Source organism: Neltuma alba, unplaced genomic scaffold (genome assembly GCF_004799145.2).
Source record: "Neltuma alba isolate B1F8T4 unplaced genomic scaffold, ASM479914v2 tig00011011_pilon, whole genome shotgun sequence".
Taxonomy (NCBI): domain Eukaryota; kingdom Viridiplantae; phylum Streptophyta; class Magnoliopsida; order Fabales; family Fabaceae; genus Neltuma; species Neltuma alba.
This window is the reverse complement of record NW_021635764.1, coordinates 70,495-201,072: the sequence shown is the minus strand read 5'-3', so window position 1 is coordinate 201,072 and position 130,578 is coordinate 70,495. Positions and strand designations below refer to the sequence as shown.

The following is a 130,578-nucleotide window of genomic DNA, read 5'->3' as shown; positions in this document are numbered from 1 at the left end:
TTCTATATGTGCAATTGATCTTTTGTGTGTGCAACTAAAATCTCTAAATGTGCAATTGATCTTCCATTTCCCCCTCTATTCTTGCCTATTTCTCATCTATTAAACTTTAAGGGCATTTTTGTCTTTTCATTATGAAACTTATTTACACTGTATGACCTTAACAACTCCTTAAGATTTCAGGTACTATTTAGCAAACAAACTTCCAAAGGGGGATTTATGGTTTTGAGTTAAAGTCTAATATAAGATTTCAAGTTAAAGTCTATGCGAATGCAAGGCACTTTTATAACTTCCTTGGGGAAAAAGCTACATCCAGTACCGGACCAATTATTTGAGCGATACGTCCCAGGGAGTTATCTTCAATTGAACCAACAATACTTAAATTTGACTCAACTAGTTAATCATATAAAAAGTATTTTTTTTTATATCTATCATATTTGGACCACATAGAGTGCAACCTAAAATTTTTGATTGAAAAAATAAAAAGAATACAGCCTAATCTTAGATGTAATTTCCATTTCTATTTGTAGTTGACTGAAATAAAAGCGTTACATGCTTGCATGTAATTTTTAAGCTCGCTACTTGTTTGGAGAATTTTGAATCAATGATTACGCATAACAGAAGCCCACATGAATTTCGTGATTACAAGTATTGGTATTAAAAACATTATTTCTATCTTTACCAAAGGAAAGAAGTTGACTTTTCTCTCACTTGAAAATCATGCCAAGGGATCACTACCATTGTGGTGATCTCTGGTGAGCTGAGTAGCCTTCGTTGCCCACTGCAGTGGAGGAAGAAAACCAAATTGCCACCCCCAGTGGCGAAGAGGTACCTGAGTGATCATTAAGCAACAGGACAGAGATGGAACAAAGCATTAATGTCAACCTGGCCCTAAAGAATGAACGAGCCCCCAGCTCTGCAGATAATAGGAGCTCAAAAAAAGTGTGTACATGGGATCCAGATGAAGCCTCCACGGATTTGGAAATGGGGGAACAAGCTACAGCATCAATCGAGAAGCATAACTGGGAAGGCCTACAAAAGCAACTCTTTCAAGAGGAGGTGCCAACAGCCCAAAATTCTGACACCATAAACCTACAACACCAGCCCCTCGAATAGAATGGGCAAGCACCGGAGAATCTGAAAAGCCCGCCTTTCTTCAAGGACAAGCTGATGGGTAATAGCAACGAAGAGGAAGGTGCACAACTGCTACCTCTAGAAGAGCTAGTTCTTAGTGCAGAAGATGTAACAGTGGACACAACGGGACTCATCCCTACTATCTCTTTCTCCCAAAGTTAAAGACATAATGGTGGGATACATGAAAATGGCAGTGGTTGTAAAAATCCTGGGCAGATTCGTCAGGTAGGAAACACTGTACGGAAGAATCATAACCATGTGGCAACCCAAAGGCCGAATAAAACTCGCTAAACTAGAAGGAGGATGCAACATGGCGAAGTTTGAGAAAGAAGCTAATTACCACCATGCACTACTAGGAGGACCTTGGGTGGTCCTAGGACACTATCTAACGGTTCATCCATGGGAACCCACCTTCTCCCCGCTCAACTTAGAAATCAAGTAGGTGTTTGGATGGGTCAGATTACCCGGCCTGCCGTATCACTACTACCACAAGAACATACTGAGAGCCATAAGAGACGTCATTGGAAAAGTCTTGAGAATTGATTATAACACGGCGGGGGTCGCAAAGGTGAGATTTGTAAGGCTTGCAGTCAAACTTGACCTAACAAAGCCACTCATCGCCATGCTCAAACTTGATGGGATCACACAATTTGTGGAATACAAAGGGCTCCCCACAATTTGCTACCACTGCGGTCGTTATGGGCACCTGGATATAACGTGTCCACTTAAAACGCAGCAAGAAACCCTAGCTAACACCCCGACTAGCTCAGAGTACACAGAGCGGCAACTGCATTCCCATCTCCGGTAGTGGATGCCAATACGGCGTGTAAACCACAAGAGCTTGAGGGTCAGATTTACGGGGAGTGGATGAAGATACCTTCTCGATCATGGAGAAATGTCAGGGCCAACAAAAAAGAGGCAGCAGGTAATCTCCCTAGGAATGAACAGATCAATAACAAGTATAGAGTCCTTGCAACCTCAGAGAATGCAGAAAACCATGAGGAAGGTAAAAGACCCTCTGTTGCAAATGCTAACCAAGGACCCGTATCCCAACAGGAAGTACAAAAAGGGAAGGAAAAAAGAGAATGGGTCCCAAAGTCAATGCCTAGCAAGGAGAGACTATCAGAGAGTTCAAGTCACCAAAAGCCTGCAAAGGCTATGACCCCCTCTAAAAACCTTTTTGAAACAAACGCCTACAAGGAATACAGGCTTCTTACGACCCTAGATGGAAAGACATATTCTGTAGTAGCTCTAGATAATCCTTGTCAGCATCAGAACTCAACAGCCAGCCCAAAACCAAACAGCAACAGACCCCCATAAGACAAGTCCATGAACCAGACAAAGGCTAAGATAGATAAGGAGAACATCCAGCCCAAGCTGTCTAAACGAAGCCCAACGAAACTGGGCTTTAAACTACAAACTCCCATCAAGATAAGGAACCTGAAACCAATGTTTAAAGGTGCCATGGGAGGCCCCTTGGAGGAGACCACGAGAGCTTTAACAGAAGCCTTAGGGGTACCTATTGGATCAGATGAGGAGGTGCACTATGTGGAAGCAACGGAGACAGCCTTTGAAGAGGACTTGATCTTCAACCACTCTGATATGGAGCAATAATCTACCTTTCCTTATGAATAAAACCTTCCCTGTCTGGAACTGCCAGAATGCAGCTAGCTCATGTTTTTTGCTTACTTTAAGATCCTTTCTCCAAGGATACAGACTAGATATGGTCATTTTGGTTGAGCCTAGAATTTTCAGCCTTAGAGTAGATAGAGTGACCAAAAGGATTGCCTACCCAAACTCCCATAGAATTGAAGCCTAAGGTTTTTCATGGGGGATCTGGCTCCTATGGAACAACTACATCATAGTCAATATTTTACTAAATCATAGACAGTTCATACATACCGAAGGGACTGACGTCAATAGAGGTAAGACCTGCAATTTCACCGCAGTCTACGAAAGCCCCAACCCAACACTTAGATTACATGTTTGGCAAGAGCTCTCCAGGCTTGCTAATAATGTAATATCACCTTGGCTAATCACCGGCAATTTTAATGCAACACTTACCAACAGTGAGGGAAAAAGGGGAGCCATAGAATTCAAAATCACTGTGTTAAATTTCAACAGTTCATCTAAAGCTCAGGCTTGATAGATATGGGCTTCGTGGGCCCAAAATTCACGTGGCAAAGAGGCAACCTGTTAGTTCGACTGGATTAAGCCCTCTGGAACAACAACTGGATTATGGATCATCCAAACTCCATAGTAATACACCTCCCAAAGCTCCAAAGTGACCACAAACCGTTACTAATAAAAAGTGGAGAACCCGAAAGGAAAGGACCAGGCCCCTTATGGTTTTTAGTAGCATGGCTACTTCACCTAGACTTCCACCAGCTTGTTTCTACAACCTAGGCTAATGGTGCTGGACTGCAGGAGAAGATCAATAATTTCACAAAACAGGCCCAAATTTGGAATAAAGAAGTCTTCGGTATAGTGGGACAAAAGAAAAGGAAACTTAGAGCTCGACTTATCGGGGTACAAAAAGCGTTGGAAAACCACCCACAATCTGAACATTATCTTGAGTTGGAATAGCAGCTTCTTGTAGAATACAAAAATGCCTGCCTTCAAGAGGAGTTTTTATGGATTCAGAAATCCCGAAGCACATGGATAAGTAAAGGAGATCAAAATACAAGCTACTATCACACTAAAGCTCTCATCAGGAGAAGACAGAACCACATAGCAATTCTTAAAAATGATAGGGGCGAATGGGAAGCAAACTAGGAGAGTTTAAGTAGCTTAGCAAAAAACTATTTCAAGTCACTATTCTCCTTGGAGGATGAGCAGGCTGGGGAGTTCAGGTATGAAGGTTTATTTCCTCCCTTAACTAATCTACAATTATCTATGCTTGGTGGTGTAGTCACAAAAGAAGACATCAAACGAGCCATCTTCGAAATGCAACCCTTGAAAGCCCCAGGAGCAGATGGCTTGCACGCCTTGTTCTTCCAATCTCAATGGGATATAGTAGGGGACTCAGTCTTCTCAGAAACCAGAGCTATTTTCGAAGGTGGACCCATTGATGATAGCTACAACAGAACACTCATCTCCCTAATTCCTAAAACAAAGCACCCCCAAACACTGAAGGAATTCAGGCTAATAAGCTCATGCATAATGACCTACAAGATCATCACAAAAGTCATAGCTAATCAGTTAAAGGCAGTGATGCCACTCCTTACTCTCCCCAACCAAGCTAGCTTCATTAAGAGAAGGAGTATAACCGATAACATAATCATCACCCAGGAGGTCATTCACTCAATGCTCTACAAAACTGGGAAGACTGGGTGGATGGCTATCAAGGTGGACCTTGAAAAAGCCTTTGACAGATTAAGGTGGGACTTCATTGTCCAAGCTCTCCGGGAAGTAAGAATCCCTGAATGCATAGTCACGCTAATCATGAACTGTATTACTATGACCTCGATGCAAGTGCTGTAAAATGGGAAACCATTTGACCACTTTACTCCGCAATGTGAAATCCATCAAGGAGACCCCCTTTCCCCTTACATATTTGTATTATGCATGGAGCGCCTTTCCCAAGCAATTAATGTCGAGGTCCATTCGGGCAACTAGCAGCCTATCAAAATGGGGCAACACGGACCCCCCTCGCACCTCTTTTTCGCAGACAACCTGATTCTCTTCAGCTCAGTCAAACGATCTCAAATTGACTTGGTACACAGACTCTTAGAAGATTTCTGTTGCGTTTCTGGACACAAGGTGAGTAAGGCCAAAAGTAGAGTCTACTTCTAAAAAAATGTCAGTACACAAGAGGCAACTTCAATATGCAATATACTGGGCTATCAAAGAACCGACCACCTTGGACGTCATCTGGGCATTCCTCTTCTGCATGGGCGCATCACCAGGGAAACTTATCACTATATTACAGCGAGAATCGCTAGCAAACTCTCAAGTTGGAAAGCCAAGACACTCTCTCTGGCAGGAAGAATAACCTTAGCGTAGTTGGTGCTCTCTACCATCCCCCTCTACACAAGGCAATCAACCAAACTGCCTACTTCAACCTGCAACAAAATACAAATGCTGATTCGGAAGTTTATATGGGGCGACAAAAATGACCAACGCAACATTCAACTAATCAAATGGGATAGCCTGTGCCAACCAAAGAGAAATGGAGGCTGTGGACTCAAGGATATAGAAGCACAAAACACAACCTTCCTAATGAAGATAGCCCATGGGTTGGTAACACAAAAGAATCTCCTCTACGTGCAAGTCCTCCGAAGCAAATACAAAATACAGGAAAATACGACCACCCCAAGCAAGACAAGAAGTGCGTCGCATCTCTGGAGAAGCTTGAGCATAGTTTGGGTAGCACTGGGAAAATGGGCCAGGTCGGCCTTGCAGAGTCGGGCTTAAACGGGCCACCCCGACTCCCAGAAACGTGCTGATTTTTCAAGCCCGACCCGTGGGACAACGAGCTCGGGCTGGCCCGCAGGCTTTTAGCTCTTTTAACTATAGATTTAATTTTTTTCATGTTTCTTGCATATTTAATCAAAATAATAAATATAAAATAATAAAATTACTAATAAAAGATATAAATATCAATAAAATTAGGTCACAAATAGAAATATCATCATATGTAAACATTCAAAATATCCATCACACTGCAATAAAATATATTAAATAGACAAACTAAATGGAAGAGTGAAGACGAAGATGAACACCAAATAAACATTAAGTTCACAACAAACAACTAAACTATAAAGCTCATGTCAAGCAACATCAGGCTTCAAGTGACAATGGCATCTTCATTTTTTCGAAGCTTCATAATCACTATTGTAGTAAAAGGAATATGGAAAATAATTCTCTTGTATTTCATTGATCAGAATATACACATATATGTACAAGTGAGGGGAGCCTTTGCATTAATGGATCATTATGATAATATCATATCCTATCAAATCCTAATCATAATTACATAATATTTACATATCAAATCATATCATATCTCTACACTCCCCCTCAAGTTGGAGCATAAATGTTAATCATGCCTAACTTGTCACACAGATAGTCAACACGAGTCCCATTCAGAGCTTTAGTTAGAAGGTCGCCTAATTGATCACTAGAACGCACATATCCAGTGGAGATGAAGTTCTCTTGAAGCTTATCTCTGATAAAGTGACAATCAATCTCAATATGTTTGGTACGTTCATGGAACACAGAATTAGAGGCTATATGTAGGGCAGCCTTATTATCACACCACAACTTTGCTGGCAAAGTGGTTTTGAGGCCAACTTCCTTTAATAGCTGATATATCTAGATTATCTCACATACAGACTATGCCATAGCCTGGTATTCTGCCTCTGCGCTCGATCTGGACACCATATTTTGTTTCTTGCTTTTCCAGGATACCAGATTCCTGCCTACAAAGACACAGTATCCTGTAGTAGACCGTCTCGTGGCCTTTGATCTGCCATGATCCGCATCACAGAAGCACTCAATGTCTGTATAGCCATGATTTTTGTATAATATCCCACGACCTGGACATCCCTTCAAATAATGTAACACATGCTCCAAGGCTTCCCACTGTCTGACAGTCAGGGATGCCATGAACTGGCTCAGTACATTGACTGGATAAGTAATATCCAGACGAGTTACAGTGAGATAGTTTAACTTGCCAATCATTCTCCTGTACCTCTCAGGATTCTCAAATGGTTTGCTCTTTTGAGCCTCAAGCATTCGTTTCTCAGCATCAAGAGAGTCATCGAGCGGTATGCTCCCATCAGCGTCAAGGAGTGGGTTGTGAACCATAGGAAATTTAGTCGGTGTTGCTCCCAACTTTCCAGTTTCCTTCAGTAGGTCAAGAACATATTTGTGCTGTGTCAGTAATATGCCCTTCTTGCTTCTCATAACTTTAATACCTAGAAAGTATGTCAGAGAGCCCAGATCCTTCGTCTGAAAGTGGGAATTAAGAAAGGACTTAAGGGACGAGATGCCCGAACCATTACTGCCTGTGATCACAATGTCATCTACATACACCACCAAGAGAATCATGCCAGCCATTGTTCTTTGATAAAACACAGAATGATCGCACTTGCTTTGGCTCATGCCAAATTTCTGTACGACAGTATTGAACCGGTCAAACCATGCACGAGGACTTTGCTTCAAACCATACAAGGACCTCTTAAGATGACATACTTTCCCACGCTCCCCCTGAGCAACGAACCCAAGTGGTTGCTCCATATAGACCTCTTCATGGAGATCACCATGCAAGAAGGCATTTTTAATGTCTAACTGATGTAGATCCCAATCATAAGTAGCAGCCAGAGAGATGAATAGACGAACAGATGAGAGCTTAGCAACAGGAGAAAAGGTTTCGAAATAGTCAATGCCATAAGTCTGTGCATAACCTTTAGCCACAAGGCGAGCCTTAAGGCGGTCAAGTGTGCCGTCAGCCTTAGTTTTCGAAGTTAACACCCATTTACAACCAATGGCCTTTTTGCCTGTCGGTAAATCGACCAGGGTCCATGTACCAGCCCGATCAAGAGCCGCCATCTCCTCTTCCATTGCAGCACGCCAACCTGAGTGGGCCAAGGCTTCACGAATAGTTCTGGGCATAGAGATAGTATCGAGGGAGGCAACAAAGGAACTGGACACAGGAGACAAGTGGTCATAGGAAACAAAAGAGGAAATAGGATGGGCACAAGTACGTTTACCTTTGCGAAGGGCAATGGGTAGATCAAGAGAGGCATCCGGGTCTGGAACAGGAGGTGTCTCAGGATTAGGGTCAGAACGAGGTTCAGTGTTGCTCAACTCAAGATCTGATGGCGAAGTGGACAAGGGAGGAATAGAAGCTGGCGTGGCGGTAGTAATCTCTTGTGACCGTCGTGTATACACACGATCAAATGGTTGAACGGGTGCGGGAGCGGATGCTTATGACGATGGGGATGGTGAAGTGACAGAGTATATCAGAATATCATCCTCCTCCGCAGGTGGAGTAGGTAGGGAAGGACACGAGAAATAGTGTGGACTCCTGAAAGGTGACATCTGCAATACTAAATAACGATTGAGAGTAGGTGAGAAACAACGGTAACCTTTTTGGACCTGGGAGTATCCAAGGAAGACACATTTAAGAGACTTGGGGTCTAACTTTGAAATAGATGAACGTACATCCCGCACAAAACAAACACACCCAAATATCTTAGGATCAATAGGGAACAAAGGCTTAGAAGGAAAGAGGGTAGAAAAAGGAGAGTTACCATCAAGAACAGAGGAAGGCATTCGATTAATAAGAAAGCATGCAGTGGAGATCGCGTCAGTCCAAAATGGTTTAGGAACCTGCATTTGAAACAAAAGTGCACGTGCTACTTCAAGGAGATGGCGATTTTTTCTTTCTGCAACACCATTTTGAGCTGGTGTATCAACACAAGACGACTGATGAAGTATACCATTTTGAAGCATGTAAGATTAGAACGAAGTAGAGAGATATTCCTTAGCATTATCACTTCGTAAGGTGCGAATAGAAACATTAAACTGAGTTTTAATCTCAGCACAAAAGGCACAAAAATGAGAAAACAATTCAGAACGATGTTTCATTAAATATAACCAAGTTGTTCGGGAATAATCATCAACAAATGTAACAAAGTATTTAAAACCTGCTTTGGACTCTATAGGACAAGGACCCCAAACATCAGAATGGACTAACTCAAAAGGGGATGAAACCCGTTTATTGACACGAGACACTAAGGGAAGACGATGATGCTTGGCAAACTGACATGACTCACAATCTAAAGACGACAAATGCTGAAATTGAGGATAAACTCTCTTAAAAGAAGATAAAGACAAATGACCCAATCGACAATGAACTTCAAAGGGAGTATGACTGCTAGTGCAAGCTACCGCATGAGACACCCGATCATCCAGTATATAGTGCCCGCCAGATTCATAACCTCTACCAATAGTCCACCTCGTCAAAAGATCCTGTATCAAGCAATGAGAAGGAAAAAGTGAGACCCAACAGTTTAGTTGACGAGTGAGTTTACTGGGAGATAGGAGATTAAAAGCAAGTTTAGGGACATTTAGCACAGATGACAAACGGATAGAGGGTGTGGGATTAACAGTGCCAGAACCGAGAACTGTAAGAATGGCTGATCACCTAAGAGGGGGGTGAATTGGGTGTTAATTAAAATTAAAAACCTTTTCACAATGTAATAAAATTCATAAGAAATTCTGAGTATAAAAACAATGAATCGACATAAGCATAATCACAGTAGTAAAATGGTTTAGCTAGAAATATAAGAAGTAAGGGAAGAGAAGATGCAAACTGTGATTTATCCTGGTTCGGTTCTCACTGACCTACGTCCAGTCCCCAGGCTCCCCCTGAGATTTTCAATCGACTATCTCTCTCAAGTTTAACACGGGTACTTGAGAACCACTACAACCACAAGTTTGATCTGGGCACTTGTGTCGCCACTTACAATCCTTAGACTAACCAGTCTAATTCAACAACAACCTCTCACTGAGGTAATACTCCCCCTTACACACCGTAAGGATACAATCTGATAATGATAAAGAAGATTGAATATTTCTTCTCTCAAAGAAGTGATAGATGAATCTTAAGCACGTTTGGGAAACTCTTCTCTCTATCTTACGAATACATATGTTTTAGTCTATGAAGTACAGAGACAGGAGTTTTCTTTAGGAGCTTTAAACGAGAATATGTTGCTTCGGCATTTTAGCACTTGATGTTGTAAGCTCAGACTCTTCATCTTTTTCTTGTTTTGAATGCTCTTCTATTCATAGATGATATTGGGTACTTGACCGTTGAGCATTTTCTTCCCGTTTGGCTTGAAGAATATGACCGTTGAAACTAGCCGTTGGAAGCTTCTGACGAAAGTCGATTCTTCACCTCATAAATTCGTTGTGGCTCTTTACCTGAAATAATCTTGCTCAGATCAAGTGATAAGTATCTGATAATCTTAGAAACAATAAGTTGGAAAACATGGAATCAGTCATCAGATATTCAGAAAGTAAGATGAACTTACTTGATCGATGTCTTGATCGATAAAGCTTTGATCGATTATATTATCGATTAATTACATGAAGAAAAGATATAGCAGATAGATGCAATTATCGAATAGATTATGGATCATATGATGATCGAACAAATGATCGATAAATGATGAAACATGAATACAGTGACCCAAAAATGATTTATGCAAGAACAAACCTTTTCAAGTTACGTTTGCCTTCGTATCCTTTTAATAGAGAGTTATGTGTAAAAAGAAGGCTGAGAAAAGCTTTGAAGATAAAAAGATAAAGGATTTTGAAATCATCGTGAAATGCTGTTATGAAATGAATTTGTACAGTGATCGAACAAGTGATCGAATACTTGTTGATCGAACAGATTATCGATAATCCAAGTGTTACAGAAATGAAACTTTAGTCATTGATGATCGAACAAATTATCAATAAATGGATGATGGATAAGGTTATCGATAAACAATGAGTAAGAATATATTCAGCGAAAAACACAGACTATGTGGATTAATCGAACAGGTGATCGATAAAAGGTTGATCGATAATATTATCGATAAAAAGATCTATTCTTGTAAAACCAAAAAGCTGATTTATCGATCACGTTATGTGAAAACAAGGTAAACATGAAGTGCGGTAATAAGATTATCGATCTAGTGATCGAAGAATCATGGTTTAAAAACGATGTGCTAATTATCGATCATGTGATCGATCAGATCGATAAGCTACTAAAATAATTATCTGCATGCAGAGCTATGAAGCAATGTTCGATCATATTATCGATAAATGACTGATCGATAAGGTGATCGATAGATGGAGACTAAAGCAAAACATAGAATGAATACACCGCATTACCATTTATCTGTCTTCTCATCGATAATCTATTTATCGATCATGTTATCGATAAATGCCTATTTATCCATAACGTTAACCTTGTTTATCGATCAAGTGATCGATAAATCCATTTATCCAATAGGTTATAAAATCTCAATAATGCATATGAAGATAAAAGAGAAGAACTGAAGAGATAGTACCAGGAACTTGATAAAATGATTGAGTATGTAGTTGTTTGATCAGGCTCGAGTAACATCTGATAATGGCTTTTCATTTCTTCATTTCTTCTAGTGCTTTTACTCAATAACATGTTTGAGTAGTATGTTGCTCGAGAGCTTAATCAATCAATGTAGAACTTCTGGTCTTTGCCTCCATAAATTCGAATTCTGATTCAAGCAGAACGAAGGTCAACTTTGAGTGATCATAACTCTTCCAATTCAACTCCAAATTTTGCAAATGACCTATCCCCAGAAAGCTCTTTGAGTCTAATTTATAATGCAACAAGAATCAACCCAAAATTCGTTGTGGTTACAAAGTTATATTCATCACAGTGACTGAAGGTCGGAATCAAGGCGTTAATCCTTACTGCAATGTTTCGAGCAACATATCTCCCTCATATGAAACTCTTTGAAGTTGATTTTGGTGTCCATGAACCGTGTTTTGAGTCTAGTTTCATATGAATCAAGTTTCACCTCAAACGGATTTGTGGTTTGAGAGATATTGAAGAAATATCGAACCTATGTCAGAGCTAAACGAAGAACAGAGCATAACAGAGGATGCATTTTATCGATAACTTGATCGATAATTGCCCATGAAAATCACCTCTGAAGCTTATTTTCCATGTTTATATGAAGGGTGACTCAATATATGATGGTATAACTTCCCGGTTGTATATTTTAGCTTCCGACTGAGCCATCCAAACTTCTGATTGAGTATAGCAACATTTAACATCAAATCTATGAACTTGAATCTTGATATTTTCATTTGATCTTGCAAGTTCTTCTTTTCTCAATCTCTCTTCTTCTTCTTCCTCTTGATCATTTTTCACAACTCAAAGTTCAACATAATAACTCCTTTCTTTTCTTGAGGAAACTACATAGGATATTAAGTATGATAGTTAGTCAAAATATGAGATAAATAATTTATGTAAACTTTTTGCTCTATTATTTGACATCATCAAAACTAATCATATCTAACATTCTCCCCCTTTTTGATGATGGCAAATCCTTTGTGAAAAGTATGGATGATATGAAATCAAATCAGATGCAACATATTTTTCATGCCCATCTCTCCCCCTATTTGACATCAGCAAAAAGTTTAAAGGACATAGCTCTGGCGTGAGAGGTAATCTCTTCCCCTATATCATTCTCGTCTCTTAGTGCATGCAAACCATGTAATGCATCAATGTTCATAAATATAAGAGAGAGGGTTTAGAAATGCTCATTTGAATTCGGCAAGTTGAGAAATTGATCCATGAAGTCCATTGCCAAGCTTAATGCTCATTTGTATTGGCATTGGTGATTATGCTTTGAGGGTTGATGCCAATAATCTTTCTATCTTCAATCACCTTCTCTTTTCTCCATATCTTGATTGCGCATTAAATTATCGATCCTCAAATTGGATAATTTATTTTGTAGTCCAGTGAGGAGTTTCTTTCATAGCATAAATTCTCCTGTTATGAATTCAACAATTTCTTGCAAGGAGAATAGTTAGTACAATCAAATATCAAATGTATACATAATCCTTTCTATAAATTGTTTTCGAATTGGATCACGAAAGGAAAATGTGAAAGCAACTCATCATCAAAACTAATCAATTGACAGTGAATGTAGATGAGTATACTATTTTGACGAAGGAGATAAGCTTTTAAGATATAAGACACATGTGAATGTGAAGTTCCCCTTTAATCAGAAAATTGATAGGGTGGAGACTAAGGATGATCGAATAAGAATAGTTGAAACACAATGCATAATTATAGATCACGTTAAAGCAATTGATCGAATATGTTATGAATAATTTTTGTAGTGAGAAGTCATACCTGTCTAAGTTGATCGATCATGTGATCGATTAACAGTTATTCGATCAATTAATCAATAATTCTTACCAAATTGAGTGATGTGTCTCAAATCCTTGTTGCTCCTGATCGATGTGTTAATCGATAATTGACTTATCGATCAGTTTATCGATAATTCTCCCTCCAATTTCGTTCTTTCGCCTTACATACTTCATTTATCGATCAAGTGATCGATAAATTAACGTTTCCTTGTAGCATGATTATCGATGTCTTCATCGATCATTCCATACTCTGTTCACCTCTGTTTTTCAATGTCAAAACAGAGCTTTCCTACACAACAAATTTCTATCCTCTTCGATGCTTAAGTCAGTCTTCTAATCATCAAAACATTAAATTGAAATACTCAAAATAAAGAAGTAATGCAAAATTTCTTACAGCTCATTGGGATTTACCATTCCCAATTCTCTTCTGAAGTATTTAGACTTTTGCTGGTCGAGAGGCTTTGTGAAAATGTCTGCTATTTGATATTCAGTAGGAATGAGTTGTACTTCTACATCTTTCTTTTGAACATGGTCCCGAATGAAGTGATATCGAACATCAATATGCTTGGTTCGGGTATGATTGACTAGATTCTTGGACAGATTTATCGTACTCGTGTTATCACATAGGATTGAAATCTCTCGTAAGTTGATTCCTAGATCTTGTAGTTGTTGCTTTAACCATAGAATCTGAGCACAACAGCTGGCAGTGGCCACATATTCTGATTCTGTTGAAGAGATTGCCACAGTATTTTGCTTTTTGCTTGACCACGAGACAAGGCACCCTCTGAGAGATTGACATTGTCCACTGGTGCTTTTTCTGTCTGTTTTGTTTCCTTTGTGATCAGCATCTAAGTATTCCATTAGATATTCTACTCCTTTCTTTGGATACCATATTCCCAGATTTGGTGTTCCAACAAGATATCTGAGGATTCTCTTGACAGCTTTTTCATGTGATAGCTTGGGAGCTAATTGATCTCTAGCAAACATTTCCATGCTAAACTGAATGTCTAGTTTGCTTGCCGTGAGGTAGAGTAGTGATCCAATCATCCCTCTATATTTAGTCAAGTTCACATCCTTGCCATTCTCGTCCACATCCAACGATATGGTTGAGCTTATAGGTGTATTTGCACTGTTGGCTTACTCCAAACCATATTTCTTTAGAAGTTCTCTGAGATACTTTGTTCGAGATATGAAGATCCCATTCTTCTTCTGTTTGATTTACAACCCGAGGAAGAAATTCAATTCTCCCATAATTGACATCTCCATCAATAGAATTTTTTCTTATAATTCTTTAGGATACCTACACACAAATATTAGTTCTTCGGTACCCAACCTCTCTTGGGTCCATACCATGTTAGCTACAATGACTCTTATGCTCTTATATGCTCTTATATGGATTAAACCATATGATTTCTGAGCAAAGAAGGTATCAAAAGATTTTATAACTAAATGACCATCTATCATACATTCTTTTTGAAATTAGACTTGATCAGATCAACTTTATGAAAAACTAAAAGCTTGTGTGAAAACAGGTTAGCCATGAATGATCATGAATTTGAAAACGATGATTTATTCAAATCATGAGTGTTATGTAAAAATATGCATATGAAGCTAGAAGATAAATAATGCTTCCTTTGAAATAAGGTTTTTAACGCACTTGTTTAAAATATGAATTTTGAAAATAAAGGTTTTTAAAAAACTTGTTAAAAGTAAATACTTTTGTTTTTTTAAAAAAATGTGGAAGTCAACAAATTGAGGGAAAATATCATATAGCTTCAATTTGTAAGATCATATCAGATAACATGTCAAATGACAATATTAACACATTAGAGAGTTTTTCTGAGAGTAAAAGTCATATGGATAAGATGTTACCCGAAAGGCTTTTCACGATGGAGGTTCAAAGACTTTTCTCACACTCAAATACTGGATTTTTGAATAATGAAGTACATTAACTCATTAGTCTAGATGACTAGTAGGTTAAATAGATTCCAGAAGCTATACGAGTCATTCCATTGAAATGGTTAATCACATAATCGTGCTTGGAATAACTCAGTCAATAAGGATAAACACATTAAGCATAAGGCTTTGACGTATTGGAATCTTTTTGTAAGGATAGACTTGAAACTCATATGGATGGTTAACTTGTTAGACGAAGGTCTAACTTGTTGAAGAATAGAATTTGGGAGTTCAAGTATAGGATAGCACATTAAAATCAAGAATTAACACATTAGAGATGGAGAAAACTCTGTTAGAAGGATTTGAAGCATTTCTGACTTTTAGCACTCAAAATATTAACTTCCAATTTTAAAAATCATTTGAATGCAAAACGAAAATGAATATCTTTGAAATCATTTGTATGCACTTTAACAATGAGTTTAAAAAAAAATTTGGATTGTGCATTTGAAAATACAAACACATAGAAAATTATGCACAATTCTATTTTCGGTCCATTTAGCAATCGGAAAATAATTTGAAGATCATAAAAGATTGATTGCTAATGGAATGCAACAAGGAACAAGCATTCATTACCCAAATATGAATTTCATATCAGCACAGTAAAGGGTAAAGATTAGATATCACCATATTTTCTCTTGTCCTTGCGGCAGCTTGCTTGATTTTGATGCATTAGCATTGATTTTTCTTCTTTCCACGTTCAGCACCAAAAACCATACCAGATCAACTTTCTCAAGATTTGTTTATCAATTCCTTTGTGGTCACAATCTTGAGGAAAGGCTTTCTCCCTTCTTTCTTAGGTACTTGGAGGATTGCTTTTGCATACCCAATGCACCTTTTTGTGAGGTTGAGACTTTTGATTCCTTGCTTTGGATGCTTGCAATATTCTCTCATAAAATGTAGACTCAAGAAGTCTTCTGCTTAATGCTTGAGAGATCCTCCGTTTCTTGTTCTCCTCAAGGTAATCGAATTTTACACTGTGGTAGTCCATCCTTGAGGCGCAATGTACTCCTTTGGCTTGTATCCATTGCTTCCTATGATTGGACTTTGTAGTTCCAGCAATGGGTGCTCTAAGAGTTCTCATATTGATCATGTGAGTAGCTCTCTTAGGCATTTTCTTCTTCTTTAGGCCAATATGTCCGTTCTTAGAAATATCCTACAAAATTAAAATACTAGAAGGACATTTTGGTACCCATTTTGCTTTGGGTCCTTGAGTGTTAGCATTGGACTTTACTTGTCCTTTGGGAACCCAAACAAATTTATTTCTCACATTAAGATTTCTTCTAAAATAGCATGCATGAGAAATGTGACCTAATTTACCACAATAATTGCAAATAATAGAATGATATACATTATGTGATTTTATGCAACTATTGCGTTGGTCAAAAGAATGTAATCTTAAATGATTTCTCCTTGTAAATTCTTTCTTCCCAATAAATTTTCCAGCATGAGTAAAAACATTTTTACTTTTGAAAACAGAATCAATGACTGGTTGATCAACAGTTTTATGTAAACTTTCAAAATCATTTTGCACAAGCAATGTACAAGAGTTGGGACCGTTTACCTTAAGTGCATCTTGAGCTCCAAATAATGATTAATCATATTCATCCATGCTGAGCTCTTTTTGATGCTTGTCTTCCTCTTGCTCTTCTCTGTTGACAGACTTATGGAAGTATTGTGTAATTTCACCTTCTTCGATCTCGACTTCCATTTGTTCACTGAGAGTGGATGATTGTGTATCCCTTTTTTTATCGGTCTCAAGTGAGTTGTCTTCACATTTAGTTTCAACACAAGTGTGAGAAGTATAACAAGAGTCAAGAGTATCTAAAATATTCTTGGCAGTAGAGCAAGATCTGATTTTCTCATAATCAGTTTCAGTTAAAGCACTATACAGAATTTTCATTGCTTGAATGTTCAAAGAAAACATTTTCTTTTCTTTTTCAGTCCAATCCTTTCTTCGTTTAAAAACAAAGTCATTTGTAAAAACATATCTCATATCAAAATCAATAGTTTTCAAAAATCGTATCATACAAGCTTTCCAATACCAAAAATCAATATCTTTGAGAAATGGTGGAATTGTATAATTAAAACCTTCAAAATCAGCCATGATTTTTGCACTTGAGATCGTTAGATCCTTTAAACAAGTGACCTGCTCTAATACCAAATGTAAGAATGGTTGATCACCCAAGAGGGGGGTGAATTGGGTGTTAATTAAAATTAAAAACCTTTTCACAATGTAATAAAATTCATAAGAAATTCTGAGTATAAAAACAATGAATCGACATAAGCATAATCACAGTAGTAAAATGGTTTAGCTGGAAATATAAGAAGTAAGGGAAGAGAAGATGCAAACTGTGATTTATCCTGGTTCGGTCCTCACTGACCTACGTCCAGTCCCCAGGCTCCCCCTGAGATTTTCAATCGACTATCTCCCTCAAGTTTAACACGGGTACTTGAGAACCACTACAACCACAAGTTTGATCTGGGCACTTGTGTCGCTACTTACAATCCTTAGACTAACCAGTCTAATTCAACAACAACCTCTCACTGAGGTAATACTCCCCCTTACACACCGTAAGGATACAATCTGATAATGATAAAGAAGATTGAATATTTCTTCTCTCAAAAAAGTGATAGATGAATCTTAAGCACGTTTGGGAAACTCTCCTCTCTATCTTACGAATACATATGTTTTAGTCTATGAAGTACAGAGACAGGGAGTTTTCTTTAGGAGCTCTAAACGAGAATATGTTTTGGTTACAAAGTTATATTCATCACAGTGACTGAAGGTCGGAATCAAGGCGTTAATCCTTACTGCAATGTTTCGAGCAACATATCTCCCTCATATGAACTCTTTGAAGTTGATTTTGGTGTCCATGAACCGTGTTCTGAGTCTAGTTTCATATGAATCAAGTTTCACCTCAAACGGATTTGTGGTTTAAGAGATATTGAAGAAATACCGAACCTATGTCAGAGCTGAACGAAGAACAGAGCATAACAGAGGATGCATTTTATCAATAACTTGATCGATAAATGGATGATCGATCAAGTGATCGATAATTGCCCATGAAAATCACCTCTGAAGCTTATTTTCCATGTTTATATGAAGGGTGACTCAATATATGATGGTATAACTTCCCGGTTGTATATTTTAGCTTCCGACTGAGCCATCCAAACTTCTGATTGAGTATAGCAACATTTAACATCAAATCTATGAACTTGAATCTTGATATTTTCATTTGATCTTGCAAGTTCTTCTTTTCTCAATCTCTCTTCTTCTTCTTCCTCTTGATCATTTTTCACAACTCAAAGTTCAACATAATAACTCCTTTCTTTTCTTGAGGAAACTACATAAGATATTAAGTATGATAGTTAGTCAAAATATGAGATAAATAATTTATGTAAACTTTTTGCTCTATTATTTGACATCATCAAAACTAATCATATCTAACAAGAACTTGAGACTGGGAACCATCAGTGATAGAAACACTTGACGGATTAGCAAAAGCATTATAAGAGGAGAAGAGATGGCGGTTACCTGTCATATGATCAGTAGCCCCAGAATCTATGATCCACTTTGAGGAAGAAGAAGCAAGGGCAGTAGCATTATTACCTGTTGTAGCTGCGGCACTCATAGATGGCGTGGCAGATTTTAGCTGGGAATACTGAGCGGCAGAAATCGTGACTGTGTCATTGGCTTGTGTAGCCACGTGGGCAGAGTTATTTCATTGCTGTTTATTCTGAAGTTTACGACATGTGCGTTTTGTATGCCCCGGTTCTTTGCAGTAATAACACACTATCCCACTAGAGTCAGAAGGGGCTCCCCCTTGCTTCAAACCACCACAGGTAGAATCCCCACGGTTATCATTGGGACTACGAGTCTCATAGGTGCCCTTACTGAGCAAGGCACTTGTAGGAGCACTAACAGCTGGTGGCAAGAGATTTTCAGCTCTCATTACTCTGGAGAACACATCTTGAAGGTCAGAAATCTCGGATCCAGATAAGATTTAAGAACGAACTGTGTCGTACTCAGGTGGGAGACTAGTAAGAAAGCTCATAACAGCCATTTGCTCCCGTTGCTTATGCTGAACCTTCAAATCAGCAGTGAGAGGCATCAATACATTCAGCTCTTCATACATCGTCTTAAAGTCCATAAAGTAGGCTTTGAGAGGGCGATCCTATTTCTCAGAACGATAGAAAGCTTTGCAAACCTCGTAAACACGAGAGATATTTCTTTTTCCTGAATATAAAAAATCTAAATAATCCATTAGTTCCTTAACCAATTCATAGTGATTAATAGAAGGAATAATCTCACTGTCAATAGAGTTACGGATCTGGAAAAATAGCCGCGCATCATCTCTCAACCAGGCCTTCTTTGAATCAGTTGTTGGGGGATCATCAGTCAGATGGTCTTCCTTCTCAATACTTCTCAAATATAGACGAATGGTTTTACTCCAATCCAAATAGTTTACCCAAGTCAACTTGTGATCAGTAATTTTAGTAACAGTTGGGACAAGCTCCAAGACAGATTTAGTTTCAGCCATAGATGAAGTACACTAACAAAAGAAATATGAAAGATTGTCACACAGGGACACAAAGCACGATACCTGGATCACCTAACGAATACCAAAGAAGTGAACCAGGCCAACAGCTACACAGGGAGCTGCAAACAGAGCCAAATGACACAAACAGAGTGTCGGAAGGCCAATGAACAGTGCAAAACGCGGATGAACAGTGCAGATCGCCGGAAAATCGATGAACAGTGTGCCACCGTCGTACCCACACCAAGGAGATACCATAATCTCACCGAAAAACAGGAGTCGCCGTCAATCGTTGAAGTTGCCGGTGAAACAGACGTTCCACGTGCCCTCACACGCCGGCGCGTGAATCTCCAGCGAATCTGCAGGTGGCGCGTGACGATCATGCGCTGGTCAGATGGCCGTCAGAAGTTGGGGTTTGGCCGATCTGGAGGAGGGGAGACGTTTGGTCAGGGCGGTGTCACTCAAAACGGCTCCGTGGAAGGGTCACACACTCACACATTTATTTTTGGTACTGTAGCAACCGAAAATAAACAACCAGAGAAGAAAAAAAGGGTCGCTCTGATACCATGTAGTAAAAGGAATATGGAAAATAATTCTCTTGTATTTCATTGATCAGAATATACACATATATATACAAGTGAGGAGAGCCTCTGCATTAATGGCTCATTATGATAATATCATATCCTATCAAATCCTAATCATAATTACATAATATTTACATATCAAATCATATCATATCTCTACAACTATCATCAATTGCAAGGATATTTGATTGTGCTTCACTATTAATCGGCTCTTCTTGACTTCTAAAAATATCAATGATTTCTTCTCCATCATCAATATCACATGCATTCTTTGCAACAAATAATAAACCACAATCATAGACAAGTTGAGCAATTAAAAGCATAAATAATTATAATAGAATACTTATAAATTAGTGAATTACCTTTATATGCAAATCCATGCAACCAGTTGCGAGCACAAATGAGAGCCTGGAGGTTAGCTGGAAGAATGGAACTTCTATACTTCGTAAGAACGCATGAACCAATACTAAAGGCTGATTCACTAGCTACAGTTGTGATTGGAATGCTCAAAATATCAGCTGTCATCCTTGAAAGATTTGGGAACCGAATTTGATTGTTCTTTCACCAGTTCAAGACATCCAAATCTTTCCAATTATCAGGCTTCAGAATTGGTTCTTCTAAATAAGTTTCCAATTCAGACTTGTCCATAGAAGAATGATCCATGATTGCATAGATATCTTAATAATCCTACATCATTAAAATTGAATCAGATACAAGCTAAATAAAAAACAAATTTAATTGACAAATTTAAAACTTACATCAAATGGATCATCAAAAGAGGTTGTTGTTGTTATTGAAGCACTTGAAATGTGAGAAGCATGATGAGTTGTAAGGGTTGAAGATCTACAAGTTGATGCACTTCCATACCCTTGTCTAGAAGATGATGTGATTGATGTCCCCATATTTGAATATTCATTGAAAATGGCATCTAGCTTGCTCTTGACATTGGCAATCTTCTCAGAAGAAGTGACAGGGTCAATCTTTGCATAACAATATTTGATGATGTTAAACTTCTATCTTGGATTAAAAATCACAGCAAGTGCAAGAAGAATATTGTAATTTTGCCAATACTTGTCGAACTTTTCTTTCATTCTTTTGGACATCTCTCTAATCACATCATCAATGCTTTTCATGTTTGCATCAAGCAACATCTCAATTTTTGATATTTGCATAAAAGAAGAGTTGGCAGTAGGATATGATAACCCAGAAATCAACCCCGTTATCTTTTCAAATGGCCTCAAGAAACTGCACATTGCCTTTGCTCTATTCCACTCATCATTTGTTAGATTAAAACATCTTGGGTAGTTTGAATCACACAAAGCAAAGTTTGCAAAAGCATAGTGATATTTAAGGACACTCTCAAGCATTGCATAAGTGGAGTTCCATCTGGTGGGCACATCTAATCGTAGGCTCATTGCAGTGTCAATGCCACCTACTTGCTCAACACAAGCTTGAATTGAATCATTCTTGCATCAGATGCCTTCAACCATTTAATGCTCTCTCTAATCTTCCATAAAGCACTGCTTGTTACTTTCAAACCTTCTTGAACTATCAAGTTAAGGATGTTGGCACAACATCTTATATGAAAAAATTCACCATCACAAATCAAATCAAAGTTTTCTTGCAAAAAGAGCTTCTCTTTCAATAAGTCTTGCATGTTATCATTTGCAAATGCATTATCTAGAGTAATTGAGAATATTTTATTCCCAATCCCCTATTCTTTCAAACAATCATACACTTTTTTAGACAATTGTACCCCAGAATGTGGAGGCTCCATTCTACAAAATGGAAGTATCTTACTATTTAGTGTTCACTTTTCATCCACAAAATGATCCGTCAAACATATATATCCTTCAAAAGTCATAGCAGTCCAACAATTAGAAGTCAAACATATTTTACCTATACTTTTCTGCAATTTCTGTTTCAAATTATCTTTTTGTTGGTGGAAGAACTTCACAACATCAACCACAATTGTTTTTCTAATCATGAACCTCACATCAGGATTTAACATTCTAAGTAGTTCCTTAATCCATCTATATTTAACAAATGAATAAGGAAGACCATGTTCAATTATGGCCATAGTCATAACCTCCCTAATACGATTATGATCAATTTTTCTAGACCTTATGTTGCCTTCACTGTCCATCATCATCAATCCAATATCATGAAATTTGTCTAGACTTTTACAAGTCTTAATATGGCAACTTAAATGTGAAGTGCCTTTATCCCCACCCGATGCATATAAACTTTGACAACCATTACACTTTGCCTTATTTACCCCATCAATCTCAACTCTAGTAAAATACTTCCAAACATTAGAGGTCAAAATTCTAGGCTTCTTTGGCTTTGATTCTTCGGTCACTTGAAGAGAAGATGATTTACCTTTGCCATCCATAGCTAATTATGCATCATCAGTCCCTTGAGCCTTTTCTCTATGCATTATGCTACCAACCTGCCAACAATTAGCAAAAAATTACAATTTAGGATCCTCTTAATGTATATTAATTAGCAGGCAATTAACAAATTTAACAAATAAACATTAAACAGTAATCAATATCATAATTCAAAAATGCTTTACACCAGAAAAATCGGCAATGAACTAACACAGAGTCTAAAATTAGGTGATCTAGACTCTAAAATCAGGAATGAAGGCATGAAGCAAAGACTCACTAGAGTAGAGATGTTGACGCTGGTCGCTGACTCACTGGAGAGGTGGTACTGCACATCTTAAGGTTGGACAGACTCACGAACAACAAGGGAGCTAATTGACAGGGGACGTAAAGATGTTGGTCGATGAGGGAATAGGGGAAGCAAAGGGGAACATGGCCACACAAGAACTAGCCGACAATTAGGATTCTGTTTGGGCGGTCACACATGCAGGCAAACTGGCGAAGCAAAGGCAGGCTATAGGAGACGACCGACGGTGACTACCAATATGCGATGTCTGATTGGTGGTCTGTAAATGGCGATGGTGACGGTGACTAGGCAACGGTGAGTGGGTGACTGCCAACAATCTGCGATGTACGAATCTGTGTCACTAAGAGGTAAGGCTGAGAGAGATTATGACTAGGCGACGGGAGCAAGAGTGACTACCGACGCTGATAGTGGTCTGTAAATCTGTCTTTGTGGGGATTTGGGTTTGGGAGTCAGAGACAAATTGGAAGTGGGAGACAGAGAGTGGGAGACAGAGAGTGGGAGACCGAGAGAGACGAAGATGAAAGACTTGAAGAGTGCTACTGCTGAAGTGCTGAGCAAGGGTGAGTGCCAAAGTCTGCGTCTGTGTGAGTCATAACAACGTGAGACTGAGACGTGAGTGGCCAAAAGTGCAAAACTGAAAGGAAGGAAGACTTTGGTCTCTGGAAGAGTGTGTGTGTGTAAGAGAAGGGTTAGCCAGTTAAGGACTTAGGGTTTTCTTTTTTCTTAAAAAAAATTAGCGGGCTTAAATGGGCCACGGGCTTACCCGTTTAATTATAGGCCCTACAGGACTGGCCCTTTTAAGCCCAACTTACCTTTGGAAGCTTCAAATTACAAGCCCGGCCCTTGACTTAATTAGGCTTAAACGGGCTAGCTAGACGGGCTCAGCTCGTTTTCCTGGCTTTAAGTTTGGGAAGAACTTAACATCAAACTAAAATAGTCCATAGGTAATAGACTATAAGCTCATTTCTAGGCCGATAACTGGATAGGCGACCTAGGCCCACTACATCGGCTTTCCTTTAACCCAATCTCAGAAGGAGATATGAACCTCACCATATCACAGTTCATGAGTGAGCACGAAACCTGGAAGAGTAACAAATTTAAAGATCTCTTGCCTCCAAATACTGTTAATCAAATCCTAAGCCTTATGCCCCCTTCTGGCTCAGGAAACCTTGACACTTGTAACTGGTGCCACAATGGCATCAAAGGATTTACAGTCAATTCAGCCTACCAACTCATTCAGCAGGATCAATGGAATGAAGAAAGCAAGCATTGGGACCTAGTGTGGAAATGGAAAGGATCGCAGCGAATTCGCACCTTCCTATGGCTTGCATGGAGCAACAAGCTATTAACTAATTGTGAACGAGCTAGAAGACATCTAGCAAACAAAGAAGATTGTGAGATATGCCAGAATGGGCCTAAAGATTTGCACCATGTCCTCAGAGGCTGCAGAAACGTATAAGAGTGCTGGCGCTTGGTCATCCTAGAGCAAGACCTTCCTCAATTGCAGATGCAACCTCTAAACTAGTGGCTCAAAAGGAACCTTCGAAGAGACGAACATAACCCACTTTAGAGCACCCTCTTTGGAATTCTCTACTGGAAGCTATGGAACAGACGCAATGCTGTCCTATTCGCGCAAGAGCATATCCCTGCTTACCGTCTGATTAATGAAGCTATCTCATTGGCCAAACACACCATTGAGACTTTCGACTCTAAGAACATTGTTTTTGTACGTTGACTTTTCTCGTTGTTATTTTCTCTTTCCTAGTTGTAACCTCTGTTATTAATTGAGCAATAAAACCCTTTTTCACTAAAAAAAAAACATTATTTCTAGCACTGGCCGCTTGGCCGAGTGGGGGGTGTGTGTGTGTGTGTGTGCGTGCGGGTTCAAGCCCGCTCCCTTGTAATTAAAAAAACATTATTTCTTATTTTTATTTTAAAATTAATTTTTACTTTTTGTTTTTACTGCTACTTTTTAAAATATTTATGTATAAATGAATAAAAAAATGCAAATACTTAATAAAATCCAAAAAAATTGAGTTTCGTATTTTGGTTCTTTTAGTACAGTTGTAAGGCATGATAATAAATTACTGAATTGTTGCAGTTTATATCATTCAATTTAATCTAGATAAGTTTGTACGTAATTAACAAGATTTTTTGTTTACCTATGAAAGTTAGTTCCAGTCAGTAATGAATTGGATTATAACTCATAAGATCGTAAATTTAAATCTAACTATCGATATAAAGATTTTATTGGTGAACAATTTATAAGTATTTTTATAAGCTTTATAAGGCATGCCTTAACTCAGGTAAGTCTTCAGGATTAAACTCACCTAAATTTTTTTTTTAATTTGATAAAACAAGTTTTTTGTGACGAAAAAACAATCCATAAGGGCCTTTTCATTTTGTGAGAAATGGGCTCAATCCATTAGAGTTGACCCACTCCTGCGTTCTCTCTGTTTCTTTTTTCAATCTGTGAAATGCATTTTAATTATCAATAATTACTTTAAATATAATTCTTGCACTAGTAAATAATTTTAATCGTCAAATTAGAGTGTTATAATGATATTTTATGAATATGTTGAACAAAATATACGGTGAAAAAGCCCTCCAACTATTTTTTTGGGGACAAAATCGTCCACCTACTACTTCCTCCATTGTTGATATTACTCTTCTTAAACGGCTCATAAGAAAAATTATTAGTTGTTATAAATATTAAACAATGGAGGTCAATCTCCTTATAATCATTATTTTAAATTTTTTAATCATACTCTATCATGTGTCCTATTTTTGTGTGGTTTTCGAGTTAAATGATGATATGAAAACAAATAAAACACATAACAAAATGTGACTAAAAAATTTGATATAATTTGATCTAAATGTTGTCCTTAAACAACATATTGAAATTGTATTTGAAAAATGCTTTTGCTTGAGATCTCATAGATGTTCATCACCACATAAATTATATTACATTCTATCTTAAATATAAGAAGTAATAGAGAGTTTTTTTGTTATAAATATAATATTTTAATTTTCTTTGTCTTTCAAATTTATAATTCTTATCCCAAAGTCTTCCTGCACATAAATGGTGCTAAAAGTTTAAAATTGATTGGACAAAAAGCAGATGTTTTTAATTAAATTTTTTAATTTTTATAAATTAGTTATTTATTTGTTAAATATAAAGTCGGAAGAATTTTTTTTTTCAAGTCCGCGAATTAATTGAAATGATGTTATGTTTATGCCTGGACAGAAGCGATAATTTATAGCTATAGCATTGAAGGATCACTTTGTGTTTTCAATGATGTGTCTATCCTATATATGATAGAAAGGTGTTTTTTATAAGGATAAAAATGCATTAATAAAATAATAAAAGTAGCATTACCTAAAAATAATGGACAATAATCAAGTAACATAAGATTTCTCAACTCTATTCTACATGCTAATTTAACATAACAGAAATAAAGAAAAATAAGAGAGAGAACAATGTTTAATGCAATATATTGACCAAAATTTTGTTGGTACCATATCTTAGAATGAATTGTTTCTTGATGTAGTAAATTTGCAAACTTTGTAGTTTTGTATCGAAGAAAAAAAGAAGAATTCCTAATCAATATAAGTTTGATCCGAAAGATCAAATTATTCTTTCTTTATTGGTTTTTTATCTCCATTTTATGGGAAAATTGTGTCAAGATGCAGCACATTTTCTTAGCACTTAACGGTATGCATTGATAACTGAAAGAATGTTTATTAATAACATAAAGTGTAACGATTAACAACTATCACGATAGTTATTAACAACATATGCATCGTATCTTTGTGATATATTAAGAAAATGTGTTGTTAATACTTGTTACAATAATATTAATTATTGCATCTTAAATTTTGTTAACTACTGTCTTTTTAGTTATTAGTGTATACTTAAAAAAAGAGAGCAATTGAGAAATTAAACAAGTGAAATATTTTATAATGAAATAATTCCAGACCTCAAATTAATTTAATAATTTTAAGATACTTTTTGCTATTTATTTTTCTTATACGAACCTTAATGCAATTTTCCCATCCCCCCCCCCCCAAGGCTGGTCTAAATAATTTAATTTGATAGTACCCTCCTATGCTTAATTGCTTACATAATGGACTATTTTCACAACAAAAAATCATTGCAATTACCGAGGCAATTGCAATCAATGTTGGGATGCAAAAGTACTGTGCTTTTGCCTTCCAAGATTGGATTTTCAAGTACACAAAAACACATCATCAAAACAAGAGGCTGCAATCTCCTGGTTAACAAGAACGGATTTCTTGCAGGATACATAAATTTCCACAAATTAAGTAATTAAAAAAATAATATTTATTATATAGCTGTAACTGGGGCGCATAGGATCCCTGCCACAGGAGGAATGGAAAGGTCATAAGGTACAAAATGTAGAGACCAAAGAGAACAGTTACAAAGTTGTCTGGACACTCATTTGATTTGAGTGATAATTTAATGGGAAAAAGTACCATCCACAAGCTTAATGTTATTTTTTAATAATATCCAACATTTTAATCTTCTTTACAAAGCACTTAACATGTTGATACTATTTTTCTTATTTATCTAGCATCCTTTACCATTATTATTCAGTTACATCATAGTACATTTAGCACCCTAAACCATAATAAGATTAGGGTGCATTTGTTTTTTCTGACTGATTAATATATTTCTCCTTTCCACTTAAAAAAAAAAGATACCCCAAAAATGAACAAGATTATCATATTTCTTTATTATTTTGTGTTTGTGCTCCTGCGTGAGAGTGTGGATCTTTTATGGAGTCAATATTCCATTATGGAGTTGCACTGCGAACAATAATGGGGGCTTAATCTAATTTAATTTGCATTTAAGCTTTTAACTATTTAAAATTAACACTCAGTCTTTATCGCAGTTGAATTCTTATTGTACCTGAAAGTCGCATCAAATCAACGGGAAGTCTAATCAAGTTTTCTGAGCCAATTGAAAACTAAACCTTAACATTTCAAAGTACTTGATTAAAGCTTGTTTTGATGCGCTTGTTAAAGTTATGATTATCTTAAATTCTTAATACTACTTGTAGTTCTTAGCATAAGAGCTAAATATTTTGAAAATTAAAAAAACTAATTAAATTAGTTTTTATAATAAATAAATGTTATCTTTCCTAAAATATCTTTATTAATTATGTATATTGAAATTACCTTTTAATAAGAATTTCCTAATATGTGAAATCACTGTAAGAATATAACTTGAAGGCAAAATAGATGAATATTAGAAACATAATAGATTAATGTCTTATATTTATAATCAAATTAAATTTTTAACTAATTATTATATTAAGAATCGAAATAGCACTGGTTAACTTTGAAGCATTTTAGATTGTGGGGGTATGGGCATGTCAGATTAAACCATGATGTTTTTGTTTAATGTGGTCAGTTAACAAAAATCATTGTAAAATCATTATCACATACACACATTGACGCATAGTATAAAAGGAAGATACTCATGTATAGTGCAATAATCCTATGTGATCTTAGAGATGTTAATCAGTTCTATTAAGCTAATAATTAGAGATATCACGTCATGTTTGATGGATATTGTGCCAGATTTGTTAGGATGACAATTCCTAGATCCAAATAACACTGATATACGTTGGCAATATATATATACATATATATAACATTGATATAATTTCTTTAATTTCTTTACTATCTGTGTTTATATTTTTTGATATTTCGAAAAATGGAATCGTATCCGACTTTTCTCAATACTTAATTAGATTTAAAAACCCAAATAAATTGAAGAAACTTAATACTTTCTCTCCGGTTTTAAATCTGGGAATTAGATAACTAATTTGTATCGTAGTTAAGAAAATTAGTTAAATTAATTATTTATAAAAAATTATATGTTAATTTTTCTAAGGTATAATTCTTAATCATTTGCTTGTAAACTTCTCTATTGATGGAAAACGCACCAAAAAAAAAACCCTCAATCAACATGTATAATTAATAAGAAAATTTTTTTAAAGGAAATTATAAATTTAGAAGATAAAATAGACTGAAATCTTTATGTTTAGAACTAAAACAAAACTTTCTGATTCTTACATTAGGTGCGGAGAAAGTATACATGTAGTTCCATTCACTTCTTGGTAATTAAGAAAACGTAGATATAAATCGGTCTAATTTAAATATTTAATATAGTTAAGGCCCGAGCTTAGTAGAAAATGCGGTTATAATATTACTTCCAGTTCTTAATATAAGATCTTATTTGATTTTTATTTTGGTCCTAAATATAAAATCCCAATCCACTTTGTTTCTCATATATTAATAATTTTACCTAAGACAGTCCTTCTAACATAATAGTTTTAAACCAATAAACTTGATTAGTAAGGATATTTTAGTAAAGAAAACACATAGTTATTACAAATAACTAACTTAACTTTTTTTCTTAATATTTTCAAATTAGTCAACTAGTTCTTATAAATAAGACCGGAGATAGTATATCTTTAAATATGCTATCGATGAGTTTAACGCTCTTCACAAAAATATGTTAATAACACTCAAAAGTATATGCTTCCCCTGCATGGTGTTTTATTTTAATCCATCAAAGAAAATACAGAAACTGTGTTCACTGGTTCAAAATATCCAATTTGGCAGTCTCAGGGTCGTTCATATTTAGTTGAAGATTCTCCTTTGGCCATAAAATAAAGTACTCCTCCGGTCCTAATTATAAGACCCAATTGACTTATTTGAAGAGATTAAGGAAGTAAGTTAAGTTGGTTATTTATAATAAATAAGTGTTGTCATTCCTAAAACATCCTTGCTAATTAAGTATATTGGCTAAAACTATCATTATTAGAAGGATTATCTGGGAAAAAATGCATAATATAAGAGACAAAATGGATTGGGGTCTTATATTAGTACCAATAAAAAGTCAAATAGAGTCTTATAATAAGAACCGGAGGAGTACATGTATTTTCTTTATCTGGTGACAAAAATGAAGGAGGCTTAGCTTATTCCCTTGCTTATTGTAAACAAGATAACATAATTAAGTGATGGAAGACAAAATTAGTTGGATCAAATTATTTTAATCGATCTGCACACTCTTTTCTAATATATAATTAATCACCTAAAAGAATCGCCATTGTTGACTCTTTTCAAATAAATTAAATTAATATTACTGATATAATAATATTATTAATTAACAAATTATAAAACCATTAATTCTTTTCACCTCTATATAGTCTTCTATCATGTTCAAATTAATTTCTTCATATAATTCTCTTGAGAGCTTTAGCTCCAGCATTCCTATTTCTCATGCCTATATTTCACACGGACATAATATCTATCAGCAATCCCTTGGACATGGAAATGAAAAAGAAATGTCATCATGATAACAAAATATACCTAAACTTTGAACCTAGACATGAATTAATCCATGGAATAAGACTAGGGTTCTTCATAATTTGCCAGTCAAAAAGAAACTAGGGTTCTTCGTGTTGATCGAAACACATTGAGAAGGCAGAAAGAGACGACTTTAGATAATATGTTCAAAGAAGATATATATAATATATGCGTCATGTATTATACCTTGAATATATACTTAAACAATAATCTAGGAGCTAGTAGGTGCCACTGAAAACTCTACAATAACAGAACAAGATGGATCTTGTAGCTAACAGTAGTCAAATAGAGAAATAATAATAATAATTATAAGTTAAGAATATTAAAAACTCATCATCATTTTGAGCGTAGGTTTTACCAAAATGATGAACAGAGGTTAGGGATTATTATTATTATTATGATTGTTGACGACGACGGATCATAATCATCATCACAGCACTGTCTGCCATGCCGAGACTGTAAGAAGAAACCTATTTTGCCATCCCAAAGATATGGCTCTTCCGTCGTCTCTCTCTGAAACCCTGAAACCCCCACCGCCTCCTCCTCCTCCTCCTCCGTCGTCTTCAAACTGAAGTGGAGAATAATGCGTCCTCATCTTCAGAAGTAGCTTCGCTTGAATCAAAGCTTTTGAGCTCACTTTTGTTCCGCTGAAGCCATGGCTCTCCATCCTCGCCTTCCATGTTTCCATCCTCTCGTACTTGGGACAATCCGAGCCGTCCACGTCGTAGTAATTCAACATGGTCTTGATCTCTTTTCCCAGAAGCTTCTTCTCTATCCTCAGCCTCTCTGTGCTGTCCATAGGTAAGCAATCATCAAGAGAATCGAACATGGCGGCGAAGTAGTGCAATGAATCAGTGAATCTCGACAAGAACGTCCTGGGGCTTCTACTTCCTTCTTGCTCCACAAGCACAACAATGGAGGGGTTGAGGGAATGAACAAATCCCAATGTGTCAGAAATCTTCATGAAGCTACTCAATGTGTTCAAATAAGAGACCAAATTCACACCCACTGTTTCATTCTTTTTCTTCCTTAGGTTAATCACACGTGAGCCTCGAAGCAAGCCTTGGAATTCAAACACCAGATTGGTGAATCCCTTTGAGAAGCTGATCAAACGAGATTCCGTTTCTTGAAGCTCTTTGAGGTTCTTCCCGAAGCCTGTGATTCTCAGAGATATTCTGTTGCCGCTGGTGGCTTTCTCGGAGAGGGATTGTATCAGAGAAGGCCATTGAAAACCATAGGAGACATCGAAGTCGATGACATGTAATGCTCGGTTGTTCTTGTCTTCCTCGTTCTCGAAGGCTTCAAGGATGGCTTGGTTGGCTGTGAAGTGAGCGAATTGGTAGTACGGTGAGACTCTATAAAGGTCGGTGAAGGCTAAGAACTCTTCTTCACTTGTGGGTTCATCCATCAGCACGTCGTAGAAGGGGGATTTCCGGGTGAGGAGCCGAGCAGCGAGGCCGTCGGCGAAGTAAGCGACGACGCGTTGGACGGAGTCGCCGGTGAGAGAGACAGTTTGGTAAAGCTGGGTGAGGTTGTCTAGGGCAGAGTTAATGTTGGTGTCATCAACACAAGTGGCTGTACTCAGGAGAAGGTGAATCAGAGGGAGGCCATTGCCATCTTCTAGAACTCCTCTTCGATTTCTCATGAGGTTTTGATCTTGACGAAGCATTAGATCTCTGGTTTGAAGCAACCTAAAGATCTTCCCTTCCAAGCCTTGTTCATAGGAGGAGAAGGAATTGTGGTGGTGATGATGAAGATGATGATCTCTAGTACTCATCATCATCATCTTTCCTTTCTTTTTCCTCTCTGATCTACCTGCAGAAACTGAGAGGCTGAGATTCAGAAGCTCTTCTTCCTCTGGATCTTCCATAATCTGAACAAGAGACGAAGAAAAAGGAAGAGAGATGAGGAAGAGTAAATCTAGGGACAAAAAAAGACACTGGCTTTATATGTATATATGTGTGTTATATCTATCTTCTTTGTGGGGTTTTTATGAGAGATTGAGAAGGGATAGCTCACAAAAATTCCTTTGTGTCATGACATGGGTATATATAGGACCAAGAAACCAAGGCAAATGTGTCCCCTACTTCTCTAATATTGACAATCTGAATACTGCTGTTATTATTTATATTTTGACTAACGATAACGATTAACAAGAGAAAAATAACATTGATTAATTAATTAACATCATATATGTATATATATATATATAAGATCTCTACTTTTCCCTCCTTTTTGCTGCCCATTGAGTGTATTATAATTGTGGTTTGTAATAAGACGGAGAGATTAAGAAGGGTATCTTTTTATTCTTAAAGAATCGATCATGAGTGGAAGTGGAAGTGTGTCTTGGGTCAGGGGAAAACAAGCACATTGATCTTTTCATTAATAATTTAATAATAATAGTAGTAGTAATAATATAATATAAAGGGGACTGCTTTTCAAATCTACGAAAGGTCCTGTTTTTGGGTGGCTTTATAACTCTCTTTTCCTTTGGTAGTTGGGAAGGCCTGGAAGATGCCATATGCATTGGACAAGAGACAGCGGTGTCAATGGGGAATCAAACGTACCGTCCTTTAAACAATTCCCTTCATCATCATTTTCCCCCCTCTCTTCTCCTGTTCCTTTTCCCTTTCTGCGTAATGATATGTAAAATCCCACAGCTAGCATATACACACACATACACACACATCAGTTGAGAATTGCATATATGCCACATATATCTCTATCTGTATCTATATATGCGGTGCATATACGTGCCTCGGTATAGATATAGATCTGAATCAGGGTTTGAAAAAATGAGGGGTTTCTTTAGGCTTTTGGTGGAAATAACAAAGAGGAAACGGGGATTCCTTGAAGATATTCTTCTAAAGATGGATCTGATTGGCAGAAGAAATAATGAGAGTTTCTTACAAGTATTTTGGTTTGTTTTAGTCATACATTCCTTTAATAAGTACATAGGGATCCTGCAAGGAGACTTTTTGACACTTTCTCATCATAAATATGCCAGGACAAATAGAAGCTAACAAGAAAAAGAAAAAGGGTGACCCGATTTAATTACTTCTCTGTAGGAAACTAGTTGATTTTTCTGATATGGACTATTTACTATATCCGCTTATTCAAATCTGGTTTTTCTTCTTTCCTTTCTGCTAGTGATTGGTCTAGAAGCCAAACTAGGTTAACTATTTTTTAGAAAAGCATCTGATATGGCCTGCATAAAAGAAAGAATCTTTTAGATCAGCACAGGGCAATATATTATTCCAGCTTTCTCACCTAAATATGCTGCATGAACATCCTTGGAAGGTATATTTGTTCAACAAAATTTCAAGGGTTCTTTTTAATTACTTTTTTCTGAAATAAGCTAATTATACTGACACTGTGTTGCACCACAAATATGAAAATACAAGATGATGAGATTGTGAGGAGAAGATGATGACATTGGAATTTGTGTTTGAAATGGTCATGGGAAGAAGTGGAGGATCCTGAAAAAGTCACATCAAAACATGGAAAAGCACTAAATTCTTGATTGTCTTGTTAAGGGAGGACACAATATAGATATATATATATAATTATATATAACTTGTTAAAAACAATACTGGACACTAATTAATATGCTCCAAATGGGGCACATTATTAATATGCTGCCTCATGCAATCTCAAACTGACAAATGGCAGCTTCTTGTATGCATTAAACTACATTATCTATGTATCTATCTACTATATATCTGGTATCAGTATCAGAAGAAAGAAACAAGAATCCCCCATGCACATATAAGTTAACCCTAGCTGTCTACCTAGCTCCTCTCTCTCTCTGTATTTATATAATTATCATATCAGTAAAATTGAGAAGCCAGAAAAGAAAGAGAAAAAGAAATAGTATAGTGTAAGAGACCAAAACCGAAATGCAAGAAACCTCATGGTGTCAAGTTGATGAGTAGAAAGAAAGGAGAGAGAGGGAGAGAGAGACGGGAAAGACGGAAAGGGAAAGCGAGGAAGAGAAGGGAAGTGGTAAGGTAGAAAAACATGCTCGGTGTCAGACACACCCACGTGAGGTCTCTCTCTTCACATATTCTCAAACACAAAGCAGACACACCCAAATTCCTTTTTTCCCTTCTTTTCACCCCTTTGCGTGCCAAAATCAACCACAAAAAGAAAATGATATCTCATGTATAACCCTCCCCTTGGTGAAAAAGAAGAAGGAAAAAGTAAACTCAAATGCTCAAGAATCAAACCAAGTTTAGCTGTTTAGGCCATTGACCTCTCCATCAAGCTCAAGAGTAGAGGCATATATATATCCACTGGTTTTTTATGTGTTTACTGAATTTGATCAAGTTATTCCAGAATTAGAAATTGAAAAATGCAAAGAAATATGAATTCACAGTTATGAGCAGATATGATGAAGATAAAATGAAAGAAGCAAGAGGGCATGGGCATGGGCATGGCACGCACCATATGTATAGATGTGGTATAGTATTATAGGTGTATAGGAGGGGTGATGAAGAAGAAGAATTGAAGAGGAAGAGAGAGAAGGGGGAGAGAGGTAAAAATGGTGTCAGGAGGGGGGGAGAAGGAGGAGGAAGTGTAGGGCAATCTGATAAGTGTCACTCAGCTAAGAGATGAGGGAAAAATAGTATAGGAAGGTGTCAGACAACCCCACGTGAGGGATTAGTAATTTGTCTTTAGGAATATATATATATATACACACATCTGGGCTCGATTCTCGAGAAACAAACACAGGGAGGGAGGTTGCATCCAAATCCATGTAGTGTTTTGGCCTTTGCGTGTGAGATCCCATTGCGTGAGAGAATGAAAAAGAAGAAGACAACAGGTAGGGCAAAAAGATAGAGAGGAAGAAAGGAAGAAGAGAGAGAGAGAGTCCATTTACTTACATATGCTTTCTGAGGGAGCAATCGTGTCAGCCATCAAAAAGAAAATTGATAGATAGGGAAAGCGAAGTAGAGCAAGTAAGTCATCGTCCACACACCAAATAGTTTTTTCAATATTCCCATTATTATTACTCATCTCCCCATTCACCCCCAAAAAAAAATCTTTTCTTTTTCACATAACTTGAACATTCTCAATCATCCTTGCTGCTTTAAAGGTTTTGATCTAGTAATAATAAGCAGGTAAGATTCCAAGCTTGATGCTATCGGAATATAATAGATTATTATGACAAGTTTGTTAATTTCTTTCATTAGATGAATTATGGCTTAAAAAAAAGTAAACTTTCAAGATGTATCTGTATGTGGCCTCTCGTGTTTGCTTAATTGGTTTGATGATGTGTTTATATGTTATACTACTTCTGTTACTTGATATAAGAGCTAGATAACTAATTCAAGGATATTTAAAAAATTAGTTAACTTAGTTATTTATCACAAATGTATGTTAATCTCCATAAACTATCATCTTCAATTATATACATTGGATGATTAGAATTATTCCTTGGTACTGTAATCCCTTATAATCAATAGAGATATTTTGAAAAAGGATAAGAGACGACATAATGGATCAAGAAATTATATTTTGGATCAAATTAACTTTACAATTAGCTCTCATATTAAGGAGTGGATGTACTATAAATCAAGATGGTAAGTGGTTATAATGATGTCTTTGTGATAATGGAGATCAAAGAGACTTGTTTCCTTCTTAAAGTACAGAAAAGAGAAACAAGGGTTTGTGAATATATATATACCGGTGTTTTGCATGGTTCAGCAAATTAATTAACGAAGTAAGTGAAAGAGGGAATAATCAATCAATTAATTAATTAAAAAAGAAAAGTAATATTATTGGAGAGGCATTTACAGCCACATGACATGATCCGTAAAATCATGGGGCTATATGTTTATATTTTTCTTGAGGATTGGGAAACCGATTATTAATAAATTATTTAATATTTTTAAGTAAAATAATAATTTAGGAGGGAGGAGCAACAGAAACAGCAGCAGCACCCAGATGTTGGTTGTCTTCATCCTAAGACGCAAACCATTTGGCTCACCACAGCCATTGTCTTCTTTGTTGTCATTTAATTAAGTGTTTTTTGTTTGCATTAATATATTAATTAATTAATTAATTAATTATGATTAAGCCTCGTGGGTGTCATCATGAACTCTCGTACGACAACATGTTTAGAGGATCTTCCTGATCTTATGATTCTTTGCACTCCAACGTTTGCCCCTTCCCATTTTTTTTTAATATTGGTATTGCCGTTAGGGCTCCCTTTTTTATTTAATCTTTTTCTTCCTTAAATTGCACTTTATTCTTTTAACATTTTAAAAGATACCATTTATGTTTGTTTTTAGGAAAAATCACAAAAAAAGACCTTAAAAATAAAAAAATTGCAAACAGGAACCATTACAATATTAGTATTGGTTTTGAAAATAATTGATTAGCAAATAACAACAATTATATAATTTTTCAAATTTTAAAATCCTTTTTTACCATTTTTTCTTGTTTTTTTTCCGCAAACTGACTTTTATCTTAAGTAATTTTTGCAAATTGAATTTAAGATAAAAGTTGATTAGTATAATACTATTAATGTCTAGATAGGTTTTAATAAATAAAAAAAAAAGCCGATTTAACATAATCTTAGTTAAATGATATATTAAAAAGTGAGTTTCAGAAAATTTAAATTTATAGAAAAGCCAAAAGTGAAAAATCAGAAGTTAAAAATGATTTTTTTAACTTTAATATAATTTTCAAACAAAGAGTCATTTTGCCTAAACATTGATCCCATCATAATACTTAGTTTCTAACTGGCTTTTGGATTTTCGGTTGACTGAAGGTTATCCCAAACAAATTCCTTCTAACAACTAAATTTAACATGAGTATAATAGAAAGTTTTGTAAAAATGGTTAAGAGTTTTAATTATAAACTTTTATGTATAAAACAAATCTGTTTTTTTAACCTTATAATAAGTATCTTTTGAGGTAGATTAATTTGTCTTATCAAATGAATATAGTCTTAGAAATTCAATTAAAAAAAAAAGTTGTTGTCCCATTTGTTTAACAAGTAGTACGTTTTACTAATACTAATGTAGCTGTTTGGTTGACTTTGTCATATTTAACGTGATCTACTTTGAAGTTTGAGTAGAGATGGCAGCATATTTCTAGTTTGAAGATTGATAGGCCTTAAAATAAGGGAGAACATGCCTATAGGTGGTAAAAAAAAAAAAAAAAAGGAATCTCTAGAAAATTTATTTTTGCAAGTAATTTGTGATTTTTAAGAATGAGTTATAAATAACTTTTCAATTATGATTTTCAGAATACGAGGTAAATATATGAGAAGAGTTTTATTTTGTCTTACATAAAACATGCTCATAAGTGATTTTAAACTTGATCCCAACTAGAAGCTTATCCTAATGCATGCTGCTTTTAAACCCTCAACAAATCTAAGTGGATATATGGGATGCGTGTGTATATTCTTTTTACCCGAAATATAAGATGTTTTTTTTATTATTTCACGCACCTTATAAAAAGTTTGTTACCATTAAATTTGTTTTAACAAAATAGCTCATGATTCTATTTTCCTTTCAATGGACAATTTACGAGATATTAAAATTTAAAACATTATATAATATTACATAACATCTTATATATATATATATATATATATATATATTATGGACTAAGAAAGTTTTCTAAGTGGCGCCTTATAATAAGGATAGGAAGAATATATATATATATATATATATATAATTTAGACATATGTATTATATATCAATAGTATGATTTTTACTATTTTTTTATTTTTGAATGTAAATAATCATTTCCTTAATAGATGAAAAATTATAAAAAGTTTACTACTAGAAAAATAACCTCTCTTTCCTTTTTTTACATGTAAAAAAAAAGTTCATACAATTGATTCATAATTTGTTTAATTAAATTAATATCACACAAGTATATAAACTTTTTTCCTGCTCTAAACATATGCCCTAAATTTAAAGTATGAAAACTATATTCATCCTATATATTAAGTTCAACTATTTTTCAAAAGCACACTACATTATATACATACCTGCTATTTATCAGGACCACTGTTATTATAAATATAAGTTCCTAGAAAACGATTTTATTTTTTAGACATAAACTATTACATGTTCTCAAGAGAATATAATAATTGAACCAGATAAAAAAATGTGGCAAAAAATTATTAAAAAAAGCGTGAAAGGGAGTTAAGAATAATTGAGATGGTTGAGAAGCATATATAGTTTGATATATGGATGTGGAAAGATTATACAATAAAGTTTGATAGCAATGTGGCAGTCTAAGGCACTATTATGAGATGCCTTTTGAACTTTCAACTTCCTTTAATTAATTTATTTTTTTCTCTGTTATTCCTCTCATTAATTAATTAAATTATTATTCTAATTAACCAAAGGCATCTTTGTAACAGAATATATCACTTTACATCTGTTAGTCAAAAGATCAAGAGGGATTAACAAAGATAAAGACATGCATTTATATATCTAAATATAATATAATATAATATAATAGGTGAAGGCTCCCAAAATGATTAAGTAATAATTAATTAGTATGCACATTGGACAGAGGCTGAGAAAACAAGGAGATAACTAAGGGAAAGGGTTTATGCTTTGCTTCATAGTAACTAGTTATTTGATTTAATTAATTAATAATAAAAGTGGATTTGATGAATATTCTGAGAGGAATATTGAGAAAAAATAGGTGAAGAAAGTTCTATTCCTTTACCCCCCCAAATTTCTTATTATTACTTGGACGTCACATTTGTCTTCCTCTGCTTTGATTCCTTATATCAAACACGTCATTTGTCTTACCAAAACCTTTTGTCCAGAGACGCACTTACGATCCTTCACATGTCATGCTTCTCTAAGCAATATCCAGGGAACCAAAAGAAAAAAAAGAGAAAGAAGGGTTCAGCTGGTGCCAGGATATTTAAATATTTTGTGGTTTATTTATACCATCTTGAAATACTTTTAAGTGTTTCTATCCTCTCTTTTTTAATATAAGAGCTAGTTTGATTTTTAATTTTATCATAAATATAAGACTATAATCTATTTTGTTTCTCATATTTATTTATTTTTCAAGTAGTATTTGTAATAGTTGCATACATTAACTGTTCAATTAAATAATAATTTTAGCTAATACTTGATTAATAAGGATATTTTATCGGATACAACACTTAATCATTACAAATAACTAACTTAACAAACTTTCTTAATTTACTTAAATTAGTTAATCAACTCTTATACTACCTCTAGTCCTAAATATAAGAACTGGTTGACTAATTCGAGTAGATTAAGAAAATATATTAAGTTAGTTATTTGTAATAAATAGATATTGTCTTTCCTAAAATATCCTTGTTAATCAAGTTTATTGACTAGAATTACCATTATTAGAAGGACTATTTTGAAAAAAAGATAAGTAAATTTGAGAGACAAAATGGATTGAGATCTTATATTTAAGATCAAAATAAAAGTTAAATGAAGTCTTATATTAAAAACCGGAAGTAACATTAAAAGTCAGAGGTAGCATTGTGATATTGGATGTATCTGAAAAAATATTTTAAATTGCAATCACAAAATACTTTGAGCCAAAAGATACTTGATAATTTCGACAGATATTTTAGGTATTGGATCAACCTTATCCTAAAAAAGGAGAAGGCCATTTTCATACATGACTTTTTATATTATTATTAATTGATTGATTATTTCACTGATATATCTTCATCTACAAGTGACTTGAAGTTTTAAAATTTATTTGTGTAGGGCAAAAAGAAAAAAGGAGGAATTTTTGGAAGGTATATCATCATTATTATCACATCAAATTTCATGATAGAAATTATCGATTGATTAATGAGAAGGAAAATATCTGCATTAAAGAAAAAGTTTAGAAAAATTTTAACGTCACTTTTTTTTTTTTAACGAAAGTTGTTCTGTAATATAATTTAATTTCATGTTTGAAAAAAAATTAGTATTTGCTTATTCATTTTTTGTGATACGTTTGTTTATTTTTTCAAACAATGAGAGGCATTACGGTTCGAACGAAGAACTTCCAGCTAGTTACCGATATGTTTATTATTGTTTTCTATCTTTTAATCACACTATTATACCTTATGCACTATAAACTCTGAATTTGCGAATTAAAAAAAAAAAAGTCAACTACTTTTCTGAAACCAATGGACCACCCCCCTACCTCACTAGGTTCCATATTGATAACAAGTATTGTCTGTTGTTTTAACTTTGAGCGCATTATAATCAAAGTAATTTCCTATTCATCATTAAATGCCTATGCATTTAATTTCAAATAAAACGTAAAAAGAATACAGAAAAAGTGGCATCTAAATGCAGGCAATCGGGCATTTTTTGAAGCGATATGGAGGTAGTAAAATCAACTCCAAGCTAAAGATATACTTCTTCGATTCTTAACGTAAGACCTAATTAAGTAATTTAAATAAATTAAAAATATTAATTAAATTAATTAATATGATATGTTCTTTCTAAAACATCATAGTTATCTTTCTTGATTCTCTCCCTCTCTCTCTTACATGATTATTATTAAGAGAATATTAATAAGGTTGATTTGGAAAAAAATTGATAAATATGTAAAATAAATCTTACATATAGAACTAATATCAACTCTCAAATTAGGTCCTACATTAAGGATAAGAGGAATATATATTTGTGTTACATGGCTATATATACTTTCAATATAGAATCATCTGCAAAATGTTATGATATATGATACTTGTTTATATCTATTCTCCAATGTTTTTCATTATTTTTCAATATATACAAACACTTATTGCAAGAAATTCAAGACATAACATTATTTGAACTCACTGGGATTTGCTTGAAGATTGATATACATTCTTCAGCATGTCATCTGATGCCCAGGATATAACTCAATGGTGAATGTACTTCAGCATCCTTAAATATGGCCTTTAAGGGTAGTCCTCCCTATATTATTTCTTTCCCTTATCCTACGTAAGTCTAGGAAGGTAGATGTTGACTACAATCAAGGCAGATAAACAGTATATAACACCATATATCTACCCACATATCAAACAGAAAAAAGTGAAGTTAAATTATATGAGATTATCTTCTGAGAAATCCAGCTGGTAAGATACCCTTTAACCTTTTTCCAAACACAACACGGAGTGCTGAACCCACCAGAGGCCAACTTGTAGTAACAGCAATATAAAGAAGCAACCAGATGGACCATCGATTTTGCCGAGATAACTGACCTAAATATCTCTTGAAAGGTGCTATTACATCAAGGGGTATGGCCTCGCCTTGCATGCTTGGAGTTTCTGCAATGCCAGGGGCATCATCACAGTTTGCATCAGCTCTGGGCACTTCAACTTGTTCTTCTTGGATCCTTTCATTGGGTTGATGCTGATCAGATGGTATTGCTTGTGACTCTTCCTCGTTCTGTGTTGTTTGCTCGGACGCTGCCACCATTCCATTTTTGGTAAAGTTTACGTAAGGGCCCTGATCAATCGGTGTGTCCCATGGTGTGTGTGGTTTAGAGATCTGCATCATTCAAAGGTTACACACAACAGAAGGGTTTCAGCTGGAAGAAATAGTCTAAAAATCGCTTAAAAATCTCAATAGGGTACTAAAACATGGATGAAATGATCAAATGCATAAATTTAGAATTTGATGGACCTGTAATTTTTGGGCCGATGAGGGAAAGGCCAATGCCTATGAGAAGAAGATAAGACAATAGACAGTACAAGATGGTTGGCCATGCACACGTGGGTGGGGGGAGTGGAAGAGAGATAAAGGGCATGTGTGGAGTGGGGAGGTTTTATTGAGCGGTTCTCGGGACTAAGAAGCAAGGAAAGAAATTGGTACTGTGTGAGAGCCCAAGCAAGCTAGGGCAGTGCTTTCTTATTTTCCTTTCCTTTTTGCTGTTACTTATTTCTGTGCGTGTCTATAGACTTCTGTTGCTGTCTTATGAGCTATAAATATTCAGAAGAAGGATATTTCGGTTTTATTTTGGCCTGGGTTCCATCAGAATCAAAGGATTTGTAACTTATCAGTAAATAAGCAAAATATCAGTAGCATATTTTTACCTCCTTCTGTACATGCATATATTTGCTAGTGAGTAGCACACCAAGAAATTCATTTGCAGCTCTTACCCACCTGCAAGAGGGGGAAAAAACCAATTGGCTCGTTATCTTCTAATTAATAGTTGTTTGATCGAAGGTATATCAAGGGCAATCTGATCCAGCCAATAAAAAAATTATTATTTATGATACTATTATGCAGCATTACTATTATCAGATTCCCCGTGTTTACCCATCTCTTAACAAAGCCAGAAACAGTTTCATAGCCGGCAAGTCAAGTAACATCAAGATATTATATTATGAAGAAGCTGGTGAAATCATCTAAGCCAGAAACCAATAAACCCAGCCAGGACATAGAACGCTTTCGCCCAGTTTTGTCAGTAGTTTAGCTCCAAAGAAGCTAATGGAGTGTGATTATTGGATCCAACATGTTGGAGATCAGACATACAAGACCACTCAGCAAGATGGACTCAACATATTAGAAAGGGTTTTGTTAATAATTAAGCTCCAAACAAGCTAATCGAATGAGATTACTGGATTTAACAATATGCTAAAGAACAGACAATATGCATGTGTCAAATACCACAGGCTGGATGCAGTTATTCCCTCAAAGAACGCCAGATGTCCCCCATGCTTCGGAGTAGCCAGCACAATATTTTTATTCGCCCTATTGGAAAAGAATGTTATATTTGAGTCTAAGGAAAAGGCACATTAATAGAAAATAAGGAATGCAATAAAAGCAGGCAACCTGCATTCATCCCAGGGAATGGCTTCCCTGGTACAGACTGGATCATCCAAAGCACTAATACAGAGAAGCGGAACAGCCACAGATTGTATATAAAGGGAGCTGCTACAACGCCTGTAGTAGGTATCAACAGTCTAAGAAAACATGCAAACTTGAGGTTACTCATACTGGGTTGGCTAAAAATAGGAGATAATAAAAACGACAAATTATGCATTATATGCTAGATATTAGTACCTCATATTTCCCAACAATGCGAGTTGCATGATCATCAAAATCCCGAATAGAGAGTGACTGGCAAAGCAGACATATATAGTAAAACTTAGTACTGGTCTATAAAGACAATCACAGGATGTACACAGCATTGATAAGATGCCAATGATAATTGATATATGGCAAAAATTAATTCCAAATGCTTGTGGCCGAAAGCTTATACCTCGACTGCTAAAACATGTAATAAAATAACTAAAGTGTGCTAGTTGTTTTCTAGACCCTTGATAATGGAAATCAAACAGCATGTTATTGATAATTTGATGGACACTCGGGTTGGATGAGGAGGGTTCCCTCAAAAGCTAGCTTCTTGAGGAGGTCACCTACAGCCAGTTGCTGACAATTTTAAAAGGGCTTTTGCAGAGGGTTCTGAGGATTTTGATCGGTGACATAGCTAAGTAAATGTCCTTTTTTTCTAGGGGCACAGCTAAGCAAATGTCACTGAGTGAAGTGTCACAAAGTGAAGTTACTGACATGTAAATTCTCCAGGGAGAGCTAACTGATAGAGACTGAGGTAGTATGGTGGGGAAATCTCCGGATTAGTCAGAATTAATATGACCTTATTTATTTTCTTTCTCCTTCTCCTCATTAATGAGTAAATAGTCAAAGATAGGAATTTATTTTCTATTCCTAGCTTTTAGACGTGATTAGTGTACTGCCTCAATGCATATATTGTACCCAATATTGACCAATCAGAATCAGAATATATTTTGATCTCCCTGCTCGCATGTAGAATGCCTAAATCCGACATTGAGTAGTAAGGGATGAATCTATAGCATACTCGAGTAGATTGGCTCCTCCAACTTTACAGCTAGCTATTGGAGAAAGGTTTCCCGCCCCCCTAGGATGCCCATCACAACTTAAGATAAATTGTTGAGAATTATGTTATTCAAATTGCTAGAGTTTTCTAGTTCCTATTAAAGCAAGTGGAATAGCAAACGGATCTAGGATGCTTTGTTAGAGAAATTGATGCATTTATGCCACCGTGAAATTAAAAATCTGGCCACCTAGATAATACATATGTAACTAAAACAGCAGCTGCAACGAGGCAAAAGGCCAGAAAACAAAATAACACAAAATACTAATTCATTCACGCCTTTTCCTCTACATATAGTCCCTGATTGATGCCACTAGAAGTCTCCATAAGTTTCCTACGGTCCAAATTCCCTAAGTACCCTTGATTTCCATGTAACAGCACCTTTGGGATCAGAATACAAGTTCACATCCGCTGTTATACAAAAAGTTGGGTGCTTTATGAACTATCTCTGTGACCTACATTTCAATAGCATCGTCTAGATATGAAAATTAAAACTTCATTCCTATTTACCAATACAGAATAAATCAATAGAACATATGCATCAGATATCATAATGAGAATGAAATTAGCAGATCCACAACTAAAAATAACATACAAAACCACTTCATTTGTTCCTCATACAAACAATGCAGCAGATGTAATTATATGGTACTATAGTTCTAGAGAGAAAAGATACTTTTTCAATTCCTTCCCAATTTGCTAGACGAGTGAAGTGAGGCTGGTGCCTGCAATTGTGATTAATTCATTGAGACCTTCAATTAACACAATTACATTGTAATTGATATCTGCAGATAGCGTAATTTATAGACTAGACACAGAAAGGTTTTGTAACCTGGAAAATTAAAATAAACCAGAAAGGTGCAAAGACGTACATTTTGGCATAGCCTTGAAGTCCAATTGCAAGAGCTCTATCATAAAGCTTTTGGACAAGCCTACGGCTTATAAATCTATCTCCTATCTGCAAAGAAGAATACGAACGCTATGAATTCCAGTGGAAGTGGCAGTAATAGGCAAAACCATAAATGTTGTGATCATTCAGTATTCAGTAATATCAAATAGGCAGCGAAACTCAGTTAAGTACGATGTTTCAAGGCAAATTATTCAGTACAAAATAGAATTTCACGGATGAACCACATATGATTAGTATGTTGAAGGGTATCTGGGGCCTTCTAACTTTCCAATGCCTTCTATCATGTTCATATGTTTCTAAATTGAAATATGCGCAAGAGTTTTCTACCTTGCTTTCCAAATTGCGATAAGCTACAAAAATCAAACTACGTACACAAAATTTAATGATGTTCTAAATTGTACAGGCACTCATTTGACTTTCCACCATCAATAAAAAAAATCCAGTAACGCAAATTTCAGGGAAGACTTGACAGATACAGATGATGCAAAAGACTCAAAAGTAACAAGAAGATGAGTAAAAATAATTCTTGTTCAAGCAAGAAAGATCTATAGAAGGGCCTTCTGTTACCCGTCAGGGCTCCAGCCAGGGGAAATCAAACTCAAAAGAAACAGAAATCAAAACAAAAATATCAAAACTTGGGTATAAAATAAGAATTTGAAATCTTGATGGAAAAATATACTAAAAATAAAAAGTGTAAATTGAGTATAAAATCAAATATCCTTTTTTAACCGGTTTAGTATGTGAGTTACTTATTCCGAGAAGACTGCAAGTTACTCAATAAAAAATACTCTAACATTCTAGAATCATCAAATAAATAGCTCGCTGCATCATCAGTAATGTACGGAGGGGCTGTGGGGCTGTGGGTAGGATAAGAAGAATCTCAGCAGTCTGTGGGACAGACTTAGGCCTCTCAGAGGCTTTATCACAACCAAATGAGAGGAGAGTTGTCTTTTAGAGACTAAATTGAGCGCCTTAACCTCTGGAGGACAAATTGAGAAAAGAGTAATCTTTTAGATAACAAACCATTATATTCATCTTTATTTGTGAAAGAGAGCTCAGATTAAAATAATATCAGTTCTCTGTCCATTTAGATATCATCCAGTGTCTCATGAAACCTATAAAAGGTCTTCTCTATTTTCTTCCCTGAGTAAGAGCTGAAAAAAGAGGAATAGTTTCCCTTCATCTAAAAAGCAATATCCATGATAAACCATACTATTGTTTCATTTGAGCTAGAGATCACCTGCTTATGAAGTAATCTAGATTGTTGGAAGGATAAACTCACAAGGCATAGCAAGGGCTTTGGTAGAAAATGTAGACATCTCAAGAAGCTAGAGACGTGTAACTTTGACTGGAAATCAACAATAATCAGACGCGTAGAATGTGCAGCTTAGGAAACAATCAAATTTGCTTTGCTAAGTTCATATATCAAACTAATTCCTTCCTATTTGAAATGCCAAATTAAGATGCAGTTAATTTCAAGATACAGACTAACCAAAAGGTCCCAAGGAGAGCAAATAGCTACAGCCCCAGCCACGGGAATATTTTCACCCTCCTCACCAAGGTATTTTACCTGCATACATATTCAAATTATATAGGTTAACAATGACTGAACATGAGTACATTAACTATGTATAAATCCTAATTTGCATGCAGCTTAGAAAGTAAATGGAGCATGTTTCAATGACCATAATTAATTATTGTGATCAAATTGAAGCATAAACATAAAGCAGTCAAAATTTATCAGTTCCGGAGATAAAGCTTAAAATATTAGATTTTTAAAAAAAAAAAAAAAATTTGTGAACAAACGACTTCCCAAAAAGCTATATTGATTTCAAAATAAGATCAAAATAAAAATCCAATCATTTGGTAGGCAGAGGAAAGGAGGCATGCAGATAAGAAACCAGTAGGATTTTTTGCAATTTTCCCTTATCTTTTAATTCTTATATTTTGATCTTGTGTTTAAGGCAATGGTGGAAGGCCAGAGAAGTTTAGTTCACTAATAATAATTATTCAAGCAAGAAAGATTTAACATGTGCGAAATTGATATATGTGTGGTTTATAACAAAGCTGCAGGGAAAGTTATATGAGCAAGTAGAGAAGCATGCTATTAAGCAACAAATTTCAATATATTGAGATAAATCATGCATATATAGCTAAATGAATCAAATTCTAGAACTAAACCAACCCCCCCCCAAAAAAAAAAAAGAAAAAATATACAGTGGAGTAACACTTCATATACGAGTGTTAAAAAAAAAAAAAGCATGTTTTGTTTTTAGAAGCTCCTTGCTCCTTGCTATAAATGGCACAATAACAAAAATCGAGATCACAAGCTTCCAAACTCAATCATTAATGTGTTGAGAACTCAACTTGATATAGGTGTATGTAAATATACAAAATTTTAAATTAACGCTCAAACATGAAACTTTAAGATATAAGACTTGAGCTATGAAACTTACAAGAACGTTGGCACCAATACTAGTTCCAACAACAAACAAGGGAGCCCGGGGATACTCTTCATGTAGGTACCTAATCACTGCACGGGCATCCTCAGTCCATCCAGCATTGTAGAAACAATCAGACTGCAAAGGTTGAAATGAAAAAGAAGGCATTAATAGAGAAAAACAAATGCATCTTTGCATCAAAACACTTCAAAGGAATACTCATAGCAGAAAAAACGCATTACAGCCCAATCATTTACTATTTCAGCTATGTTTGGACCTAACAAGATGCGAGATCATGATGTACAAAGGTAAACAAAATCATAACCGAATGTCCACTCTCATAAGGGCTAGCCTTTACTTCTTTAATTTATTCGTCCATTATTCTATTTGGAAGTGTTGAGAAACTGATCAATAGTCCAAGGATAATTCATACTAATTAATTGTGAGAATAAGCCAGCAGATAAAGAATAATATGATATGACCATGATCTCCTTGATCTATAGGTTCAAAATTATCTAACTAATTTATCACCTGAAAGTCTAATAAACATCCTCATTTATGTAACTAGGAATTGTCATCCTTTTAGAGCATGGATTTCTGTATTCAGATCAGATTTATCCAGTTTAGTTATCACAAAAAACCGGGGGGGGGGGGGAGTGAGGGGCCGCATGTGTGTGTTGCTTACACACACATAAGAGAGCAAGTTCTCCCATGACATATATGTTTTAACAGTTTTTTTTTGGGGGGGGGGGGTGGAGGAAATAAGTGAAGAAAAGAACATATCTCCCCTTTCAAACAACAGTAAAGTAATGAATAAAGAATCACTATAATGTGGGACGGGAGTTAGTGATCAAGAGAAAGCTTGTGTTTGAGTGATCAAAGCATTTCCACAACACATGCTAACCAATTTTTCAGCTAATCTTCAGTTTTTTTTGGTATAACTAATCTTCAGTTTCAGTAGTGTCACAATGACATAAAGAACCTCTGAAACCACCAAGTTAGCATAAGTGACAGTGATGAGACCGGTACATTTCTGCATTAACTTTCTAAATATTTTAGTTCACCCATATTGATCTTAATCGCAGTAGAAGTTAAGCCCTTTGTCAAGGATGGGAATGAGGAGATGGCTTATAGATCAATGCCTTGAAACCCATTAAGTGTCAAGACTTAAGACAAGAATACATTTACTGCAAACTAGCCAGCTTCAAGCCAGCTAACTGATCTGGTTTGATCAATCCATCCAGTATTACTTAATTTTTGCTAATTCTTTTTCAAACCTTCACAGAAAAGAAGGAAGTCATCTCTGTTTCATGGTTTACTTGAGGCTAAACATAAATTTCGTGCAACTTTTTGACATGTATGAATTCTAGCTTAAGCTCTATTACCATTACACAGACCTTTTTAACTCCTGATCTGGGAAGAGAATTGACAACCATTATCTCCAGATTAAGGGCAGGCAGTTCTCCAATGGAGGGTTACTAGAAGTTGTAATAGTAAAGTCACCTGCCTGTTTTCTTCTTACTCTGGTACGGTGGCCAACCTTATTGCTTGCATCCGAAAGCCATGGCCCCATTTGATATATTATTTTAAAAATTAAGAAAAATTAATTTTGACAAAAGGCAACATGGCAGGCCCATTTCTGTACTTACACATAAATCACATATGCATTGCATCACAGACCTATGCATGTAAATATATATATACTGGCAATTACATCATGAAAATTATTTTTGGAACAGCATCATCCCCGTGGGGAGCACCAAGGTCTAATTAACACGCATATGGGCAAATATGATTTAACCAGAAAATTATTTTTGTGACTATTTGCAGTACTTGGGTTATGTCTTCCAAATTTCTCAGCTTGAAGAAAGACTAACCGTAATTGAAACACCTCCCAGACCTCGGTGATTACTGATAACTACATTCCACCCTTGCTTTGCTGTACTGAACGCAAGATGTTTGAGATACTACAGACAAAACACCATAAGATGTCACTATAATATAAAATAAATATCCTGTTCTACCATTAAAAGAATAAATAAATAAAGATTAAGCATTTTAAATGGTAAGGGAGAGAGGATTTACGCAATAACACAGTTATAGTAACAAGGATACATAACATTACTTACAGCAGATGAAGAGTCACTTGTTAGGCCGGGAATTACAACAACAAGAGGAGTGGGGTCATCTCTAGGAACAGCATCATCCCCGTGGGGAGCACCATGAGACACTGGAAAACAATCAAATACAAAAACACATATAAAATAAAATAAATTAAAATGAATTTATGCTCTAATTTAACATAAAAAGTAACATTAAGTTTACAACGAATAAATCAGATAACATGTCATATGACAAGAACCAAATGGTAAAGCTGTCAGAAATTAATTAACCTGGAGTCATGAAAGTAATAAAGACATGGGCTTGTTGATTTACATACTATGTATAAATAAACCAAACGTGTACATTCAACATTAGAACACTAGTCGCTTATTAAATATTTCATATATACCGTCAGAGCTCCTCAACCAGTCCAAAGCAATGGTTCCACCATCAGAAGTTTTATACAATTGTCTGTAAGAAAATAAGAGCAATTTTTACATGAAACCATCAATAAAATATAGAGACTCTACCAGAAGGTAAGAGATATTAATATGGATACAAGAGAAGAGCCAATAAATACATTGTGATGCAAGAATCATTAATGTTTAAATGTAATTTGAAGTGTTATATCATATACGGCTATCATATACGGTATGCATGTTACATGCATATCGAACACCATATGACTTTGTTTTCAATGCATTGGTTGTTATTTCTATGTCGCTGCTTACTACTGCCTCTCTGATGTACTTTGTTTCTCGGCTTACTCCGGAGAAAGAAAGAAAACGCAAGATTCAAAAAATTACCAACAGCCAGTTGTCAACAACTTAATTTAATAATGCATGTATCAAATTCTTCCATATTACTAACAGTACATGAATGAGAACAAAAATTTAGACAAACCAACGCTGCAAGGAAATGCTTTCTCAATCAAATACAGTATACCTTACAAATGCACAAGCACATTGACAAAAACAGAGCGGAAAGGAAAGTAAAATAGCAACCTTTTGTACTTGAAAGCGGGGGGCCTTCCGAAAAAATTCAAAAAACAAGTCTGCAAATGAGGGCTTGAAAGCCAGAGCGTCGGCAAATACCTGAAGAACTAGATTATTCCAATCAGCAAGAAGCACTCAAATTCCAGGCATTGATACCCAGGATATCGAGTAAAAAGAAAACGAACCAAGATAAGCTTAGCCATACCTCCCATGGAGAAGCGAACACTTGGAAACCACCCCATCATAGATTTCGGAGAAAGAGTTGTACGTTAACCCCACGGGAGAGCCTCTGAAACCGGAGAAAAAATCTTCGAGGAGATGAAACTCCAAGAAATTGTAAACGAATGCAATAAAAGCAATGGCGGCAGCAATTAAGTAATGCCAGAAGGGGATCAAAGAGAGGGAGGTGAGCAGAAGCCAGTAGGCATCAGAAGGGGAGGCATTGGAGTTTGCGCAATCCATGAGAAGGAAGGATTTATGAGTCCTTCGCTCGGAATGGGAATTCGAAACTGACTAAGAGTGAAATTTTCAGCGCGAAGAAAAGGAAATTTGTGTGGCGACGGAACTCACGGAATCATGGCGGATGTACCGAGCAAGACAAAAGATGTCAGCGGTGGGGCCAGCCGAAGGACATCCAAATCCAACAAGTGGCATTCGCAGCTTCAGACACGAAAAGCCAGGGATGATTGCCTCGTTGTGACCATAACCCATAAATTTTGGATAAAATTATTAAAACCAGACCGGAAGATGAGCTTTTTTCTAAAATTGTTTGGGTTGAAACAAAATCATAATTTTAAAAGTATTTTTATAGCATATAAAATAAATATATAAAAAAATTTATTTAGATTTTCAAAAAAGTGTTTTTAAAAATATTTTTAAGACAATTCAAACAACCCTTGCTCGTGAACCTTTGCATCTCTTGCACGAGTCTTGGAGCCTGTTAGATACTGCCAGTTTTACAAAATTTTAACAAAACTAGTACAGTACCTGTGCAATGCACGGTGTGAATTAGTATTTCTTCATATAGCATAAAAAGTTCAATCACTATATAGTGATTAGTTAAATTGATAGATATGCTTATGTCACCAAAAAAGAAAATTCATATACATGCTCGAGATATAAGGTTATAAAAAATTCTTTGTAAGTAACGTTGAAAGGTTTTTTTTGTGACGTTTCTATCATTTAAGACCATTATTTTCAAAATATTTAGAGCATCATTGATTTTAAATGTTCTATATGTGCTCTTATAACATGTTTGCTAATATAATCACAATTAACCATATGTCATTCCAAAAACCAATTGACTTCACTTATAATATTATTATGTATAAACATGATTGAAGCACTCAATTTTGATGGAAGACCAGGTATCCACTTATATATATATATATATAATTATTTAATTTTTAGATTTTTCTCAATTCGAGATTTAAAATACACCCGTATAATTTCATTTGACCACTACTATCAACAATGTAAATTAGAAATCATTATTGGATGGACCTGTGTTCATTCTTTCTTAGTTATTACTTCCTATTCTAAATACAAGATCCTATATGTATATTTAAAATAAAAAATGAGATCATACAATATAGTTATTTGATTTTTAGGTTATTCTTAATTTAAAATTTAAATTATTTATTCAAGATTTTTATTCCAAATCTAAAATGTAAAATAAATATTAAATTTTTTTGTTGTAAATATAATAATGAACTCTAAGCATTAAAAATTTGAAGAAACAACATTGCATGCAAGTCTCTTTAAATGCTATTAACTTATTTTTCTCTCTCTAACTATGAATAAATATATTTTATGATGAAAATAATTATTTAAAATCAGAAAACTTAGGTTAAAAGCATCCATTCCCATATCACAGCTAATGCTGTTCCTTGGACCTTGTGTTCGCTCTCATCTCAATATTAGTTAAATCATGACTCTAACCACAAAGCATAAATATCGGATATGGGTTACATAAATATGATAATAAATTAAATATAAATAAAAAATCTTTATAGTTTTTAGGGATAATTAATTTCGAGGTCCTTCTAGTTTTATTCAATTTGGAATCAAGTCCTTGAGTTTTTTTTAATTTTTATTTGGTCCTTTAAGTTTGTTCTGTTAAATGCATTAATCCCTGCTGTTAAATTTAAAAAAATGCTGTGAAAACTTCTGTTAAAAGGCACTGCAAACCTCTTTCCCATGTGAAACAACTCTTTCTATCTCCTTCCCCGAAAACCTTTATTCTCTCTCTGCATTTGTCTACCGTATTAAGCTGATGTCCCCTAATAACATTCTTCTCACTCGAATTTAAACATCCCTCTTCTTCGGCCATGTTACCTCTTATCAATCAATTTTTATTTGTTCCCCATGATGAAAGCTAAGCTGATAATTTGCTTCAGTTTTCTTTTAAGATAACTTTCACCAATAAACTACTCTTTATCATTCTTTAATACTTTTATCACATTGGCCAGTTTTTGATCAGCAACAAGTTGAACCCCTACAGGTGAAAATCTTGCACTTAATCACATCCAAACCTCCGACCAAATGTGTTGGAAATCTTGAGGATTCTGGAAATGGAGTAGCCAGGGGTGGGGTCACCTCATCGAAAATGGAAAATTTAAAGTTGAGAGAGAAAGGTCACTTGGCCGACATTCTATGTTATCAAGCAAGGAGAAGTGGTTGCTGGCTTTTGAGGTTATGTCATGAAAGCTAAGTGGTGGATGGGAAGATAAGAGAGATAGGAAAGAGAAAAGAGGAAATAGAGAGATGAGGACATGGCAAAGGGGACGATGGACACAGGCGAGGGGAGAGAGGGGAAGGATGGGGGTTGTCATATTCAGTGATGGACAATTGTGGGTTACTAATATATATGTGTATGTGTTGGGGTGTGAGAAGGGATCAACTTAATAAGGCAGGCAAATGCAGAGAGGGGAGAGAAAAGGCTATCGGAGAAGGAGATAGAACGAGTTGTTTTAGATGGAGAAAACGCTTGCTGTGCTTTTTAACGGAAGTTTTAACAGTGTTGTTTTTTATTTAACAACAGGGATTAACATATTTAACAGAAAAAGCTTAAAGGACCCAATAAAAAGAAAAAGAAACTCAAGGACTTAATTCAAAATTGAATAAAACCATAAGGACTTTCAAATTAATTATCCCTAGTTTTTATTTATTTCTAAAACCAACCATGTTAACCAATTTTGTTTATGGCCAAAAAAAAAAATAATATGCATACATAGATAATTATAATTCTAAATTCCTGTATCTGTTTTATTCAAAATTAAAATTTTTAATATATAAATATTAAACAACTAAACACTTCCTAATTAGTTATCACCAATATCTATTTGATTTTATTAGTTAAATTATAATAATTTAAAATAGAATCTAAACTCACTTCCATGCAAAATTAATACTAAATAATACTAAGAAATTAATGCAAAATTGAAAATATGTACTCCACATCATGGTCAGCATAATCGAATTTGAAATCCAACATAGTCTCCATGTTCTTAAATCGAAATTGAAATTACATAACCACCGAAAACTACTTGTATAAATAAATAATTGCTTCCATCCGATATATGTGGCATGATTTGTGATGATAAGGAGGAATTAGAATTAGAAACTCATATATGGAATATAAGGTGACTTATGTGTATGGATGTGTCACGAATTTTGTTTCTGTAAAAAAATAGAAAAATAATGCACTACTCAACATCTTAGAGCCATGTTTTCAATCATGGCAAGTGAGCTAATTAATGGGCATACAAATAAGCCAACATGCCATGATATCCCTTACGAATAGCACCCTATACAAAGTCTATAAAAGAATCACAAGGGATGGAATCTCTAAATTCTCATATAGTTACTTCTACTCACACATAACAACAGGCAATGGATAACGTGATGGACCTACCTCTCACAAGTATTGTTCAGTATGCTAAGAAGTAATTGATGGAAGGAAAATAAAGAGAGGGTTTGAGCTCTCTGACCTTTTAAGTGTCTCATAATTTATATATGCCTACATAAATAGCTACATATCTTTGTGACTTTGAAAGTATATTCAACAATTCACAACTTGATTCTGTGTATTTGAGCTCTTGTTTAAACAATTTTAGTAAGATGAATGAGTACACCGAAGTGAGAGTAAAAAGGTTCCTTTTTGTTTTATCAAAGAAGAAATTAAAGCTGCTTGATCTCCGAGTGTTTGCACTTTTTTCTCTATGGATAAAAATACTGATTCAAATAAAAGAAAGTCAAAAACACAATGGGGCTAAGTAGGGCATCAAAGGTCCTCAAAATATATTGATATGTTTTCAGTTTGCAAGGGGTTCTTAAAAGCCCAGAAAATTTAAAGCTTCCACCTAAGTTCTATTATAATCCTACAAAGATAATCCCCAAGATATTCTGTCCAACTTTTGTTCTCAAAAGCTTTATATTTCTTTTAATTCCGCTTGAATTAATCTTTAAAAATGCAATTCTGGAAAAATAGAATTTGTTTTCAAGGGGTTATTTTGATATTCAAGTCCTCTTTATAGACGACTAAAATGAAATTAGCCTAAAAAATTTACCTTAAGATAGATGTTTATTGCTGGGTAGAGATCATCATGCTGTAACCTTGCAATATCTTGAAGAGCTTCAACAAGGGCCAAAAATTTTGATACTGGCAAATTATCATCCCTTGCAATCACCTAAAGATATGATTCAATGAGCTTCTCAACACGTATAATTGATCTTAAGAAGTGGCAGTTATCTGCAGGATTAGGAGACATTCTTTTCCAAAGCTTCAAGTAACTTCCCAACACTGCTAAAACCAACTCTATTGATGATGCTGAAGTATAAGGCAAGTCACCCATAGTTGCTTCATCAAATTACAGGCTTGCTCATCTAATCAGTTCTGTCCAGGTAACATGGGAGACCCTGAAATGGTTCGAAATCCGAAGGAGTCTGAGCAAGAAATCAACTGAAACTGACCCTTTATCTGTAAGAATCATGGTCACAATGGTTTTAAGAAAATACCGCGCCAATGTTCTTGAACTCTGACGATTGAATACCTCATACGAACCCCTGCCACCATGAGCACGCGCCTTTGTAAACCGCCATCAATATCATCCCTTCCTCAACTGAATATGAAATGCGTGAATTTGAGAATCTATCTCTGGCCTCACAAGAACTTGCGGGTAACTTCTCTAAACCATCATCACACAATCGCTTCAAATGAAACCAAAACTCCCCCATTCTAGAGCCTACAAACGCACGAAACTACCCATGATCATAGACATGAAGCCCTCTCACTGGAGCGATCAACGTGGCATACTCAGAGACATGGCACTATTATTTATTTTAGAAATCTGCTGGTTTTTATGAAATTTTAATTTTAATTTTAATTTAAAATTCAAAATATTTATTAAATATAAATTAAAACATAAAATATTAATTTGAAATCTGAAAGACTAACCATCCTCAAAAAATTCTACCCAAAAACATAACAACGCAGGCACATAAGACTATTCAATTATTTTTTTCCTCTGATTGTATAAATATATTTGTAAATTCATACTTTTTTAATCCATAAATTTTAATTTTAGTTTTATGAAATATTAATTTTAATTTAATATTTGAAAGATTATTAAATATAATTTAAAATAATACTAATTTGAACCCAAAGAGTAACCAATTGTCACTTTTTAATGAAATATTAGTTTTAATTCAAAATTTAAAATATTAATTAAATTAATTTAAAACATAAAATATTAATTTGAAATCAGAAAACTGCCCATAACATAGAAATACGAGACAATGTGGATAACTTTTTAATCTAACACCTATCATATATTTACTAAACAAAAAATATTACTTCATTTAATTGTAATAAAAAAAACTGCACACGTTCATCACCGTTAAAATGGATAATTTTTTAATTTAACAGCTATCATATATTCAAAAAACTGTCCACCTTCAAAATTATTTAAGATCAGGAAATTAAAAATAAATTTGTAACATGATATCTGAATTTTTTGAATATAAAAATTTTATTCTATTTGTTTTTGAAGAAAGCCCACCACGTGGCATGATATAAGCATGATTTGGTCCAAAAAACTGTTCATGTTCGCCTCTAAAAGGATCATGTTTTAATTTATCAGCTGGCATATATTTAGAAAACTGCCCACATTCAAAATTATTTGTAATCAAAAACTAAAAATAAATTTGAAACATGGGATCTTAATTTTTTTGCTGTCATACATAAACAGTTCTATAAATTGAATTCAATTTTGAAATTATTTATAATGAAACTATCTACCCTCGTTCCATGGTGGATGATCTTAAACGTGGGGCAACCAAGATATGTAGTAATCAAACAATTATTAAATGATTTATTAAATAGTAAAAGAGATTACTCTTTGTTTCAAAACGATTAAAAAATTGATGCATTTATCTCCCTCTTCATTCTGCCACTTGTTGCATTTCTAGATGGCCTTGCGGAGATCCCTCTCTTATAATAGTATTCCCCACAATGTACACTCTAGTTTTTCCTTCCTGTCAAAATGAAAGAAACAAAAAAAAAAATTCACTCTAAACCTAAGTTTTTAATCATCAAGTTGGTTGAATTGGGAGAAATAGACTTAGAATAAGAGCATACCCTTCATCCAATAACTCTACATCAAGCCTGAACTGTGTGTGTCTGTTGACATTGCATTCTTCTTTTTCTTCTATCCTAGTTAGTAACCCCATGATATGTACAAAAGAAAATATAGAGTTAGCTCGTTACAAATAATTTTAACATAATAATCACATATCCAACACTTATATAATAGCCTACCAATTAGATATCGATCATCGAACTGATCAGATAATATTTTAGAGAATGAACGGAATCCAAAACCAAGGTTGTTTATTTTGCCATTATTTGCACATGGTCGAACGGAAGTAGAAAAAATAAAGTTTGCTCAGTATGGATGATCAGTGGTTCAGTACGAGCTTGTATTGAGGGAAACATAAAAATACGACACCACATACGTTTTTCCCTCTTCAAAATTCTTGCGATATCATGGAAGGAAGACAGTCTTAACTGTAACATGAATGATGTCACCCTGTAAGAAAATAACTCTTAGAACACAAGAAGTAACATGCCTAAACTAATCAATAAAACACTTACATCCTCATCCCTTTTCCATGGATGATATCTCTTCATGAGAGTAGCGTCTCGGCATAGTCCATAATCAAACCGCACGAACTTTGATTCTCTAGTTTTGTCTGCATAGGTTAATAGCACGAACTAAATCGAATGCAGAAGCCATGTGAACACTGGGAGAAAATGGATAGTGCAGTAACAACAAGAGTAATTTACTAACGGGAAAAAATCTATGGGCTCCTCCTCTTTATATAGGAAAAAATTCATCTATGGTTACAATAAGAAAATGAACATTACGGGCAGCGGATTTTCAGATAGTGGGGCGCAAAACAAAAATATAACTAAGCTAAAGAATGCCTAATAAATCCAGCGATATTTTTTAAACATATACAAGCATACCTCTCTTACATATCCTGAGGTAATATATATAGAGAGTTTTAAGTATAAAACACTAATACCTATAAGGATTTTTTATTGTCATATATATACAAGGGAATAAATTAATATCTTGATAACTTGTTTTATTTTTGTCATTTAAAATAATATGAACTCCTAACCCCTTAATCAGTGATTAATTTGGAGAGTGGCTATTACTTATTATGAAAAAACTACCCATGGCCTTTTATAATGAAAACATGGGTACCGTGGGAAGCACTCACACTAAAGCGAGACCATCGGAGACACGATTACAAGCTCCCCACTTACGCTGTGTTTGGCTCGATGGAAGGAAGGAGAGGGGAGGGATTTTAATCAAGAGAAAGGGAGGGGAGGAAAGGGAAGGGTAGCTACAAAGGGGAGGGGAGGGAGGGGGAAGGAAATGGAGGGATTTTAATGATCTCCTATTTGGATTGAATGGAGGGAAGGGGAGGGAACAGTTTTAATAATACCTTATTTTGTTCTAATAAAAAATTGACTATTTTAGCCTCATAAAATTTAAATGAATTTTCTCACTTTTTTATTTTGTTAAAATATAACTATATATATAATACAATTCACTAATTTTGATTTACAAGACATAGTCACACACTTATAGAATATCAAGATAAAAAGTCACGAGTGATAGATTTCAATCAGAGAAAAGACCTTGAAGGTAAAAGAAAATACCAACAACCTCTTGGAATTAGAAGAAGAGAAAAAAAAAAAGTTTACAAATGCTCACTAATTTTGGAGACAATTATCTTAATAACCTCTTGTTAGATGCTCAAAAAAACTCTTTTATGTAGAAATGTTTACGACTGATTAGAGATTAACAAATCAAAAGGGTATATAAGGAATTGAAATATTATCTCTCATCTCCCCTCCAAAAAACCCCACTTTTGGAGGGGAGGCTAGAAGGGAAGGGGAGGGGAGAAGAATCTCTCCCCTCTTTAAAAAACATCTTAACCAAACGAGGGAAGAGGAGGGGCTCCCCTCCCCTCCTAAAAAATTACACCAGCCAAACAAGGAGAGGGAAGAAACTCCCCTCCCCTCCCCTCCCCTCCAAAAATCCTGTACCAAACATAGCGTTAGGCACTTACCACCTTCAAGCCCATTATAATATGTATTGATTGAAATTCGTGGCATATATATCGGACATAAAAATATCAACGGCCCCTAAAACATCAATCACGGATCCACGTGGAGTACAATCTAAACAACATTGAAACAAAATAATGAAAATTTTTCTGAATTTTGAAATTCTTCATATGGGATAAATAGTAGGATAATAATCAACATTTTATTTTTTGCATGTAGATCCGCTGTTATTCTCCAAAACAAAGTTATCAATTAGATATTTATTTCAATCAGGACAAATAAATTTAATAATTATTAGTTTAAAAATAACATAATTATTCTCGGTAAAAAATAACAGTAGTGACATGTTTTCGGGAGAAAAAAATAAAACATGCTAAATCAAATTCTTAAATACCAACGGTTACAATTTTCGAAAAAACCTAGCTAAATCAAAATACTTAGAAACAAAATGTTGGGTAACTGAAATCTGCAGTTAACAACAAATTAATATTGACTGATTTATTACATTGCAAAAGAGAGGACTAATTATTTAAAAACAAATAAAAAAATTAAGGTATTTATCTCTCTCCTCGTTGTGCCACTTGTTGCACTGCTAGATACACTTGCGGAGACATCTCCCTTATAATAGTAATAGATAGATAGATAGATGTGGTGCTAGCATTTTCTCCGGTCAATTTTATTAAAATTTAAAAAATTAAACTACATTAATTTTTATTAAAATATAATAACTTTTTAATTTTATTATTATTTAATACTCATTTTGATTTTATTTATAAGTTTCAAATTTAAAATGGGTGTAATTCATTTTATAAGTTTTAATTTGAGTTTCTCTTAACATTTAATGTTTTTCAATGTTATCTTAATTATTTCTCTTTTATCACATTTTTCTACATATTTTTTATCCTTTTTCTCATTGATTATAACTGCATATTTAAAAACAAAGGCCTATTTCTAAATTATTTATTATTTTTAATTAATTATTTGTTATCCATAGAGTAGTTATTTAAACCTTATAATGAAAATTGAGAGGGGTATATAATCTATATTTTAAAAAAATAAATATTTATACTATAATAAATAAAGGACAAAATAATATATTTATATTAAAAATTAACGTATAAATGGGATTAAGAAAAACTTTTTTTCTGTGCTTTGAGTTACTTACTCCCATATCTGGAAAATATAAGGGCTTGTTTGTTTTTGTTCTTTATTTTCTTGTTTTCAAAACAATTTTATAAAATTGTTTTTAGAACAAGTTTTGAAAACAAAAAACAAAAGAATTTGTTTGGATAATAATTTTTAAAAATCATGTTTGAAAAAAAAAACTCATAAAAAGCCATACTTGCTAGATGATAGTTGTGATGGATAATAATAAGTAATGGATAGTAGGTGAGAAGAAAATAAGATTTCTCAAAATTTTTCAAAACAAAAAATAAAAAACATAAAAACAAAAACAGAAAAACAGAAAAAAATTGTTTTGGTTTTTTAGTTTTTAAAAACTTGTTATTGTTTTTTGTTTTTTAAAACAATAAACTAAAAACAACTGACCAAACAAGTTTTTTTGATTTTTCTGTTTTAAAAAACTAAAAATTGTTTCCAAAACAAGATACCAAACAAGTCCTAAATTACTTTCAACCACTCAAATTAAGGAGAAGCATTAATTCATCAAATTTACTTTAAATTAACAGAAAATTCAATTCTTTTTTGACCAGGATGGAAAATTCAATTCTAACCCTATTCAAATGTGTTTCACGTGCATTTTCTTTCTCGACATCTTTTTTGGACCAAAGGCTACAGGGAAAACCACCTAACGCGGGTGGTATCCAAACAGCCCGAATGTCCTACTTATACACACTAACACACTCACACACCCATCCGATATGGGGCTTGAGAGTACCCACAAGGGACCCCCCCAAGCAAGCACAAGGTGCTCCCACACTCGGTTTTTACTGGGCTTGCTCGCACACTAGGCTTTTTTTTTGGACCAGAGGTTGAAGGAAAAACCACTTAACGCGGGTGGTACCCAAATAGCCCGAATGTCCTACTTATACACACTAACTCACACATCCATCCGATGTGGGACTTGAGAGCACCCACAAGGGACCCTTTCTTTCTCGACATCTAATATGTAAAAATAAAACTGGAAGATGTAATTGATAATTCTCTAAATAACTTACTCCTCTTGTCTTTAATATAAGACCCATTTAACTAATTTGACTAGATTAAAAAAGTTAGGTAAGTTAGTTAATTATAAGAAATGTAACACGTTTTTCTTAAAATACCATAATTATCTTTCTTAATACCCTTTTTTTTCTTCTACTTGATTATGGTTGAGGAAGTATCCATAGAAGTAATTTAGAGAAAATTAATAAATATAGGAAATTGGTCTTATATTTAGAACAAAAACCAACTCAACAATTGGGTCATATATTAAAGATCGGAGGAGTACCTTATAGTTAAAGATTTCTTCGAGACAGTGCCTTATATTTAATAGTAGAAGGAGTATATAATAATAAAAAGTACTACCTCAGATCCTTAATATAACACATTGTTTAATTTTTATTTTGGTCCTAAATATAAGACTCTAATTTACTTTGTCTTTTATATTTGTATATTTTTTCCAAGATAATTATTCTAACGATAATAGTTCTAACTAATACACTTGATTAATAAGGACATTTTAAGAAAGACAACACATATTTATTACAAATAACTAACTTAACTTCTTTTTTTAATCTCTCCAAATTAGTCAACTACTAGCTAATTTAAAATTTAAATTAGTTATTTTTAAAATTTTAAATAATATATTCATAATATGAGATTCACTCTGATTTTCTTGTTATATAATCAAACCAAATATTTTCATAGAACGCAATGAAATTATTAATTTTGTCTTTTAGTTTTTAATATTATGCAATTTTCTTAAGTAAATAATAGGCTGCGCATATTTGTTTAAGTTTTTATCGAAATCGTATTATCTTTTCTTTTATTTGTTTTGGAACCGTAACTAGTGAATTCCGTATTAGAAGTTAAGAAATTCGGGGTAATTTATTTTTAATAATTGAGGGTTTGAAAATATTTTGAAATTAACGTATGGTCTCATTAATCGTTCATAATTTCTTTGCACATTTAGTCAAATATTTAATGGAAATTTCTGAACACAGCTAATAACGGCGAGCAATTGCATTATTTGTATGTGCTTATATTTTTTCTGGTTTGAAAAAAAAAAGAAAGGGTTGTTGACGGGAGATAAATAAAGAAAGAAAATAACAGTCACCTAAAATTTTTGGTGGCCGTGGGATCTGAGAAGGATGAAAGCTACGGATCACAAATGTTTACTTTAATGAAGCATTAATAATATGGCCACTCTTTCCAGAGTTCGATATACATCACATCATTATTTTCTCGGATGTGCCTTTAGAGTTGGGACATGGAATATGACCCAGTCTATTTGGGTTAATACGGAGCACATCTTTATATATATAGAGTCCTTTTGGATTAGTAATTTAAAAAATAGTTTATTATCAATTTAAATTTTGAAAAAATTAGATTGGATAAAAATTAAATTGGGTTATATGAATTGTGTTTGAGTTGAATTTTATAAAAATTAGTTTGTGAAAATAAGTTGTTTGGATTATAATTGAATAAGTAATTTTAGTTGGTAAAATTACCAAAATGAGTGAGACTTTGTTAAATAATAAAAAATTAAAAAATTATCAATTTACATAATATAATAATTTCAAATTATTTTTAAGCTTTTGTTGATCTCATATATTTTCTTTTTTTTAATCATTTATTATAAGTGCATATTTAAAAATAAAAATATATTTCTAACTTAGTACGAAATATAATAGTGATTATAACAAGTTTGTTTGGTACATGGGGTAATAAAGTACTACCTTCTGTCCTAATTATAAAAACTAGTTAATTAATTTTTTAACTTTTTCTCTTTTCGTATTTCAAAAGCCATACGTCATGAGTAGCTAATTTTTACTTATAGCTTATTATAACTTTTTATGCAAAAGTCAAATTGTTCTATCACCAACCCAGACACTACAAATTTTTCAAACATGCTTGTACTTGAAAAAAAAAAAAAAACTTATTGCTTTCGAAATGTTGAGCCAAACAGGCTCATAATAAATTAGTTATCTTTCCGTTCATAATATAATAAATTAGTTAAGTTCTCTCACAAACCAAAATTAACAGCGCATTTGGTTAACTGAATAGTAGGAAATATAATAGTGATTATAACAAGTTTGTTTGGTACATGGGGTGATAAAGTACTATCTCTTGTCCTAATTATAAAAACTAGTTGATTAATTTGAGGAGATTAAGAAAATAAGTTAAATTAGTTATTTGTAATAAACATGTGTTGTCTTCTTTAAAATATCTTTGTTAATCAAATTTATTGGCTAGAACTACCATTAGTAGATGGACTATCTTGAAAAAATATATAAATATGAGAGACAAAATGGATTGAGATATTATAATTAAAATCAAAATAAAAATCAAATGAGGTCTTATATTAAAGATCGGAGGAGGTAGTATATTTTTTATATTTACTTTATCACAGATGAAATTAAAAAGACAAAAGTGTCCTTGTACAATAGGGGGGGGGGAAAGCCTCCCATTCTTCCTCATCAAAATCAGCCAAGAAATCAGTTTTATTGCCACAAAATCAGAAATCATTCGCAAAAAGCAACTATGGGAAAAAAAAAATTCAATCTTGCAAATCGAAGAAACAAGGAGGAGTGAGGAAGTGATTGGTCCAGAATAGATTTGGCGACAAATAGATCTTCAAAGTTGAATGATCCTTAGGACGGTTTGGTCTTGGGGTTAGGTGTGCGCAGAGGTTGGGGCTGAAGAAAAGAGACCATGAGTAGGTGGAGAAGTAGGACAAAGATGTTGGGAATAGAGTTCAATGGTGGCGGCGGTGCTTTCAAGGTGAAGCCTGTGGGAATCAGAATGATGGCAGAGCAAATGGAGCAGTGTCTTTTTTTTTTTTAAGAGTAATCATGTATTTTTCTCATTGTGTAATCGTCATTCATATGATCTAGCCGAATTCCTTTAAAGCAGCCGATATCAAGATGCAATCTTTTTTTACACTACAAAAACAACCAAATAATTAAATCAGACTTTTGCATCGAGGTTAGATATAGAGGGTGTTTGGATAGAAACCAAACTATAGTTTCAGAAGTGTTTTTACAGTTTACGAAATAAATATGTGAAGGAATTTGTCTCGTTTTGTAAAAAAGTGTTTCTAAAATTATAGTTTGGAGGTTGCCAAACACCCCTATAATCCTTATTCACGTAATTTAACTAAACAGGCTGCTAGTTAAGTCATTAAATTTGTTTCATATTGATAAAAGTTATTGTCCCTAGTGTACCTTTATTAAAAAATGTGATTAGAAAATTCTCTCTCACCTCTCCTACATTTAAAACTCTCTCCTCCTTATAATAAAGGTTGAAAGTTGAAAAACCATCATTAATTACCTGTTAACCTCTTATATTTTAGACCAAATTTTTCATCTAACTAACTTCTAATATTATGAATTGGATCCTATTTATAGTCTCATTGAGAAAATTAATTAATTAATTATAATAAATATAAAATAAGTTTGCTAAAACAACTCTGTATAACATTATATTATATGAATTATATATTAGTTTATAAGTTAAATAAATTAATTTGAGGGAAAAATGATAAATACAGTAAAAAAAAGTGAATTATGTCTTGAACTAACGTTTTTTATTATCAAGGAAAATTTAGAAATATAATTCATTTTAAAGTAGTATGCTTTTTTTTTGGTAGTTTGAAGTAACTCGTAAGGATAAAAGAAGATCAAAGCTATAAAACCTAAGGGTGTTTTTTTTTCCTACCTAAAGTATAGGTATCTTTTTATTGGAGACAATCCTATCGAAGTACTGTCACGCATTAAATATAGGCACCTCTCCCAGTAGGGATTAGAACCTTAATTTATTATGTGACGGGAGATTATCTCCTTCTATTAGACATAACCTTTATTGGTAAAACCTGAGGATGTTACCCATAGAGTGGCCAGGATAAAACTACAAAGACAGTAACATGCCAGCATCATAGGGCATCGCAGCAAAGTGTTAAACTTTAAGGTAGGTTCTGGCCCAGAAATTTCAACCTATAGGCCTGGCCCAAAAACCAATCAATGTAGCTTTCTAGTATTCATGGCTCTAAAGAAAAAAGCACTGGGGACTGGCTTCCTCTTCCTCTGTTTTGTACTCATCGTCTTGCTTTTGGGAACTCACTGGTTTAAGAAGTACTATAGGATGGATATTGCCTATGATAATATATGTATACTATACTATTTCCTCTAATATTTAATATAAGAGCTAATTCACTAATTTAAGGAGATTAAAGAAATTTGTTGAGCTAGTTATTTGTAATAATTAGGTGTTGTGTTCCCTAAAATACCTTGCTAATAATGTGTATTAGTTAGAACTACAATTTGATTGAACATGTAACATGTGCAACTATTACAATGGTTACTTAAAAAAAATGAATAAATATAAGAGACAAAATAGATTAGAATCTTATATTTAGGGTCAAATAATTAAAAGTCAAGCTCACTCTTATATTAAGAACCAAAAGTAGTATATTATGGTATTCATGTAGAACCACTTTGGGTTGTTGGCAAAAGAACGGGAAAAAAAAACTAAAAGAAAAAGAACCACTTTGGGTGAAAGTTTCTGTCCGAGGAATGGAGCAAAATTAATGATTTTGCCAGTTTCATCCTAAGAGAATAAGGAAGCCTGACTCTGATGAACTTGATATTACCCACGTACGATTCCCATTTGATTAATCACAAGATTTGAATCTGGTCATCTTCCCGTGACTTCAAAATCAATAATTGACAGTTTGATTTTCACGGTGGAAAAGAAATTTACTGCAGAATCAGCAGAAGTTATGGAAAAGAAAAGCCTATGAAGCTCAATTCATAAGAAAACCGAACTACGTTTATTCTTCTCACAATTTCATGACCACAAACCTCAACAATACAATATATAAATCACGCTGATAATAATCAACTAGAATCCTAAACCTCATGTATATATAATTGCTTTAATTTATTGAGTGGACCATGCATCTTCAAATTCTGTGATTAGTGCATTATTTGTAGAACTCAATGACTCCCAGAGTAGAGAAGACACAAGCAGCAATCTGGTAACCAGAGAAGCCAGCACTTTTACACAGATCTGCAAATTCTCTCTCAGTTCTTTCCTTTCCACCAGCTTGCAGAAACATGACATTGTCAAGAATGGTCACATACTTATCACCATCACTTGCCTTTGGGATTTCTGGCATTATCAAGTCCATCAATATCACTTTCCCTCCTTTCTTCACTGATTTGTGGCAGTTCTTCAGAACTTCTACGCACTTCTCATCACTCCAGTTATGTGTCGCAGCCTGCAAAAATCAAACATCCATTCATATTTATGATGTTCAACTTGATTATATTCAAGGATTATTACATCAGTTCACTGAGGTATATATGGAGCCAGTTAATAACCTTGATCATTATTGCATCGCCTTCTGGGACACTTTTGAACATATCTCCCCCAACATGCGTAACTCCTTCAAAAACATAAAGGGAGAAAAGTTTTTAATTATGAGTTCTTATGGGAGAACCACACCTTAAAAGTTAGCCAATAAAGCTGAAAAGTCTAAGGAGGCCTTATATCGCTCCTGCTTCAAGGTAAGTTTGCTGATGTGGGACTCATAATACTCTGAAATAATTAAAAAGGCAAACAAACACAAGCTTATGTACCTGGGTAGGAGGGGGCATGTTGGACCACTTGGGGCAAGTCAAAGTTGATGCCTTTAATTGAAGGGTATTTGGAAGTGATCATTTTGAGGCTTTGACCAATGCCACCGGCAACATCAACAAGAGTTGATATGCCCTCAAAACCATTGTATGTTTCCAGAATCTTCCTCATATGCATCGCAGAAATATCCGCCATTGCTCTGTGAAACAAAGGTTTGAACGTTGGATCTGTTTCCATGTACTCAAACATAGACATCCCATGCACCTTCTTAAACAAGTCCTCCTCATCCACCTCGATCACTTGCTTGAAATTTTGCCTACGATAAAGAAAAGAGAGTTTGATTCAGGACGGAGAAGGTGAAAGAAAGAATATGGAGAATAGAGAGAGAGAGAGAGAGATAGAGAGATAGAGAGACTAGCTAGAGAGAGGAGGGAGAGGGAAAAAAACGAGAAAAAAGAGAAAATCAGAAATATAGGAAGAAAAAATCTCACAAAAAAAATTTGAAATTACTAAATCCCAAGTTAAGTTTGTTAACAACACTTTAATAGATTTTGACAAAATTGGACTTAACTTTTTTTATGAGATTCTACCAGAAAGAAAAGAAACTCGGGGAAAAAAAACTTAATTTTATCTCGTTTAATGATAAAAAATAACAATAAATATAATTTAAAATGAAATATATTTCTAAATCTTCCTTAAAAAAACTAAATATATGAAATATCTAAAAATCTTAATTAATCATTATTACATATCCCACCAACCATTGCTCTAATACACGCAAGATTCAAGAAGCAGATGCTTACCAGACTGAGATATAAGCAGGATGACAACAGAGTTTTGAGAGTGAAGCAAAGGAAGCTCCATCATCGTTGGAGATTAAGTATCGACCAGTGGGAGAGAGACTATACAATCTCTCGTCTTCTTCTTCTTCATCAAATCGCTTCGACCAGCTGAGAAGCGAATGGCTTGCCAGAAAAAACAACATGCGATCGAGTCTCTGGGGAGTGTCTGGGTGTTGATCATGAGTTGGAAGCTGAGAAGCAATTTCTGAGGGCGACATGCCGTTAGGGTTTCCTCGTCCAATGATTTCGAACAGGTTTAGCTCAATCGCAGCATTCAAAACTGCTGGATAAACCTGACCACTTGACAGCCACATTGCTTCGAGAAAAGCAACGTTGTTGTTCTCAGCACTCGCAACCATCTTTTTGTGTTAATGTTGTTACAGATGAACTCAAACTTTCGATCGGTTTCAAGTTGATGTTTCAAGCTATCTGGTTATGTGGGTATTTATAACTTGATTAGCTCGCCGTACTTAAAAGAAATAAATAACTAATTGTTCATGAGAATCAATTGCACTATTATAAGGACAAATAACTAATTTGAATAAGTTTATGGGTGATTTACGCAATAGTTAAAATAAGTTGGAAATTTGGAATAAATAAATATGTTATATCATTTAATAATTGACTGCTTTTAATACTTGGTCCTATTATAATAAATACTCACTTTGTCCTTATTATAAGGGGTTGTCTAGGAGAAAATTTTAGTCCTTGTTATAAGGGATCAATAGGGTTATTAATGAATTTTTTTTATAGTTTACCCCTAGTTACAAATTATTATTACTCATGTAAATAACTTTTCACTAGCTCCTCAAAATTTGTTACATGGGTAAGTTTGAAAAATTTTATACTTTTAGAACACATTTAATAATATGACTGTCATTTCTTAATCTATGTGAATTAGCTTGTTGACCCCTTATAACAAGGACTAGAGGGAGTACTTCTTTTTATTGAGGGTAAAAAATGTTAATAAATGCTTTGGACAAAAGTTGTATGTGATATAAATAACACTATAAGAATCCTCCTAAAATTTTCTTATTAAAAGATTAGGAGGGGATAATATAATATTTTTTGTGAGGTAAACATATATATGAGTTTGAATGTCTGCTACAGCAATCCTATAATGCAAGGACTAGGAGTCCTTGCATTACACCACAATTGCAACAAATATTTAAATAATTATTAATTATTGGATCAATGTTTATTTTCTTTATATGCTCTTGTTGGATTAATGTTTGTTTGATGCATGCGCTGTTTTAAAAAGTAAAATTTATAATTACAACTTACTTAGTAGAGGTTTTAAAATACCCTTGTTAGTCATTAGCCCTATTAATAGAATCCTTTCGATGTAATTATATGCAATCAACAAGACTAGCTTAGGAAAAAATTTATAAATTTAAAAGATAAAATGGATGGAAGCCTTGCATTCATAATCAAAACAAATTAAACTCCTCAGTTAGTTCTTGTATTTAGGACTAGAGAAAATATATAAAGATATATAAATATATATACTCCTCTGATCCTATTTATAGGATAAAGAGAGAAGAAATTTTTTAGTTATATTTATAATACAAAAAGGATAAATTATTTTTCATATGAATGATAATTTTATCTTTCATTTATTATTCTGTTGATTTTGTTTCACTGGGTATAACATATATTAAATATGTATAAAGTTGTTTAATTTTAATCCAGAGTTAATGCCCTTTAAAATTTTTCTTTGTCTATATAAAATATATTAAAAGTGCCATTTTGCTTGGTATGCGTGCCAAGAAGTCATGTGGAGAAGTCATCGGTCAATGTTCTACAAATTAGTAGCTACGAATGGAATGGTATTAATTTGTGGTTATGAAATTCCAACATATGAGATCATAACTTAAAGTCTGACTAAAAGTGTTGATAAGTTCGACGTGCAAATAAATCTTGTTATAGTTTTGGAAACTTAGTTCCTCTAATAAAGGATATGGTCATCTTTGAAACGAGACATATAAAAAATCCTCAAGTCATGACTTATACCAGTATAATATAATTATAGCCAAATTTAATTAACGAAATTTTTTTGGCGTATCAAATTTGACTGTGCTTTCACAATATTATATATAGGGTTTGGACTTTATTATATGACTTATATATATTTAAGCACTCTTGATATAATATTCTTTTAGAAATTCCTTAATAAGTTATGATTAACATATGTTATATTTAAAAAAAAAAAACAAAGGAGTAAGAAGTTACAGTTCTTGATTAATTGAAACAACGATGAAGGCACAAGAGTTGAACCTTTCTTTTTTTGGAAAAAAAAGATTCAACGATGAAAGAACGTACGTAGAAATTAAAATTACTAATTCAATGTTGGTTTTTTTTTTAATTTGAGAGTATGACAGATAATATATTTATAACGGCAGTCAAATTTGGTTGGCTCTAAATCCCTAGGAAATGAGAAAAAAACCAAGTCTAAAATTTAGAATTTAAACACATCTAATGGACATAATATAATAATTAATACTTTGCAAAAAACAAAAAAAAAACACTTGAGTTGCCGAAGAAATTGAAAGGCGAATTGTCTAATAAATTAAGAATATAAGCCATGATCTCCCCAAATATTCTTTTAATTCTGAAATAATAAAAATAATTTATTTATTTTACTGATCAGTTTATTACTCTAATCATATTAATTATACAAAAATTAAGTTTATTATTTTAATAAATAAATACTTATTTTAAAAATAAAATTTAATATTTTTTCTAATTATATAATGATTTTATATGTGCTAATAATTACACATATTTGTTTCATGTATTGCACCTAATCAAAATATAATCCATGGATAATACAACTTGTTAGTTACAATATACTCCTCCGCTTCTTAATATAGAACCTAATTATTGAGTTAATTTTAGTCCTAAATATAAGACATATTTCTCATATTTATCAATTTTTTCTAAATTATTCCTATGATACTCCCTCAACCATAATCAAGTAGAAGAGGGAAGGAGGTAAGAAAGATGATTATGGTATTTTAGGAAAAACATGTCATATTTCTTATAATTAACTAACTTACCTAACTTCTTTAATCTAATCAAATTATTTAAATAGATCTTATATTAAAGATTGGAGGAGTACTATGTATCTACATCGATGTGTTAATATTATTATATTATCACCAAAGAAATATGGGATTCCTGTAAATTAAGGGGATGACTCTTAAAATAATTTTAGGGGAAAGATCTAGCCATGTGCTGTTATAGAGGAAATGCTATTGACTGAACATTTATTAAATTATTAATTAATCAAGAATTCTATAATGGTATAATGCATGACATCAGAACTGTTGAAAAGAAACATATATTTTCCAAAAATAATGAAAATCAGATTTGGAATAACAATTTGTTTAAGATTTTTTCCGCCTTATTTCCTTCGTGCGTCTAAGAATCGCTATTATTGGTTGGATAAACAAATAGTTTCGTCAAAATATAAGTCATCTTGTAAATACTCCTTGTCTCCCTCTAATCTCATATGGTAATATAAGACGTGCAAGAAAAGATAAAATGATGAAGTATTCAAGTATATGAGTATTTTTTTTCCTAAATAACGAGTAATTTGCTTAATTAAGGATAATTAATGTCGTGGTGGCTTTCGAATCATTCACTGAGGCCAAGAGGGGGTGTTCTGGAAAATAATATTAATTTGTGACAAATTTAATGAGTTTGATTGTTTTAATTTTTTTTTTCCAAAAAATCTCGGTGAAAATTATCTGGAAACAGAGGGGGCATTGATTTTTTTTTTTTTCCCTTTTGTCTTGTTTAGTATGAGCTATATATACACAGTTGCGTGCACACTACAGGGAGCCCAGCATTCTGATTGGGCAATCGTGGAGAAATTTAAATTTTAAGTATAAAGTGTGATTGCTAGTTTTTAAATTGAGGCCACGTCAACCTTGGTGATGACTGATTATTCAAAAATTATTATCAAAGTGGTGTGTTTGAAATAATTTAATGTAATTTTGGGCATTAATTAATATACAAAGGGCAAAATTTAAAACAAATGATATTTTTTGAGAAGACTATTAAGGATAAGGATACAAATCTAATTTTTCTTCAGATGCCTAAATTAACTTGCTTAAATTTTAAACCTCACCAATCAAGCTAAGGGGGAAAAACCAAGATTAGTTTTTTTATATAATTATCTGATATCCATAACAGTACTTGTACTGTATTTGAGCATTGTCAAGCCTAATTTAACATAAGATTTTATAATGCGAGTTAATTTTTTTTATATATTAACAAATGGAAGAATATCAAATAAATTTAATTGGTCATAAAAGAGGGCGGCCAAATATTAATATAAGAAAAGAACTCATTTCCTCCAATTCAAGCGGCTGGTTGTTCGTTCTGTTGCTTGCAGGGTTGAAATTGTCGAATAATTAATAAATTTAATTTGAAGAATTTGAAATTTCTATGTTCGTGAACATAACAGAATCAAACGTAAGAAAGGAGGAAATGTTGATTAGAAGAAGTCGAAGGGAAAATACGATGAATGGTCAACGAAGTAAAGAGAATTTGAAATTCCTTTACTTAGGGTTTGTGTTCACTGGTTAGTACTGTTATTTTCTTCACATATGATGTGTGTGTTTGTGTGACCGTTGAAATCGTTTGGAGGAAAAAAAGGGGGGAACAAAAAGACCACAATTTTCCAATAAAACATGGGGAAAATTTTTACAAAAGACGAAAAGTCAAATTTATTTTTTCCCCACACGAAAAGTCATTTATTTGGCAGAAAGAATTAAAGGAGTGAAAGGGGTAGATTGCAAGGTCTTTAAAATTACTTGCCGATAATTCCTAGCTCGTTTCCTTCATTTGAAGCTTTGTTCCCATATTCAAAGACCTGCATTGGACTTTCAAGTCCTTTAACTCCGGTTATTAATATAAGAGCTAAATAATTAATTTAGAGAGATCAAGAAAGTTAATTAAGTTGGTTAATTGTAATAAGTGTATGTTAATTTTCCTAAACTAGCCTATTTGATTATAGGCAATAAAATTATCCATTGGTAAATCCTTACAATCAATAGGAATATTTTAAAAAAATTGTTATAAATTTGAAAGACAAAGTAGATTAAGATTTTACATTTACAACAAAACTCAATCTCCAACTAACTCTTTATTAAGGACTGAAGGTGGTATATAAGTTTATTTTAAGTGATTTTGCGTATTTAAACATATGAAAAAAAGTTTTGTACAATTCTGCCCGTCAAATATTTTCAATAACAATGAACACATTGAGTGCTACTGAAAAAAATATTTTAAGGAGTTAAATTACATATATCAAAAATTACTTCAAATTATTTAATGTCATTGAAAAAAATACTTTAACATATTAGATGCATAAATAATTATTTTAAAATATTAAGTGCTGCTAGAAAAATACTTAAAAGTGTTGAATGTAATTAATCATAGATTTTATCATTGATATCTTTAATAAGAAATATCTAATTTCTTTTTATATTAAGTTTTAAATTCTTGTACAAGCATTAATAAAATCAATTAATTTCATAAAATTCTCATTTATTTTACAAATACAGCACATTAGGAAGTTTGTTCTAAAATACTAACTCAGGGTACTATAAGGATATATGTGGAAAAGTAATAATTATATTATATTGGAATTGTAAAATATCTTTTGGTCAAAATTTTTTAGAAAAATCATTTTGTGACACAAAACTTATAACATGGGGAAAATTAAAGGAGAATATAAGGTGGAAAAGAAAGCATCACAGAAAAATATACGAGATTGTGGAAATAGTAACAGTACCAAAAAATGTTTGTCACAAAAAGTTGTCTATATATATATATATCAATTAAAAAATTGCGCATATAAAAAAAATTTATTATTTAAATGTCATAAAATAATTTAATTTAACTTAATTTATTGTTAAATCTCATATATAATACATGGAAAAGAGGGAAAATTGGTCAAGACAACCTGATTTTAAAATTAATCATGCAAGTCACCTTAAGTGTGTTTAAAGACTCAAATGCAAATTATTTTCAACAGGTGCAAGCTCCAAACATATCTTTACTTGTGCTCAATGAGTTTCACCAGCAACTCTTCACCAACTATTTGCAACTTATCTTCAATTAAAGCTCAAAATTGCACGTAGTTGAAAAAGAGTTGCTCTTGCTAAAAATCAGTTTTGTCTTAAAGATCGGGTCTTTACCCCTTAGATATCTTTGCCTAATTTTCCACTCTTCCTCTTAATATAAGACCTATTTAACTAATTTGATTAAATTAAAAAAGTTAGGTAAGTTAATTAATTATAAAAAATATGATATATTTTTTTTCTAAAATACCATAATCATCTTTCTTAATATTTTCTCTCTCTTTTCTACTTGATTATGATCGAGGACGAGTATTTATAGGGGTAATTTAGAAAAAAGTTGATAAATATGAGAAATATGTCTTATATTTAGGACTAAAATCAACTCAACAATTAGGTTTTATATTAAAGACTAGGGGAGTAATTCGGAACTTTTGATTAATTTTTCGTAGAGAAAATGTATAGCTGTTTAGCAAAAGTCGTCGATCGTCTTTGAGCCCGTACGCCCGGAGGAAAAATAAAAAGAAAGAGATAAAAGCTGGTAGCTGTTTGTGAAGTCAGAATTGCTGAATGATGGTCAACAAGTTGCCCAGAACTAATTTTTTTTATCTCTCATGAAAATAACATGGATGATGCACCATAACATTAAATTAATTATTGCAAATTAACTATAATCAATCAAATACACCATATGATGAGAAACTTAAACTAATGTATAATAATTAACACTCACACACCAACTCCTTCCTTCACAACAGCCAAACTTTATTCATTTTATTTATTAATTTAATAATAATTCTTTAATATCAATCATTATTGGGACCTTTTGGCTTCATCTAAAATTAAAAACTAATGCTTGTAAAACTCCATAACGCCTACAATGGAGAGGACACGAGCAGCAAGTCGGAACCCAGAAAAGCCAGATCTCTTGCACAAGGCTTCAAACTGTTTCTCAGTTCTTTCAAGTCCTCCTCCTTGAGAGAACATTACTATATCAGCAATGGCCACATTCTTCGCAGCACTGCTTATTTCTGGTTCCTCTTGCATTATTAAGTCTATCACTATCACTTTCCCTCCTTTATCCAATACCTCATGGCAGTTCCTAAATATCTTCACACACTTTTCATCTGACCAGTTATGTGTTGTGCCCTGCAATATATAATAATATCAGAAAGATTCCATCAGCAACACGTCTTAATTAACTCAAAATCTTAAAAGTACTTAAGTATAAGACCTAGTTGACTAATTTGGGAAGATTAAAGAAATTACTAAATTGCTTAATTATATTATATATTATATGATCTTTTTAAAATATTTAAGATACGTTAGTTTGGAAAAAAAGATAGGTATAAATACTTTAAAGTAATTTAGTAACTTTTTTAATTTCTCCAAATTAGTCAACTGAGTCTTATATTAAAGATTGGAAGTAGTATATATATATTACTCTTTCTGGTCTTAAATATAAAAACTAGTCAAAGAGTTTATGTTTCTCCAAAAGTGATATAAAAAGCCCTTTGAAACAACAGGCGGGCAATAGCATCATACTTTGACTTTGTTAAAGAGGCATACCTTTATCATTATAGCATCAGCACTTGGAACACTTCTGAACATGTCTCCTCCAACATGCTTTATTCCTAAGCGTATAAATATAAATGCAAGAATGATTAATTAGTAAGATTATAAAGTATTTCAGTTAAATTTGATAGAACGGAGCACAAAGAAGGAGAATACCTGGATAGGTAGGGGCATCCTCAATGACATGGGGCAAATCAAAGTTAATGCCGTTAATGGAAGGGTACTTGGATATGATCATATTAAGGGATTGGCCAATACCACCAGCCACATCAACCAGAGAAGATGAACCCTCAAAGCCTTTATATATCGCCAGAATCTTCTCCATATGTAAAGCAGACTGATCCGCCATTGTTCTCTGGAACTTCAGTTTCAGTGCAGGATCCATTTCCATGTACTCGTACACACTTGTCCCATGAACTATCTTGCTCAGGTCTTCTCCCTCATTCAGCTTGAGCACCCCTTCCCTCAAGTTCAGACTAATAGAAGAAAAATCATAATCCATTAGAAATAATATACGTACATGTATAAACTTAATATCTTTAAGGCTTTGTTGATACTTACAAAACCTGTGACATGTGAGGATGATAGGATATGCCGGGCATCAGGGAAGCCCAGGAAGCGCCGTCTTGTTTGGAGACGAAGTATTGGCCGGTGGGAGAGAGGGCGTAGAGCCTCTGGGTGGTGCCGTCGACGGAGGTTCTGACGGAGCAGGTGAGAAGGGAGTGAGCCACCAGCAAGCGGAGCATCCGGTCGAGCCTGCCGGAGATTATGGCGATCTTGCTCTTCTGGGAGGTGAGTCTGGAAGCGATCTCAGTGGGCGAAACATAACCATCGTCGACGTCTCCTTTTGATTCTGAAATGATGTCGAAGAGGTTAAGCTGAAGGGCAGCGTTCAAAACGGCGGCGTTTACCTGACCAGCACTTAGAATCATGGCTTGAAGACAAGCATCTTGGTCATTAGAGAGGGATTTAATCACATGTTGGTGGTTCATCTCAATGGAGTTCATCTTGTTCTACGAGGTTTAGTGGCTCTTCTCTCTATTGAACTCTTTCAATAATATGTTGTTGGATGTGTGTGCTGGTGTGCCTGCACACATATATATAGAGAGACGGGATGAGTTTCCATCGTCATCAAAGAGTGAATAAGCACTCAAACTCATCAGATTAATTTCAATTGTTTTGATTTGATTTTTTTCATTTTTATTTTTAAAACAATTATTTTAATGGGTATATGATTTCCAAAAGAAAATTTTTTAATCTAAAAGTAATTTATTAAAAATTTTACATTAAGACTGTTCATATTATATTTAGATTGTTTAAACCTGATGAGTTTGACAGTCACCACTCTTAATAAGCATCCAAACTAAGCCGTACACGAATTTATGTTTTTTTTTTTTGGGTTTATTTTTTGGAAGATGCCTTGAAAGACGCAAGAGAGATGGATGTTTTATGTTCTCTATGTTTATCTTATGATGTGTGCATGAACAATTTTTGGTATCCTATGATGCTTAATCTCATACTTAATTAACTAATTTGAGTAAATAAAGTATATTAGTTAAATTAGTTAATATAATATTTTTTGTAAACATCCTAAGCATCATTTCTTAATTTCCTTCCTCATTCTCTCTCCAACTTGATTATTGTTGAGGGAATATGAACAGGATTAATTTAAGAAAAATTGATAGATAAACATACGAAATAGATCTCATATAAACATTAGAATTAAATCGTACATTAAGTATAAGTATACGAGGAGTATCATTTAATTTTATTTCGATTAATTTTCTTGTAAATGAAAAAAAAAACGGAGATAACATTGGTGGTATGTGTCAGCCAATAGGACACGGAATATACCAGGAGTTAATAATTAATTGATGGATAGACGCATATAAAATCTAATTTGTATCACTAATAAATATAAAATCTAATTTGTACAATGAATTAAATATTATATTTAGGATTGGAGGTAATATTATGGAGTGTGCAGTCCTGACTTCAATTTTTGTCCCAATATATAATTTGCGTACCGTGCGTACTTAACTAATTTGTGAACATAGACAAGTATTTATGAAAGGACTTGAAGTTTAAAATTAAATAAAAAAATGTTAACCAAGTCTGAATTCCAAAATCCAAAGTTAGAATTTCAACTTTTGGTCATATATATGTGTATATATATACTACCTCTAGTTACTAGTATAAAGGTTAGTCTGACATTTAATTTGGTTCTAAATATAAGATTCCAATTTATTTTGTTTCTCATGTTTATCTATTTTTTAAAGTAGTTTTTGTAGTAGTTGTATATGTTAAATGTTTCATTAAATAGTAGTTTTAGTTAATGCTCCTTCAGTTCTAAATATAAGACTCATTTTATAATATAAAAATAAGTTTTATATTTAGAACCGAAAGAGTATATATGATAGAAAGGGTATTCTAGGAAAAATAACACCTAGTCATTACAAATAAATCATTTAACAAATTTTTTTAACCTATTCGAATTAGTTAACTAACTCTTATATTAAAAACATAAAGTAACATATATTCACTTATATGCTATATCCAACTGCCTAATCGAAATCAAATAGAAATGCTAAAGTTAAATTTTATTTAAAAACTATAAATTACTTTTTTAGTTCTATTTATAAATTATTTTCAACATGATTCATCCAAACTAAGAAAAATATTACACCGTATTATTTTTTGTTAAATTTACCAACTTTATAACCTTATCTGTATTTAATATATATTTTTTAAAAAATAATAATTCATACAATATAAGGAAGGATAGAATAATATCTTCATGTTAAAAATTTACTAAAATGACTCATAAATAAGGGAATTCTCTTTTAACCTTATAAATAGGATTAGAAGAGTACATCCAATAAGCCATAAAAGTTGCAATTAATGGAATATCCGAGTTGATTGAAAAAATCAATAAATTAGTTAATATTTAACTAATAGAGTACATTGAAGAAGTCAAATGAACTCCATTGATAAAAAACCAAATAAATTAGTTAATATATTATTACTGCTTAGGTTTTGTGGATGGTCTTATAGATAGCTAAGGACGCACAACTCTTGTCTATTTTATCTTATAGAAACTATAAAATCAAAAGGAGTATTAATTAACTAACGCCGTGTGTAAGATAAGACTAAAGGCTGCTGGTATTAATATACTAGTCCAGTCTTTATTCGTTTGTTAAAAAATAATTTAATTCTAAATATAAGTCAATAATTATTTTTCAATTTTTCTTCTATTTAATTTCTGTTGAAAGGAGAAAAATGTGAGAATGATTTGCAAATACAGAGAAAGAACAAATTTAATAAGGACAAATTTTCAAAAAAATGTATCAATGCAATATATTCCTTAATATGCGAAAATGAGTTAAAGCAACTTATAGTACAAACCAAAGTGATAGGTAGGCTTAACAACTGGGGTATTTAGGTTTAGGAAGTGTTTGGATAAAAACCAAATCACAGTTTTAGAAGTGATTTTACAGAGTTTGAGATAAACATATTCAGCATCCAAATGAAAATGAAAGAAGTAACCAAACGGCGCGTAAAAGTCAAGCCATGAAGGTGAGGTCACTTGAAGAATCAAGAGAAAGCCTCAATTGCTGAAATTTTCAGAGTCAAGATTCTTATGTCTCTGAATTTCCATGCATGCAGACCTCATCACTTTGACCAATTCTCAGGGCAAAGAATCAAAATTAAGGACTTTTGTTACGAAACTAACGTCAATTAACAATTTTTCTGTTATAGAAATTGGAAAGTTTGGTCTAATTAAATTTCTATATCCCTCAATATTGTTTAATTTTATCATGCGGCTGACTACATATATATATTTAGAGAAGATTAATTACAAAGTCTACAGAGCAAGAACTTCATATGTATGCAGATCATTTTTGCATTACAACGGAAGTGAACTACTACCTCCAGTCCTTAATATAAGACCCCGTTTGACTTTTTGTTTGGTTCTAATTATAAGACCCCAATCTATTTTGTCTCTCATATTTATGCATTTTTTCTAAGATAGTCCTTCTAATAATGATAGTTCTGACCAATACACTTAATTAGCAAGGATATTTTAGGAATGATAACACTTATTTATTACAAATAACTAACTTAACTTACTTCCTTAATCTCCTCAAATAAGTCAACTGGGTCTTATAATTAGGACCAGAGGTAGTATTTGAATATTTGTTCAGGAGAATTCTCCTGAACAAATATTCAAAATTCTACTGAACCAAAAAAATATGTAAATTAATTAATCATTAAAAATTTCCTTAAATTTATTACTTAATTACATAACAGAAATTTACTAGTCGAACTACAGATATTAACCACTATATTCATAAGATACAAGTTTACAACTAAAAATTAATACACGTGTTAAAATTAATTAACTAAAACATTTGTTAAAATTCACCAACTTAACTAATTTTTTTAATTTTTTTAAAATTAGTTATCTAACTATTATATCAAGAACCAGAGGTAATATAACAGACGGAGATGTTTGTGTTTTGTTTTATGAAATAAAACTCTTCTAATATATTTATTTTGCAAAACTTAGAGTTATTCAAAATAAACTAATCCAAACGAGTAGTTAGAATTGTTCACGAATATTGTATAAAAGTTATTAATTTATGGCTTTTTTATTAATTTATTAAAAAGCCAAAAATAAAATTGAAAGTTTGTGTAATATAGAAAATTAAAATGTCAAAGGAGTATTAATTATCTAAAGAAAAACTAATTTGCAAGTCCTCATAATTTATATCAATTTTAAATCAGGTTTTATTTCTTTTAAATCGCGCCCTTAGTTATATTTTAATCCGTTAAGTCCATTCATCTCTCAGGATCTAAATATCATAACACCATTAATTTTAACAAGTTAGAGAGTGTAACACATAGACATAACAACGTAACGTGGCAGCTAGGTGGATTAATTGCCAATATTCAAAGTCCATAGCCGCCTCATCTTCATTTCATCCTCTAACTTCCTGAGCACAGCTGCTAAAAGGAGGAAGAAAAATCACTCTAAATGAAATAAAGGAGAGTTGAGAGATAACGCCAGTTTCTTCAAGCTGTTCAAGCTTCTAAGCAAAATCGGCCATGTTTGAGGACGAGAAGGGATTGGCTGTCCTTTTTTTTTTTTTTTTAATATTTCATTCAGTTCTTCAAATTTCCTCGTACCAAAGTTGGGGGGGGGGGGTTGCTGAGGACAGGGAGAAACAACCATTGAATATCATAATGTGAGAGGATGAAAATGGGTAATACGCATGTACTGTTCAAAATATAAAACTTTTATTTATTGAATCAAAATGAATTACTACCTTCTGTCCTAATTATAAGAGCCAGTTGACTAATTTGAGAAGATTAATAAAGTAAGTTGAGTTTGTTATTTGTCCTAAATAAGTGTTGTCTTTCCTAAAATATCCTTACTAATCAAGTGTATTGACTAAAATTATCATTGTTAGAATGGTTACTTTAGAAAAAAATGTATAAATATGAGAGACAAAGTGGATTTGGGTCTTATATTTAGAACCAAAATAAAAGTCAAATAGGATCTTATATTAAGGACTGAAGGTAGTATGACTTGAAAATGAAAGAAATATGAGAAAAGACATATGGGCTTTTATTGCATAAGATTATTTTTCAAAAAAAAAGGAAAAGAAAAAGAAAAATGTCACGTCTATGCGTCTATCTGTCAACCTCTAACTCAATAAAATTAACGATGCTATAATAGTTTAGATTTTGAGAGATGGATGGATTTAACGGATTAAAGTATAGGACTTGGTTAAAAATAAATAAATTATAAAGACTCGATTAAAAATTGATATAAATTACATGGACCTTAAAATTAGTTTTACCATTATCTCCAAGGTATCGTGAATTATCAATTTTAAATATCAATCCTCACTATTCATAAAAACGTAGAAAGAAGATTCAGTTTGTTCAAAGCTCGACAAAAATGTTTGACATTTAAGTTTTTTCTCACAATAAATTATTTTTTTATGACTATAATTTTGACTATTAATTAGAATGTTAGATATGTTGTTTTATCAAAAAAGAATGTTAGATATGTTGGGCCCAATACATAAAATATGACAAATATATCAATAGCAGCCTTCATGTTTTTTAATTTGAACGTTGGCTGCCTTCCAACAATATGGCGTGTCAACATTTATTAATGCCTCGTCCACGATATGGTACGGCTGTTGAATTCCGCGAGGCCTCATATTATTTAATTTATGTCAAATTTTGTTGGCAAAAAAATGATGTCAAATTTAATTAATTTCAGCCAGCTTATAGTTTAATTAGTGTGACGTGGCATGATATAACGTGCAGAATTATTCATAATTCCATTAACATCTGAAGATTGTAACGTCTTATAAATTTATTACATTATTTTTATAGAAATATAACATCCTTTAACTTATCTCATAATTAATTACTAATTTTTTAAATTAAAAGAATAAATAACTTATAGAATACGCGTGATTTAATTTTTTACAGTTTTTTTAAAAATTTAATAAGAAGTGTATTAAAAAAATTGGAGGGTCTCAAACTCACATGGCAAAGATGATTAAACAAAAAAAACAGAGAATGTGACTTGTGTTTTGAAATAGTTTACTAAATATCCGGCTATAATTAATTTTCTCAGCAAAAATGTGATTTTACTTAATTGATGATATTGTTATATACTCTTCTGATACTATTTATAAGTCACTTTCAATATGTTTCACATTGACTAATGAAAATCTTAAAATTTATTAACTCTCATTTAAAATTTAATAACTTTTCAAATTTATCTTTATTTAATACTATCTGTGGTCCTTAATATAAAAAGTTAAAAACTAGTTGAATAATTTGAATAAATTAAGAAAACTAGTTAAGTTAGTTATTTGTAATAAATAAGTATTGTTTTTTTTAAATATCTTTGCTAATCAAGTGTATTAGCGAGAACTATCATTATTACAAGAATTATCTTTAAAAAAAAGATAGATATGATAGACAAAATATATTAGGGTCTTATATTTAAGACCAAAATAAAAGTTAAACGAGTCTTTATATTAAAAATCGGAGGTAGTTTACAATATGCCTCATAAGAACAAATCAACACAATAATTAATGAAGGGTGAAGTTGTACATTCGTATAAAAATTTGCTTTCTTTGCCCTATAAAGAGAACAAAAAATTTCATTCTCTCTCTATTTTATAAATAAATCAATTTTTTCTTCTCTCAGTTATCCCTTACGACGTGCATGATTTTTGTTGGCCAGTCAAACACAATTTATAAGCAACATTAAATTTTGTTTTTTGGCCAACATGGACAACTAATTTTTTTTTGTTTGGGTGACATACATGGACGACGTTTTTGTGAGCGTGTTTTAGCAACCATTGACGTACGGTTTGATTGTCACAAATATCCTTTTATTTTGAGAAAGTGACCCAGCTGTCAGCTACCTCGTTTCTTTTTAACGGCAATCATGAATCTCTTCGTCCCTGGTTAACGTTTCCGAAGCAAAAGGAGCAACGCATATAACGGAGATAATTTGAAGGAGTTGATTAAAAATTAAGTTAAACTATGAGGACTCACAGATTAGTTTTCCCTTTTATTTTTACAATAATAATGACTTTAATTTAATATCCTGTTAATGATAATTTGTTACTTTAATTTCCGTTGCATAGACTGCTTCAATTCTTTGTTCTTCTGCACATTATCCTTTCTTGATTTTTCCAGAAGCCGTGGCTGCATGTTCGATGACTCATTGTTATCTCATCTTATCCGGTCCTTTTTTCAAAACCCATTTGAACAAAGGTGGACGAAGCCCAGCCCAGCAACTGGCAATTAAGGGTAGTCCAGTGATCTAGTTGATATGTTTAAATAGGACTGGATCAGACAGTGAGAAGCCCAAAACTATCTTCTAACCCAATATATAATCCCCACCCTCCAGAGTTATTGTCCCTGTCTGGGCTGCTTCTACAATCTACAAATTGGCAGCTTCCAGCTATGAAGCTTCCATTTTGGCCCCAAAAAAGGAAGGAAAAAAAAAAAAAAAAAAGCTATGAAGCTTCCAGTCTTTTTTTTTTTTTTTGAAAAAATGAGTTTATAATTTTCATTTAAGAGGCACGCACATATAATTCAAAATCCTTGAAATTGACAGACTATGACATGTTCAGCTTTGTAAGAATGTGTGTGTGTGTGTGTGTTAGTGAGAGAGAGGGGGGGGGGGAGTTTACAGTCAATTTTTGGAAAATCACTGAACAGCCAACTTCTTCATTTTGAACAATGAAAAAAAAAAAGGACCCATTATGAGGTAATTCGAAGGCTAAAATAATTAGAATTCGTTTAAAATGTTTGTTATTTTCTTCCCATCTAAAATAAAAAGCATCCTGGGAGAGTTGGTTGAAGATAAGGTCATGATTTTTAGATGGTTTAGTTAACTTATGCAGAGCGTGAATGAATGTTCCAGATTAGATAACATCATGATGGTCATTCCTAGCTATACACGCAACCATGCAAAAGTCACATAAGAAGGAATAGAAATCCAGAGGAACAAAATAAATATTTATAAGTCGTTACCATGAAAATATAAAGAATAGTTGATTGATAAATCAGTGAGAAAAGAATCATACAAGTCTGATTCCTGACAAGAGGATGAATGACCTATCATATCAAAATTTTCTACATACAACAACAAAGCAATCCCAGAATTATGAAAGAGAGAATGACTAGGAGCTGCTGTGGGTGATGGACAGGAGGTCATTTTGAGGTTCTCTTTACTTCCCAGAGGAAGAAATGAATTTACTGTAATGAATTGATACAGAAAATATATATATATTAAAAATATAAAAAGCATACCAAAAAATTCTGATAATCGTGTGTGGTATGGCTACCAACAGTCAGCTCCTCTTGGAAACACCTGTGCTGTACCATCGAGTCACTAAATTATGTGGCTGAAACTTCAGCGTATGGACAGCCTGAGATCACAATATTGACAGGCATTGAAGAGACAGGCCAAGTACATCATATCAAGGTCAAAATATGGCCGTGAACACCCACTTTACTCCGTGGCTTTTTGTCGACGTTTTTCATCCACTCTGTGATGAAATAGTTTGGCCATGTGTCTCCTCTCACAGTCCTGGGCGGAAGAAACCAACAGAAGTGTGAAATAAACATTCTTAGTCTTTCCATTGCATGGACACTGAACCAATAAAGAAGCTGGGTCAGTGGTTCAACCACAGGGTCACTTGTAGAACCACTTGAACCAACCATATTTCATTAAAAATTGATCCAACTACACAACCCTCCCCCCCCCCCCAAAAAGAAAAAACACGTTCTAAATTTAGAATATATTTACGAATAGCCATATTTATGCAGATAACATACTCTTTTTTATCAATTACATGCAGCAGAGAAAGCTATGATCCAATTCATATAAAATGATAGGATTAATCATTGCAAAACAGATTAGACCCAAATCTGGTTCAATCACTAAGCCAGCAGTTCAACTGCCTGGTCCATCCAGCTCAATTAAAAGTCTAATTGTTGGAAACAGACGGGTTTGATGTCATTTCACTGGTTGGACCAACCGGGCTTGGTCCTGTGACACTATAACCGTTCCACAACATCAATCAAATATCTTCTTAAAAAGCAAGCAATGTTCGCATAATGTGGTCTGTAGGAAACTTTCTTTACCTTGAACATGTTAAGATGAAAAGGTTTATCAGGGTTCATCCTTCTCAGCTTCTGGTAAGTGTATGCAAAACTTAGCTGATCACGAGGAGTAAACCGGTCAACTTCATTGAACCAAAGACAGGAGAACAAATTAGTCATTGGAGTGTGTGCCCTGATGATAAAGGAACCTTCAGGTACATCTGTCACAAAGCAGAAAACATGAAGACAGTTAAGGAAGAAGACTTGAATTGTGACTTCGAAGTTCGAAGAATTCACACAAGAGAAAACCCTTAAAAGAACCTACTGCTGGGGAGAAGCTTATTTGGATCAGATGCATTAAATCTTTTCAGTCCATCAGCCTGATAAAATGCAAATTGTTGATCTATCAAAGTATGATTGTACTTGTTCAATTTCTTGTTTCGTGCAACCTCTTCCCAAACACAATGCCGATCATAGTGATTGGATATAGCAAATTCGTATCCTTTTCTCCACAAATAGTTTTCCAAGATAAGCAAGGGGTCAAGCTGGAGACGCAATTTGCTGTCCAACCAGATTGAATACCTGGAGGTTTGCAAGAAAACAAAAAGCATAAATTATAAACAATTTTGCTCTGAATAAAACCTTTGGGAAAGCTTGAGAATAGAAATAAAAGGACAATAAGTCCAACGTTAGAGACAGCCAACAACATTATAGAATTATTCCTAGAATCTTTCCTTTTTCAAAAAAAGAAAGTTCTAGAATCTAGACGCAGGTTCTAATATACAAAAGAATGTGATAAGCAAATAACAAAGAAAAGCAGGACCTAATGCTTTATAAAATAGCTTGGGTGGTCAGACCTAACCAAAAACCAAAATTACCAGATATATCTTCTAATAGGAAACCATAAAAACAAAAGGCCTATTTGGTTTATATGCCAAATCATCAATCAAACTTCAAAAAAAATACTCAACCTGATTTCTCTTCCATTGTTTAACTCTATCCAAGATGCATCCTACAGTAAACTTATTGCAAAAACAATTTTATTTCAGTCCTCATACATATTTGTATCCACCTCTAAAGCTGTTCAGTTTCCTGCATTACCTTCTGCCAGCCACACCAGTTCTTATGTCTATGATGCATATTAAAAAAAATTTAAAAAATAAAAACCATCTTCAAACAAGACATCACCAACTCCAATTCCAGTCCCATCAAATTGTGTTAGTAAACATTCCTTCATTTCTTCCCCCAGTTCGTTTATGAATGAATTGAAAAAAATATAGGGAACAAAAATACCCAATCATAGGTTTTTGATAATCAAGTCAACGTAATCCAAAAACACAAAGCCTGTTGCCCATATAACTAGTTCATTTCCATCACAGCAGACTGCAATGAACTAACCAGTTCCTGTAATATGTTTCAATGACACCATTACTGGAAAAGTCGTTTAAGTTGAAAAATGCCACTTAATACAGCCAAAAGGTAAAATGCTTAGAAAATGGTTAACCACAATGTTTAAGGGGACTCGTTCTCACCTTGCAGAAGGAAAAAGCCGATGTGGCAACAATTTAGGTATTTTTCCCACTCTCCGCATGTCATCATAGGGTAGATTCTTCACTACCACCAATTTCCAGAATCCAATGAAACCCATTCTGTCAGGCTCATGACCATCAGACACAAGTGTTCGCAGGGTAACTTCATCGATAAACATTACAAAGCAGACATTTTTCCTCGACACTCGAGTGACCTAAAATCAAAATGACCCAGATTAACATTAAAATAGTTGCATTATGTCAATTGCATCAACTGTTAATATTAACCACATACAAATAGCTTTAACCAGTCATTAATTTTCACACAGTAAACGAAAACCACTCACTTTCACAGGCAGAATATTGAATACATTTTAATAAATCAATTTAGAAAAGGTAATAAGTGATTAAGCTGGTTGAAACTGCTTGAAATATTTGAAAAAGCATATGATTTCCACATCAATGAAGCCCAACAACTGATACTAATTTTTTATGAGCACATCCATTTTCTTATGTGCATGTTAAAGTATTATCCATGTTTTGTACCCCTCCGTTGCCTTGAACAATGATAACAAGCCAATCAATTTCCAACTAAATGCTTGTTATATTGTTGTTGAACCTGCTGTGTTTCTGTTCAGATCTTATGATCAGCTTTATACACAAACTTACGCATATTATTAGTAACTTCAGAAGTTCAACCTCAACCTCAGGCAAAAAAAGCAAAAGAAAAAGCAGAGACAAAATAAAAGAGAAATCTTTTAGCCTTTTGAAGTTCACGGTAGTCCATCAACAAGAAGATCCCCAAAGCCAACCATGTTCAAACACAAATAGTCAGGCATGCATCATATTCCCTGTCAGACTTCTTGACCATATTATTATCAAAATACATGAGCTTAATGCAAATAAGAATAATCATAGGTCAAGCACACTTTTTTTCAGAAGAAAAGAAAACATTACGTTCCTTTCATACAAGTATAAAACTTAACGTTATAACATGATTTTCCATAAAGTAAGCAATCCATGGTTCTTGAACTGTTCATAACCTCATGAACCCAAAAATGAAATAGAAAAACATATCCAGTACCGCTTTAGTAGCTGGTGTCCTCAAGCGATCAGAATTTCCAAAAATGCATGAGATAACTGCAATATGGCATCTGCTAATGTAATTTGCATCATCTTCTGACAAGTCAAACCCAGTGCTTCGCGGACCTTCTGGACCTTTGACAAAGCCGCACTTGATATTTTGATCCTGAGCCAAAAATGACTTTTCCCTCTCTTCTAAGCTTTGATGCCCTCCAAATCTGGGCACCCATTGTTCATCTCCCAAAGGCTTCTCTTCTCTTTCTGTATACTGCAAGTTAAATCTGACAAATTTCCGACTTTCCAAAGGCTCAACAAGTTGTGATGTTGAGTTTAACAGCTTAATCTCACAAGATCCTGAAGCATAGTTGCATGACAATTCAGGTAATAGAGAAAATAAAACCAAGCACCAAAACTTTTACTTGTTATGTATGATAATGTTTGGCAAAACAAAGAGCAGCTTTCAAACATTTGAAACAAAATCCAACCAGATAAACCTAAATCAAGCTGAACCATTTCAGACTCTTCATCTGCCACATAGCACACCAGCATTGACTTGCAACTAGCCAATCTATCTAGACAAAGACACAAAAAACTAGAGATAATACATCCTCAATTGTGATAGTTCATAGGGCTGTTCTCCAATTAGACAACTGTCTGAGGTGTTTCCAAATGACACATATCGAAGGGGGCTTCTCCAAAATATGTTTAGCTTTAAAACTGGTCTATTTTTAAAATCAGCGCTAATTGGTAAGTTATTGTCAACTTTGACACATGACAGATTACACAAAGTAGATGGAATCACTAAAACCATATCAGACATAACCCATGTTTAGACCAGATATCTTATGAACTGCTCCTAATATTATATGCTTCAATAAGAACGAACTTCTCTATTTTTAGGATATTACCAAATTTATTCAATTTTGCAATCCAACCATTATACAGTCATTTTCAGTGTTCCAAACATCCTGACTTACCAGCTAGAAACATGAAAAAATTATCAAGTAATGAAAACAAAGCTGGAGCAGATTCCCAGACCACAAACTCCTTGCAATGTGGATGGTCATTAGTCAAGGTAAAAAAGATTCAATTGATGATCCATACAATGAATTAAATTTCTTACATACAATCACATAAAGTACCACCTGGTCTTGCATTGACATTTATAAAAATTAAAAATCAGTAGAAAATCAAATTCCTAGGAAAAGCAAATGAGAAAACACATTTGATACATATGACAAGTCTTTTAACTGCTTTTATAATAGGATAAAGCCAAGGTATTCCTTTGCCGAAGCTTGTAGGAAAACCTCATCTTTGCAAAGTTCCTGTGTCCAGCTTTTCTGATGGATAAGGCAAGGCTCTACCTTTAATCCATGAAACAACCAAATGGCAACAGTATAAAGCATCCAATTTTGCCAAGTGTACAGACTCAGTAAGATGAAACGTCTAAAACTCACAGCAATTATATCGCCATGCTTTTGCAGTGATGAGGTATCAATCTAATTGATGATAAACCAAGATACAAATGCAAATAAATTTTCCTTTAAGAAAACAGATAACCAGGAAAATCTATGAAATCGCCAGTAGCAATCATAAAGATCACCTGAAAACTTGCGGCGTTTGCGTTTTTTCTTTGTTTCTTTTTTCATCAATTGTCCATCTTCATGACCAACTTGTTGAGAATTTCCTTTCACGGGATGGGAGGTTTTTCTGTTTAAGGAAATGTTTCCCTCAGCAATGTCAGAAAGAATATCATCCTTAATTCCATGATCAGAAAAATGAAGAGATTCTCCATGAATTTCATTGTCAAATTTTAGCATGTTAGAATTAGAATGCTTCAACCCAGTATTTCTACTGTCCCCATAGTCTTCCATTCCAGTATCCTGAGAATCAGAGAAGTCATCATACTCATCATCAACATCAATTAATGAATTCATCTTTTCTTTACCAGCATCATTAGACATTTTGTCATTATTCTCAGTTAAGTCTACTGCATTCTTCAAAGAGGCCTCATATTCTGCTTCATACTTTTTCAATTCATGACGCCCTGCTTCATTATACAAGCCAACACCTCTTTTATCTGAATCCTTGCGAGAATCACCATTTGAAGACCTTATATTGCCATTCATCTTATCAGTAGCACTACTTTTATCAATATTTTCACCCTTGCTGATTTGCTCCACCACATCTTCATTGTAATCTCCATCCCTTCGCCTATCATCTCTATCCCAATACCTTGAATCTCGGCCATGACCCACTGAAACATTCCCAAACTCAAGGACTCTGCTCCTCTCTATTCGTGGCACATTTATGAGAAAATCAGAATCATTCTTCAAATCATCACTCTCATCACCATCTCTGTTTAGTTCTGCAAACACAGTCAAATCACTGAGGAAGCTTCTGAGAGTTCTAGAATCAAATTTGTAAGAACTCAGAATAACAGCATTATCATAGAAGACGTTCAGAAAAATTGTGTCAAGACTTAAAAAAGGAAACATCAGGAGAAAAAAACGCAGCTAAGATGATCAGGTGTACGTTTTGTTTAAAAGAATCAAACAAAAGAACACAAACATTCATATTAAATTACCTTTTCCCGCTCTACAGTAATCCTACCAGCCCAACAGGGGGAACAATTACCAATCACGCTAAATACAAAATGCAACCCACTGCTTCAGACCGGGCTAAACAATCTAACCATCCCAGAATCAAACAAATTGTAATTGAAACAAAACATTCTCATTCAAAGCTTAACTTTACCGTCGTCTAGAGAGAGGTAATAGTACGCTATGACAGTGACGCCAAGCGCGAGGAATAGGAACACCAAAATAAGCCCCGCCGTTAGCTTGCGGGTCCAGTCGGATCGCACAGATCGCCGGAGCCGCGGCTGCTTATGCGCCGGCGCATAAACCCCAATGGTCACGTGATCCGCCGCGCCGTTTGCATCGTGCAGATCGTGGCTTCCCCGAATGCCAATCCTCTCCATCCCTGATTGTCTTTGCTGAACCATACTCTCATTGTAAGACACAGCCTCTCTTTCTCTGCGAACTAAACAAGTGCAGTAACTACAAGCCCATTTTGCAGAAAGTTCGCAGGTTATCGTGATGTGACGGTGAAGATTGGATGAGAGAAGAGTGTGATGTGAAGGAAGACGGAGAAAGATTTTAATTGTGTGAATGTGAAAGTGGAATAGAAAAGTGAATGTGCTTGGAAGTTTTCAATAAATTATGCATAAGCATTTAATATATATATATATATAATTAATTGGAAACAGAGCTAGCACCGGCCAGCGTGTGGGAGCCAGAGGGATCTGGACCGGCGATGGAGCGCCGGGAAGCAACCGCGGCGGTTAAGAGGACAACTTGTGTCCAGCCTCACATGCTAATGTTGAAATCACGCGGATTTCGGGTTCGAATATTATTTTCCGGGGAAATTAAGACATAAATAGCTGGGATGTTGGTGAGCTGCGTTGAATTGAACTTGATTTCACTTTTATATTCTTTTTCCTTTCCTTTCCTTTCCTTTTCTCTCTCATTCCTTTCCACACCCCTTTCTTTCTTTGGTGCTGGAAGCTAAATATTGAAGATTATCTTCCCGTTGAAGCAATACAATCATAATTAAAAATTATAATAAAATATATAAAATAATCCAACTATTTACACTGGTACTAATATTATTATATTTGTTTTGCTATCAGAGGTACCAGTACTATACTAAAACTGTGGAATCTATCCCAAATTCTGTGACTAAATAGTATAATAACGATAATGACATTTTAATATTCAAAATTTTAATTAAGAATGATGATCCTGCTCTAACATTTCTTAAAAAACTACTTAATTAAAATTTCCTTGTTTAAGTGCAAATTGAAAACCTGGAAAACAATTAAAAATTTTATTCTTTAATTTTAATTTTTAGCAAGAAAGAATATCTCTATATATAGTTGATTAATGACCACTTGAAATGATTTATAAGCAGATTTTTAATCATGATTTATAGAATATAAGGTAAGTATGTAAAAATAATTTTGTCTTGACTTGTATAAAATGTACTTTTTAAAAGTAATGTCTAACAGAGCCTAAATCAAAAGCATTTCATCTGGCTAAAACCTGAAATGGAATTTTAGTCAAAGTATTTCTAAACAAGGTTTTGAAAAATAAAATCAAAATAAAAAATAATTGTTTGGATAATTTATTAAAAATAAAAAATATGTTTAAATAATATGATTATGAAAGAATTTTAAAGGGAAAATTTGCATATTTTAAATGAACATCTTTTCACATGGAGTGGGTGCGCCTTTATCATAACACATCTTATCACAAACAAGCATATTCACACGCAATTTAATATATAGAAGTTAAGTAGATATTATTAAAAGAGCAATAAGATGATAATAATAATAATGTGTTCTGAAAGCCACTTATCTTTTTTTTTTTTTTTTTCCAGTTTTTGGGCAAAGTCTATCTTGTTCACTGGGTGACCACACTAGTACCCACCACCAATTTATTTAAAAAATAATAATTAATAATTAGCAAATAATGAGTATAAGTATACCAGCAAAGCGCATATTCGAATTTCCACATTATAGAAAACATTTTCCGGTCAGCTGCAATTTTCTCCACCACCAAAATGTGGAGCGTACCCAAAAAACCAAAGAAAAAAAAAATCCATCTTTTGGTGCAGGAAAGTCTCAGGTTGCTTTTGTGCTTCGTCGGATAACTTCAGTCGGAGGAGTCGCAATTGTGGTAGGTTGCTTGATCCTTTGCTCCTCTCTAATGCTTATAATTGCAATTTCCGATGCCTCTATTGAAACATTAGTTGGGTGATTCATGTTTGGATTAATTTCTCCTTTTCGGGGATAATTTGTTTCTTGGGTGATAGGATTTTGTAATTTTTATCGTCAATAGGTTACCTTCCTCTATTATTGTGGAGTAGAAGTTGTTTTGGGTCCTCGCCATTGCCCATTAGATCATTTTACTTCATTCTCTCCCCCCACAAGTTAATTTGCGACAATTTGTTTAATTTATGCTTTAATTTACTTCATTTAATGTTTATGTTTGTTCTTACAGTCCAGAGATGCTGGGGAGACCGTTGACCTTGCCTGCACAATCTTGTTGCGCTGTAAGTGCCGCTGACGTCTCACTGCCGGTAACTGCTGTGATATTCTATAATACAAGGATGGAAATTTTGAAATGATCAATAATGAATAATGACTGATAGAGCTACCTGCTTATTTATATGCTTTGTGAGGAGGAAAGAATAGAAAGTAATAGAGCCGATGTTGGGTTCTTCTGTAGCACCGAGTAATCAGTACTACTAGCACAAATTTACAATCTTTTGTTTTGTTTTGTTTTGTTTTCTTTGGCAAAGCAATGTAAAATGGTTCTAAATTTTAGGCGATAATGAAGTCAAAATTTGAACAGCTGTAGCACTTAATGTAAGGAGTGTAATCAATATTTCCACAGTTCTACAGGTTTGTCTTGTGCTGCCACCAACAGTACATAATAATGGTGCTTTTTTATTGGGGGAAGGGGTCGGAGGGCGGTGGAATGCTTGGGTTTTGGTTATTCTGATTTTGCTGGGTAGGTGGAGGGAAACCAGCGGTTAGCCAAAATTTGTTGTCAGCAATTGAAAAGTGTAAATTTCACCGTCTCTGTAATGGGTAGGATTATGTCAACTGTTTTATTGCTGGTGAGGCTGGCTAAAAGTCAATGTTTGTTCGGCACTTTGAGATTGTAAATGTTGCAAAGGATGTGCTTTGACGTGTGTGCCATGTCTGTTTCTTAGGTCCTTAGTGTTCTCTTGGCTGCAACCTTTCCTAAGGAAGCTCCATATTTAGATTTTTTTCCGACTTTTCTGAAGCTTTTGTACAGTGGTTGAACATGCTTATATAGCATGCTTTATAATCCTGGAGTCCTTGGTCTATTGGTTTTGTGAGCCAAAGTTTAGGTTGAAATTACCACTTCTCTGGTTATGCTCACATCCAAAACATTAATCTGCTCAGGGGCAGCTCCTAATATTCGCTTTGAACGTTGACCGGTGGGGACTTTTGAGGAGGGAAGCTTGAAATATTTTCAAATAGTGCTTTGATACATTTTAAGAGAGGATTTATCCTTTTTCTTTCCCTTTATTGTGTGTGTTGGAATGGACCCTTTGCTGTAGATTATAAAACATGATCAACCTCAATTCTCATAAGAGGTGATGGCATAACTTATGTTAGGTGACTTAGTTGCAACACAATCAAATTACTCAACATTCCTGTTGTTGGATTCAATAGGACGGAAACTGGCAATGATTTAATTCCTTTTCTGAGTAGACTTAAAATGTAACAGGTATTTAACATTTTCATTCTCTTTTTCAAGTCAAATGATTAAGAGCTACTGGAAAACACCTAGGCCAAAATCTGCTGCTAGAAAATAATATTTCCTTCAAAGGTATCTTGATTAAAACTGTTCTCATCTGAGTGTAAGATTTGTAAAACTAAGTCAGATTATATTCCTTTGACTTTGTGGGATCCATCACTCCTACTTCCTGAAGGTTGAGTTTAGCCATAGTCTAGTTTTAATTTGCAAGTCAGTCTTAGGATAGGGAAAGTAAATTTTTGCACTGAAATAATACCGTGGCACAATAGAATGCCATCCAAATAAAGTACAACTTAGTGCAGCTTTAGAATCCATATGGCTTTTCTGTTTTCAGAATTGAGCTTCTTTATGGTATAGGTTGCCTGGAGAGTTAAGTGAAAATGAGTAGCTCTAGATGAGAAACTCAAAGCAACTGGAGTCCGCAAATCCTTGCATTGCTATCAGGCTTCTGTACTTTCTAAGATTTAAATTGCGGAATTTGTTATTGATAGTAATCTTGGACTTTTAGGGTTCCATGTAATTGCAAGAGTTCAGAAGTCTTAATGTGTATTTGTTGCTGGACTTTCAAGATGAAAATGTGATATATAGCCTAATAATTCTACATAACCACACAGGTTGATCTTGCTGCTTCTCCACCGGCTATCATACCATCAAACACAAGTTTTTCGAGTAGACTTTTACCAAGTGTGACCAAAGCAGCATGGGCACCAAATGTTTCTATGAAGAACTGGATGATACATTCTGCACAGATAGATGATATGATCACAAGTAAAGAATATCAGACTATGTGGGAAGCTTCTAGACAAGCTCTTGCGACATTTGATTTTAGTGTTGAAGAGAAGGACAAGATACTTGGAAAAGCATTTGGCCTTGTGAATTCACCATATTGGGGAGAGGAACGTGAGAAAGAAGTACCCAAATTTGAAACAGTGAATGGAGTATTAGAGTATTTGCGGAGTTTAAGTCTTTCTGATGACGATTTGGCCAAGCTGCTCAAGAAATTCCCTGAGGTCCTTGGATGCAGTCTAGAGGATGAGCTGAAAACCAATGTGAAAATCCTGGAAAAGGAATGGGGTATTGAAGGAAAATCTCTTCGAAACCTGCTCCTCCGAAATCCGAAAGTTTTGGGTTACAATGTAGATTGTAAGGGAGACTGCATGGCACAATGCACTCGATGCTGGGTTCGTTTCTAGGCTAGCCGCCTTTTGTCCTTTTTGGCAGGGCAACACTTAGGTGAAGTTTCTAATTGTTTGCTGTCAAGTTCTCTAATAGAAACGTTACATGTAGATATTCTTCTACAACTTAGCATCCCATCATTGATTCTTCAAATAAAGTTCTCTATGTCATTCTATTAGAAGATGTGATGGCAGACACTTAAAAATTGCATCTAAGTTTTTTCTTTCTAATATTCAAGATGGGGAAGCATTTCATTTGAATTTATTATGGAGTTGACTTTATGTATATCTTATTTATGAGCAGTAATATCTTCGCAACGGCCGTCATGTTCTTGTGTTGGTTGCATAATTCAAGAATATACAGAACATAGATGGAAGATAGAACAATTCAATGGCAATGCATTGATTTCATGTCTCTTGTGTATTTGAGATTTCACTTGAAGTGAAGATCAATTCTATTGGACCGACAATAATTAAATTGAATGGAAAAGATTCAATTTCGCCTGGACTTTTAAGTCTGATGAATTGGAAAGAAGACGTTGGGATGGCTTCTTTTGATGTAATTTGAATAATACTGGATAACAAATAGTAAATTTTACCCAAAGGGGGAAAATTGTGCAGGGCAGGGATTAATGTTTCTGGGGAGGGATTTAAGTTTGTAAAGATTCTCGCCTTTAAAGGTACTTTCTTTGATTTTCAAGCTGAAGAGGCAAACTTCATTTCCTTTTGATTCATATATATATATATATATATATATATATATATATATCACTTTGAATTGAATGAGTTATTGCTTAATCTAAGCTTTGTTTATGAACCTTAGTCCAATGAGTGTAAAATTTAATTTCAGAAGAGGATGTTAGTTTCATTCCCTGCTTTCATTTTTATGTATTAGGTCTTGTGGATTCTGGCATTCTGCACTTCGCAAAAGTGACTATATTAATGAGGCATTTTGGATAAGTTTTATAGAGCAACAATATGTTGACTTGAATGCAAAATTCAAAACAAAATTTATATGAATTATATATAAGACAAAAGGGAATAAAATTATATATTTAGTAAATAGAAAGATAATACTCCCTTTGATTCAAAACATAAGATAAATTTTGTTGGAAGGGCTTGATTGTTTTATAGAATAACATTGATTTTTGTCTAAATTAAAATATAAGTTTTTTTCAATTTTGGTCCTCATATATTCTCTTTTCTCTTTGATTCATTTATTACATTCTTTATCTATTCTCTTTATTAATAAAAGCGTATTTGGGAAAAAAATATATGCCTTACATATTTATTGTTTTAAACTAATTTTAACTAATTTCTTAATAAACGTAAATAAATAAAGCTTATTGGATATTTTAAACTGAAGGGAGTAGCCTTAACAAATTAGTTTTTCTTTTTTAAAAAAAAATAAAGGAACAAGAATACATATGAACTTCAAATTTAAATGTCAACTTGATGCGTCAATGAGAAATTTACTACCACAGAAAAAGGTTTGAAAAGTTAGGAATTTGGGGCCTTTATTTAGCCAATCTATGAATAGTGATGGCTAGAAGGTTTTCAAAACTCAACCTTGAAACAGAGAAGATTGTGGAAATCTAAATAAGGTATTTCCTCAAATAAAACCTTCCTTCCAGTATAAATCATTACGTTACTGACTCATTTTTTAACTAATAAATAATAAATAAACAAATAAATTTATTTGTTTCTACCAATAAGGAAACAGCAGGAAACAATGGCCTCAATCACCAGAAATACCTTTGTCTTGGCTCTTCTCTGCTTCCTTCTCATCCACCAGGTAATTCAAGGGCTTGATTGATTCATTGTATTAATTACTATCTCCAGTTCTTAATGTAAAACCTTATTTGACTTTTATTTTAGTCCTAAATATAAAATCCCAATCCACTTTGTCTCTTATATATATGCATTTTTTTTTCAAAGTAGTCCTTCTAACAATGGTAGCTCTAATCAATACACTTGATTAGTAAGAATATTTTAGGAAAGACAACACATATTTATTATAAATAACTAACTTAACTTTTGTTCTTAATCTCTTCAAATTAGTCAACTAACTCTTATAATTAGGACCGGAGGTAGTACTTTAATTTTAGTGAATAAAATACTACCTCCGGTCCTTAGTATAAAACCTTATTTGACTTTTATTTTAGTCCTAAATATAAAATCCCAATCTACTTTGTCTCTCATATTTATGTATTTTTTTTCAAGGTAGTTCTTCTAATAATAGTAGCTCTAACCAATACACTTGATTAGTAAGGATATTTTAGGAAAGACAACACATATTTATTACAAATAACTAACTTAACTTCTTTCCTTAATCTCCTCAAATTAGTCAACTGACTTTTATAATTAGGACCGGAGGTAGTACTTTAATTTTAGTGAATGAAATACTACCTCCGGTCACTAATATAAGACCTTATTTGACTTTTATTTTGGTACTAAATATAAGATCCCAATCCACTTTATCTTTCATATTTATATATTTTTTTCCAAGATAGTCTTTCTAACAATAGTAATCTAGCTAATACACTTAATTAGTAAGAATATTTTAGGAAAGATACTACCTATTTGTTACAAATAACTAACTTAACTTCTTCCTTTAATCTCTTCAAATTAGTTAACTAGCCCTTATAATTAAGACTAAAGTAGTATGTTATGATTCATCTGTTTATGTATTCTCCGAGTTTCTACATCAATTTCTGCTAATTGTTTATCTAGTCCCCCCCCCCCCCCAGTTTACTAGGTAAATAGATGGTCTGTTTCAATTTCACTACCCAAGATCTGTTTTCCTCTTCACACATTGTTACTTCTGGTGTGATTGTGTATGCAAACAAAATTGACTTCCTCTTTCCCTTTTTTTCTGGCCCCCTTTTGAGAGTACACTTCATTTCAATCATGTTATGCAATAACCTTTAATCTATAAATGTAGTGCCCACACATTGTAACTTTTGGTCTCTTTTCCCAATTTTATGCCCTTCTTTCAGCTGGAGATACATGGCATGGTTGAGGCCCAACAGATAGGTAAGCAAGCATTTACAGTTCATTAGTATAATTTATCTTTCAACGTTTAAGGTGGGATAGTTATGTTTAAATTTAGGAACTGCCGCTGAAATGCTCTGAAGGAAAAGTATGAAGAAAGAGAGGCAAATCCTAGTTTTGTAAGACTCGTGTGCAAGGATGATACCCCCTCCAGTCCCTAATATAGAAACTAACTAGTCAATAGGGTTGAGCTTGGTCCTCAATATAAAGTCCTAATCTATTTTGTTTCACATATTTATCTTTTTCTCCTAACTAATTCACTTAACTTATCAACTGATATACAATGTTATATGAGGTTATTTCAGAGAGATCGGGTCACATTTGTAATGTTTAACTAATTTATTAACTTTTTTAATTTATCTAAATTAGTTAAGTAATGTTTATATTAAGAATTTGGAGGGAGTAATAAGAGAAAATGAATGATGTTGCAGACTGCGGGAAAAAGTGTGAGTACAGGTGCAGCAAATCATGGAAGCAGAAGATGTGTTTGAGAGCATGCAACACTTGCTGCCAGAGGTGTAACTGTGCCCCTGATGGCCCTACAGCTAGCAGGGATGCCTGCCCTTGCTATGCCAAAATGACAACTCATGGTGGAAGGCTCAAATGCCCTTAAAATTCCCTTCCTTTATTGAGAGAAAGCCTACCCTAATTACTAATTCATTTCTCTGGACAGCATGTCATGTTTGTGGACAAGCCTATATTATTAATTCTCTGGCTGTGTTTTGTTTGTTCAATGGAAATAAAGATCTGTAACACTACTTGTATGAATGAATGCAGATACCATGCTTCTTTTTAATTTTCCTTCATCAACTCAATTATGTTCAAGCACAATACTGATAGGCCCTTTTCTTTTCTGGCCAATAGGCTCAGAATTGCTATGTGTTATGTTTAACACACAAGCACGATGAGAGGGATATATATAGAAAATAAATAAATGAGAGTAAATCCTCACTGGTGGAGTTTCAGATTTAGACTAGAAAAAATGAACAGAAAAGGGTGGGCGGCCTAACTTATTGCAAATACAGCTTATATTGTGAACTTCTTTATATCCATATTTAATTAAGTACCTGTTTGGCAGGGCTTATCATAAGCCACTTATTTTGAACAGAAGTCTGATTGGAAAATCATATCATGTTTGGGAAGGGCTTATATGCAACTGGGCTTGCTTTTGATAAGCTACCGACCATGCGTTTCAAATTAAGCTCCTAGGAGGAGCTTATTTAAAGAACTTATTCTGGGCCGTTGGTGGTGTGTCAAAAATCATTCCCCTTTTATTTTTTTCTCTGCCATTAACCTATTGCCATTTGAAAGAAAAGTAAGGGAGAGTGAATTTTCGTGTCTGTCGTTCGAAGTCTCTCACCCATCTTTTTGTGTTTCACTTTAAATATCTAAAACATTTTGTACGTTTTTCTAAATTTTAAAATTTAATTCACTCATTAAATTCCACTTTTTCATATTAAATTAATTTAAATTCATTGTATTATATAAAATTATTTTTTTAATAATATTTTATTATTTATTAAAATTCATACCCATTTTAGTAATTTTACGAGCAAACTTATTTTTATTTAATCATAATCCAAACAACTTTTTACTAATCTTATTTTTACAAACTAGCTTTTTTAAACTCTAATCCAAACACACTTCACTTTACCCTATTTAACTTTTACCTAATCTTATTTTTCTAAAAATCAAATTGAAAATAAGCTATTTTTTCTACCAACAGTCCAAACAGACTCTAAAACTGAGATTGAAGGGCTCTTTTGAGACTAATAAGGATGGGAAATAAGGGGGAGAATTTTCAAAAATAGTGAAAACTACACTGGTTTGTAGAATTTTTCCTTAGCATTCCCTTTTCAGTTTTTCCCTCCAAGTTCTTCACATCAAAGCTCAATCCACCCTGGTCATGCTGCGCCCATTTCTGGGGTTGGGTTTTTGCACCGAGGTGGAGAGGTCCATGTGTTCGATTTCAAACACAGACCAGACCAAATTATAAAGCCCGTGCAACCAAAATGCACTAAATGCAGGATTAAGGAAACTATTCCCCGACAAGACTATGCTGACTCCGATCCTAAATACAAAAACCAACCAACTTATTTGATAAAATAAAACATAAATCAACCTAATTATTAACTACATCTTATATTTGTCATCAACATAAAAACCAAATAACATTTCACATTACAAGCCAAAAGTAACTCAAAATCAGTAGCCGGAATAAACGATTGGACTTGGGATGGAGGGGCCGCGCGAACGCAGGCCCCCACTTCCACAAATTATGACGTAGGCTCTCCTACTTGAGGAGACCTTAGAGCAGCACCCCTCCGAAAGTGCAATGGAGGTCACTGCCCTAGGCCATAGGCCTTCTTGATCACCCATTGACCCCGTCCAGGTAAGTATGTTGCTCAGTTCCTTCCTTTGCTTATTTATAGCTTGAGCTCCCCCTCCTCCCTTGTATTTTTCCGATGTGGGACTATGAAAATGGCACATGACCCCCTGTCTTGCTTCTCTTCGCGGAAATACCCGGAACATCGTGAATTTATCAGTTTGGGAAGCATGAGTTTCAGCGGACAACAATGATTTCTTTCACTTGGTAAATTGAACATAGAGAAGATGGAGACACAATGTGGAGAGAAACTAACTTCCAAGTATCCGTTTAAAGTTTAGAAAGTTGAGGCTCTTCTTCTTTGTGTTTTCGTAGACAAGTAACTTTAATATATTTCTTCAGACGCCACAAAGGCAGGTTTTCTGATAATCCTTGCTACTGAACTGGGAAATGAATTAAACTCCCTCGATAGCCTCCCAGCCTTTCAAGTCTTGAAATGTCATGCCTTGTTGGATTGTGCAGTCGAAATCTTCCTGTTTCTCCATATTTTCCCTATGATTGCACAAAATATGTTTCGGCTCTGATGATCCTCATTTCATTTTTGTCATTAACACCCGATGATTAACACCCCTTGATGCATCTAGTTGTTAGAGACTTATATCATCACCTTCTCCTGTGAGTTTTTGGAGACATCTGACTTCAAACTATTGGCTCCATTGATGCGTACTAGTTTATATTTCAACACCTATTCATGTCGCTCCTCACTTAAACAATTGAGCAAGTTGAATTAAATTCATATTTGAATATTGTCTAGGAATTATCCTGTAAGATTTTTTTTTATGTCTTCAAATACATTAGACAAGTGGGTCTGTTCATATAGCAACACCTTTTATAGGCTCAAGCGTCACATGCAAGGGATGCAATATTCAATTTGGCAAGCGTTGATTCGTGCGACTGTCCTACACACGACGGCCATGCTTTATCCATCTTAGTCCCCTTAACTGCTGCTTGCCCAGAGTGGCTAGTGAACAGAAATACATGATACGTAATGGCAACGGTCAAATTTGAAATCTAGAATGCATATTTTAAATATAAAGTGGGGAGATACAAGCTCTGGGCAAACGCTGTAAAACCCCTTAAACCTCAATCTTTAAGTACGGATAACTATTAAAATAACATAGAAGCGCCACACTACTTGTTTTATGTATAAACCTATTTGTTTGCCCATGAACCACCCAGAAGCAAAATCAAAAGCACACCAAGTACTGCTAGTTCATGGCAAATTTCTGAGTCCAAGAACGGGCAGTGTTCTCGTACTTGGCTCTGTCAGTCTTGTACATGTGAGCAATCTCAGGCACCAAAGGATCATCTGGGTTTGGATCTGTCAGCAGGGAGCAGATTGACAGCAGCACCTACCACAAACAACAGTATTAAAGAAGTTCACACACAACACAGCCATGAGGCCCCTGATCGATAAGATTGTTAAGGACATATCTTTAAGCAAAATTCCGCCCCTGATCGATAAGCTTGTTAAGGACATATCTTTAAGCAAAATTCCGTTAAGTATTTGCCATAAAATTTTGTGAAGGAAACATATTTCAAAAAGATCTAAATTTGGATACCGTTTTCTTTTTACTGGGTAGAGGGATACAATTTCCTATGCTTTCATTGTCAAGATCTTCAATGTGTACCTAAATTTTCTAAAAAACCAAGCAACTAATGCTAGTTTGCAAAAACCATTCACTTGTTTGCATAATCCATGCATTTGTCACATTAAGTAACTTGATAGTAAAGATACAAGACCCTCGACATAAGCTCTTCCAACTTTAAAGGAAATTCAATTGTATGATATTGAACTCTAGAAATTGCAGAATCAGATAGCAGATTCATAGGAGCTATAAGTTTTCTTTTCCGTACTAAAACATTAACTGCCTTTCACACTTGTTTCTTTAGACAAAAAATTGAAGCCCTTAAGTGAAGAACTAAAGAATCGAATTCCCGATGGAAAGGAGGATATTGGACTAGGTGTCATCTGCCGGAGTAGGGTATTGCGTGTGATAAAGCTTCATACCTTGGAAACTGTAAGAGCAGGGCTCCACTGCTCTTTCAGAATATCAAGACAGATACTTCCATTGCTGTTGATATTAGGGTGAAATACCTTTGTTCGAAAAGCAACCTGACCAAACAGAAGAAAATTTTATCCATTGTATACTTTGTATATGTTTGTTCAGGGGAATACTTGGAACCCAAGGGAAAAAAATAAATGGACAGTCAAATGAAATCAGAATAAACATACAAATAATACATAGTTCACATAACACAAACAAAAGTATCAACGTTACATCATAAATCTATATATATAATCCCATTCTTTGGCTATGCACACTACTAACGCGGCAGGCATAATTAGCTCTCTTAGACCCACAGTGTAATTTTTTGTAATCTGTATCTGTACATATTTTGATCAATATACTCCTTTTATTCAAAAAAAAAAAATCTATATATACAATGAATCCTATACCCATGCTAAAGCAACAAATAGTCTGTCATTCAGAATAGAATGAAATGGAAAGGCAAAATTAAAAAAGAAAAAAAGATTTTTTTTTTTTAGATGAAAAATAACCCTCGTGTCCCTACTAAAATAATAAAAAGGGACGAATACTGTTGAGTAATGATTATAACAGCAAAATAGACATTGTGAAAAAGACATGGTGATGGATTTCCGCTCTATCACCACATCATACCAGCTGCAAGTGTCTGGGGGTTTCTCCACCACATGGATTCACCTGCACTAGATAGAAAGTATCAAGAGATTCATGTTCACAACATTGAGGTTATTGTTGAGGTTAATAGGCAAGCAATCAGCGTTAGGGATTAATGAGACAATGAAAAGGTGTACTCAATGTCATACATAGCTTGCACATGTAGCAAGTGAATATTTGGAAAAAGACAATCTAAACCTAGCCACATAAAGACGGATCGCCAACATGAGACTCCATTATACCCTAAAATTCACCAACTCAACAGAAAAAAAAATGGCAAATGTCTTAGCCAAGGCATTAGCTTTCAAAAAACATTAATGCCAAAAGAGCTACCTTCGGTGGTTTGAAAGGATAATCCGGAGGGAAGTGAATGGTCACTAGGAAGACACCACCAGCATAAGGGCTATCTGCAGGGCCCATAATTGTAGCTTGCCAATGAAATATGTCTTCACCAACAGGACCTGATGTAAAAATCATTAAATATTTTCTCAGTTTTTCAGAAAATAAAACTTAGCATGCAATGATCAAAGATATGCCCCCATGCATTGCTCATCCTGATTATTCATATCCATTCTTCCCAGATTTACCTCAACCAATTAGAATCTATTTAATTAACTTACTCTGGGGCTGACCACAAGAACCAATAGTCAAACGTTCAAATCCACTTCAAATCTCCATCTAGGCTCAACCAAAATCTAGGTCCTATAGTGTCCTTTTGAAATGGTCTCCTACTCAACTACATGCACGATTTTACTTGCCACACTCTTAACTTATCGGACTCTTTGACAGTGTTCTCATGCATGCAGAACGGATACACAAAAACAGGATAAGTGAGAAACCAGATTATGGAGCCTCATAACAAAATTTATGAGAAATGTAAGGATAATCATGAAAATCTTCCATTCAAGCTTGAAGCTCCAATAGTATACATTAACAGCATTTCTGATAAATTGATTTTGCCTGAGCACAATAATATCTACATAAGATGAAGTCCAAGTTATGAACTAGGTAAATAACAGAGCTACATATGTAGATAATGATCAGACAAAAGGGAAAAGAACAGAGAGAAGATAATTAAAAACAAACCAGCACTGCAGGAAACAGGAGGGTCCTTCTGTAGGTCCTTCAACTCCTTAGTGATGCGTTTTGAAGCCATCACCAGTGTGCAAAGTTGAAGAACTATTCAAAGCTTTTCAATCCTAAAAATTAATAACAAATCATCAATACGCTAAAGAAAAAGCTTTAAGCATCACCTTCGCATCTGATTTACAAAATTGATAGAGAACAAATGTCACCTATTTATCACAGGAAAAAAACGAAATTTTACTTTGAAAGTTAAAAGAGAAGAAAATCTCTTATACTCTCAGTCACTCCACGAAAACTAAATAATCAATTCATTCAAAAATAAAACCAAGTACCGTAAGAAAAACATGCAATCAGTTTTCTAGCTATTTTCAGATGACAGTATAACTACGACGTACAAAACTTCTACAACGCAACTTTCAAATGATGGTGATAAATGATAGCATCTAACTAAATTCTCTGGACAGACAGAGTATCCATGATAACCAAACAAAAAAAAAATTGAGAAGGGAAAAAACGATGGAGGGGAAGACAGGTTACTAAGTTGTTGAGCATTTCAAATTAGAAACATAATAAATTACACATATTATTAGAGACCCAGGACTTCACAAACAAATATTCCCTATTACTAGAGACCCAGGACTTCACAAACAAATATTCCCTTTTCTTCGAAATTATAGGCGTATACATAATTAATTACACTATCTAGGTCGAATAGCAAAGCCCTTACAACGCAAAAAGTTCCCTGCAACCCACTTAAGAGCTAAGACACCACTGAAGTGGATAATAGCACAGAGTAGCTCAAAACAGGAAATATAAACATATTTAGGCACCCGCACCCAAATATATCCCCGAGCAGAACACACCGCTCTAAAGCATCGACAAGCATGGAAATACAACAATACCCAAGAATCCAAAAGCGAATAAAAAGTAAAAAAATCAGAGGCGCATTAAGAATCCTAAAAAAATGCAAACAAAAGTCCATCAACATTATAAGTAACAGTCCCTTTAACCTTGTCGGAAACCCACAAAGGAAGTGTGGGAAAGAAAAACAGAGAACAAATTGATCACCGATAAACCGTGAATCGAAGAAGAGAGAGCGAGAAGGTAATGAGAAATTCGTCTCACCTGCAGGTGGTGTGAGGGTTTGAAGTTTGATCTGCAAGGGGGCCGATCGTCAAGAAGCAGTAGTGTTTGGTGAGGTGAGGCACACGCTTTATACGGTGCTTCGTTCGACCAGTAAATGCTTGCCATGCACGCGACCATTGTCCAATCACATCCTCCGGTGTTGGGTTTGGACCCTTTTTTGTCCCAAAAAAGGTTTAAACAATATTTAAAAGATATTTGGATAAAAATAAAATTATAATTTTAAAAATAATTTTATAATATACGTAAAATAAATACGTGAAAAAATTTATCTTGATTTATAAAAAAGTATTTTTGACAATAGCCAAACATCCTTTTAATCAAAAAGTAAAAACAATTTTCATTAAGAATCTTATATCTTTAAGGAAAATTTTCAAAAAAAATATCAGTTTGGTTTTAAAGCCTCAAATAAAAAAATTCCTAAAAACTGTGTTTTTATTTGTTTATTAAGTATGGTCAATAGCTATTAAAATATTAAAAAAATTGATTTAAAATTTTGAAATTTAAATAGTATTTTTGTGTGGTTTTTTTTGCTTATAATTATTGTTGTATTACATACTAATTATATTTATATGATAAAAAATACATTTTCCTGTATGGTTGGATTTGGGTAAAAACCAAATTATAATTTTATAAATAATTTTACAATATATAAAATAGATACTCTGAATACCTCATAATCAAGCAGATTATTTTTTGCTTTCAGAAAAATATTAATTAAATTTAGTAAAATTTCTTTTATTTATGACGTCAAAATCATTTGTCTTGGGAAGTGTCCTCGTGCTCGATCGCAATTAATTCCATTTAATTTCTTTCCTTCTTTTAAAATAAAATAACTTTGCAACTTCAATAGATTTCGTCCTTGGAAATTACTTCAAAATCATTTAGTTTCATGTAAAATTGCGACATTATTTTATTTTATTGCGGGCAATAGTATATAATACTATTTCATTGATTTTTTGCTGGCCGTGGTACTACTAGGTTGAGATAAAATTTGCCGTCCTGAAAATTTTTTAAATTTAATGTTATCCTAAAAATTTTAAAATATAGCAACGTTGTCTCACCCTCATAAAGAACAAAAATGTTAACGTTAAAAATTTGTATTGGCCATTAATATTTTTAACGATAAAAAGTAATATTACTTTCAGAGTAATTTTGAATAAAAAAACCCTGACACATATTTACATCTTAACTCAATAATATTTCATTGTTAAAGTAAAATAAAAATGTTTTAAAGAATATAAATGTATTGTAGTTAGGACCAGGAGGAGTTTTTTTTAATTGTATATTTGGAGACAATTACATTTAAAACACCTTTACATAAACGTGACACAACTCATGATGAGAATTTAAAACTTAATTTATTATGTTACGAGATTGAATTCCTTTAGTTGATGATTAATTATAAGTCATTTCTAAAGAGTTTCACCATAATAAAAAAAATCTTAAATTTTATTAATATTCCCTTAAAATTTCATAAGCCATTTCTCCCATTCTCTTGATTTTGATGAATTAATTAAAATGATTTTTATAGATAAGCAAAAAAATTTCTCTCTCCATCTCATAAATAGATTTAGTGGAGTACAAAATAAATTTATTTCTAAAAAAAGGTAAATGAATATCGTAGCTGATAAACATGAGTAAATAAGGAATGATATCACCTTAATTAATTTTGCACCACAGCATTTTGAATGAAGCATGGGATAAATGCATTTAAGATTTACTGAGGAAATTACCGCCATGAACCATAAATGTTTCCAAAGAATGAACTTCTCTCCATTTGAAATAATTTTTAAACGATTTAGATTTAATATTTTACAAATTTAATGTTAAAATATACATTTATGGAACATAATTAAACAAATCTAAACCAATTATAAACTTGATTTGAATAGTTCAGAATCAGAGCTACATTTGAAAAATCAATTCAGACAGACTACTTTTGAGGGGGGAAAACAATGGAAAAAAAAATTTGGAAAATCCCAAACAAAAAATTGTTGAATTTTAAAATTTTAAATAAAAAATTATCACAAAAATATATTATCATTTACTTTTCAAATGTAATTATTTTTTTTACGAGTGTAATAACCAATACTGATTTGAATTTTTGAAATTCAATAGTCATTTTTTTAGAATTCTCCTGAAATATTTTGCAAAACATTAAATCTGCATCATTTTGATCAAAATGATTAAAATGTGCAATAGAGTGGGTGGAGAGAAAAGTACGTATAGAGAAGCCCAATCTATTTTCTGACCCAAAAAATCCATTCTTCTTTTTTTAAAAAAAAAATTTATATAATTAAATATACGTGTTTGCACAAACATGTCAAGCGTGGCATGGAATCCAAGTGTAAACCAAATTTTGAAATTTTTTTTTAAATTTTATCTTTTTTGATAAAAATTTATTTTTGGTTCTAAATTAAATGAAAAGGAAGCTGAAAAATTAATTTTTTAAATTTTCAATTTAAGGCCTTAATTTTTTTTCCTTTCATATTAATTATACGTTTTAAACTAACTCTATTTATTGTAATTTTTTCACTGCAAAGAAAATAGTAAATAGATTGAATTAAATGGAAAAGATATTTTAGAAAAACTATTACAAATTGATGGTATATTTTAATAACAAATACCTAATGTCAACTCAGTCCAAAAAAAACAGATAACTACGACTTTAGTTTGGGAAAGCAATATTTGGAAGACTAATTATTTTATTAAGAAATCATTGAATATTATTGACTAATTTGAATTTATTAAGTTAGATGTGGGTTTTTTAATATGAAAGGCTCAATACTACTACTTATGTAAGCGTGTTTTGTTTATATTTCATTCTGCGGGCTCACATTATTAATGGATTAGCCTTGTAAAAATAGCAATTAATCGTGTATGAGTATTCTTGATTGATAGTTTTTATCACGTGCGTATATCCTTCTCTATTGAGCTAACTCACAACGTATAATTACATCTATTTCTTACCCAATTCTCAATTGGCCTAGCTTGAGTTTTTCAGCTCTAATTTTCTTAATATGTACACACACACACACAACAGAATAGTTGCTTAAAGAGAACAAATTTATCGCAACAGTAATTAATAAATAAGTAAATTTTCTCATTTTAATCTTCCATAATTCACTGTTTTGGCTTATTAACAACTCATTCATTACAAGGCATGCAGTGTTGCTATTCTATTTTCTTTCGAAAAATATCAAGCCTAGTATTTTGTTGATTGATCAGATTCAAATTTGTTAACTTGACATTAACTGTTAATCCACTTCAAATTTAATTGTTTAGGAACCAACAAAATGTTGGTTGGCATGGTAGCAGTTCACCCTGTAAGGAGGAGAACACATATTCGAATCTCAAAAAGCGTACTTGTTAGGAGGGCCATTGCTCTTTAATCGCTCTCAACCTGGGATTAGTCTTAATCCAATGTAACCTGGGGATACCCTAGTTCCACCTTAAAAAAATGACATTTAGGATGATAAACTGTTAATATATATATTGAGAGAGAGAGCTTACAATGGACTTATTAGGGTTTAGAGACTAATTTTTTTCCCTAAAGAAAAAGAATGATATTACTTAAACAAATAAGACACGAAATTAAAACAAACCATACAATAATAAAGGGAATTTACATTTACGAGACACAAACACGCTACAACAATTTCTTTTTTCTTTTTTTTTTTGGCAGTTCGTAAACTTCCTATTTCCACCTTCATCAACAGAGAAGGGATAATAAATTGGATAACTTTTCAAGTCATCTTCTAACATCACCAATAATAACAAGTAATAGGTTTTCTCCTGATCATCACTTAGCAGGCAGCTTCCAATATTCTCTCCCCAACAACTTGTCAATTAGCGTATATGGAGAGAGCAGAATTAAAACATGTGTGGATAATGTTGGTCAACCATGTTATATATAATGAATAGAGCTAGCCATCTCACCCCTAACCAATATTAATGGCTGCAGAGACAGTTATTTTATTGTTGACTCTATATATGAAACAGATGAAATCCTAGAAAAATACACACTATGAATCAGGAAAGCATAATCCTAGGGCTTCGCTTGCTTGATTGTGAGGTATTACTAGTTCATTGTTATGGAGCATCATATTCATGGGAAAGTTCGAGTGTGCTAAGAAAGCATCAGATGCAGCAGAAGTCGTCTCTGTCAGATTTGAAGCAAACAACTGGTCCAAGCTTTCCACGTCATCACTGTAATATTCTTCCCCAATATTAACGTTGTTTTGGCCACCGTAGTTATCTGATGATGATCTTATTCCCAGACTAGGGCTATCTAGTTGAGGAAGATCAAGAACTTGTTGGTTCTGATGCTGCTGATCCAAACTGGTTAAAGCTTGGTGATGATGAGGACTTAGGGTTATACCTTGAGAGTTAGAGTTACTAGGATGATGAGTAGTATTGAGAAAATGATGGGTTTGATTCAGAATGTCAGAAAATGAAGAGAAGGTCCTTCCATGGCTGCTGATCTGATCTCTGAAATAGCACTGTGCTTCAAAACCTGGCCTCAAATGACTAGGACTTGGCTTTTTGAATGCTCTGCACACTACCCATCCTTCCTCCTGCAATTCCAATGACTTCAACTTATCAGTAATAATCAGATAAATTTTCTCATCTAGTTCACGGAATCTGAAAAAAAATAGACTGCGAATAAATAAATAGTATGGACTTCATATAGATTTTACTTACCTGATGTTATTTATAAGGTACTTCCAACATATTAATTATCGAAAGCACGAAGAATTTTAAACCTCATTTACCTCCACCTCAAAGTGTGATATATGATCAGTGACACACAAGTATATCTTGTTTGATATAATGATAAAGTAAAACATGGGTAACAGGCATTATATTGACAGATTAAAGTCTATGTGGAAGACAAGTTCGCACAAAAAGTCACATGCATAACAGGTAATATGGAAAAAGTGCAAGCAATATTCTGACTTGTGATTTGAACTTTGCCTCTTGGCTTTTCTAAAGGGCATAAAGTAGCTTTTAAGAAAAGTGGATATGCATGTTTCTATTGCATGCTTGAAACATAAGTATTTATATATAGATATATAATTAAGGTTCCTTTTCAATTTACTATGCATAATATATATATATATATATGTTTTTCTGAATTGTAGCTAGGCCCTAATGTATATATTCTTGAATATGTAATGGTAGGTATATGAGAAAAGGTATAATTATATTCATTAATATGGTTTAATTCAAATTTTGTTTATCCTCTCAATTTATAAGTGGAAGTAACAGACAAAGAATTAAAGCATCAGCTACAATTGAATTAAAAAAATAGTCCTTTTCGTTGGAAAATTAGCTACCAAGTTCAATGTTTCTCTTCGGATGCTCATGCACAATGTTTTTCATCAGGACGAAAGTACAAGAATATGTAATTGTGAGCTTTGGACTTTCTAAAAGGTAATAATTGTTAAACGTCCTTTAAAGTTCTTATACATGAAGTTTTTCTCACTTGTTTTTAATTTTTTTCTGAATTTTACGTGACTTATTATTAAAGAATTCTTTTTAAAAAAAACTTGTAAGCTCATCAGAAATTAATGGAGCTTTTAAGACTAATGAGCATGCTATATATATCATCATTATAGGGTTGAACTTGAAGCAGCTAAATATTACTATAGGCATGAAACTGGTGTGTGTGTGTGAAGCTCACAAACTTTTTGAGCCTCCTCAAATATTGTTTCTTACAAATTCTAATTAGAATATATATTTAGCAAGAAAAGGGAAACAATTATTTTTAAGTTAATTATAATTGAAATGATCACACGTTTAATTACACACACACTGTTTTTTTTTGGCCCCCACTTCTCTTATGTTTTGTTTATTTCAAAGAGTGGGGATTAAATCTTGCCGTGATACGTGCTAGTCAATTTTGCAGGCGTTATGTGATGTAAGACATTAACTCATTATCTTTACTTACAAAGCATCACATGATTAAGATGATACTACCTCTTGTGATTAATATAAAAGTTAGCTTACTAATTTGAATAGATTAAAAAAATCAGTTAAATTAATTATTAGGTGTTGTGTTTCCTAAAATACTTTTGTTAATTATATGTATTAGTTAGAACTATTATTTGATGAAACATTTAACATATGCAATTTCTATAAGAACTGTCTTAAAAAGAAATAAATAAATACGAGGAATAAAGTGGATTAGGTTTTATATGTAGGATCAAATTAAATATCAAACTAGCTCTTATGTTGAGGATTAGGGATAGTAAATCTTAAATGTTAATAATCCTTTCAACTTAGCTTTTCCTATCTACAATATACATGACTCATATAACGTTGTCTAGAGAACTATATAGCTTCAAATATGACAGCTAATTAAGGACACTTAACGTTTGAAAGAGATTCTAATTAGAAAGAAAGCAAAGAATTAAGCAGAGATAGATACTGATTATATATTAATGATTGGATACTTGCCTGAGGAGGGGCATGTTCAGAAGATTGGAGGCGATATTCATGCATGATCCAGTCAGATTTTCTGCCATTAGGGGCTCGTCCCTGGTAGAACACCAGAGTCTTCCTCATGCCTATGATCTTGTTCTTCGACATCACTGCCTTGTCCCTCCCTGTTGCTTTCCAGAATCCTGCCGCTGTCGCCCTATTCGTTCTTGTCCCTGTTGGATACTTCTTGTCCTTGTGGCTGAAAAAATACCACTCGTTCTGCTCCTCATATCCTAGCTTGCATCTATCTGCAATTCATGTATATATATCAACATGTTACTATCTACAGTCATTAATATAAGAGCTCTACTTACCTAACTTGAGTAGATTAAGAAAATCAAATAATTATTTGTTAATTATAACAAATTAATGTGACATGATCTCCTTAAAATATTTCTAAATAACTTAAATTATATATCAGTTCATAAGTTAGATAAATTAATTTAAAAAATGATAAATATATAAGAGATGAAGTTGATGGAAGTGTTATATTTAGAACCAAATATAACCCCGGACAGGCTCCTATATTAAGGATAAAAAAGGGGTAATATGTATATAGAGTGTACCTTGTATGTCCCATGGTTCCATTTTGTAGAGATCTAGCTCGACAATGACATCTACGTTGATTTTGAGTGAGTTTATCTTTCTCTTGAGGTAATATCCTACAAGTTCTTCCTCTGTTGGATGAAATCTAAATCCTGGTGGGACACATGATTCCATATCCGCCATCGAAGATCTCTCCTGCACAAAACAGATTAATCGAAATTAAGCCAAAAAGTCATTTATCTATGATTGATAGTAAAACAAATTCTGTGGTCTAGAATTTGTATATATATGTGGCCAAGGACTATGGATCCAACTCTCTCCACTTAGCTTTTGCTTTACTTATGGTTGAAAATCAATCCTCACAATTCTAAAGTGCCTAGCTAGCTAGCTAGCTAGGGCTACGATATATACACAGTAACTAGTGATGATGGTGACGATGATGATGCAACTTCGGAATTGGACCCAGTTCTTCAACACACATGTGCATTCACAAAAAATGGCAGACCATGTGTGGGACCCACCAATCAAAGAATATTAACTAATTAAGACATACATAAGGATATATATTATTAGTTCCAAGAAGGTAGTTTTGCATGAAAAAGGCTATATATATATATATATATATTGTGCATATATATGTATATATAAAAGTAGCATACAGGCCGAAAAGCTTGACTTTCCTGGCAGAAGAATGTCTCGATCGTTTGTTTGAGTGAAGTGCACTTTCATCAACTCGTGCTCACTGGCTGGTGGTGGAGAAAGACCTGTCTCTAGGGAAGCATTTTTGGCCTCTTAATTAATTAAGCATGCTAGACAAAAAAGCTTTGGTTTTTTCAATCTAGAGAATCTAGCTCGTTTTCAGACTTATATATTATTGGACGACATAATCACTATACCTGCTTGACTCTTAAAACCCTATCATTAATATTCGCTAATTTGGACACAAACTTTGTCCACTTCGATATTAATAAGGCGCTTGGATTTCCTCACATCAATTATCATATCGTTACTACATCCCTTTCACTCTCTCTCTCTCTCCACTTCTACAGATTTGCTCTGTGATCTTAATCAAGTTCCTAACACAAATTTATATAAAGAGAAAAGAAAGATAACAGAATCAGAAGAGCCCATCAAGAATTAGAAGGCTCAAGAAAAGACAATCGCAGAGAGATAACACTGATGAAAAGCTTTCAAGTTCTGCAGAAAAAGAACCATCTGCAGATATTTTAGCAGGAAACTATGATGGATGAGATATGTGTACTCACAGAAAACTGGGGTGATGTCATCGTGTTCTTCGATCTTGTTGAGCTAAGAGATTGAAGGATCAAAAGATGGATATATAGATGAGGATGGTTACAGGAAGAAAGATGAGAGAAAGAGAGGTTTGTGACTTGGTGAAGAAAAAGAGAAGAAGAAGGGAGCTAATATGTCTGCTAGAAAGAGAGAAAGAGAGGTATTTATATAAGGGAAAGGATGTATCTAGAAAAGAAACAGAAGAAGAATATATTTTATATATATATATATATATTTATTTGTTTACAGAGATATAAACAAAAACATAAGTTGTAGATGAAGTTATTGATTGCGCGTGGGGTGGCAGATAGATGGAAGGGTGTTTTTGTTTGGACGGCGTGACACCGAGATTTCACGCCACCCCCCCTTCCTCCCACCACTTTAGTTTTATCTTTTAAACAAAACCACACTCTCCTCTCTCTGCCCCTCCCTCCCTCTCTTCCTTTTCTTGTCCTTTATTTTCATCCTTAAATTACCTTTTGTCATTTGGTCAAATATCAGTTTTTCCTGTCACAATTAATTCAACTCATCAGCTAGCTGCCTCTTGTTTCATGCCTCATTATTTTGTATGATTTTTATTATCATCATCACTTATCTTAAATAGTCTCAAAATTAGTACTAATTTTGAGATTATATATTAGGAGGGATAACTTGACATTTTGTAATTAATGCCATGTGTGCTGAATCTCAATCAAATGTAATTATTTTTTACTCAAGTTTGAGTAAAACTCTTTTGGGTGCCAAATATAAAAGTTATATGACTAATTTATAGAGATTAAAGAGATCAGTGAAGTTAATTTATTTATAAAAAATGTTTATTGGTTTTTTCCAAATATCCATTTTCATTATTTGCATTGAAAATTACTCCATTAATGAAAAAACCCCTTAATACACACACACACACAAAAGCAATCAAAAATTTTTGTTTATATCTTTCTTATCGAATTTTTTAATCGCCCTTGTTATTTTGGTATACTAGTGTTAGTTGTTAAAATGCGTGTGTGCATGTGTGAGTCCAATTGAAAATGTAGAATAAAAATTTTAAAAAAAATTACCAAGGTGATATATCTTCACACGCAAACTAAAACTAACTATATATATGTTATTGTCTATTCTTAAAGGATTTGTCTATCTATTTTTCCTTTGCATTATAGGACATCTATCCCCCCACAATCTAGGGTTTCACCTTGTCTTGTCTGGTTTGGTGCGCCGTCCCTCGACATTTGGCACCACTACCATGTCGACACCTGGAACATGTCAGTTTTCATAGCTGTTATTATCAGAGGTTTCATCATTTTTGTTGTTGTTGTTTTCTTATGCATTAATTTATGCTTTACCACTAGAGCTCCACCATGTATAGTTATTGTCACCTTTCTGCCCCTCTCGATTCTAGCCATACATATATTGTTTCCCAGTTCCTCTGATCAGCCTTTTGTTTTTGTTAATTGGTCATAACATGTTCCAGCCAAAAGTTCTCTTTTAGTTATTAATTAACCTTAAACATTAATTAATTAAGGTGTGGATAATGCGAAGTTGTCAGGGTTTTTGGGATCAACACACACACACACATGTATTTATATATATTGAGATGAATTTACATTGCACACACTTCATGATATAGAATTACCAATAAAAAATGTCAACTTTCATTTTCATTTGAACCATGTCATCCTTCCAGTCCTAAATATAGGACGTTGTTGAGAGAAAAAAATTTTAATCTATAATATAAGTCACTTTTGAATTAGTTGTTAGTTTCCCCCCAAATATTCTCATTATTATTATAATTTACAAGAACAAGGCTTGAAAGCTAGCTAGCGTGAGTAGTATTTCTGTATATTCATGGATATGGTTAAAGTTGAAAAATATTTCATTTTCGTACAAAGTTAATGAGTTAACTAGAAAAAAAGTAAACCCGGGGGTGTGGTTGAGCGGTGGGGGCTCATCCTCCCTTAACCAAGTGTCGAGGGTTTGATTTTCATCCTAGGTATGGAAAAGCTTTAAAACCTCGGACCAGTTGTCCCACCCATCGAGGTACCTACAAGCCAGCGAAGGGATTAGTCACTGGATTCGATAAATACCCTAATGTTTCATAAAAAAAAAAAACTAGAAAAAGAGTATATTCTTATAAACATCGTCATTAAAGAGATTAGAGATCTTGTCATGCAAAACTGAAAATTACTTTTTTTTTAAATCATAATTTAGAAAAGCTTGTAAATGTATTGACAATTTGCTTATTAAGCCCGCGATAATGAAACTGACCATGAGATTCTTAATAGTACTTCTCTTTTAAGGCTCTGGAGATGCTTCACTTGCTAATAGAGCCTGAATTTAATTTTTTTAAAAAAATTTTTATACAGCTTCTAGTGGTGACCTTCTATTAAAAAACAGCACAGGGAGAAGAGAGCATATACATGAGAAACCAACTGGTTCAGGTTACACCACCCTGAAACACACACCATATCTAGCAAAAGAGTGAGAGTAGAAGATTAAAGAAATAAGATCTTTAATTAACGAAAATGGAAGAAACAATAAACATCAATAAAACCGATATTTTTATACAATTTTCTTATATCCGTAATTTTTAGGATCAAATTGAAGTACTCCGTCCCTTTTTATGAGAAATTAAAACAACTATTATCTCTATATTGTTTCTATTTTTAAGAAATATTCGTCAGATACCTCAATTTTTTTAGTTAGTTTTCTATTTTGCCTCCGGTTAATTACTTATTTCAATACTTAATAGATTTATTATCTCAATTTTCAACGTATACTTTTGTGTGTGTATTTCTTTTTATCAGGAAAACAGAAACAAAACTGTGTGTGTGTGTGTGTGTGTGTTGTGTTCTTCATTGTTTCTCATGGATTTTTCATCCTGTAGTGTCAAGTCATCAACCGAAATTTGATAGTTCAAGTTAGAAGAGAGCTTTTGTGTTTATCCTAAACAAAAGTTAGTGTGAATGACTTAAATATGATGAGAAAGAAACTGCATAATATTTTTTTAATATATATATATCCGTTTCCGAAAAGTATTAATACTTGATACTCAAGGTTTCTTTGAGAGCAATGCACTCTTTTGCTATTATAAAAAAGTGATAGTGCCCATATGTTGTACCAAAAGGTCTCCTATGGATTTATATATTTAGTATTTTTTAATATAAAAAGGACAGTACCTACACACTTCGTATTATATAATATTGGTGTCCACAGCCAGGCATCCATCGTATTCTTTTTTTGTGAAAATTATTCATATGATTCAGACAAAAAAATTAAAAGGAAAATTATTTGTCAAATTAAAAGTGCTCGAGTAGAAAATTAATTGTGCAAAAACATTTGGAATTTGGTTAAGGACTCAAGGGCAATCTATCTTCAATTGGTGCAATTTTTCCTGAGCTGTTTATCTATATCATGTGCAAAACGAAAAATATTTGTACGAAGTTAAAAATATATTACAAACAATTAAATAAGAATCATTACATTTGTTGAAAATGAGTTAAACCTACTCAAAGACCTGGTCCTTAGGTACCTTTGCCCAGTTATTTTTTTTTCCTTGGTAATTTTAACTTGTAAATGATGCAACTTAGCTTATAAATACGAAAGCTTGAACGGTAAACACAAATAGTTAAATTTGCTATAAGATATACAAATTTGACTTATAAATATAAACCTCTTAAGATCTATCTATATCATTTTTTTTTTCTTATATGAGACTTATGAATAATTTCTTTTAATTTGTGTACGTGGTGTGGAAGTACAAAAGAAATAATGAACATCATTTACTAGTATCATATTAATTATTTAGAATACAGTAAAACCCATCGTTTCCATTAGAATATTGTTATTATAAACCACTGAAAAATAATTTTCTATTGGTATATCTGTTTTGCTTACAGACTAATTAAGCTCATAATCTAGGGTTTATTGTCTTATTTAACAGTGGACCTGCCTGGCAAAATGTATACATAAGTTGTAACAAATAAAGGTTAATTATTTTAATGGGTAATTAATTACCTACTCTATACCCTCCAAAAAGCCTTTCAAGAGACGTACGTGAGAATTACACTAATGAGTTGAGTAGCATGTAACATGTAAGTACTAAGTATCTTAATTTATTTAAAGTCATGGCTTGGAGTTACGTTTCAAAATCGAACCAACTAAAATATTTTATTTTTTGGCCAGTAACCTACTAAAATATTTTAAATAAATAAATAAGTAAATAAGCTACCAGTGTAGGACGTGTATGATTCCCATCCGCCAATTTGAGAGGGCAGCCATCAAAAGCCTAAGGCTTGTACACAAAGCTTACTATATTGTACCTTTTATATATATACTATACTCCCTCTTCAAATAATTTATATATATGACCCAATTATTTAATTTATAAGGATTAAGAAAAAGTTAAGTTAGTTTTTAGTTAACGTGTCAATAGTTTATGACAGTTTTTTTGGGGAAATAGTCACTAATCATTTATTAAACTATTGATTCTCATTTATTTAAATTTTTTTAAAAAATCATTAAATAGGAATATTTTAAGCAACAAATCAATGTGGTGGTAAAAAAGTAGATAGATGAAATTTTATATTAAGGATGAAACCAAAATTGTTAAGAAAATTTGCACATTAATATTACACAACACACACTCGCACCTACTCAATACAACCTAGGAGAAGAGCAATATAATAAACTAACTACACCCTGTCACTGTTGCATTATAAAATTAATTCATCAATTTTTTAATTCTGACAAAACGTCATTTTGTCCCCACACTTGCATACATATACACAAAAAAACACTGTTTATAATAAATAAATATGATTTTAAAAAAATTTATATCATTTGCATTGACATATGATACGCCAAGTTTCAGATGGGAGCTGACATTTGATGCTAAGTTTTTACTTCATTTGGTTCAAAATATAAGCTAAACTTTATTCATTACGTTTATCAAGAAACTAATTAAAATCAATTTAAAACAATAAACAATAAATGTGTAGAGCATATATTTGTTTTTCCTAATATACTTTTATTAATGAAGATAATAAGTAAAAGATGTAATAAGCGAATTAAAGAGAAAAGAAAATATATGGGAGTAAAATTAAAAAAAACTCATTAAATGCTTGGACAAAACTGAATGTTATCTTATAAAAAAAAAACCAACCATTTTAAAAAAGTTTAGCTTATATTTTGAACCAGAGGAAATATCAGTTAGTGAAGGTCATTTTCTCTTCTTTTTAACTTAATCACTAATTTAGAAAAATTTTATGATGTAAATAATACCATCCATGATGTATGCGAAACAACTTTTGGTACGTCATGTATAAATGAATATGCTTAATTAAAAATTAGCATTACAACAGCAAATCCCGGAATTATAAACTATTCCTTTCTTCTTCTTCTTTTTGCCACTAATACTATTTCTATTTTAAATGTACGGTTAGATAACTAATTTACAGTCTATAGATATTAAGAAAATTAGTAAAAATAATTATTTGTAATAAATATATACTGATTTTTTTTTCAAAATGCCCCTTTGATCATTACTCCATTGATGAAATCTCATTTAATTAATACATACAATTAATGAGCACAGTTTGAAAAAAATAAATTTGAAAGTTAAAATGAACTGAAGTCTTATATTTAATATCAAAGGAAAATTTTCAACTAATTTCGATATTTAAGATTGAACAGAGTATCATAATTAAGGTTACCGGATACCAAATTTTTGTGTGTGTTTGCTTATGTGTGAATGTGTAAACAGAACATTGGGCGGGGTTTGAATAGATTGATCTAAGCTGACAGCATAATTTTCATTTTGAACATTGCAATTATAGTTCGATCATATAATAGTATTATCTATATATATATTACCGAAAAGATTTGGTCATAATTAACAAAAGAGGTTTACGGTATATGAATCGTAATTATTAGGTCTAAAATCTATAAAGATTTGTTTTATTTTGTCACTGTTGCTTTCTTCCACGTTTTTTTCCTAGTATATTATTTCTTGAGATTCCCATGAAAAAGGACGCTTGAAATTTGATGCAAATGTTGGGAAAGAGTGCGGTTTCTCATGATGATGATACTAGTAATCCTATAGATTAAAGAAAATGAAGCTGGGAATTGAAAATAATCACAAAAATAATTCAAATTTCAAACTGAATAATTACAAAAACAAATAGTTTATCAATGTATATGATTAGTTCCGAATAAAAAAATATGCATAGTGAAAGGTCTCTTTTTTTTTTTGAAAAAATAATTTATTCACCATTATGGAGATGAGGACAAATGGATTAATTAATCGAAAGTGAGACAACTACAGTTAACTGGAAATATTTTTTTCCCCAAAAAAGTATGTTAAGAAATCATATGAATACTAATAGTTTAAGTCTTGTAATTAAATAAAAAGAATGATATTGAAATAATTAAATACAATTTAATTGTGTGCTTTTTGAAGAAAGAAGGGAATTAATTAATACATGTGCTAAAAAGAGGAACTAGGGCAAAGGCAATCAACATCTCTCTCCAAAGGGGAAAAATTAATTGAATAAGGAAAGTATTCTTTGCTTCTAATTATATTCTTTCTCATTTTATATATTTTAATTTGTGGTGTTCATCAATTGCTTGTTTCCAAGCCTTGTGTGAAGAAGTTGTTCTCTTTGGTTTGTGCTAGCTTGCAAATTACTGCAAATCTAGAATTATATTGCAGCCTTCAATCTTAGATTCAAAAACCACAATTTAAGCACGAACTGATTTAATTAATATATTTATTGCCCAATAACTAAGATATCTATTTACATTTTACATGCATTATTTATCCTTTGAAGTAATTATTTCATTAAAAATTAAACTATACAGTTATATTTACGAACACTTGATATCAAACAAGTCCCTGGATTCATGCAACAAAAATGATTACAGATGAAAATTACCAAATGAGACAGCTCAGGCTAGAGAGAGAGGGGGGTAATAATTAATCACTCAATTTGAGATCCATGTCCGTACCATTGTCTTCTCCATCATAAAGGTTCGTCCCATCTTTTATTCATTTTCATGAGTTTAACTTATAATCCTTCCTGTTATCATAATTTTCAAAATGGAGTGACATTGTTTCTTCAGCCCGAACCAAGAAATCCCTTAAATATGATTTAAAATGGATCTTATTCCATCACTAATAAGAGATTTAGTTACATAGGATTCTTCTTTCTTATTCTTAAGCAAGTTCTCAAGAGGGCTTAGTTAACTAAATAGATCTCATGGCATATATAAATAGATATATGCCATGATATATGTTTCGTCTTTTGCTTCCTTAACTAAATAGATCTCATGGCATATAAAAATTGTGTTTCTTTCATTATTTAATGTAAGAGTTAAATAATTAATTTACATATATTAAAAAAAATTAGTTAAACTAATTATTTGTAATAAATATCTATTGATTTCTTTAATTAAAATATCCTTTAATAATGTGTATTGGAACTAAACCTCCTCTTGACAGAAATCCTCCAAATATGTGCAACCAATGGGATTTTTGAAATAAAATTATAAATTTAGAAGACAAAGTGAATTATGATCTTATATTTAGAACTAAAACAAACTTATTATCTATCTTCTACATGTAGGACCGGAAGTAATATTGACAGAAGTATTTTCTATTTACAAATTAATAAATTACTTGCCAACGGGGTGGTTATTACATAACGATAAGAGGATTCAAATTAACCTTGCCTTTGTGATTTTGAGGTACATATTAGTCGCATGTTTATTGAGTGCCTAAACAAAATCCTTGTTTAATTTTGATATATACCAATCTCATAATAAGTTGGAAAAGCTTCAATTCAAACAATGGGGAACATATATTTATACAGACAATAAGCTTTAATACCAGCTTCAATCAAATCGAAATTATCACTGTAAATTACAATGAAAAATCACAATTATTTTTCCTTTTTTTTTTTGTGGATACGGGTTATGATGTTCAAGAGATTTACAAAAAAATTCGTTTCAAAACATATCTTTTTTCGTACATTTTTCAATAGAAGTTATCTTAGTTAATATATATGGTATTGGCTATTTGTAAGGTTTCAAATTCGATATAAAAATGAATGGAGGACAAGTGAATATAAAAATATTCATAATCTGATCCCGAGATTTCATGGTGTATGAACATAACTTCATGAAAAATGATTCAAACAAATAATGCTGATAATCTCTATTTATATATGTTTTCTACTTGTTATCATCATTGAGTAATTACGTGTCAAATTAATTAATTATTGGCAAGATGCGCAGGTTAATTAAAGAAGTCTATTTAATTTCATATTCTGCAGATTTTTTTTTTTTGCTGCTAAAGCATAGGTATCTTCATATTGGAAGCAATTCTTTTCAAGATATTATCGGACACTAAATGTTGGCATATCTCCCAACAATTATTAGAACCTTAATTTGTCACGTTGTAAAAGACTAATCCTTTTTGCTAGTCTAACCTCCGTTGATTGTAAAATTAGTTAATCACAAGACAAAAAGCATATAAACATGACGTAAACAACATGTTAATTTGAAAAAGTTGCAAAACTTATAAAGTTCAAATCTTGATTTGTAATAAATTATTCTAATTAATTATTTCAATAATTTGTCTATTTTTTTCTAAGAAAAAATTTTTTCTCTGCAAGAGAAAATAAATACAAAACATGGGTCCACCTTCACGGGGAATCATGAGCCCAATATCTGAGAAAATCATCGCAGCTAGATATGATCTACCGACTTTATCTTTTTCAATAATATTTTAATAAAATAATTAATGTCATAAGCTAGAACTTCCACTCCTTTGAATGGTCATTTCACTATCAAAGTTAGATTAAGACATTAATTAAAGCTAGTTAATTAAGAGCAGAGTTTGAAATTCTGCCACCCTTAATCATTTCGGACATGCATAAAAGAATAATTATAATGCAACGACCCAAGAGTAAAACAAATAAAAATAGCAATTATAAGTGTATATGGCACCTAAATACTTGAACACATGATGCAAAAAAAAAAGAGAGCTTATTATTATTATGGGCGCGTGCGAAAATGATCCAGTTCAAACATACATGTGGAACTGTTTAAGGGCGGGTGGCTGAACTTACTTGGGCGAGATTGATCATACTTAAAATAATACTCTAGTTAAATTAAAATATATAAAAAAAACATTCATATATATTTTTATAAAAGAGTAATATTTAAACAAAAACTATTAATTTACAAGTAAATGAAACATTTACGTATTAAACCACACAAAATCCAATAAAACAGAGTCACTAAAGCAAAAATAGGACACACGGTTGTTTTTTCATTTCTCTAAACTTAAAACAATGTTGTTTCAAACTTAAAAACGAGAGAAAGAAAGAGAGAGAGAGATAAAATCCAACTCGAATAACTCATCCAAAACTCTTAACCAGACTGCTCAAGAAAGCAGTTCAACGGTTCACTAATCAGACTGACCAACTCCTGTTGATTGGTTTTTAGTATGATGCAAAAGAATAGCAATTATTGATATATGGCACGTAATTACTTGAAGACAATGCAAGCGAAACAAAGCCTATTATTATTATGGGCGCGTGTGAAAAAGATTGAGTTGAAACATACATATGTGAGGATTTTTGCTAGATTCGTCTGGTGAAGAAGTTGTTGAACTCAAAGCTGTGTCTGAAAGCGAATGATGGAACATTTGCTTAAAAGTGCATATATTGTACAATTGGGTGGGGCCAATCATATATATATATATATATATTTCTCTCTGTGTGCTCTATTTCAACTTGTTACTTAAGCTTGTTACTGTTGTTCCAATACTACTCGTACATGTATGGATGAATATTTCTGACATTACATGTGCAAAACTATTATGATTTTTGTTTCCCAATTATTCCATATATGCTTATGCTTTGCATGTGTTTGTCTGAGGACCAGTTTGGAAGGTTCAATTTATACTGTGCAGTAAAAGCAAGTGAAGTATAATAATGCTAAATATTTATTATATTCATTCACCTTTTGGTGCATCTTATAGTCTAAGCTTTGATTTTCACTCCCATTTGATTCATTAATTAATTTATATGTTAACCCATGGTAATTGGGTTAAGTGGAAGAAACTTGATTCTTTTCAAACAAGGATATAACCAATACAAATTCCATAGAATTGAAAAAAATATCTCAATGAGGGCTGGTTAAGTAGGAAAAATCAATATCAATACCACTTCAGGCGTGAGTTAGGGTCATATAACCAATATAGATACTATTTCCGATCCTTAGTATAAGACTTGGTTGACTAATTTGAGGAAACTAAAGAAGTTTCTAAATTATTTAATTATAACATATGTTAGATGATCTCTCTAAAATATTTATATATATTATTAAATTATATGTCAATTTATAAGTGAGATAAATTAGTTTGGTAAAAAACGATAAATATAAATACTTTAAATTAATTTAGTAACTTTCTTAATCTTATCAAATTAGTCAACTAAATCTTATATTAAAGACCGAAGATAGTTACTGGTTTTAGATGGTGCATTTTCAACCTGATAAGTTTCTAAAATATCAAAGTCATCACTAAAACTCTTTTTCATAGAAATACACACACAGAGAGACAGAGACTAATTAAATTTAGGTTGGTTTGGCTTGTAAGGAGGCCAAAAAATTAAACTAAGCTAATTGTGTTAACATACAAGTATATTTATATGATAAAGTTGATTGATTTACTTCATTTTTATACACAAATATATACTAAAATCTACTACACATAAACGAGGTAGCTATCATGAAGGTAGCATTAAGAAAATACAAAAGTATTCACAAGGACCACCACTAGATATTTTTGTGTATAATTGAGATGAGATAATGAAAGAACCTAGGTTTCAGTGCAAGAATTAAGACTTGTGTGTGAACAAGACGCATTTTATTGGCTGGGAGGGGGGAAGGCACATTATTATTATTAAGTTAGCATGCAACATAAGGAAGGAAGGAAGACAAATAATATAATGATGATAATAATATCTTGTTCCCCGATTTTAATCAATACTTCTCTTTAGCCAAACAAAGACAAACAAATCATGTTCCTTTTCCTCTTTCTTTCCCTTCTTTTGCATCATCTTTCATCTCAATCTATACATACATTTCCCTATAATATATATACATACATATATTGATCCGAAGACAAAGGAATTCACAAGAGTGTATATATGTGTGTGTGTGTGTACTTACCAATCATATTTGAGCACTTACATATATTATTAGACCCATTCGGGATAATTCTCTTGACATATATTAGTTTTTATTCGCAAGGTCTAAACCCTAAATCTCATTTAAGGAAATATTCAAGTTATATCCACTCGAGTCGATCAATCGCTATTAGTAGTTGTATTTTAATTTCATATTCCTTTAGAATGTTAAAAAAATAACAATATAATCACAGTGCTTTTCAAAATTATACAATAAACGATATCTATAAATGATGAAATTCTATGCAATATTAATTACTAGCTAATACACATGGATAGTTTTTATAGTAGTTATACATGTTAATGATTTTATGAAATGGTAGTTCTAACTAATACAAATTATTACTAAGGATATTTTAAGAAAGATACTACCTATTTATTACAATAATTAACTTTACTAATTTTTTTAACCTACTTAAATGAGTTAACTAACTCTTATATTAAAGATCAGAAAAAAAATATTATTTAATTAACAACTAACCATGCTATTATCTTATTGGCATGTTCCACCACCCCTACTTCTTTCATGAATATTAAAAAGTTTTCACTGAGTTCACCTCATCAAATTTGAACCAAATGTTGACTTAACCAACTCAAACAAAACAAAACAGAATCTAATTTAGTCAACTTAATTGGATTGTGATCGATAAATGACATTAATTAAGCAAAATAAACTCCAAATAATCAATTAAGTCCAGGTGATGTGAGACTGATGATGATTAGTGTAATTAGTCCCTATCATGGACGGTCGCCAACTTGTGTCAAAGGAGGTGCCTTTGCACCACTTATATGAAGCTAGAGTGGGTTTTAACAGGAACTTGTACTATTAACCAACATGCCTTCAACTCAAATATTACCTTTATATATATATATATATATATATATATATATGACTTTCACTAATATTATTGCTTTGCTTTGTTGAGATTTTGGACCAAAAATATCACTTTCGGAAATAATGCAATTGATATGATTGTATCTCTATATGGGGTTAGCATTAATTGGCACAGACCCAAAACAATAGCGTCATTAAAATATTGAAGTCAAATATTCTATATTGCATTTCCAATTCTAAATGAGGGTGTGTGTGTGTGTGTGTATGCATTTTGATCAATTTGGATGTGAATTTTAAGTGAGTAGTATGTGGTGACAAATTTTGACGTAGAAAATGACAACAGCTACATGCCAAATTGCTTGTTGCGAAAATTTTAGTGATAAGATTGTTTTCCAATGATAATTAGAGTTCAAACAATACACTTAATCTTCCAGCCTCAAAAAAGAGAAATCAAGTTGGACCACTTATGCAGTATTTTGACAAAAAAAAAAAAACTAGTTGATCACGATATATATATATATATATATATATATATATAGAGGTCTATTACATACAAGTCATGATGAAGTAAAAAATTTAAAGGGAAAGAGGCAGGTCCTTTACGTGAGTCTTACTGTACAGAATTACAACAAAAAGTTTGAGATAGGTAAAGACAAAACATTAGCCTAACTAATTAATTAGCAGCTAAGTCCTTTAAGGAGAATCTTTGATTTTTCACCTTCTTTTCTTTTTTGGTTCTGTGTGTGTGTGTGTGTGTGTGTGTCTCTCTCTCTCTCTATATATATATATATATATGCAACGGGAGCGTCTCTCTGTATTTTTTGATAGAAACAGAACAAGGGGAATGGATATGCATTGTTATTAGCCAATAGATTGATGGGAACGCAGCCGCAGCAAAGAAACTATTGGAAGGCCATCGCTTGCAGATGATAATGATGATGATGGAGATGATATGATGATGATGATGAATATATATATATATATATATATATGGACCCTACTGTTATACGATAGTAGTAGTAATAATAATATATATTGCAATTTCGCTATTATTTTTGGTGCGGTGGGGTTGCTTCATCCAACAAGAAATAGTGCAGATCAAGCAAGTTTAGCCTCTTTTTTTAAACCCTTTTGGGGCGGTTTGTGGGACTGCTTCCAGGTTGGTCTGCTTCGTCCAACATATAAATATATTTATGTTTTTAATTATAATATAAATAGCTAGGGTTCTAATATAATCCTAAAAAGATGGTTCGAGTAGGGTTTGATTTCTGATCTAAAGAAGATTAATCTCTACTGTTATAAAAGAGGACACACACATACTCTTTGATATCAAAGAATAAAAAAGGAATATAATTCTTTTAAGATACAGCAGAGAGATTATCACAAAGAAACAAGTTTTGTTTTGGTAGATATATATGTGATGTTATATAAATGACACCCGTATATCTTTTTTTATATATCGTTTGAAATAACCCCTCCTCACAGTTATTCTAAGATTACAAATTATTAAAATGTAAAAAAAAAATTTAGAACTTTTCAGAATTCTTTATCCTTTGATTGGTGTGATTCATTAGGGGGAGAGCAACGATGAAAAAAAACCATTAATCAAAGAGTATATCAATATTTTAAAAGTATGCTTTAAATGTTGTGTTAAGTTTTATGAAAGATTATTGACCAAATAAAAAAATAGTACTCTTTCTGTCCTTAATATAGGACCTAATTATTGAGTTGATCTTAATCCTAAATATAAGACCTATTTATCACATCTATCAGTTTGTCTTAACTTAATCATATTGATACTCCATCAACCATGATCAAGTAGGATATGGAAGGAGGATATTAAAAAAGATGTTCATGATATTTTAGGAAAAACATGTCATATTTTTATAATTAATTAACTTATCTAACTTTTTTAATCTAATCAAATTAGTTAAATAGATATTACATTAAGGATCATATGAGTAATATGCTACTAGTACTTAGTTAACACTAGCATTAATTAAGTATTAAATAAATCGGATATTCCCGCCCACAGTTATGTGGGACTACAATTATTTTATAATTATATTTTCAAATAGCTTTTGAATTCACTGTGCATATAGTATCATATATCCATAATATGTGCGCTTTCTTAATTAACAAAGCTAACCTTCTAGAAGAAAGAGGAGAGAGAGAAGTTTCAAAACTTAATTAATTAACGTGGTAACCATGATAACGACATGTCTTCTATCGCAACCCAAGTTGTTGCACTTCTTTTTGTTTTGTTTTGTTCTATCTTTCCTTTTCTTTTTTTTTTGGGTTTAAATGAACGGATCTGAAGGAAGAATATACAGGTGATGGATAGATGATTACCTGTGGGCGATTATACCTTTTGTCTGCTAGCTCTTGCTCCCAATCTCCTTTGTATTACCATTTCCGTTCTTATTTATAAGATCTCTTTTGTAAATTATAAATAAGATCATATAATTAGAACCAGAGATAATACGTAATAATAACTTGAGGCAAATATACCAACAAAGAGTTGGTCTAGTAGTGTAAAGCCTTACTAGAGCTCTTTGAATCTTGAGTTTGAATTTTAAGGGAGACACTTTTGTAGAAAGGGGAAGCCATAAACCCTGAATCGAATTAGCGAGATAATAATATCAACAAAAAAAAAACTTGAGACAGATATTGTTCCTTTGGAGGGCTTTCATAATTTAATCACATTATTTCTTTCTATTATTAATTTAAGAGTTAAACAATTAATTTGTAAATATTAAAAAAATTAGTTATTTAAAAAAAACATGTGTTAATAATTCTAAAATGCTTCATTTAATTATTTGCATTAAAATTAACTCTTGATGAAAACCGTATAATACGTGCAACTACTGAGGAGAGTTTAGAAATAAAATTATAAATACTAAAAAAAAAGTAAATCGAGATATTTAGGATTAAATTCTTTACTTCGACTAGCTTCTATCTTAGGAATCGAAGGCAGTATATTCTAGGGCTAACCAATACTGGCTTATGTTCTGTATTTGCTTACACATATTATCGCATATTCTAAATATAATATTTGATTTGTAATTTGCATTGCCAGCTAAATATTATATTTAAGACTGCTGGTCAAAAATAAACATTGTATTTAAGACAGATAGGAAGTAGTATTTTTTTTTAATTCAGTTGGTAAACCTGATCCACGCACAGTTTGATATAATTAACGCCAATTCTGGACTAGATTTAATCACTTCTATAGTCTATACATGCTTCAATTAAATTTCAGTATAAATGCATTTTCATAGGGATTATCACAATTTTTCAGAATATGAATTATAATAAGATAAAGTGCCGAAAATAATAACAAATTTGCATATTATTTAAATGATAGAAATGGTTTTAACATAATGATAGTGAGCTCGAGCCTAAATTAAGTGTGGAAAAAAAGAAAAGGGCTGTGGAGTTGTGACCCAAAAAAAGCCGTGGACCTCATGTTATGAAGCTGTGGCCTGGGGAACACTTTCTCAATACAACCAAATACATAAAATTAAAATAATAAACCAATAGAAATTGAGTCTAGCAGAAAGGGTTAGTCCCTCACAATGTGATGAATCAAGATTTGAAATCCCGGTTGAGAGAGGTGCTCACATTTAGTACCCGACAGTACATCGAATAGAATTGCCTCCAATAGGAGGATATCTATGTTTTAGCAAAAAAAAATAAAAAAAATAAAATAATAAACACTTTTACTCTTGTCTTTGATTGGACGGGGTTAGGAAAATTTAGTCGATTCTAATTTTTTTTTTTAACCAGCATAGTCGATTCTAAAATTAAATGTTATGCCATTGCATTAAATTAATTTAGAAGTTCATATCCATTTTCTTGTGACTTTGTGACAGTAAAGTAAATAGCATGGCTTCAATGTGCTATGATATGCCGATCAAGGAGTTGGGATACAAGAGAAGTTAGTGTTTTTTCAGCGACTACATGACAACATAATCCACTTATCACTTCTAATCAGGAGAAAATTTGACAGCGTACGTAAAACTTTCTGCAGTCTAAAACCCTGTATTACTATTTTCAGTCCTTAAATATAAAAACTAGTTTAACGTTAAATTTAATCCTAAATATAAGATCTTAATTCACTTTGTCTCATATTTATTTATTTATTTTTTAAATAATCCTTGTAGTAGTTACACGTATTAAAGATTTCATGAAATAATAGTTTTAGTTAATACACATGATTAGTAAAGATATTCTAGAGAAGATAATACTCCTCCGATTCTTAATATAAAACCCATTTAACTAATTTGATTATATTAAGGAAGTTAGATAAGTTAGTTAATTATAAGAAAAGTAATACATTTTTCCTAAAACACCATAGTCACCTTTCTTAATATCTCATCTCTCTCTTCTACTTGATTATGGTTGAAAGAGTATCCATAGAGGTAATTTAGAGAAAATTGATAAATATAATAAATGTATCTTATATTTAGAACCAA

The 130,578-nt window shown here is 33.1% G+C and overlaps 8 protein-coding genes and 1 non-coding gene across 11 annotated transcripts; 1 reads left to right on the top strand and 8 right to left on the bottom strand.

Moving 5' to 3' along the window:
• Positions 1-30,665: 30,665 nt before the first annotated feature.
• Positions 30,666-32,105, bottom strand: LOC114760667 (scarecrow-like protein 21). Its single transcript, XM_028949950.1, has one exon. The coding sequence runs from the start codon at positions 32,103-32,105 to the stop codon at positions 30,666-30,668; it is 1,440 nt and encodes a 479-aa protein (XP_028805783.1).
• An 8,823-nt stretch (positions 32,106-40,928) lies between these two features.
• Positions 40,929-51,118, bottom strand: LOC114760665 (embryogenesis-associated protein EMB8). The gene is made up of 14 exons (XM_028949946.1): positions 50,764-51,118; positions 50,568-50,657; positions 49,973-50,034; positions 49,590-49,690; positions 49,338-49,427; positions 47,476-47,598; positions 46,512-46,589; positions 44,982-45,067; positions 44,786-44,834; positions 43,260-43,316; positions 43,029-43,159; positions 42,864-42,947; positions 42,287-42,356; positions 40,929-41,741 (listed from the first exon to the last, which is right to left on the bottom strand). Exons 1-14 carry the CDS (start codon positions 51,018-51,020, stop codon positions 41,304-41,306), a joined length of 1,716 nt encoding a protein of 571 aa, XP_028805779.1. The 5' UTR covers positions 51,021-51,118; the 3' UTR covers positions 40,929-41,303.
• A 14,931-nt stretch (positions 51,119-66,049) lies between these two features.
• LOC114760685 (isoliquiritigenin 2'-O-methyltransferase-like) lies at positions 66,050-68,256 on the bottom strand. Its single transcript, XM_028949973.1, has 4 exons — positions 67,809-68,256; positions 67,008-67,321; positions 66,750-66,814; positions 66,050-66,646 (listed from the first exon to the last, which is right to left on the bottom strand). The coding sequence occupies exons 1-4, from the start codon at positions 68,204-68,206 to the stop codon at positions 66,350-66,352; spliced, it is 1,074 nt and encodes a 357-aa protein (XP_028805806.1). The 5' UTR covers positions 68,207-68,256; the 3' UTR covers positions 66,050-66,349.
• A 6,282-nt stretch (positions 68,257-74,538) lies between these two features.
• On the bottom strand, positions 74,539-76,566 carry LOC114760684 (isoliquiritigenin 2'-O-methyltransferase-like). Its single transcript, XM_028949972.1, has 4 exons — positions 76,076-76,566; positions 75,671-75,990; positions 75,509-75,573; positions 74,539-75,088 (listed from the first exon to the last, which is right to left on the bottom strand). Exons 1-4 carry the CDS (start codon positions 76,519-76,521, stop codon positions 74,789-74,791), a joined length of 1,131 nt encoding a protein of 376 aa, XP_028805805.1. The 5' UTR covers positions 76,522-76,566; the 3' UTR covers positions 74,539-74,788.
• Positions 76,567-84,061: 7,495 nt separating this feature from the next.
• On the bottom strand, positions 84,062-91,288 carry LOC114760683 (uncharacterized). Of its 2 annotated transcripts, none has more exons than XM_028949969.1 (8): positions 90,541-91,288; positions 89,387-90,151; positions 87,785-88,137; positions 86,704-86,915; positions 85,497-85,753; positions 85,214-85,392; positions 84,578-84,656; positions 84,062-84,495 (listed from the first exon to the last, which is right to left on the bottom strand). In XM_028949969.1, exons 1-7 carry the CDS (start codon positions 90,788-90,790, stop codon positions 84,579-84,581), a joined length of 2,094 nt encoding a protein of 697 aa, XP_028805802.1. In that variant the 5' UTR covers positions 90,791-91,288; the 3' UTR covers positions 84,062-84,495; position 84,578. The 2 variants fall into 2 exon arrangements, with proteins under 2 accessions (XP_028805802.1, XP_028805804.1); XM_028949971.1 differs by having other exon boundaries at positions 84,062-84,442.
• A 1,380-nt stretch (positions 91,289-92,668) lies between these two features.
• On the top strand, positions 92,669-95,624 carry LOC114760686 (uncharacterized). Its single transcript, XM_028949974.1, has 3 exons — positions 92,669-92,687; positions 92,850-92,928; positions 94,757-95,624. The coding sequence occupies exons 2-3, from the start codon at positions 92,857-92,859 to the stop codon at positions 95,333-95,335; spliced, it is 651 nt and encodes a 216-aa protein (XP_028805807.1). The 5' UTR covers positions 92,669-92,687; positions 92,850-92,856; the 3' UTR covers positions 95,336-95,624.
• Positions 95,625-100,609: 4,985 nt separating this feature from the next.
• LOC114760693 (U1 spliceosomal RNA) lies at positions 100,610-100,771 on the bottom strand. The gene has a single exon (XR_003742073.1). It is a non-coding gene; the product is annotated as a U1 spliceosomal RNA (small nuclear RNA).
• A 965-nt stretch (positions 100,772-101,736) lies between these two features.
• Positions 101,737-105,744, bottom strand: LOC114760689 (ubiquitin-conjugating enzyme E2 28). 2 transcript variants are annotated; one of them, XM_028949975.1, is made up of 5 exons: positions 105,671-105,744; positions 104,546-104,658; positions 103,793-103,920; positions 102,769-102,873; positions 101,737-102,109 (listed from the first exon to the last, which is right to left on the bottom strand). In XM_028949975.1, the coding sequence occupies exons 2-5, from the start codon at positions 104,613-104,615 to the stop codon at positions 101,966-101,968; spliced, it is 447 nt and encodes a 148-aa protein (XP_028805808.1). In that variant the 5' UTR covers positions 104,616-104,658; positions 105,671-105,744; the 3' UTR covers positions 101,737-101,965. The 2 variants fall into 2 exon arrangements, with proteins under 2 accessions (XP_028805808.1, XP_028805809.1); XM_028949976.1 differs by lacking the exon at positions 105,671-105,744 and adding an exon at positions 105,556-105,625.
• A 3,554-nt stretch (positions 105,745-109,298) lies between these two features.
• On the bottom strand, positions 109,299-114,132 carry LOC114760690 (NAC domain-containing protein 30). Its single transcript, XM_028949977.1, has 4 exons — positions 113,989-114,132; positions 112,744-112,918; positions 112,154-112,425; positions 109,299-110,268 (listed from the first exon to the last, which is right to left on the bottom strand). Exons 1-4 carry the CDS (start codon positions 114,007-114,009, stop codon positions 109,717-109,719), a joined length of 1,020 nt encoding a protein of 339 aa, XP_028805810.1. The 5' UTR covers positions 114,010-114,132; the 3' UTR covers positions 109,299-109,716.
• Between the last annotated feature and the right edge of the window lie 16,446 nt (positions 114,133-130,578).

Excerpts from the sequence above, each read along its gene's own strand:
- LOC114760667 (XM_028949950.1), bottom strand. The coding sequence starts at position 32,105 with ATGGAAGATCCAGAGGAAGAAGAGCTTCTGAATCTCAGCCTCTCAGTT.
- LOC114760685 (XM_028949973.1), bottom strand. The coding sequence starts at position 68,206 with ATGGTTGCGAGTGCTGAGAACAACAACGTTGCTTTTCTCGAAGCAATG. Across the intron at positions 67,322-67,808 it reads CCTGCTTATATCTCAGTCTG|GCAAAATTTCAAGCAAGTGA; the intron begins GTAAGCATCTGC and ends TCTTTATCGTAG. Across the intron at positions 66,815-67,007 it reads ACATGCCCCCTCCTACCCAG|GAGTTACGCATGTTGGGGGA; the intron begins GTACATAAGCTT and ends ATGTTTTTGAAG.
- LOC114760665 (XM_028949946.1), bottom strand. The coding sequence starts at position 51,020 with ATGGATTGCGCAAACTCCAATGCCTCCCCTTCTGATGCCTACTGGCTT. Across the intron at positions 49,428-49,589 it reads CAAGTGACTCTTCATCTGCT|TATCTCAAACATCTTGCGTT; the intron begins GTAAGTAATGTT and ends TTTTGTCTGTAG. Across the intron at positions 42,948-43,028 it reads ATTCCCTGGGATGAATGCAG|GGCGAATAAAAATATTGTGC; the intron begins GTTGCCTGCTTT and ends CTTTTCCAATAG.
- LOC114760686 (XM_028949974.1), top strand. The coding sequence starts at position 92,857 with ATGCTGGGGAGACCGTTGACCTTGCCTGCACAATCTTGTTGCGCTGTA. Across the intron at positions 92,929-94,756 it reads CCGCTGACGTCTCACTGCCG|GTTGATCTTGCTGCTTCTCC; the intron begins GTAACTGCTGTG and ends ATAACCACACAG.
- LOC114760683 (XM_028949969.1), bottom strand. The coding sequence starts at position 90,790 with ATGGTTCAGCAAAGACAATCAGGGATGGAGAGGATTGGCATTCGGGGA. Across the intron at positions 90,152-90,540 it reads TTACCTCTCTCTAGACGACG|AACTAAACAGAGATGGTGAT; the intron begins GTAAAGTTAAGC and ends CTGTGTTTGCAG. Across the intron at positions 88,138-89,386 it reads CAAACGCCGCAAGTTTTCAG|GATCTTGTGAGATTAAGCTG; the intron begins GTGATCTTTATG and ends ACTATGCTTCAG.
- LOC114760689 (XM_028949975.1), bottom strand. The coding sequence starts at position 104,615 with ATGGCTTCAAAACGCATCACTAAGGAGTTGAAGGACCTACAGAAGGAC. Across the intron at positions 103,921-104,545 it reads TCCTGTTTCCTGCAGTGCTG|GTCCTGTTGGTGAAGACATA; the intron begins GTTTGTTTTTAA and ends TTTTTACATCAG. Across the intron at positions 102,874-103,792 it reads ATCCTTTCAAACCACCGAAG|GTTGCTTTTCGAACAAAGGT; the intron begins GTAGCTCTTTTG and ends CTGTTTGGTCAG.
- LOC114760690 (XM_028949977.1), bottom strand. The coding sequence starts at position 114,009 with ATGACATCACCCCAGTTTTCT. Across the intron at positions 112,919-113,988 it reads TGACATCACCCCAGTTTTCT|GAGAGATCTTCGATGGCGGA; the intron begins GTGAGTACACAT and ends TGTTTTGTGCAG. Across the intron at positions 110,269-112,153 it reads CTGAACATGCCCCTCCTCAG|GAGGAAGGATGGGTAGTGTG; the intron begins GCAAGTATCCAA and ends TTGGAATTGCAG.
- LOC114760684 (XM_028949972.1), bottom strand. The coding sequence starts at position 76,521 with ATGAACTCCATTGAGATGAACCACCAACATGTGATTAAATCCCTCTCT. Across the intron at positions 75,574-75,670 it reads GGATGCCCCTACCTATCCAG|GAATAAAGCATGTTGGAGGA; the intron begins GTATTCTCCTTC and ends TTATACGCTTAG. Across the intron at positions 75,089-75,508 it reads CTGATGCTATAATGATAAAG|GGCACAACACATAACTGGTC; the intron begins GTATGCCTCTTT and ends TATATATTGCAG.